The sequence below is a fragment of the Falco rusticolus genome, chromosome 1, assembly GCF_015220075.1.
Source record: "Falco rusticolus isolate bFalRus1 chromosome 1, bFalRus1.pri, whole genome shotgun sequence".
Lineage (NCBI taxonomy): Eukaryota > Metazoa > Chordata > Aves > Falconiformes > Falconidae > Falco > Falco rusticolus.
Genome location: NC_051187.1, coordinates 122,792,607 through 122,936,156, shown reverse-complemented (window position 1 = coordinate 122,936,156; position 143,550 = coordinate 122,792,607). Strand labels below are relative to the sequence as shown.

At 44.0% G+C, this 143,550-nt stretch overlaps 1 protein-coding gene across 3 annotated transcripts; it reads left to right on the top strand.

Moving 5' to 3' along the window:
• Positions 1-56,812: 56,812 nt before the first annotated feature.
• Positions 56,813-133,905, top strand: STOX2 (storkhead box 2). Of its 3 annotated transcripts, none has more exons than XR_005106039.1 (4): positions 56,813-57,676; positions 113,809-113,961; positions 121,201-126,995; positions 128,085-133,905. XR_005106039.1 is itself a non-coding variant. In XM_037398972.1 (4 exons), the coding sequence occupies exons 1-4, from the start codon at positions 57,511-57,513 to the stop codon at positions 128,152-128,154; spliced, it is 2,655 nt and encodes an 884-aa protein (XP_037254869.1). In that variant the 5' UTR covers positions 56,813-57,510; the 3' UTR covers positions 128,155-133,905. The 3 variants fall into 3 exon arrangements, 2 of the variants coding, with proteins under 2 accessions (XP_037254869.1, XP_037254882.1); XM_037398972.1 differs by having other exon boundaries at positions 121,201-123,466; XM_037398985.1 differs by lacking the exon at positions 56,813-57,676 and adding an exon at positions 106,746-106,874 and having other exon boundaries at positions 121,201-123,466.
• The last annotated feature ends 9,645 nt before the right edge of the window (positions 133,906-143,550 follow it).

Genomic DNA, 143,550 nt, shown 5'->3' with positions numbered 1-143,550 from the left:
GCTTGTTCTTTAAAAAAAAAAAAAAAAACAACAAAAAAACAAACGACAAACCCAAAAGCACAAAACCTGCCCCAAAATGTTGGTCTGCCTTGGCTGTATTTGTCTGTTTTGACAGATCCTTAAGGTGATTGACAGAGTCATGGTTGCCAGCAGCTCTTTATAGGAGGATCTCTTCTCACCGCACTGCTTGTTCTTGGGTAGGACTTGTTTTTTTGCCACCCGCTTAATCCATGGTTTAATTTTTTTTGCTAGAAACCCAGCAATAGCTGCTTTACGTAGTTGTGGTAGACCTTTGGAAATGGCCAGTAAGCCTGCCCTTTCTTTAGTTTTAAATGCTGAGAAAGCATGTAGTAATGACCTGGTTAACTCATTTTCTGTAACTTCGACGGGCCAAGTGCTCTTTCTTTCTCTCGTAACCTCAGGTTTTTTGAGACTTTTCTGTCTGCAGTGGACCTACTCCTTGTGCAACCACAGTCTTTTTACTCAGCTCATTCAATCATGTTTTCAGTCTGGCTTTAGACTCAACAAACTACTCTGGTTAGTGAGCGTTTCCTTCTTATCTCTTGCCTTTCATTCTTATCTCAGCCTTTTGGCAGAAAGCACTTAATGAAGGCTGCCAGCCTGGAGCTGGTCTCAGTGCATAGAGGGGAGGAGGAGACACTGACCATTCACACTTTAATTTCAGTGTTTCTGCAGCCTGATGGATACCCTCTGGGCTATGAAATGACGTGCAAAATAAATTCTGCTTTATTCGGAATTCATCTTCTGGTGGGTTGCTGGAGGAGGCAAACGTGGCAACTACAGAGCTTCCCATCCCATCTTATATAAAAGATCCAACTTTTATTTCCATCAGTGGGAATTTTCCAGTGACAGTAGGAGTTAGACTGTATGTCTAGTGACATGAGGAATAGACATGCCTTAAGCGAAGGGGAACACAGGAGAGAAAGAACATATGAAAACACAGACCTTGTGATTTGTCATATTCTTAACTCTCATACTCATTTCCTCTCTTCTTGCCCAAGAAAATATGTTTTGCTGTTGAATCATTAACAGATCTGCTTCTGAGGGTCCAGCCAGGAAATACTTTCTCAGTCTCCAGAAATGAAAGTGCTCTTTCAGAAACAATTTACAGCTTTCATCATGGCTGTGAAGATAACGTGAATAATGACAGTTGAGTAAAACTGTTCTGTAAGTCCTGGAGTCAGATTCACCCTGGACTCAGTAAAGAGGGCAGCTCACACTTTTTACTGTTATTCCAGGCAAACTATGAAGGCCGCTGGTGAAGTTGAGTATTGATACTCTTTAGTCGCTAGCAAGAGTAAATACATTTTTCTATTAACTTCTGGACAAACTGTGGCTTTCTTCGTAGTGCTGTGAGTGGCTGGTTTCACGTGACTTGTAGAAGGTACGGTGGGAGAAAATCAAGCAATTCCCCGCTCATGTGTTTCCAGTCATTCTGCTTCACCTTCAAACAGTTCAGAAGTATGTGTGTGTGTGTAAGCAAAGTGTGCTGCTAGTTGAGTGAGATCGTATAGCTTTCCTGATGGTATAACTCATAGAAAATATGCTGCCCAGAGCATCGCTAGAAATACAATATAGTGGCATTTGCAAGCCCAGGCAATTATATACAAGATTTTCTAAATGTAGAAGCCAGAGCTGCCTGTCTGACTAATACACTGGTAAGGGCGTGCCTGCCTTTATTAGATAGGAGTCTCTTCTCTGACTTCATTAGATAGCTTTAGTGACTTGACCAAAGAATAGACTCCTATCTAATTATTTTTTTCCTATCTGACCAGCTCGCAGTGTCTGGGCAAGCTATCTCACACTGTTAGCTCCGGACTCCTTGAAAGGAAAAGCATCGTCCTGTTTCTGCGGAGGTTTCTGAAACTTGTTACTGTGTGTGGTAAATAGGGAGGGGCAAAATACAGATGTTGTATTGAAAGGATTATTGGTGCAGCTTTTATTTCCTCCTCTCCATCCATTTGCCACTCATGTAAATAAAATCGCTCTCCCTTCCCCATCCCATGTTTGCGTAGGGTGTCAGCGTGTGTGTTACTGTTTGTAGTGGTGGCACTGGGCATCCCACTCTCCAGGCACTCATGACCAGGAGTTCATGCTGATGACTGGACAAGGCTGAGAATGCAGAGGCACAACAAACACAATTAAAAAGTCTTTGTTCCTTTTAAGAACATGTTGGTTAAGTTTGTTTAAAGGCAAGGGTGTGAATTACCTTCCTAACTACAGTTGGCTTTTTGTTTGTTTTTCTTTTTTGAAGGTCACAGCTTTTGCATTGCAGGAGTTCTTGTGTAATTATTCTCGCTGAGAAGACAACTGGACCAAAGGTGTTTTTTTTTTTTGCTCAGCCTTCTTCAGGCAGCAGCCCAAGTACTGGGGCATTTTCTGTCTAAAGGATAGGAAAACATTTGAGAAACATACTAAAGTTGATAATAGAAAGGTAAATAGAAAATTGCAGAAACAAAGGCAGGAACTTAGGCTTCCTCTTTGTTTATTTTGAAACTTACAGTGTTTTACCAGTTTGTTTTGAATGTAATATATGATTTATTTTTTTTCTTCTGCAAACTTATGGTTTAAGGAATAGAAAATAAAACTGAAGATGGTAGGATACCAATGTGTAACTGCTGTGGTGCATAGGTATGTTGAATACTGTGTGAAGTTTGTTTCCCCAAGTTGGACACCACCACCCTCCCACCCCAAAAAAGCATGGAAAAAGCGAGAGAACTAGAAAAGATGCAAGGAAAGGTAAAAAGAGTGCTGCAAAGCGTGGGGCAGCTATATTGTGGAAGCTGACTGAATTATGAGTCCTGTGGAGAAAATGAATAGAGCAATGATGGTTTTTTGCCTTTTCTGATCTAAGGATATGGGAACATGAAATTAAATTATTAGGAGATAAGCTTGAAACAAACAAAAGAGATACTTTTTTTCCAGAAAACATAATAAAGCAATGAGAAAGTAATATTTTAAACCTTTAGCATCCTCCATATTGTATATAAAATAGTTTTCTGGAAAAAAAATAATCAACCAAAAAGCAAAACAAAATCCCAACCAAACAAAAATACCAAAACGAAACAACCTTCCCCCTGAAAACCTGAAAGTTTTTCTGTTCGAGAGTAAATAGATAGGTCGACAGAAGGAAAAATCTGGCATATGCAGGAACTTTTGTGTACAACCAGACCTTGCCTGGCTCCCCCTGTGGCTGAGGCAGAGCCAGTTTCTGTAGCCACGGGTGGCTCCCAGAAGAGCTGGCAGGAGCCACGCGTGGCGATGCTCCCTTCTCTGGTCTTGTAGTGCTGGTGGTTGCCAGCCCCGAGGGCCAGGGGGAAGCCCCTTGCCTGTGGTCTCAGAGCGACGAGAGCTTGCCCTCCACCGTTTGACTGGGCTGAGGAGGTGGGCAGCGGGCACCGGAGGCAGGGAGCCCTTCTCGACGAAAGCCAAAGCACAGGGTGGTCTTGAGCCCCAGCCTGGAAATGCTGCGTTTGAATTCCCCGTCGGGAGCTGAAGGGGGTCAGCGCACTGGTATGCCGCCGGTTCTGTGCTCTTCCTTCTGCTTTTACAGACGCATCATTTTCTTCAGCTGATAATTTGCTTCAAGGACCAGAAAAGTGAGTCTGTGGAATGTGCCCCCGTTGCTGAAAGAAAAACCTGGGGACCTCCCAAGAGCTTACTATGGATTTGTAAAGATCCCCATGGAGCCGGGGCTTTTGGTGTCAGGGCCTCGTTGCCAAAGGTGCTATTTACTACAGTATTTGTTTAAAAATGGACTGTTTTGCTGAAAATTGCTGAGCTTGGAACTGAGGGCAGCATGTTAGTGGTTTCTGGGTCCTGATCTCTGCAAATGCCCAAGGAAGTGATTAAATGTTTCTTCGGTGGGGTAGTTATAATGACTTTGGTGTGATTCCATAGCATGAGTGTAAAGTCCAACATTTGGGATAACATGTAATCCAAGGAGATGGAGAGAATGGTTTTGTCGCCTCTTTTGAATAGCACAAGCAGAATAAAGATAACATAGTTCGTTAATACCTCCAACAAAAGAAAAAAAACCAACAAAACTATCTCTGCAATGTGAAACTATTTGACAGTAGTTTCAAAAGCAAATTCAAAAGTAAAAATACACCTGCTGAGCTCTTGTGGAACACAGGGTCTCATTTAGGGTTTTTGCTCATTTCTGGTTGTTGCTTAGGGGTTTTTTGGGTTCAGTTTTTGGAGAGTTTTTTGTTGGGTGAGTGGGTGGGTGGGTTTTTTCCTAATGTTCCTGGTGGGATAATTCAGCATGAAACAGCCATAGTGGTCTTGCTTTCTGTTGGTATCACTCCTCAAGGCTGGGTCCGCCAACGAGGATGATTTCCCGGTTTTGACATTGTGCAGGGCTGTACATGACAGCAGGCGGCAGGAGGGACAGCAGTAGCTTCGCCCTCTGTAAGTGCCATAGGGACCACCAAGAAGCAAGATGCTCGCTTGAAAGAGGCCTTTCTTACACCGTCTTACGTAGTGGCTTTAAAAGTAGTTACTCGTAAGTCTTTCTCTGCACAGACCTGCTGAAAGGTCGCAACGAGAATGAAGAGCTCGTCAGCCTGCTGCTGCGACTTACCTCGTGTTGACACGAGCTAGAACGGGGTGTCCTCAAGAACTGCTTTGCTCTGCCAACCCCAAAGAAAGCAAACAGCTGAGCCGTGCACATCCTTAATGTGGCAAAAATGCCAGTTAGAGGGGAAGCTGAGCACGTTAGGGACTGCGCCCTTGGCCACTGAGCTCCTGGGTGAGACAGGCTGATGTCCGTGTTTGCAACAAGGCTCGCTGGATGTTGGTGTGGCAGGCTGAGGAGAAAGAAGAAATTGTTGAACAATCACAGCCCTTCACAATAGCTTTTCCTGGCTTCGGTGGCTTCAGTGTGGCTGAATACTATTCTCAAAATCACATCCTTGTTCCTTTTCTTGCGTCTGCTAGTGTGGCTCAGCCAGACCGCATCCTCCTACAGCAGCAACACGCCTTGTGAAATGCCACATCCTAGAAGAAGACTTTAAATCCCAGGGGATGCTTTGGGATAACGACTCCCCTATGCTTCACTCTGCTGGGCAGTGCACAAAAGCAGATTTTTGGCAGAGAGCATTTATTGCACTGATAACCTGCAAAAGCAAAGTAGGATTGTATATTAAGGAGAATTTATGCCATAACTGTATGCAAAGGAATCAGACCTTCAAGCTTAAGAAAATGAAAATTTTCAGAAGCAAATCCTAATGTCAGAGTTTCATCCTTTGCGTGGTATCCAGCTGGCCCAGCCACCCAGATCGGCATCTCTGTACGGGATGTACCTAGTGGTAACCCAGATTTATGGAGAACAGAGGGAAGAGAAAATGGTAGGAAAGGAATTGGACAGAAATAGTAAAAATGGAGAGCAGGTGTGATACACATTCGTTTGGAGAGGGTAGCCAATGTAAGTCATCCTCTGGGTCTTGTACATGTATGTGGGTATGTTGTGCTGTGGCGGTGGCCACGTGCCCCGGTGTGGCTGGGGTTTCAGTGCTTGGGCCTTCATGTAAGCAGAACATCAAAAAGGCGTTCTGTCTGGAAGACTTAGAAATAATTTGTAAGTTTAATGTAAAATTGAATATAGAATATTTAATGATCAAAATTTCAACGGAGTAGGCAAGGAGTGGCTTCTTCAGGAGCTAGGTTTTAATCACTGGATCTTGGGTTCCCGGTCTCCTTTCCCTGCAAACATTTCTTCCCTGTTAAAAAGCTCAGGTGTATTAGCCTGGAATCCAGTGGCTTTCCTTGCCGTCACGGCGGGTTGCTCTGCTGAGTATTTGGGAGGATTTATCCCTGGGTGGTTCTATTGGCATTACGGGTGCTTACCCTCCACCTCTAAAACAGTGGCCGAGCTTTACAAAATAGGGACTTTATCTTTGCTTTGGGCGAGCTTTTTGATTACAGGGCAGCAGTCTAGCAAAGTGCATCTTTACTTGCGTTGATCTATAAAAACATACTGGTTTTGCCCTCTCTCTCACTTCTGTCTTTGTCCAGTTTATTAGTCACCTTGTGGAAGCGAAGGCATGTGCGTCTTGCTGGCTGACTGGTAAAGCCTAACACATTTTGCTCTGTCATTTCTCGAGTTTATGTTACAAAAGGTAAAAAACCCCTTTGATGCAGCGCAGAACAGAGGTTCAGCTATTACGGGTGTAATTATCTCAGTGAAGAATGCAGGATGGTTGAGTGCTGCTGTCAAGCTGGGCTGTGTTTTAGGCCTATCTGACAGGAAAAGAAGGTTAAGAAACAGCCGTATTTTGCTCCCGTGGCCTCGTTTAAAGGTGGTACAGGACCTTCCTCCTCTTGTCTTTTCTCTCCTGCAAAATACACAACTTTTGGTTGGGAGCTGAGCTGGCCGCCACCTTCCCCCCACAGTCGTGTGAGCAGTTTCAGCTCAACAAGGAACGCTTGATGCAATCTTCTGAAATGAGGCACGTAGGAGCGTTGTCATTATTAGCCTGCGAGTGGCCATTTAGCTATTTTATCTCAGTTACAATTAAAAGAGTATTACCTGGAAGGGAGTGAGAGGAGGTGGGTCAGGAAGCTGGAGCTGGAGCTGGATCCAAGGTGGGATGTGTTTGGGCCTGTGGATGGGAAGTATCTGGAAGATGGTGCCTTAAGTGTCTTCTAGCTATCAGACGGCGTTTATACTGAAAAAGGAGATTTCTTGTCCCAAAACATCCAATTTACACTGTTACTTGAAGAGTTTTTTTCACTGCTTGGTGCAAACTTCTGCATAGCTCTCCTCAGATCACCCCTGTCAATGTATGGGGTGTTTCTGTCTAAGTGAGATAAAGCATTTTCCTCCTATAAAACTCTTGATTTTCCCCTACAGAGAGGTGAGAAGGTGCGTGGAGTTTAAACGTGACCTGCAAAACGTGTCTTCTTGGTTTGATACAGTTCGTTCTGGGATCTCACTGCCGTGGTTTAACCCCAGCCGGCAGCTCAGCCCCGCGCAGCCGCTCACTCACTGTCCCCCGGTGGGACGGAGAGGGGGTCGGGAGAGTAAAAGTGAGGAAACTGGTGGGTTGGGGTAATGACAGGTTAATGGGTAAAGCAAAAGCCGTATGCACAAGCGAGGAATTCACTCCCCACGTCCCCCGGGCAGGGGCTCAGCCATCCCCAGGGCAGCCGGGCCCCGTCACACCTAACGGTGACTTGGGAGGACAAACGCCGTCACTGCGAACGTCCCCCCCTTCCTTCTCCTGCCCCCAGGTGTATCTGCTGAGCATCGGCTGCCCCTTGGGCCAGCTGTGTCCAGCTGTGCCCCCCCAGCTCCTTGTGCCCCCCCCCTGCTCGCTGGTGGGGGGTGAGGGGCAGAAACGGCCTCGGCTCGGGGTAAGCGCTGATCAGCGATAAGGGGAACATCCCTGTGTTACCAACACTGTTTCCAGCACAAATCCAAAAAATAGTCCCATACTAGCTACTGTGAATAATATTAACCCTGTCCCAGCCAAACCCCAGCGCACTCACACAATCCACAGCTTTCCTTGTGAGCTGTGACCAACTCTTCAGGCCTCAGGGACACAAACTGTGTCTCTGTTTCAACCACCTTCATCTACAAAATGAAAGTAAAATGGAAGTCTTTGTTGCCTGCACTTCTATTGTTACGGCTTTCTCTTGGAGTGAATTTGCCGGGGACGTTGGTGGAGAGCTCTTGAAAATAGCTGATGCTCTCTGGCTCCCTGTTTATACATCCCTGGAAGATCTATGGATAGAGGATGCTAAGCAAATGCAAAATCACGTTAAGAGGTTGGGAAATCCCTTCTGTCTGAATTTGTGCGTTTGAAATGATGGAAATTCATATGTCGGGGTAAAATGACCATCCTTTTACAAGTAACCGATAGTGCCGTCAAGGGGGTGGTAAATGTTGTGGCATCCTTAAGTGACGAGGACGCTGAACCAAAGCCTTCCCTGCCGAGGGTGTGCAGGAGAATGGTGCCCTTTGATTTACAGCAAAACACCCAGCCTTGTGGCTACCTCTGATGGGCCAAATGTGGCCTTCTGCCAGCCATCAGTCCCAATTTGGAGAAGAACCGGTTTACCTCCAAATGGGGCAATAATGGCATAGACGAGATTTTGGAAAATGTTTTTATAAATTATTCCAACAAGCGCCAGGTGAATTCTTTTCTTCAAATGAAATTGTGGACTGAGTTGTCTTTGGGTTTGTTTTTTTTTTTTTTTTCTGGTAGAAAATGAGACCCCGTTACTTTAGCAAGGGGGAAGCAGGCTGGGACAGCAGCGGCAAACCCAGGAGGACTCTGGACATTGGCAGGTCTCCGGTGGGGAAGGAAACTGGCTGTAGCTGTTGTCGAGGAAGGGGTGCTGCTTCTCATAACCCAGAGGAAAGGGTGTGAAACCTGGTAATAATTGTAGGAAACAATTGTCATCGTTGTTCTGGCCGGACTGCGCCCTACAGAGCTGAGGGAAATAAACACGGCTCTCTGAATCCCATCACTGTGCGGGTCCAGCCTCGTGGTGCAGTGAGAAAGGAAACGATGAAGTGGGAGGGATCGTGGCAGGCTTTGGGTTTCCTCTGCAGAGAGGTGGGACGGCGAGCAAAGTTTAAATGTACCCTGAAAAATGCGTATGTTTGGCTTGAAGTATTTGAGGGTCAGTCAGAAGGCAAAACACCTATATAAACTCTTGACTACTTAAGCCTGTGGGCTACCTCTCTATTTGGGGTTCTGGTATTAACATGGTATAAAAGTTCTGGGGGTTTTCCCTGTCTTCCCTATCTTCTTTCTCCTGGGCATGAGGAAACTTTTCTCCTTGAGCTTTGATTTACCCTCAGATCTTTTCTGTCTCTAGACCCTTTCTTGGTTAGGTCAGCACCTTTCACTCTCTGTTTGGCTGCTTTGTGTTCAGCTCTCCTCTTTTCTTATCCCCTGACGTCCTTTGAGCTCTCGGGCTGTCCCGCAGCCCCTCCTTGGTTCGGTCCTCACTGCCCCTTCTCCGGGCTGTCCCCATGCCCCTGCTGGCGCTCTGGTCAGGCATGCCCCATGCCCCTTGCCTGGGCACGCCAGCCTGGCCCGGGGGCTCACCTGCTGTTTCCATATTGCTCACCTGCTCTCCCTCGTTGGTCTCTTTCCATTTAGCCTTTCACTGCCTTTTTTGTGAGGTTACTCTCTGTGTAACTTACTGGTGGTATAAGCCGTCTTCTTACTCTCCATCCCAAACACGCTTTTCTTAATCCCTCCACGATTTTTGCCTGTCCCACCCCTTTCGGGCACGCAGTGAGTAGTTCTTCAGTCTCTGCCTCTTGCTCATCCCCTGCGTCTGGACTATGTGCCCAATCTTTGGCTACAAACTTTCGAGGAAATCTAACTCAGTCTTTACGAGCTCAGACCTTTGCAGGCTGTAATTACTTTTTGCTGTCATCGCCGAGACCTCCTTCCTGCTGGCTTACCTGACACAGGCACGCACGCACACACTTGTACATATACAGCATCCCATTTTCCTCCAGGTCTTTAGCCCGTGAAACCATCGGATCATCTGCGCTGGATCTTTGCTGTCGCTGCCTCTTGGCACACCTCCTTCAGCTGCGGGCTCTGCCTAGTTTTCCTTTCATCTGCTGAGCCAGGTATCATCCCCCGTGTCATCCTTCCCCATCACGCTGGTGTGGAAGGACCCGCTCATGCAGGTCTGCAGCATCTTTCTGGGTTGGCTGGGCTTTACTTTTGCCATATTGAAATACCCTCGACAGTTGCCTCCTTTGAATACCTTCATAACCTTGGCATGGACGTGTCTTTTCTTTAGCATCTCCCACCCCTGTCCAAGCCCAGCGTCGCAATAACTGCTCTGGTTTTGTTGTTGCCTTAGTTCTCCCGCGGTCTAAGGCAGGCAGCCACCCTCCGAGATAAGGGTGCTTCCACATTTCAGGCTGTCCTGGGAAGTGCACGGCAGCATTCTATTCGGCACTGAAATATTTATTAACAACTCTGGTGAACTCATCCCTACTGTAACAGTGCCTGTCAGCGAGGTTAAATTTTTATACTGACCTTTGTAAGAAAAAAAAAGCCAAACCAACGAATGCACTTTGGAAATTAATTGCAGGGTTGCCTGTGAATTTACGGAGGGCATAAAAAGAAAGTAGGCTTTCTTAGAGAAACAGCATTTTTTCAATGTACCTGCTCCCCCCCGCCACAGATGCAGTTAACATTGTCACTGCTGGTTTTTGGGTTAAATGCCTGAACTGTTAAAATACAGAGTAGGAAAACCCCCTGGATGTGAGGCGTGAAGTAGCATTGCAGCATTCACACTGGCTTGGGACATCCTTGGTATCACCCTTTGTTTTCCCCCTGCTTATCTCAGAGGCCCTCTGGCAGGTCTCCGAGGGCAGAGTTTTCAATGCAGGATGGCTTGATCCTAGATTTGAGAGCAGAAACCCAAGCAGGTGTCATTTTAAACATACAAAATATCTTTGCATATTCAGCCCGTCAGCTCAGAGGACCCAGGTGAAGGCTTCCCTCTCCTGTCCTTCATCCCCTGGTGCGTTTTCCCCATTTCTGGGTGTACTAGGTCATATACTTCAGGCAGCGGGGCAGCAGAACAAAGCAGTTTTCGAAGGAAGTAAAGACAGTTTATATCTGGTTTTAATTTCCTTTTCCTTCTATTTGGTAAACTGTACAATATTTAATAACAAAAGGCTTGCTAGTTCTTGTATCACAGACAATGAATTATTAAATCTCAGAATCTCTGATTGTGCTTAATTAGTGTGTGCAGTACCTTCCTGACACATGCTGGAGATGTAATCAGGAAGCAAGGTGCTCTCAGCAAGAGCTTGGTTAAAGCTTACTTGAAAATACCATCTTACCAGGAGTGGAAGGAGCCTGTAGTCGTATAAGAAAATCTCCTCTCAGAAGCTGAGAGGTTTGGGAAGATGGGATCGCGTATATGTAACGTTAAGAGACCGTGCTCATCTGCTGGGTTTATCCTTCCTTAAATTTGCAGGGTAGATCCTCATCACGTAGTGCCAGCAGAAACACAGGCAAAGCTTAAAGGATTTCTCTGATTAATACGAGGATGCGAGTTTTGGGTTTTGTTTGTTGCATTAGAGCTGAAGGAGTCGTTCGGGTGCCTAGCTTGGACTCCTGCCCGTGTCTAACCGTATGGAACAGCAGTTGATGGAATGCAGATAATAACTTCATTTTCTTTGCTGTTTAGGTTCAAACTTGTGCTAACAGGTCCCTCCCCAAGCTTTGTTTCAACCCACTACGTGAGCCGAGTGGGGAAACTCAGCTCTCCGTGCCTCAGTTTGCCCGCATTGCAAACAGCAATAATAATACGCTGCTTCTCCTTTAATATTAAGTGTTTGGAGCATGCAGATGAGAAGCACCAAAGGCGAGCTTGCTGTTTAATTATTGTGCCTATCGCTTGCACTCCATGTGTCCCACCATGCCAGGGGCAGCACCCAGCCTGCCCACGCTGCCCCTGGACCCATTTGTCACGGTACGGCCAATTCGCCAGCGGGTGAACGCAGCCGGCTGGCCACTTCAAAGGGCCAGAAGGGAGTGAAACCTCACAGCAAACACGCTTCGAAGCAGAACAAAGCCAAATCTTCCTCTTCTGACCAGGGAGCCTGAATCCGTGAGCAGTGCTGCTTCCTAGGTAGTTTGAAGCTGTATGAATATTTTATAAGAGAAGTGAGTCAAACCAGCTAATCCGTGTGAACTTGTTGTCGTCAGGAGGTGGTAAAAGCCGCATCGGTCAGCCCTGAGAAGCTGCTGCGTGGGGTTGGGTCAAGGCACACTGGAGCCCCCATTTCCCTGGGTGGTATGGGAGCAGGGTCACAGGGAACGGGAATGCTAATTTCTCTTTCCCTAACAAATTGCTGATGAATGACTCTTCAGATCTGGGGTCCTAAGACACACTCTGTGAACACAGATAGCACGTTTTTACTGCTTTTGACAGGATTAAAATTCTGCTTTGTAAAAGACTTGAAATTTTGAAGGCAGGCTACACCAGCCCCTGCAGGGCTGACAGTAATGCACGTGCTATGCAGATGTGCCGTGATCTTCTGAAGATAGGTATAGATACCTACCATATGTATATTAGATATTATATTTTAAATCTTCCCATGTAAATGTTTAAAACCCTGTAAATAAACCCCAGTGGCTTTAGAAAAAAGTGTAAGATGGAGTGATCGTACAAGGAATTATATTGTGCTGTAGCATTACACCTGCTGTACCATATAGGCAAAGGCTTATGCCTTGCATTTAAGGCGTTTATGGTGTGTCCTGGTCTCACTGTAGAAACTGCATGCGGGAGGAGACAGTTTCAAGATGTAAGACCTGTTGTTTTCAGTGATTCCTCAGTCTCCTGACTCTAAGGCTGCTCAGCTTGAAACCTGGCAGGCAATCGATGCCGTCATTTTAAAAGGTTTGGAGATGACCTTCGGTGTTGTGCAGATTTTATCATGTCTTCAAGGAGAAATCTGATAGTGGAGTCAGACATTACTCCATGAAGATTTTTGGGAACCTCATAGTGCTCCAAAAGGTTTGCGTAGATGGAGGTATGAGAGTGTAGTTAGGTAAAATGAATATTAAGTAGAAATAGTTCAGACTGCCCCTAACTTTTAAAAGCCCTAAGGTGCTTTTCCATCCAGCAGCTGATGCAATCTGCACTCTTGTCTTTAACATTTTTGTCCTGTGTTGCTTTGCATCTTGGATTTGATTTCGTTGTGCTTATCCAGTTTGTGCCAATAGTGGTATCTTCCAGTAACAGTTCTGTCCAGACGGATAAAATGGAGAGCCCTGGTTTCTCTTTTAGGTAGATGAAACACTGATTGATGTTGTCTGAAAAAAGCCTCAGTGTCAGAGTATTCCTGGTGTCTGCAGGCTAGCTTCAGTCTCACTGCTTTCCTGAGTAGTGTGACTTGACATATTATTTGCTTTCCCTGGCTTTTCTCCTTTTCCAGTTTCATTGCTGTTTTGCTTCCTGTTGTGTGGAGATGATGCTGATGATACTTTTTTTTCTGCCCGTGTAAGTCGCCTTCTTACCTCCTCTCCGTCTGTATCACTGCTGTTGTCTCTTCCAGCTGACTGACCTCCACAGCTTCTATGTGAAATGGAAGTTATTAAATGTACGTGGTATCTCAACAGCGCTTAATAATTTAAGTACATAAAATGGAATTGTTTTAGCTGTGTAAGAACAAGGGGAAAGTGACCCTGTACTTGGTTTTGACACAGTGAGCAATTGCTTGTTTATCTGAATGGCCTGAATAACTTTCCTCTAGATTCTGCTAATGTGTGTGGTCTGCAGATACCTAGGTTTGGAGAATTATTTGTGCACCAAGTAATTCATGATGATCACCAAGTTTTTGCAGGAATGGTGTTAGAATATCTCACAATAACTTTTTCTAACACCGAGCCTACACACCGTGATTTTTATATATATTATTTTTTTCCCCAGTTATACTTAAAATCCAAACTCAGGACTTGTTTTTAAATATTAGTTAAATATTTTCTTGGTGTGCAAGCTGTCTTACTAATTCAGACTGTAGTCACTGTAGCATTAAACCACAGTGCAGAAAGCCAGAAATATGCAGGATTCAGGCCATTAGTTGTAATGGTGAGAGAGGAAAACCTTGCAGCATCCCACGCTTAAAATCTCCCGTTCCGCAAGCCCTCGATTTAATACCTGATGTCCCCGTTTGTGTTGTGTGGGACACAGGTTATGCGCCAAGAAGCAGAGAAACTTGCTCCTGTTTATTATTTTGACGTCGAAAAGAAAACACCGCATGTGGTTCCTCTTACATGTTTCTCCCAATGAAGCAAGGTGGTGTGGTCTGGTGGAGCGAGTGAGAGGTGGAACTGGAAGCATCGGTCGCTGCACTCACCAGCTGGTAGGCAGCTCCATGCCTTGCTGCGGTCTAGACTAGATTTTTCTTGGCAGATGCTTCGTGCTGGTGTTGGCAGTGATGACAGTGAGTGTGTAAGCAAGGCTTACTGATTCCTGCTCTCATTAGTCATGTCACTTAGGTCATTACTGCTGGCCTCAGGAGCCCTCCTTTCTTGGCCTTGCCAGCCACCCCCACCTCACAGGAGAGGTATGTTGGGAAGTGCTCAGCTGTAAAATGGTAGGGTAGAGGCAGTCTAGGCATGTACTGTTTTTTTTTAAATTTTTATTTTTTTTCCCCTGCTTAATAGCTTTTCCAATATTTTCTGAAGGTCAGGAGCTGCAGAGTGCTTGCTGTCAAGCTTGCACTTGCTCTGCTGCTTTTGAAATCGGAGCTAATTTTGCCTTCTTCCAGACTTCCTGAATGACTGCAGGTCTTGGAGGTTTGGTGCTTCAGCTCACTGAATAACTTACTGCTACTTGTGATGTATTAACCTGACTTTTGGGCATGATTCTGCAGGCTTGTTTCAATGGCTGCTCTGTTTCCAAGGGGTGCTCGTTCAGGAGGCAGCTTTGATCTTTCTCCAGTAGGAAACATCTCATGTGGCTCTTGGTGATGCTGTCAGGGGCTCAGTGTGGCCAGCTCGGTATTCCTCTGCTGGGAGAGCGAGCGAGGAGGTGAGCATTTGCCTTTTCTGTAGTGGTTTGGAGTTGACTGAACATGTGCCACGCTTGCTGCCTTTTCAGGCCCTGAGATCCCGGGAATGCCGCCGTGGTTGCACGGTGGGAGTCTTACAGCATCGTGGCAAACACTGTAGTGTCCGTGAAATGCGTGCAATAATGTTTGTAGGTTCTGCGTGGTTGGATGGACATGAATGTCTTTGCGACTTGGGCCAAGCCCTGCAATAGCTACTGGCTGCAAGAAGGTCTCTTAACGGGCGGAAAGAAAATCAAATGCCACTGTGAAAAGTTTTTGCAGACCTTCCTGGTCCTAGCCTGGTTGTGCGTGGCCCTCTCTGAAAGTACAGCTCAGGAAAAGCCTTGGGCTGTCGGGGGTGTTAGAGGGTTTCACATCAACCCAGGAGCTTCTGTGGTTGGGTCTGCCTGGGGCAGCCTCTCAGGTGGACCGTCACGTGGAGAGGCCACCCCTGAGCAGGCTCAGCACCCTCGTGTTACCACAGTGCCATTTTACTGATCCCCATGCGAGCCCTCCCTCGTGCTGGCCGCAGGAAGGCTGTCCCTTGCAGACTGCTTGTGCCAAGGATGGATGTCGTTGGTGTGCAGAAACCCAAACCCGGAGTGTGATGGGTAAAAGCATCCCCTGTGGGAATGGATCTGGCATACAGATCGTGCACCGATTTGTGCGGGCAGTGCTATCACCAGTGACCCTGAAACACTGCTGTTTCCCTGCTGCTGGTGTCATTACCTAGCAGGAAACAGGTGGGAAATGTGTCCAGGAAAAATGGACCAGGTCTTTGCAGTAGGCAGTTTGGGGTTTGGCAGCTGGGGTGAGCAGGCGTGCTTCCATTTGGCATCTGTTTCTCCGTGCAAAAGTGCAGGAAATCTGGTCTTTCAATCCCTTTGACACTTGTTTGTACATTAACTCAGATGCCTCAAATATTTCACAGCTGAGATAATATCAATAGCAAAATAATGTCTCATTTCAACGTTGCAAAAATCTGAAGCAACAGCTTTTGAATATTGCTCCGATCCAAGGTGACCGTTGCCAAACCAGCACTATGGGTAGCCCTGCGTCATGTGAAGTGGTAGCCAGGGAAAGCATTAACCCCTCTCCTCTACCCATTTGTCTTCGCCTCCTGCTCCCCTGTTTGGGTTTGGACACCCCTCACATTTCCCCATAACAAATCTTTCCGGTTCCCTCACTCACAGGAGTGATGCAAGGGAGCTGAAGGGTACTTGGTGGCAGCCCTGCCCAACCCCCCCACGGTTCCGCCTGCTTACTCGTGCTTTGCATAACTGGGAGGTGGGTAGGTCTGTGTGCTCTTGTGGAGTCAGGAGTAAGAGGAGCATCAGGAAACCCCTGTGTTATGAAGACTGGTGGAACTCCTCAGGCTCTGCTCTCTACTTCTAGACCAGAATGATTGCAGAGCACTAACATTTTTGCTTAAGGCTGCTTGGTCAAGATGAAGGCTAGGACTGTGTGACTATGAGCCCCGTGTCATTTTAGGTATGGAAGAACAAAGTGGGGCCCTGGAGGGCTGGAAGGAGAAGGCTGGTCACGGGCTGCCTTATTTCCATCACTAGAAATGTCTTATTGTGTATTTTTTTTCCTCTGACACCCTGGCAGGGTCCCTAGCCACAAGCCTGTGCATGTGCGAGCTGGGCAGGGTGGAGGGTGTAACACCACCTAGCTCAGTCCCATCCCAAAAGCAGCACCAGCTCCCCTCTACTTGGGTGACCTCCTGCAGGAACGTCCTGGCCCAGCTAACCCCTCTGCAAGCCACTTGGTTTGCTTTTCCTTCACAAATCACTACGGAGCCCCGCCGCAATACACTGCCAACAGTGTATTTTTTCACACTGTTTTTTCTTCCGCAGGACCAACCTGGACAGAATTTCACTTTCGTGCTGAAAACCTGTAAATGTAACTTTTCTTTTCCTTTTTTTTTTCCCCTTTTTTCTTTTTTTAAAGAAGCAATTCTAATTGTGTAGAGTCTATGAAGCATTCAAGTTTTCAAAATGCACAGTGTACAACACAGGTGTACTTCCAATTTCAAACATTTTTTTTTTATAGTGAGGAGCTCAGAGCTCTCCTGCAGTTATCAGCAGGACTGTAACTTTCAATTAATTTGAAAGTGAGCAAACAGTTCTCTATAGGGCCTTGCTAAATATTACACTAAAGCAGTTTGCATACATTCAACTGTTATTGTGAACTGAGAAGATCCCCCCCACCCCCCTTTTTTTTTAAACTGTTTGAACTGCCCTAGAGCAGGGATAGAAACCAGTAAAAATGACAACATGACAGAAATACTCCACAAGTGAGCAATCTAGGATTTTTTTTTTAATTTTCTTTTTCTTTTCTCTCTTTGACTGTAAAATAATCCGTATAAAGAGCTGGAATGAAAAGCATCCAGCTTCATGCTTGGAGAAAAGAAGTCTTTGGGTATTTCACCGAGTAATTGCAGCAGCTGAGATGTGGAGCTGCCGTAGGGCCCCTTGCTGTTCCCATGTACCTACCAGTCCCCTCTAGACTGATCTCAGTATTTATGGCATGGGCTGAAAGAAGAGACTGATGGCAGAGCCCCGGTGCAGAGGCTGCAGGTGCTTGCTGTGCCTTCCTCCTCCTCCTCCTCCTCCTCTGTTGGGCCACCGAGGCACCCGACGGAGCAGTGATCTGCGCGGCTTGCAAACAAGAGGCCGCTCCTCTCCAAAGAATGAGCTCAGGAACACTAGCCCTGTTAATTTATTTTATTTGACATTATTAGGAAAAAAAAAAAAAACCCACCAAACTCTCTGTTGTCAGGGTTTTCTTTAAATAGCCAGTTCTGGAAACAGGAAATTCTTTTACCTCTGGAAAGAGGAAACAGATCTGACTATTACATATTTGTTTTAAATCTTTCAATTATCCACTGCTGCCCCTCACCTCTTTCTTTCCACTGCTCAGCGAAATTCTCTGTTTCTGATAAGCCAGTATCTAGTATCTGTGGGTATTGTGCAAGACTCGAGGGGGTGGTGCCATGGAGTAATTCAATATATTTAGTTTTAAAGCTGGCAGGGCTGATGTTTTCTGTATCCGTGTTAGTTATATGTATGAATACAAGAAGTTCTGTTCACTGAGGTTTGATACAGGGATATGGTTTGATGACTTAAAACACTAATTAAAAAAGATGGGAGAAAAATGAGAATTGGCATCACAGAACTAAATGAAGACAAGATTTTTATTTTTTTATTATTATTTTTTTTAAGGCTAATAATCAAAGCCTACTGACAAGAGAGCGTATACCAGTGGAACAGAGGTACTTTTAGAAATTCAGGCATCTCCTTGCCCCCAAGAGGGATAGATGTTTATCTTCAAAACCTCTGATGAGGGTGATTTCACAAGCCGTTAACAAATCCTGTGCCAGGCCTTCACTCAGAAAGATTTTTCATAATACCCTCAAAACTGCTTAGGTGTAGAGCAGGGGTTTGTTTTCCCTTGCGCAGTAGAACGACTGATGACCGTCCTTTTTGTACCATCATCCGGTCTCAGGAGTGTGTATTCTCAGGCTGTATTTGCCACCTCTGTAAGCTTCCTTTAATCTTCTGAGCTAAATACCTACAGATCACGTTTCCAGATGTGTTTTGGCTCTTCTTGCTTGCTTCTTGGGCTTTATCCCAAACGCGCTGCCTTTTTCCGAAAGGGTTATTTCGCAGGCTGGACAAAGTCCCCATCTGAAGCCTCACGGCTGTTGAGCAGAGAGACATGAGCCTCTCGAGCCGTGCCTATGACGGCCTGTAAAGCCGTGCTTTGGTGGGCTTTGCAAAAGCTGCGTGTCATTGACCCCTGACCAGCCTCTGTCACCGTAGCCCTGGTGTTTGGGTGGTACTGCTGCCTCTCCGTTCACTCCACTTCTGTTTCTGTGGAGTCCTTCTTTCTAAGCAGAGCACAGGGCTATTAACTGCCCTGGGAACGTGTTGGCTCCTAAATAATCACAGGCGGGGCCACCGTGCCAGGTTTGGGTTTGGAGTAACTGTTTTTTCTGCTTCCAGACCTTGATGTAGCTCCAGCAAAACAAAGGTGTTTACGGATGCGTTATGAATTAGCACCCCGGTTGCCAGCCCTTTGTAGCCGGGTCCCAGCTCTGGCGGGATGCTGCGACACCTCCCCGGCTGTGAGCGGAAGGTCCCAGCTCGAGCTGGCGGGAGTCTCTCCATCAATCTGTGGCGTTTGTGTCCGGACCCTCTCCCTACCACGCTGGGTTGTTCTCAAAGCCTTTTGGTAGCCTCTTGCACACAGGGTGGGACTCATCTTCGCTTGCCCCAGCCCTGCTGCTGCCCTTGACACTGAATTTGTTACCTCTTGCTCATTTCCTCCAAGGCTGGCAGGGCGTCAGTGCCTCGTGCCCTCCTTCCCAAAGCACCCCAAGATGCATAGAGCTGCAGGGGTAGCAAAGGATCAGCGAGGCGTATTTACCATCCCACCGGTGTGACGCTGAGCTGGAGAGACCCCCTGAGCTGGAGCCAGGGGGAGGAGGGCTCCCCGCTGCTCCCCAGCACTGCAGCTCACCGCCACGGTCCCACAGCACAGCGTCAGCATCCATCTTGCACACTACCTGTTTGCAAGCTTGCTTTTTGCTTAGCTGACTTCCCCCGTAAGGTTCTTGGGAACAGAGACAGATAGGTACTGGTTAACACTGGTTTAGCCGTGACCTGCTGCCAATAGGTGCAGCTATTGATCTCCATACAACCCACTGGGCAGCCAAGCAGAAAGCAGCTAACGAGCAGCCTTTACAGTCTGGGGGAGACTATCTTGTTCAGTAAGCAACCCCTCGAAATCTATCAAAGGTTTTAAATTGCTCCTGGTTAGTATGGAATCTATAGTATCTTGGCCACACTTTAAACAGCACGTTGGTGCTGGGCGCAGTGTGTTGCACTGCTCAGCCCTGCAGCTTCCACCTGATCCCTGGCATTGATCTGGTCCAGCACGCAACTGCTTTTGATGTTAACTTCATTCGCGCTCAGCAAAGGGTAGCTGCTCTTGGCAGAGGATCCTAAAACAGTCGCCACATTAGCAAGGAAATAAAGCAAAGCAGAAATAACTCTGTTTTAATTCCAGCATAACGTGTCAGAGCAGTTCGAGTATGCTTTGGCGTGCTGAGTGGTAATGGAGATTTCTTCTGTGTGGGTTAGGTTGAAAAAATAGCAATTGATGGTTGCTGAAAGAAGAAAGATGTGTGTCACCCAGATCAGTGGCTTTGTAGCTCACAAAGAGTTTGCATGGCCTGCTGACTGTTCTGCTACCTCCTTATTCTGAATGAGTGCGATGCTTTTGACCAATGGACAAAAATAAATAATTAGCCATTAGTTAAAGATAAGCTTCCAAATGATGTCCTCAGAAATGTAAGGAAAAAGAACAAGAAATAGCTAATTTTTTTTTTCCCCATCCAAAATAGTAGTGGTGTTAATTTTTGTCTTTGTCAAGTTCCTTTGGAGAGCCTGTTGTGGTGTGCGGTTGAGTTTACCTGAGGTCAGTGGGAGCCTCGCGGGTGATTTCATCATGTCTTGGTGCAGCTCTGTCATGGTGACAACTCATCCTTCCAGCTTGCTTGGGGAGCAAGCTGGAAATCCTGATTGCAATGCAGAGGGGCAGAATAGCCAGCTAACCTGTCTGGCTGGGCGGTTTTGGTGCCGTCTTCCCGGATTGCAGAAAGGCAGCCGAATGAGTGAGTTTTATTCAGTGTCCCTGAGCCAGGGTGCTGCGTTTGTGCCTGGGTTTGGGTGGCAGCCCTTGCCGGTGTGAACTCACGGGGTGTGCTGAGGTCACTTCGCACAGAGGCTGAATTTCCTTGGGCTTGAGTGCAGTACTGGCTCGGGGGCTGGCACTTCTTAGCAGCTTTGCCCAAAGATGCGGCTTGTGGCTGTAGCAGAGGAGGAGGTCTGCTGCCAGAGTAACCCCCCAGGCTGGCCAGGTATACCTCCCGTCCTTCTTCCACCTGGGAGTTTTAATCAGGCTTCGTAATGTTTAATTATTGCTATTTCCATCAACGTATACAAACATGTTAATCACTCTTCTGCTTTTCCCCAAGTGCTGGGCACTGAGCGTAGTCTCTTGAACTACAGCGTGTATTTTTCTAATATGACGTTTGTCTTGCTACAAATAATTTACCTGCCTCAAATCATCGTTATACTCCTGTTCACTATGTGAATCAGAGGTCTCCTTTGGTACAAAGCACGCTAGCGTTTCATGCTGAAGGCATTGTTTTCAAGGAGCTAAGTATATTCATGTGTCTTTCAGGGTGAGGCATGTGAAAAATGGTGAGTAGGTTCCCTCTGCTGCCTCGAAGGAGGCTTGCCCTTTTTTTAAACCACAGATGATCTCTGCTGTCTGCCTTTCCCTTAAGCAAATGCATGGCGGGCGGGTCCGTTGCTGTTTTGTTGGGAAACTGTTGAATCTTTGCCCTGTGGCTTCACACATGTATTTTAGCATTTGTTTTAGTTTGTCTAAAATATGAGTAGCGCGTCACCTAAGACAGTCACATTGCTGGGTTTTCTGGTGGCTGGGGGCCTGGAGCACACGCTGTAGAAGAGGCTGAGGGACAGGGGTTCGCTCGGCCTGGGGAGGGGATGGCTTTGGGGGGGACCTTACAGCAGCCTGCCCCTGCCTGTGGGCAACTTAATGAAAAGGCAGAGCAAAGCAAAGGGGCAATGGCTGCAAACTGGAATGAGATTTTCTGACAAAACGTTAACAAAAGAAAATCTCCACGAGGATAAATAAGCATTGACAAATTGCCTGGAGGGGCTCTAGGAGCCTCAGAGGTTTTCAGTTGGACCAAACCCTGCGCAACGTCACTTGAGGTCAGGGTTGGCCCTGCTTCGAGCAGGAGGCTGGAGACTTCCTAAGGTCCCTTCCCACCTGGAAGCCTTATTTAGTGAAAGTTCTCGTAGACGTGGGCATCAGAGGTGAGCGAAAAGCAGTGTGGCCTCAGCTTGCACTCCCTTGGGTATTCCACTTTGAGATGGGAGTGGAAAAGGGACCTCCACGGTGATTGTGCTGAACTTGGTGTTGGTGGGAAGTTCTGTCACAGCACGTGTTTCCGTGGGGCATTGACCGCTGCCTGCCTAACTGCATCCCCGCGGGATGCACTGGGAGGGCGGGGGGTGTGCGGGGTAGCCATGGTGCAGCGAATACAGCCCTGAAGTCATCCCAGCCTTCAGCCTTGCCGTTATCCCCCTTTTCCAGACTGGTGGGCGAACACTGACGGGCTGTATGACTTGACCGAGATCACGTTGCCACTCCAGGTTTCGTCACGGGCAACTGGAAGAAAAATAAGATCAAATAAAGCCTTCGGTGCTGTCTGGAACCGGCCCCCCCCCACCCCAAGCATGCTGCCCCTCCAGTTGCTGGGGTGCCTCTCCCAGTGTGAGGGGCTGGGCAGCCCGTGGCGAGTGGGCTGCGGAGGAGCGGTGGTGTCCCGTGCTCCCGGGGTGCCGGTGGCGGGTTGGGCTGCACCCCAGCCTGCACCCAGGGGTTCTGCTGTGCCGGTCCCACCCGCTGTGGCTGCGGCATGCGGGGCGCCGTTCCCTGGGGGCCTGCCCGTGGACCCCACGCGCAGGTCCGGCTCCCGCATCCCGGGCCTGCACGCGCTGGCGCTGGGATGGCGGTGGCGGGGAGCGATGCCGGTGCCGCTCCATGAGCGAAGCTGGGATGGAGCGGATGCTGGGGGTGCTGGGGTGGGGGTGCCGGTGGGGAGCCCTCGCTAGAGGCCTCTCCAGGTGGGGGGATGCTGGGCCGTGAGGGAGGGGGGGTCCCGCAGCCAGACCCGGGCTGGCTTGGTGAGGTTTTTAAGCTTCACATCGTCTTGGCAGGAGGGCAGCGGGAGGCGGCGGTGCTCCTGGTCCTTGGATTTGTGGGGGGTCTTGGGCACCGGCTCCCCACAGAGGTCCCACAGCCGAGCCCCCCACCGGTCGCCCTGAGCTGGAAGCACAGCGGGGGGTGCGTGTGTCCCCCGGGGGGTGCGTGTGTCCCCAGGGGGTGTGTGTGTGTCCTGGGGGGTGCGTGTGTCCCCGGGGGGCGCGGCGACCCCCACCCACATCTGCGCTACAGCTCAGCCTGGTAGATGCCGTCCTCTGCACCGCGCTCTGTCTGCTGACACGCAACGGCACATCACAGAAATGCTGAGTGGAAAGTGTGACCTCTGCCTTTTTAGCTCTAGATTATTTTATTCTGCCCCTCCTTGTCACATTCTCTGGGAAATCTGTGCCGCTTTAGGTCAGCAGTACTTAACGTTATTCCCTATTTTCTTCTTTTTTGCCATCTCTCTTACCTTTCTTCTCCGTCGTGAGGGTTTTAAGGCAGAAATTACTGGCGGCCTGAAAACTTCAGCTGCATACATTGATATCATATAGATTGTGTTTGGCCGGTGCAAAGTGTATTTGACAGTGTTAACTGGCTAAATGCCTCGGTGATTTATAGTCCACTTAGGGCACGGAGTTGTTCATTTACCTCATCAAAACAAAGACGTTCACTGTTAATGAGGATAGTTCATCACAGTTCATCATGGCTGAGCTGCTGTGACACAGCTGGAGATGCTGGGTGGCAGCCGAGCTCCAGGGAGGGCGCAGGGAGCACAGCCTGCACGCTGGGCATCTTCTGGGCATCCTCGGGGAAGGTGTCACTGGGTGCTCACCCTCTCCTTGCAGCCCGCCCCGTCGGGGCTTGCAGTCGTTTCAACTGAAAGGGAAGGGAAATACATCTTTTTTCTATTGCGAATATCCCTGGATATATTTTTACAATTGTTGTGTGCTACCCTGTAAAATATAGCGTGTATAGTATATATAATAGCAAACATTATGTATTTAAACACTGTCCAAAGCTGGTTTTCAAATGTAGGATAACCCAACAGTATTGAGGTACTCCTTCACATTCAGAAGCTTTATTGAATTTTGGGCAAACACTTTTGTGAAAACAATATATATGTAAGCACTTAAACATACGCATTAATGTTCTTTTAGTTCCTTTTAGAGGCACACCAAATCAGGTTTTTCAATATAGATGCATTGTTTTTATGATCTTAAGTACAGCAGCACTAGGAATGTAGTTTTGAGCTGAAACTTGAGCTCCCGACTCGCTGCCTCACAGTGAAACTTTGTATTTGCATTTTTAAACTTGTAAAAGGCAGGGAGGGAGAAGTTCTGGCAAACCGTGCTTCAGCATGTTGCAGGAACATTCGGACCGCAGTGCCTGTCTGCACAGCTCACCACCATCTGCCCGTCTCTTCCCCTCCGCCTTTCTTCCCCCCTCTTCATGTTGTTTAGGTTTGAATGACTGCGTCTCAACGACAGACTGGCTTCCTATACACACTGGCTTCTGCTATTTTAAAGTACAAGTTCACAGAGTGGAAAAACAGCAGGAAAATGTTTCAGAGATGAGAAGAATGGCGAAAGGGAGGCAAAGCCTTCTTGATCCGTGACTTTTAAGGGATAAAGGAAAGGTATGTTTCTACTAGCAGTGGTTCCTGAGGGTTTTGACAAACCCTTTTCCATCTTCTCACGATGGGAGATCTACGAGAGAAATTGAGCTCCCACCCATTAGCAGTAGCCTGGTTGTTTCTTCCCCCATACGAACTGCTTGGTCTTCAGCAGCTGGATTGCTCTTCCACAGCCCTTCTTGTTCTTTTCCCTTTTTCAGGGGCTCAGCTTCCGTTTCTACCATAACCCTTCCCTCAGAGCTGCTCCTCCAGCTTTGCACAGAGCTGTCTGTCCTCATTCTCCGTCTTGTCCTGCTCTTCAGCTCTCTCGGGCATGCAGGGCCCCGTGGCTGGTTCCTACTTGTGTCCCCCAGTTGTGCACCTCTTTCCTGGTTAGGGGAGTGGTCCCTGGGATCCAGCGAGCAACCTGGAGGGGTCAAGCAGGCAGGCAGCCTTTTACCAACCCGCCGGGGAGTGTGCGGTGTCAAGCCAAGACAGCAGGAGCGAAGGGCAGGAGGTGCGATGGAGCGCAGCCAGGTCGGGGTTAAGGGCTGACACTGGCCAGGTTCAGCAGAAAAAAAGACTTATTTTGAAAAGTTGTTTCTCATTGATTATCAGGCAGCAAGTCAGAGCAGACTTGGGCTGGGGGTCAGCTCTACCTCCTGGTGACGTTTATTTTCTAAAGCACTCGGACAGTAAACCCAGCAAAAGGTGCGAGAGGGAACAAGACAGAGGAAATCTCCCCCCCTTTCCATGTCTGTGTTTAGCTGTGCATCCCTTTGGTCCTGGGACTGTCCTTCGACTGAAGAGGGTACAAATGATGAGATTCACTTCTGAGCAGCCCATGGAATAGCCCAGGGCAAGTCATTCCTAGAAGATGCTTTCCCCTTCTTAGATGGGTCATTAACTTTTGGAGCTAGATACCACAGCAGGGAGATGAGAGGAACAAATGGGGAAATAGTTTCCTAAAAGGAGGAAGAAAGAGCTGTTATTCGTATTCACTCATCTGTTCAGGATATTCTTAGATCTGCGTGGGAACAGCCTAACAAAAGCAGGAAGCTTGAGAGAGGCAAGCCAGGTGACAGCGATGTGCATGGGGACAGTCCTGAGGGAGCTGGAGCCGTGCCACCCTTCCGCAGAGACGTGGTAATTCTTCCCAAAGGAGGTTTCTTTCTTCCCCATTTCCCGTCTCTGCCCCCTGCTCCCAGTAAGGGGGACTGGAGAGCGAGAGGTCTTTAAAAAGAAACTGAGTAGCTGTGATCGCTGCTGTGCAAGTGTCGGGCACGATGCTGCTGTTCCTGTGGTGCAAGGAGCTGAAGGGGCCTCGTGACGCACAGCTGGTCTCAGGTTGCTCTCCTGGACATCCCAGGGTGTTCGCCTGCTCCGATACGCTCTGCCAGGATGGTGGGGTTGAGCCAGTGGAGTCAGGGCAGCTTTTGTCAAAGTGATGGGGGAAAACGTGGCTCGTAGGGAGCTGGACAAATGCTCTGAAGGAGTCGTCGGTGTTGCCTGTGGGGAGGAGAACACGAGCTCCTGCAGGGTCTGGTTGGAGGCTTGTGGCAGGTTTGGAGAATAACGCTGGCCGTCTCTCTCTGTTGCCTGCTGGCAGTTCACTTTTGACCCCAGTCAGACTTAATTACTTCAGATAGGTAATTAACAAACACGCTTATTCAGTAATTAGGGGTGTGTGTGACACTATTCCCGGGGAGGTGGGGGAAAGTTGTGGCTGCAAAGTCCATCTGGCAGCGTTGCTTTCACCTGCGTGCAGCGCCCAGCAGTACAAGGTCCTAAGAGCCCCGAAGATCTTCACTCCCCATGGCAGCAGCAGCCATGGGAGGTATTGCTATAGACTTCTTGGATGCAGATTTGGGTTTTCTTGGGTTTTTTCCTGGTCACCTGAAATGAAAGAGTGATAAAACAGATCTTAAAGGATGGTACTCAAGAAGGGCGGTTTCTTTGTGGACGTTGGGGAAATGATGGCATTGCTCCACCTGGCTGGCGAGGCTAGGGGATGTGGGGAGGGTTGTGCTGAACTTCTGTGGCGAGACGACACGGGCAGTTTGATGGTTATCTCTCCAAGCTTTCATAAAACACAAGAGCTTGGATTATAGCAGCTGCATCAGGATGTAAATGCCATGTCTATTATGCTGTAGCTAAAAGGAGACACAGTATATTAATGGGTAGCAAGGTTTTGCACCGCTTAATCGAGTTATCCTTCCTTGCCATATTTCATTCCTGTAGATGCTTCTAATAGGTGCTGACGGATATACCATGGCAGAAGAAAATAACATTTGTGTTGCCTGTTACATTAATTTCTCTGATAAAATGAGGCTACCGGGGATGACCCATCTGACTCGCGTGATATTTTTATAAAGAGCAAAATTAAGTAGTGTTGTTATGATTAGCGTATTAAAAGTATTAGGTTTGTTGTCTTAGCTGCGCTGTGTTTTCTCATGCTCTCTCTCATGCTGATTGCTAATGACAGGCTTGGCAGGAGCTAGCCTAGGCAGTCTTTCCTGTGATGGGAACCAGATGGATGGTTTTGCTCTGGCTGCCCCTCCCATTGAACACCAGGAACGGGAGGAGGGGGAGCCCTTTTGGGGGGGAGGGCATTGGAAAAAAAGTAATCGAATGGCAGAGGACCAGTTCCCATCTATCCCCTGCTTCTCTTCCCCTGAGGCTCGCTGTTCTGCAACTTTCAGCCTCACCCTTGGCTTCAACTTTCTGGCTTTCAAGGGATTGTGCTGTATGCTACATTTTCATTACTGGTACAATTGTTGGAAAATCACATTTTATTATGTGAAAAATGCAGTGTTCTTGACTGTCAAAGCTCCATTCAGCTGGAAAAAATCTATGTGAGGCACTCTTTTATATTTCATGTATTTTGTGCATTGGTGGGAATGAAAAAATAATGAAAGGCTGTATTTTGTCAACTTTTGCATCTGTCTGCCTGGCAGCACTGACTGATCTGTTTTTTAAATGTATTTATTTCTTGCACTAAGCGCTATTATTCTCCACCCTTTCACGATAAATGCAAATAATGTGTGGAATGTTGGGAAAAGATAGATGCAAATTATTCGGTCCCTCCAGGTAGGTCTGTGAAGGAACTGGAAATGTGACTGCAGCGTGGAAAAGTACTGCTTTTAAACGAGCTGCAGCAATGCTAACAGGGCTACTGTCTGTCTGTATTTCAGGTTTCTGTGGACGTATCTATTTTATTTTACTTTTTTCATTTATGTTTTTCTTCTTCTCTTTTTCCCTTTCCTCTCCTGCTATGAAACTTTAAATGGGATATGGGGACTTTGAACATCTGAGGTACATCATTCTGTCCGTAAATCCCTCTGCCCCTCAGGTGTGATGTGCCCAAACTGCTGAAGGCTATTGAGCTGGGCACTGGGAGGGAGCTAAATAACTCTGGTGTCAGCAAGAACAGGCAGATATGTCTCCCAGGATCTAGACCAGTATGTCCTTTAGCATGAATCAAGCTTTCCCTTAGGGGAGAAATGTGGCTTCCCACCCTGCACAGCCGTGCGCCAGCTGCGTTGGTATGTAGGCATGAGTCAGATGGAAGGAAGCCAGACCGACTTGGCATTGTGAGAAGCTGCAGCTCTTGGGATGTCTTTGCAGCAGGACTAGCTTTTGTTCCTGCTGTGCTCCTGCCCAGGAGAAGATGCCACGCCACTCTGTGCTGCTGAGCAGTGGGATGTGGCCCCGGGCATCTCGGCTGTGCTCTTGAGTACGCCATGAGCCAGTAGCTTGGGGGAGACTGTGTGGTGCAGCTGACAGACCCATCCTGCCACCATGGTCCAGGCATGCCTGTGATTCAGGATCTCTCTGCAAACTGAAAATGGTGTTTTCTTGTATTGCAGTGATTTTTTTTCCCCCAGATGTCGGAACTGTCTTTGTACCAAGATCAATACGATTGCAATTTCAAGTGAAGAGCCCGTGAAAAGAGGTGTCGGGGGCTCCTTCTCAGCATTGTTTCATTACTACCACTTGTAAAATTCATTCCTGATTCCAGTTAAGATTTTAATGTGACAGAAATTTTTGGTTGTTCTAAATACTAAAAAAAGTGATGTCTTTGTTCTTGCTAGATCCATACAGATTTTCTTGCAATGTAAAAAAAGTATACTGAGCAGTAAAAGCTTACAGAGAAAGTAGTAAAAGTAAAAGCTTACAGAGAAATCTAGAAAACCCTTCCTTATAGCTGAGACATTGTTTATCTCTGGATTTCTTGACTACCAGCCCTGTCTGTATGTGTTAGGAGCTCTTCGGGGGGGGGGCTATTAGGAGAACCTTGGTCTGGGGACCTTCCTGGCCAGAGGAGGGTACCTTGCTGTGCCTTTGTAGTGAATTGGCCCCAAAATGCTCGTGAGGGTGCTGGGCTTGGGAGGACTTGCTGGCCCAGATAGTAAACGGTCAGCAGCGTGTTGGTTTGAGTGAGAAGGTCAAACAGAAGGGGATACCAGGAGAAGTCGGGTAGGAAGGGACCTCAGGAGGTCTCTGGCCAGATCAGACCAGGTTGCTCAAGGCTTGATCCAGTCACGTCTTTGAAAGCCTCCAGGGACGTGGGTAGTCCAGCCCTGCTGGGAAACCTGTTCCAGGACACTCGGGGTAATTTGCTGTTTGTTACCACCCGGCACCTAGAGCAGTCAGAGGTGAATACGTGCTGCCATTCTCTTGCTCCACAGAAGATGTTCCTGGGACCCTTTTTGTTTAGGAAGCAGTATAAGCAATGACCCCACAAGCCTGGGACACTTTTCCTACATGGTGCTCCCTGCCGTGAAGAGGTGGGTGCAGGGGATGAGGAGCTGCTTTGTCTTCTTTTGGGGGAAGGTGTGGGGCAAACATAGCCACCCTGCCGAGCAAGGGGGTGAGAACCAGTCCAACCCCTTCTGTCCCTGGTTTTCCCTGATCATATCTAAGTGATGGAGTAGGGACTGTGGTGCTCCTGGGATGTCCACCTTTCTCCCTGGTAGCTATACATCTGTCCTGGCTGAAATAGTCTGCCCTGGGTTGTTGGCAGAAGTCGTTCTTGCTGTTTGCTTTCAGACACAAGGTCAGGGCACAGGGACCTTGTAGCCCCTCACTCGGTGCCTGACACCCCCACCGTGAGCCACCAGAGAGGTGGGCACCTCCTGAAGCCTCAGCTGGGGATGGAAAGCCAAGCCTTGCCAGGCAGGACGCAGCCCAGGAGGTACCTGTTGGCCTCCCTGCACATTCGCATTTTTTAATCTGCTGCCTAGCACATTATCTTGCTTGCTCAGACAAGTCGTTCGCCGCATCAGGAGCGTGTGGGAAAATAACCCAGTCAGTACAACCAGAGGAAAATAAATGGTTGAGTGGTTGGCCATTTGGAGCTGAACTAGCTTGGATTTTTTTTTTTTTTTTCTTTTAGCAACACCCTGAAAAAAATGCAGTGTGAATGGGTGTGAAATATAAAGAGAGTTTGTTTCCTTCTCGCATAGGCGTACATCCAAAAAAAGGGAAAAGTAAATATACGGACAGCTACTCTAAATGCTTTGGTAGGGCTTTAGAGGATCCAAAGGCTCCGTGTGTTTGACTGGTAGGACATCGGATCTTCTCCAGTCAAATTAGCTTTAAATACAAGGGAAGCCTTTGACACGGAAGAGAGGAGAAGCCGCGGTGATCACCTGGGGTGTTTCAGTGTGCTGCTCAGTCACCCAGAGTCTACTTCTCTTGCTTCTCCATTTGTACTTGAAGAGAGGACCCCAGGCACTAATGTAAGTATGGAGGGGCAAACCATGTCCTGTGTTAAGGGCAGTAATATGAGGCTGCAGTGGATCAGATCCAAAAAGGAGTTGATGTTTGTTACCGGGGCAGGGAAAGAAGAAAAAATGTGTCCAGGCTAAGGCAGTTCTGAAAAACACGGTTATTGTGCTTCTGCGAGATGTAAAATGGATTTCACAGCTACTGTTTGCTGTTGCATTTAGGAGGTGGCAGCAAAACAGAACAGGGTAATGTCTCCTGCTGCAATAGAAATGCTGGTGTAAATCATTTAGTTGCTGATTGGTAGACATTGCTCGAAAGACAGAGATCTTTAACAACAAGTTATTTGTATCATACCAAACCCTGTATTCTAGAGGTGCCTTTTTCCCTCTGTTGGGCGTTAATGCAGTTCTGTGGATTAATCACACGATAATGCAGCCGAACAGCTCTTGTCCCTGCTTGACTCAGGGGGCAGAGGCTTTTTGGCTTGATTCATGCATGAGAAAAATCACATCCAAGTTTTCCAAAGTGTATTTTGGAAATAAAGGCTGAAGTTTAATTAAAAAAACAAACAAAACACTTCCCCCCCCCAGTAAATGAGGTCATGCAGCCTGATTGCCTGGCCCATCTGCTGCCGTTCGTAAGTATGTTATTTTTTTAAAGGGCAATACTAAATGGTATTATGTAGTTACCTACTTTCATATGCCTCTTGGCTTGTCAAGCACTGTCATTATATCGACCGCTGTTCTTAAAACGGGCTTTTGGTTAACATAGTATATACCTGCCATCTGGTTGAAAAATGTAAGCTTCCTACACAACTAAGTGGAGTTGTACTGTGGTATTAGGAATAGCTCATGTTCTCTTGAAAATAGCAGCTGATGGCAGATTGCAGAAATCAGCCAGTTATCAGTTGTCATTAAGCTATTTGATATCTGACACACATGGAAAGCATGCTATTTATAAGTACGCAATTATGTTATAGAACTATTCCCCTTTTTTTTCCCTTTTTTTTTTTCTTTTCATTCCACACGCACCCCCCCACACACACACCACACACACACCCCTTTCCCTTTACTCATTTAAATGTGTTGGTTTGCCTGGGCTGGAAAGTAAAACCCCCCTTAATACCCACAGAATAAATGTGCTGCAGACTGAAGGTGTGCCAGACTGCATGTAACATTTCTGCCATCAAAAGTGGTCGGAGAGGGATGTAGAAATAAAGTTGGTGTTCCTGTGCTATAGAACTGTAGGTGTCTAAAGAGAAACATCAGCTACAAAGAGCTCAGGAGACAAATACGCGGAAACAGCTGGTAGAAGACTGCACAGCTAGAAGTTGTAATGGAAAAGATGCATTTTACTTTAATACATATTTGCATTTCTGCTGCTGGAAAAAGAACCGGAGTCTTAGGATCAACTAAAGTAGAAACACTAACGGCGTAATTATTTGCTAAACATGGGCAAGGCACCGAAGACTCTCAAAGCTATAGGCTAGTCACTGTATAAGTGAACTTTCACTGTACAAGTGAAAGCTTGATGCTACCCACCGAGCAAAGACTCATGTGCAGCGTGGGCCAGAGGACGCTGCTGGAGAAGTCAGTGAGGCACGGTGGTGCTGTGTCCTGTTCCCTTACGATACGTTCGGAGGTAACTGATGATTACAGAAAACAAGGCAGGAACAGTCTGCTGAAAGAGAGGATTAAGTATTACTTCTGTGAGCGGAAACGTGAACAAGAAGAGCAGCCAAAATAGGATGGGGTGCGGGAGCTGGGAGGCTATTAATTTTACTCAGAGATGGTATGAGGATGTGTTAATTTCACGTGGGCTGGGGGTTAGGCCGTGATTAATCTACTTCAGTGACGTTGAAATCTTGTGAGCAAGATTTTGTTCAAAGATGCTATAAATAATAGCCGACTATTCTCACAAGATTGCAGTTACATTAAACCAGGAATGTTTTGGGGACTGTGAGGAGTTTGTTGTCCCCAGTGGAATCCCCATGATCTCTTCCTCCTATATGAGGGTTGACTGGAAAATTAAGGTCTTTGCTGTTTTGGCTTCAGCACAATCTTGATCAGGTTTGAATCTGAATCCTCTTGGCTTTTCAGGTGACGTCTGAGATTCTGGTTGTGAAAGGTCTCTAGTCATTTTGCTTTTAAAAATTACTTCACCTACAACCATCCATCCACAACGAAAACACATTCAGCTTCATAATTATAAGTTTTAGGGTGTTACAGCCATCAGAGGTATGTTCTAACAGAAAACTGGGTAGCAAAAGTGTAGGTCAGAGGTTGCAGTTTTTTTGTTCATTGACTTTTCCTCGCCAGAGGGGTGTTCAGAAGCATTATTATGGAGACTAATCGCATCTCCCTTGCTTCAGGCTTTTAGAGACCTCCTTAGGCCATCGAAGCAGCTTGGGCAATCTTAGCATTTTGGCAACATTGCAACTACCTTGACCATACAAAGACTTGAAGCTGGTGCGGGGAGCACTGCCAGCAGAGGAAGGTTTGCCGGCGTGAGCGGTGCTCAGCTCTCCTCCCCAGGTGCGTGCACACGTGCAGCTCCCTGCGCTGTCCCACGGACCCAGCTGGCATTCCCGGTGACAGGCCACCGTCTGCAGGTGCTGAGCAGGGAAGGCTGGCAGGGGACAGGGAGCAGGGAGCCCAGCAGAGCGAAAAATGCAGCTGTTCGACACTTCAGGGCAGTCTGGCAGAAAGGATCTGTTCCTCTTTGCTTCCCAAGCAGCGTACAGTTATTTGCAATTCCTAGCTGCTTCTTGTGTAGTAGCTAAGCACTCACCCGCCCTGGCAGGCAGCTCCTCCCTCCCAGCGCCAGCTCTCCCGGCTCGCTCACTTGCTCACCAGCCGATGGGAGCAAATTTGCTGTCTGGTTCGGTCCCCTTTGGCTCGACCTTTGCAGACCATTGCAGCTTCCCCACCCTGGCAAAAGGTTAGTGAAAGCCCATTTATCTGCCTCTCTTTTCTTTGGTTTGTAACTTTTTCGTGTGTTTGTCTGCACTAATACAGGTCCAGCAGGCGGCTAATAAAAAGAAATACAAAATCGAGTCATCGAAGTTTGTCTTGGGGGGTGGGGGGAGGTTTGCAGAGAAAACTGGGAGGGAGAACAAGCACACATAGTTCAAAAGTAGCTGTGTAGGCAATTTTATTGAAGGACAGAACACAGTATGGTGTTTTACTTCTCACATTTGAGGGGAAAAAAAAGTGTTAAACCCACAGCTTATAGTTGAAGAAAGCATTTTTAAGTGTATCAAAATTTGTAAAGAAGATCAAAAGTGGCGCATGGTAATCAGTGTGAGAAGCAGGCAGCATTCTGGGAGACAAGGATGTTTCTCGAAGGGTCCCAATGGTTTTGCCACGGCAGAACAAAGTTTTCCTTTCTCTGTACCGGGCGCAGATGTCAGTAGTACTGGATAGGGTGGCACGTTACTCCTAGCATCTCTATAAAGGAGGTTAGGAAATGATGTAAGGATGTGGTAGCAAAAAGCAGCTGTTTTTTTCTGATGGGTTCTGAGAGTATTGCGTGTCCAAAGGAATTCATTGTGTCAGGTGTAAATGTGAGAACTTACTCTCAGCAGTCCTGAACTGCTAATCTTTTCCCAGTAGAAGATTGTCTTGGAAATGAGCTTTCTGGGACATCGTCCTGGTGCCATTCTCAGGTTAATTGTTCCAGGTCAATTTTTCTTACGGAAGCTTAAGTCATTTTCTCACCTTCTCAAGTTCTGACCTCTTTGCGTCAGTGGGGAATCTGGTAACACCCATATTTAGGCCACCAAATGCACTGTGTTATGAACGTTGGTGGGTTGGGGTTTTTTTTTCCTTTTTTTAGGGGAAGCAGGAGGTGCGGGAGAGGAACTCTAAAACTGGTTTTGTTTGCAGCAGCATACAACTTGCCTTTGGCTTAGAGGAGCATCTTTGACTCGGGAAGTTCTGCTCTTACCAAAAGAGCGCTAGAAAGCAAAAAATTTCCTTACCATGGCCTACATCCCTTGAGAAAACTTCAGGTGTGCCAGAAAATACGTACTCTGGCTGACTACACAGCCTTCAAAGCAGCAGCAGCCAGAATGGCTCTGGGATTGCCTAGGAAATTGCGAGATGAAGGAGAGCTTCCCAGCACCCAGCGGATACCCCCCGGTTCCTTGCTGAAGGGCACCAGGTGATAAAGGAGTCTGTCATCTTCCAGCTGGGAGTTGCCCAGGAGCACCCTCCAGGCCCTGCAGAAGTGCTGGGGATGCAGCTCTCTCTTGTTCCTGCTTCCTCCCGGAGTAATCATAGCCTTTCCCTATCATCTCACATCGCTCGGGAGGAGAACGTGTGCTGAAGTTCAGGATCAAGTTCGACAGGCATTGTCCAATGTAACCTGTCTAATCTGAAGATTTTTTTGGTATAATTTGAGTTTTTGATGAGTCTCATGTAGTAGCTGCTGGTGCCAACAAGTATTTTGCATATATATTGCTGAATATATTGCACATAAAATTAGTGTTTTGGCTTAAGATGAAAAAAAGAGGAAAAAATAACTTTTAAAATCTGTTTTAAAACCTGGCACAAAGTACTCTTGGTGGCAGCAGCGGCAGAGGCAACATGGGTTTAGCCTTCCGCAGTGAGGCCCATCAGGGCAGTATATTCCACGATGTAAGAGAGCAGATATTTAGGGTTGTACATGTACGATGTAGGGTATGTGTATGCGTGTAATTGGCAGCCTTTCTGTTTTCCTTAAGATACCATAGGAATTTATGTGTTGAAACCTAAAGTTAAAAGTTCTGAAGGCAACCACTCTCAGCTTAAAAAGTGGCCGATTTATAATTCCTGGTACATCCTTAAGTTTTGATGCTCTCCTGCCTCTGGGTCATGATGGACAAAGACTCTTTTGGGCTATGTGTATGGACCTTGGTCTGTACCAGAACACGTATGATGGTTTTCTGTCTCTGTGGTCACAGAAGCCCATTAGGGAAGGATGTGTTACTGTTGTCATTTTACAGCTGAGAGCAGGAGAGAATATATGACCACATAGCATGTTTTCCCCCAGGACTTCATACTAGCCACCCAGTAGGTGTGTGAGGGAAGACACAGTGAGGGCCACATGAATCTGGGCCGTTGCACTAGGAAGGCTGTCCTGTGGCAACGCAAACGCACTTGTGGCATTATGGCATCACCTCTGGTGTTGATCCATCTTCTCACCAGGTGGGTATCTTCATGAGAAGATGCAGGGAGAGCTGGAAACTAATATGCTTTACCTGAAATTGTGCAAGAGTCCTTGTTAAACGCTTTCTTTTTGCTGTAGGGGAGACTTGCTTTGTGACTGTGGTTATTATGTGCAAAAATAATGGTTGTGAAGTACTTGTTCTGCCCTGCTGAGGAGGTTCTGGTGCATGGGTTCCTGTGGGCTTGGGAGGCAACAGGCCCACATCTGCGTGAGAGGTATTTCTGTTCTAGATAATACGAAGAATTACCATAGAACTTTAAAAGAGCAATGCCCTTTGGACTTTTTCATCATGAAAATTAAATGAATTAAAATATTTCATTGGCTATGGGAAAGACGCAGGCATTCACATGTGCAAGTGGTACCTTTCTGGGCAGCAAGCAGAAGTCCACGCGGTGCTGTACTTGAGGACTGGTTTGGGCTGCCCTTGGATCAGGGTCTTACCAAGATTAAAGGCTCCAACTTGAGTTACATGAGGTGCTGCAACTGCATGCAAACTCTTTGCTCATGACAAATGCAAGATTATTTGACTGACTTTACATCTCAGGTAAAAGCCCTGGGGCTAACAGTGCAGATACAATGTGCAGATACCTGCTAGCTTCATTATGGATTGACTGTTGGGGGAAAAAAAGCAGGACTGTTGGTATGTGTGTTGCTAGGTTGGTTTCATAGCGCTGACCGCTCCCAGCTGAAGCCCTACTTAGCGATGAAATGCAGGTTGGCTTGTTTTAAACAGGAACAGGCTGAATTCGACCCGCCAACTCAGATCTAAACCAGGCCTGCCAAATGCTTGAGGGTCGCCTGATTGTGTGATGATGCTTCTCGGTCCCGCTTTAAATGGGTACTTGGCATCACCATCACATTATCCCCATAGCCCAGCCGAGCTGCCGTGCATTCAGCAGGGCTGCAGGACGAGCTGCCTGGCGTGGCTCGTGACCATGGAGCAGAGCCCCAAGTATCTTGTCTCACTTTGGCTCTTCAGGGGGAACTCATAGGAGGAGGGAGAGATGGCAGAGGTGTTTCCCCTCCTTTTCTTACTTCAGATAGACCCAACTGGAGCCCATGGATTTCTAGGAAAAAACATATGGAAAACTTAAGACTGGGCTATCTGGTACATTGCCAGCTGAGCCTACGGGCAGAAATGAAAAAAATGAGAAGGACGGCTCCCTTGCTTTCCTCCAGGGGACAGAAGCCAGCCACAGCAAGCCAGCTGGCCGTACTTCCCTTTCCTTGTCACTTTATTTAAAGGGAAAATGGAGGAGAAGCCTGAAACTTGGCCAGTTACACAGATTCATAGGGCAGAACCAAGCACAGCGGCGATATTAGCTGTCTGCCTTGCACTCGGTCTGCGTAAGACAGAAAAAAGGATATATGTATAAGTTCTTCCTTCTTCTCTGGAATATCTCCTTTCATTCCAGGCTAGAGCAGAGATTATCAGTCTGAGAAAACGTTTTTTAGAAAGAACTTTTCTACCAGAACATCTTCATGCCAGTTTTTTGTTCAGGAATAGTGTGGAGACCTTTAATGTTTCATGTCTCATGTGAAATAAGATAGCTTACACTTTCATGTCTGTGCATGCATGTGATATGCCTGTTTCATGCAACATGTATGAATGCAAATAACATTATTTTTTTTATGACCTAACTTCCTTGTACAGGTTTTAATCTTGATCAGCTTTTCTGAGTTTGATTTTGAGTAGAATGCTAATAAACTAGTTAAAATGCACAAGCTTTGCTTCTGGAAAATATTCCTAGTTTATGAAATGGATCAGAATTCACAGTCTGCCGCAAGAGAATGTCTTCTTAATCTTCTTAAAGGCAGCAGATAAGATTTCAGAATCAGATTAAATATTTGTACTCCACATTAGGAGACCTCCTCGGTTCCGTCTGACAATCAATAAATCCTCTTCAGGCTCGCGGTTCCTCCAGCCTCTGTTTACCTCTTTCATGTTGTGCGTGAAGGACCTTTTATAGACTGTTAATGCACATTTATTTGGAAGTTGAAAATTACATCAGAGGTTTGGCCTTCCCTTATGTTTGTTTGCCTTTGTTTTGTTTCTTTTAGCTGAGGGTAGGGAGAGACAGGCCCTTCCAGCTCACTTGAGTTTAGGAGGAGCAGTGAGGGCAGTGTGTAGACATGTCCCGCTGAGCTGTTTAGTCGTCATGAGCATCTCGTGATTAAATCTCATGCTGAGGGTGCTGTGCGTGCCCCCCACCCAGCCGCCCAGCATCTCGGCTCACACTCAGCATGAATTTCCCACTATGTAGATGTGGGAGGCGAGTTGACAGCTTGCTCGCAGACAGAATGCAGGATACTAGATGGGAAGAGAGAGTGTAAAAAACAGCTGCTCTAAGCTGGTACTGAAGATGTTTGCATAATTTATTAGTATTTTTAGAAAACAAGCGTAATTAAGGAAATAAATATTTGTCATACATACAACGTACCGTGGTGTTTAATATCAAGTGATGTCATTGTTCTGTGGTGCTTTGCCTATTACCTCTGTATGCAGCAGAGGGCACTGCGTGGTCCTTAGCTTTATAGTACAGCAAAATTCTGCATTTTTTTTTTCTTCATTACCCAGAGAGCAGCCTTAAGAATACTTCTTGTGTGTCTCAGTTACCGTCTAGTACATTGTTGTGTGCCTTTGTCAGTTTCTTTCCATTGTGTCTTCATAAAACCTAGAGAGATGGCCCTTCCAAGGGAGTCTGCCAGCAGTTTTACATGTTTTGGGGAAAAAAAAAAAAAATCAAATATTATACTAATTTTCTTAGTTCATCTGCAGTCATCCCTGTCACTATGACTCCTCATAAGTTTCCAGGCACAATCGTGATGACACTGGGGAAGACCTGGACAGATCCCTTGTCCTGCAATGATGGTGCAGTTGAACTCCTAGAAAAACAGGGTTAGAGTTTAAAGAATTTACCAACCTGGAGCAACCACTGCAAGATTGGAGACTGAAGTATCGTGGTGATTTCTATAGGCAGGAAATTTTGCACAATGCCATAGCCACTTTTCAACATAAAAATAATTCTGGAAGCTGTCTGATATAAAAAGTGTGTGTGGGATGGTTCATCACAAGTTTCATAACCCTACACTAAAAAGTAGTTTATATCAGTACCATCTCTTGAGTACATTCAACTTGCCTGGTTCAAAAATAAATTAAAGTAAGCCAAGAGTTCATTGTATTTTAAACACAACACATCAGGGATGAAAACATTCTTCACGGTGAGAGATGAAAAGGTTAACTGTTTCTTCTCTGAAGAAAGAGCATATTGTGGTCAGCCTTTGCCAGGTATGTTTGTGCCTGCAACCTTGGTTATAAATTACAGTATTCAACAATGCCACTGCTGAATTCTTTCTGTATTGACAGCAATGCTACTCTCAAAAAATAAAACTGAAGTTCCCAGTAGCCACTACCCCATCAAATCAGGCAAGGTCAATAGTGTCTGAATCTGTGCTAGTACATAAAGGCAACATAATCATAGGATGCAGTGACGTGATGCTTCAGCTTGTAGCCGTAATGCATCATGTGATACACTTTAAAGTTGTTGCTTGCCCGGGTACTGCTTGTCACGGACAAAAGAATGTTTTTTGGGAAATAAAAGTTAAGGGCGCTGGGTTCAAAAGGAAGAGGAAGTAATTCTTTGCGCCAGAGGGAGTCACCTGCAGGACTTCTGGCTGGACAATGTTGTAGATGCAAGAATTTTATGTGGGCTGACAGGGAGACTGAGCAAACCTTGGGCAGAGGCGTCTCACGAGCACTGCCTGACAGAGGAATCACAGCAGGCACAGCAAATCCCTTGAGCTGAAAATGGGGGGAGACACAGAGATTATTAGGAAGAGGTATGAATGCCACCTTGTTCTTCCCTGGCTGTGGACTGCTGGCCTCTTTAGGAAGCTAAATATTGGGCTAGGTATGTATTGGGGATTGCTGGGGCCTTTCTTCTGTTTTAATAGCCTTGCAATTCAAATTTAAAAAAAAATGAAGCTGTTGAAAGCAGTTCTTGTGCAAATGAATCATAAATGTAAAGCAGTTTCAGGTGCCTAACAAACTGCATTCATTGCTTGGCTATCATAATATAAATCATAGTTATAAACCCACACCGGTGGAAGATTTCTGCTGTATCTATTCAGATGGCTTTCCAGCCTCAGGTAAGATAGTGTTTCTCTAAATGTTTTCAAATGCTACCTTCTTGTATTTTTTTGTTGAATAGCTTACTAAAATGATACAAACTGGATAACTGCAATATTAATATTTCCTCCCCCTGACCTCCCATACATATTCTGTCGGTTCCACTAATAGAACTCCAGTTTGCAGGATGTTAGAATAGTAACTTGAATGGTTGCTTTCCTTAATGACTTATCCTGAGAGTCAAGGTATTTGAGCAGGTTACAAATGCTATCTGCCATTCAAATGACCAAAACATAGAATTCTGGACTAAATTAATGTGCGTTCATTGCAGGAGTCCCGTGGCCACAGTAGTAAGTCCAGCAGAAAGGCAGCCGGTCCCGGCAGGGAATTACAGCTGCACTTCCCGCACTTGCTGCATCTCCATCCAGCAGAGTATCGCCGGCATCAAAGGCATGGCTTGACGTCTTTGAAGGGAGTCTTTGTAGTCGCAGCGTAATCGTCCTAACCCTGCACCGACGGGTTTTACTGAGCAGCGGGAGCCCATCTCCTCGCAGCTGCGGCTCGTGCAGGGCTTTGTGCAAGAAGATGAGGTGCACCAGCCTGCTGGTGGGATGTTCCCCTGCTTGAGCAGGGCTTGTCTTCCCTGCATCTGCCAGGGAGAGCCGGGCGCAGAGCAGGGTGTGTACACACCAAGGGGTACCAAGATGCTGTGGCTGCCCGGAGCAAGCAGGCACTGGTTTCTGGTGGGTGGTGCATGACGTATTTTTGCCAGCCTTTGGAGGAACAGCTTTTCCCTTGGCTGGGTTTTGCTGTGGCCGGCTGGCCTGCCCAGGCTTGGGAGTGTGCTCAGAAGTACACGCTCCAAGGTTTGATCTGCATTGCTTTAATCATCCCAAACAAGCCAGTCCTGTCCGCACGCAAATACTCAGTAAGTGTCGAACTGTGTCATCCTTTTGCGCTTCATTTAACAGCTTCATATTTTTCTTAGGTTGGCAACCGCTGCATCTTACGAGACTCAGGAACAACCCCCTTGCTTGGAGTTGGCCCTTTTGCTTACTTGTTTATACAGTTTCAGATAAGCATCGGTATTTTTCGAATCCTTCTGCTTTCCCCTTCTTTCTAGCTCTGAGCAGAAAGTGCCAGCGATGGGGCGGGTGGGATGATCTGGAGGCAGGCAGGCATGCCTGCTGGGAACTGGGCTGAGCTGGGGCAGAACCAGTTTTCAGATGTAAGTCGATCCGCAGCGTGAGCCTGGGGCTGGTGGGGCTTCCTCTCACAGGTGAAAGGTTTTGGTGTGATAATGAGCCCTGTGAGCAGTCTTCATTCTTCTTCCTGCCTTAAATCACTGCCGCTGTTAAGCGTGTTCCTTTTTTCCCCCGTGCAGTTCATTCCCACGTCAAACAGAACTGTTTTAGCATAAAGCTGAGCAAAAAAGTAAAATCCTTTAAATTGTTTTTTTTTTTTTTTCAGGGCACATTGTACAGATAGTTTAGCATTAAAGATGAATGAAAGATTGGGATCGTTTCTATCTGTGTGTCTCAGAAGCTACCCTGTCCTTCTATCGATGCTTGTCAGTTTAGGGGAGGCTGACATATAGCCCACAGATAATACGTGCACGAAGAGCACCTTTTTCATCTCTTGCTAAGATGCAGGGTTGGCACTAGGAGATGCGAGTGCTGTTTCTAACTCTGCTCCCTGTGTGGTGCTGGGCGAGGTCCCTGGGATGCTCTGGAGAGCGAGCAGTGAGCGCGCTGGGGTGTCCGCTGTTGGGACTCTCAGTTGGAGCCTGCTGGGAACTGATTTTCTCCTTCTTTTTTCCTGGTTTGCTGAAGCTCAGTGAGAACCAAGCGACTGCATTTGCAGTTGTGGGACTATGGACTTCTGCAAAAAATGAATTTAAAAACATCATCCTTTTCACGATGAAAGATGAGGCAAGCAAAATCACTGGACAGCTTTTAAAAACAGAGAGTTCTGTACGTTCTGTACTGCGTGCGTCTGTCTAACTAGCTGTCGTATCTCCCAGAGTGCTGGGAGGCTATTGCAGTTACTTGTATTCCAAGCTACAGAAATGCTGTAAGTAATGTATTCTATAATTAATAGACCACACTACACTGTTGTGTGTGATTAATAAATCCACTGACATGACAACCCGAGCACTTGCAAAACTATTTATATTTTTTTTTAATTTTAAAATGTGGGTGTGAATAAGAAAAAAGATGGCTAGTGATTTCACATATTTAGAAAGATGGTCTGGACAGAAGTTTTCATTGTATTTGCATTAGGGTATGAAATTCAGTGTTCTTTTTTCATGGTAGAATGAATAAAGATGCCACAGGAAAAAAAAAAGTTGTTTCCTCTGTAGACTTTATGTTCCTGTACAGATATCGGTATTGTGCATACTTATGCCTGTTAATTTTTATTGAAATAGGAGTTTCTTCTAGTTAAACTTCATGCTACCACAGGATTTCTTTTTTTTTCTCTTTTTTAAAGCAGCAGTGCAAGCAGAGCCAGTTAGAAAACTCAGAGCAATGTTGTGGGAGACAAAAAGTTCGTTTTGACTTTGTTCTTCACGACTTGCAGCAATGGAAAATGTAGGATTGTATTAGTGCACTTAGACCGTCTCAAACTATGATGTGCCAGAGGAAGGGAGTCAAATGCTACAGTTGAGCAGATGGTGTTCATGAGTCTGTCTGTGTAACACTTCCTACACCACGGAGTGGGTGGAGGGATGGGGGTAGACTTCTCTACACTGGCACAAAGGCTCAGCTGCTGCACCAGATACAGCGCCAGGCTGTCTTGCACCAGATGTTGATGGGTCAGATGTGAGCGCTCCTGCTCAGAGCCTGGCTTTTCCGCACCGTACCCACTTCTTTTGGGCTTCAGTCTCTGGACTGCTGCGGTGAGGTCTGCCATACCATGGTCCTGCTGAAGGCCCCAGGGCTGCAGGGGTACTTACTGCAAGAGGAACTTGTTTGGAGCTCAGTAGTTTGTTCAGAGAGGCTCCCCTGCCCATCCCCATAGGTAAGATACCTATGGATGTGAAAATGCGAAGAGGAACCGATCTGTAACTGGCTGATCCATGCAGCCGTCCTGTGTGGATCTTTTCAGCACATGCCAGGCCGTGAGGGTGCCGATAAGCACACCCTGCATCACATTTATGTCCAGGTAATCCAAAGAATCTACTGAAAAATGCTTGCTCTACTTTCAGGACTCTTGCCAGTGTGTAAAATTATACTGACTGCTTTTAATCCTTTACTTATTTAGTTGCAGTACAAGAACACAGTGGAAGTTTTGCTGGTGAGAAAATAACGTAAAAGCTCTTTGCCCAGAAAACGTGGGCCAGGAGGTGGTTACCAACAGCCTTTACAATGGAAAGGCTGGTTGTTAACCACAGCTGAGGCCAGCAGCATTACTGTAACTGCAGACAGAAAATACTTTCTTGTGATTTTCAGGGGGTTAAATGGTCATACACTGACCTTTCTTTCCTGATTTTCAACAACTGATTTGTCATCTAAAATATTTTAATTCTTTTCCCAACGCTGCATTTATTCATAATTGGATTTCATGTGCTTGGAAAGGCTGCATTATTTTTCTATGCCCAGAAGATAACGAGAACAATCCCAAAGAGGGGGTGAGATGATCTAAGAAGAAATCTGTATTTTCAAGGATGGTTCATATGACGGGGCTCGCTGACACACAAATAGTGCCTGTTGCTTCAGGACCATGTGACAGTGGTTTCATCATGCGCCATGCAGGGTTAGCACAGGGGGCTGCATCAGCAGGGGGTAGTGAACGCGCAGAGGTAGCAGTTCCTGGACGTGTAAAGGATCTAGCCAGTAATGAAAGGCTCACTTCCCTGCCCTGGAGAACCTGAGTTACTTCTGTTCTGTCTCCAAGCCAGTAAGCAGGGCAGCTGTGACTCTGTGATCCCCTTTTAACCCTTTCTTGAGCTGCGATGTTGGACATACCAGACACTTAACTCGCTGGCCCTGGGAAGGATCAGCTGTGACTTCTGTCGTTGTGGGAGAACACATGGTAATTTGAGGGTATATACTTGATCCCCTGATGTTCTGTGTAGGTAGTGACATATACTGTGTATATAAGATATAAAAAATAAAATACAGCAGCCACTAACATAAGCAAAGTTTCTTTTTTGCAAATATGTAAGTAAATAAACAAGTTTAGCCCACATAAGTCATCAGACCAAGAGTGATAACTCATTGGCCATCTGCTTCTCTCTGCGACATTGTTTTCCTCGCCTGCTTTTCAGATAAAAAAATGTATCACAGAGAGCTTCAGCTTGCCATTTTCAGATAATTCAGTTGTCACATTCATCCCTGGGAATGATGGGTGATTATGTTTTGTTGCTGACCATGAAAATCATGATACCCAAGAAAAATTTGGCTTCCAAAAAAGTCAAGCAAACGTGAACTCATGCATGAATTATGAACATGATTTATCCAGTTTGTCAGAATAACTGTTTTGTTACTGGTGTTACTTATTTTTAATCTAAACCCAGTAATTACCCTTTTCAGTGAATGTGAACCCTAGCTCGTGCAGGTATAGGTTCAAACATGGGCAAGTGTAAGTTTCTTTCGGAGCATTCAGTACCCGATAACTTGCCTCCATCACTTGGGAGATGTTCCTGCTTGTAGTACCTGTAGTAGTTTGTATTCACATTGCTGCATACATCTCTGTAACAGAATTCAAAGCTATGCACCCTGTTTTGGAAAGGACTCGTGCAGTTCTTTTCATTAGGGATGCGTATTGTCACCTTTTTTTTCTTTGAGAGGCCAAAGATAGTCTGAACATTTTCTGAATTTGTTCTTGGTTTTGACCACTGAATTTTCCTACAGCTGGTAAGCTCAGGTCTCTTTTCTTAAACATTATTTTATGAGTTAGAAGGTTTGAGTTTCTTACCTCATTGTTGCAGGGGTGGTGGAATATTGTTATTAGAAGATGGATATGGCGAAATTTGTGTTTCTAGCCATGTCTGTTTGTTCTGAAATCACCAAGCTTAGCACTGATTTTCAAGGCGTAGCAATCAGGGAGAATGCAGTTTTCTGAAGTGGTGCAGTTAAATAGGAACCTGTTCTCTGAATCACAATCTTACCACTTTTGAAGTGGCCTACTCAACATCTCAATTGGCTAAAAGGGTAATCTGTGTTACTGTAGTCATGTGCCCAGAGATCGGTGTTCTTGTTTGGTTTGGGGTTTTTTTCTTTAAATAAGGAAAAAGTAAAATGTCTTGGAAACTTCTCTGACTGGTTACATTGAAAGAAGAAGTAGAATAAAATATTTAAATGAGTTGTTGACAGCATACAGTTATGAAAAAAATATCACACTTTTATAATGTTAGCGGTATATGTCTCATTAAAGTTTACAAGAAGTCTTACCCATCAGAAATATGTGATTTTGTTAAAAAATTAATATTTAGTCATTAACATTCTTTTGCAATTAATGGGTGGTTGGTTACTTTAGCTGAGGACAGAGACTACTACTAGTTTTGTCCATACTGAGGTTGGTTTTTTTTCTCTTGGACAAACCAAGCTGACTGTGGTTGCTGTTGCAAGCAGCGTGAGTCAAGGCAAGCCTGAACTGTGTCCGTGAATCATTGCTTCTGACTCCTAGGAAATTCTGTGGATCTGATCTCCTCTAACAATAACCTACCTACCTACCAGGGTTCCTCTAGGGACACTTTCTTAGCTGCACACTTTGCTGAAGCCTAGGTGCAGGTTACAACTACCCGGAGTTTGTTCTTGCTTGTTTTAGAGGGGTAAGGAGTCCAACAGACTGGCAGAGATCACTGCGTATCCTTCCGTTGATTCCCTGCCATGAAGAGCGAGGACTGAATATGAGGAGCATTTTTGTCTGCCGGGGCTGTGTCTGGCAGTGCCTGTTCTCCAGCGTACTTCAAAGGCTCTGTACCACATCACTGGCCTAAAGCCAGGGTGTTGGGGCAGGGCCTTTATTTCAGAAGACCCCCGTCTTCTTTCAAACCATGGAGAGCCAATACTGCCTGTGCGACCGAATTTTCGAGGCATGTTCTTCTGTGTGCTAGTTTGGCATGTTATAAAAGATGTCTGTGATCTGTAATCATAGTTTCTGTGCTTGTTTAATCAAGGAACAATAACTCTTCTGCTTACCCTCCTTTGCCTTTCATCCTCCTCCATCTCACCTTGCCAAAAGCATGTGATGTTCCTGAGCTTGCTATAACCTTTCAGTCCTTTTCTGTAGCTGGAATATTTCTGTGAACAAGCTTTCCCTCCTGTGAAGGTACCCCAATAATATGCTTATATCTAGAAAAAGAGGACAACAGCTTGTCAAACATGCACGTAGTCACAGCAGTGGCAGTTTCTGTGGGCTGGGCTGCACTAATTTGCAAATATTATATTAAACAGCTTGAATACCTTCAAACTGCAGTAGCCCAGTTCGCCAGGATCACCAGTGATTTAAACCACACATTTGCTGCTGGCTGGAGCGCTTGCTTCCATTAACCACTTCATCTAATTAAAGGGGTTTTTAACTCTTGGTACCTTTCATGAGACTGAAGTCCAAAGGTTTTTCAGACTGGGGACATCACTGTGGCAACCGGTTACGTTCCTCCTCAACTACACAATCTGTGAATCTGGACAGGGATGTTTCTATGGATGTCTGGGGTAGCATCTAGCCAGAAGCTGGTATAGACTGGGCTCACAAGACCTTACAAGGTGAGCAAACCAAACACAAGGTCTTCAAAATGAGTGTAATACTCATTTTTTGTTGAGTATAAGATATGCAAATGAGGAAGGAGAGGCATTGAGTGTTTAGGGTGGGGCAGGGGCCAAAAATAAAACTCCTACCACCCTGCTTGCCTCCAGGGGAATGCAAATGGACAGGAAAACTTGACCACCTACCAACAGTTTTGAACCACAAAGCTCATCACTTCCAATTGGCGCCTATGTCAGTGGCAGGGCACCGTTGTGTTTGCCTGCTCCCCTACCCTGCAAGCAACTTGCTCATAGTTTAAGCTGACAGTACTTCTTGGCAAAGCTGGTATGCTAATCTGATTTTTCCCCCCCTCCTTGTTTTTTTTTTTTTAAACCTACCTTGAAAATCCCATCCTCCTGTGTAATTACCTGTATTGGTTGAAAAAAATTGCAGTGGAGAAAAGGCTTGTTCATTTATGGGATAAGAGGGGATAAAACAGGTCTCAATCCTTGTTCCTTTTATGTGCACTGGGGGGCTCTTGGGAGAAAGATAGCTGGATTTCCAGTGCAGCAGGGAACCACACTGGCTTCTACTGAAACAATTGGGCAGATGCTACAGGAGATTATGCAATAAAACCTATATGTTACTTTTAAGTGGCTGGGTTTTTGATAATTGCTGTAGGACCATTTATTAAGTAAATAATTAGTCTCTCCAGATAAGAAGTAGAATACAATATACATCAGAGAGATTTATGAGAGCTAAAAGGTAACAAATATTGGCAGCTGTTCACAGCACTAATTTGTGTGTTTCATTTTATTCCCGAATTTTATTTCAAAAGCTTCAGACAAAGCAGAATTGAGAATATGGTGGCTGAAAGCAAAGCAACAGAGAAATGTATTTGAAAAGCCTGCATATGATATCCATTCCTTTTATAAGGAATATTATTTCCTTTATGACCTCCTCCTGCTTTGTATTTAACATTTCAAAGAACTTTGGGGGGACTGTCTGTAGGCTGTGTCTTCATGAAGCTTGTAGCCAAGGATTTAAAGTATTGTCATTGCTGGCCTGAAGCTGAAAACTGCAGGCGGTTTTAATCTCAGGGTGGGGGGTGGGGGGGGTGTTTAAACCCAGCCTTTTGTGTTCAGATTAGGAGTGCAGGAGGACAGACTTAAGGGGTGTTAGTGAGAGTTTTTTCATTGGCAGCTCAGTAATAGCATCAGGCTTTGGAAATACTTTTTTCCAATTCTTTGTTATTTCAGTAATTACTATGTGGTGGGTAGAAACCCGTAGGGTTTGTGTTTTCTTATGTACCACAGCAATGACACGGGGATGTGGGCAATAAAAAGAAGTACCTGTTTTTATAACTTTTTACTCCTTGGACAACTGAGGGCACTTAAATGCCTTCTCAGATAGTCTATCATTGTTTCAGACCTGGATGTCTGTGTTTATTTTGTCGTGGTTCCATCAGCAGGGATAATAGTAAGATCCATCTTTGGAGAGGAAGGAAGACAAAAACAATTTGGCACTAGCATCATGCTCTGACAAATCTGAAATCTGCCAGTTTTGAAGGCAGATTGTCTCATCTACCTTACACTGTCTGAGAGATGGAAAGGTTACCAAACATCTCCCCCATCAAGAAAAAGAACAAAGGCAAGTCACTGAGCACTTGTATACGGATTTTCTTTTACTTTCTGTTAGAACCAAGAAATGTCTGTCCTGAGTATTTGTTGATTCCTGGAATAGCTGGGGGTAAAGAGCACTTGGAATTTTTATGTATGGGAACATGGTGACTCCTTGCAAGAGTTTCTGAGATGAGCACCATAGCTAATAAGATTTACTACAGTTGGCTTGTGTAGGTATTGAGTTCAGCTCAATAGTGATCAGTTTTAATGAAGACTAAAGACTTTCTAGCTCTTCATTTTGTACATGATTCTTTCAAATAGAATTCTAATGCTGGGAATTTTCACTTTCATGTAAATCGTCTCACTTAAGATGTTTGCTTCTCTTGAAAAAGATCTTTTTAGATTTCCAGAAATATTAAGTATAAATGGTTTTCTGTGCCTTAAAAAATGCATTATAATATAAAAAGCATTTTGAAAGAAACCTTATCCTGTGCCAGTGCCATCTGCTTTAAAGGATGTAAGTACACTTCCATGGTGAAAGTCAGGAGTATGCTTTTCAGGACTAGAGAGATATTATTTTTCTTTATTTTTCTAATTTTATTTTTGTTTACTTAATTTCACTACTTCAATTGGGCTATTGCAATGATATTCCTTTACAATAAGGGATGGTTTTCTTCATAACATCTACATGTTTCACTTGTTCTCAGCCTTGACTCTGGTAGGAAAGTTACAGGTTGAAAAATTCACACCAGAGACTGCTCTTATATCCAGTGTGACACTCGTTATGTTAGAAACATTTTGCTAATGTGAATCTTTGGGTGCTGCTCCCTTCTGCTTAGCTCCACAGAGGATTTAAAGATCTTGCACTGACCTTCAGAAAATCTGGGAGGTAACAGCGCTCTGCTGGATTTAAGTCCCTCTTTGTATTTAAAAACAAATTAATAACAAAGCAACGAACACCCAGTCAGTAATATAGAAGGTTATATAGAAAAAAGTGGTAGAGCTCCCTGTGGTTAATACATTTGCTTTACTAGGTTGCACTGTTATGCAGGGTGTCACTTAGTAAGACAACAATTATTTTGTTGGACTAGTCCCCTGCTGAAGAATTTAACTTGTTTACAAGGTGATGGGAGAAGTTCAAGACCCAGTGCTATAAAATGTTTTTTTCTTATTCCTCTACTAGAATACAAAAATCTCTGCACTCAGGAGAAGTGCTCAGAACAGCTTCTACAGAGAGGCAAGTGCAAGTGGTGCCTGCATAAACCTGCATCTGAACAGGGCAATGGGAAATTGTCTCTGGGTGAACACAGGTGGGTAATGTCAAAGCTTCAAAAGCCAAGCAGAGGGTGGCAACAAACTGTGGTAACCAGAAATAGGCAGGGTGGCTGTCCCAGTCCGACAGGCACTAATGCAGCATCAGAAGAGACCAGAGAAGCTCCAGGGTCCCACCGAAAACCGGTGCCTAAAGAGTACCACTTTCATGGGAACAAACTGACTGCAATGCTGCAGTCTGGTCCAGAGAACATGCAGGCTGGTAGTTTTGCATTGGTTTTCCAGAAGCCTTTGGGTCAGGCATGTGTTGAGTCACCTAGTTTCTATCTGTGTTTATGACTCCTCTCTAGAGTTTTTCCTGCCCAAATACTAGCATATGCCAGTGAGACAGCTTCTGAATCCAAGACTTTAATAAAATATCCAAGAAGTAATTGAATTACTTTTCTGTCAGGTGATGAATCAGTGCTTTTTCACTCTTGGGTTTGTCTCTTGCTTGCATTCTTTTCAAACTGATGGGTGGGAACCATATATTTCCAGTGCTAAACCACTATTTTGAAAGCTTATTTAATATAGGCAGAGCTCCATTGCACATATGGAAGTAAATTCATGACAAGAGGTTGTTTACAAAGGGTGGAGTAGCCTATTTTCAGGCCTCCCAACTTTTCTAAGGTTTTTAAGATCTCTGCCTGTTATACATGCTATATATATTCATCTATAAAATATATTCACTATATTGCCCAGCTGTATAAGCAAGAATTTTGAGAGGCAACTTAGTACTGGGCTGTTCAGCAAATGCTCTGTGGAGTTACAGCAGCTGCAGGGATTTAGTTCCCTTGGTATGCTGCTTCGGTTTTTAGGACTGCCCATCAAATATGTCCGTTGTCCCTTTTGCAAGCATGCCTGCGGTGCTTTGTTTAGTTTTGTGTATGGCAAGTAATTCCTCTAGACAAGAATTTAGAGTTTAAAACTAATATCCTGATAAATAATAGCCATGCAACATGCAAAACAGTGCCTACTTGCTGTAGCCAAGGGCTTTCTCTTCTTTCTCAATGGATTTTTCCTTGAACGGTACCTACCTGACATGCAGAATCTGCTTGTTGTTTGTGTTACTGTGGCAGCCAGGAGCTTCACCAGAGCCCAAGGCTGGCTGGTGCTTGGTGCCATCTTCACAATCTTGTGAGGTGTTACACGAGCATAAAGCAGAAACACAGGCTCTGTCGAGGAACGGGAAGAGACACAGAGACATGTGAATTAGTCTTTAAAAACATAATCTGTAATGGCTTTTACTGCTGGTGGGATCTGCGTTGCCTACTTGCTTCTTGCTCTCTATTTTTTTCAACTCCCAAAGCAGAAGGATAGGCTGTCTTTCTAACTCACAGTCCAGCTGGCCCCCATATATCAGTACGTTACTTAAATACCAGGGTACTAACGATATGTGACACCAGTGGAAAACAAGAAAGCTGAGGCCAACATTTTTGGCACATCTTTCACTCCTATATCCTTTGGAAGAGCAGCCAGTGAAAGAACTGAGTTGCTGTAACTCCACTTCTCCAAGGTTTTGAATTCTATTATATGGAGAGGTTTAATAAATACTTGACTGTGGGAAAATCGGTGCAGGATTCACGGCTTGCCTGCCTCTCCAGTTAGTTTTGTACACCGAGGAGTTACAAGCTGAGCTTCCATCCGTTTTAACTAATCAGCTTTGAGCCAGTGATAATAGGAGAGGAAAAGCGTGCATCACAGCAAAGGCTGTGTCCTACAGCCTGTGCTCCTTTTGGTACACTGGTATATTTTCAGGTAGTCTTGGGTACCCAGATTTAAACCCTTCTGCATCAATTGTCTTTCGTGCAGAGGAAACACAAATGCAATCAAGTCTGGCATGAAAACAAAACAGGGCAGCTTTTCTTCTCATAACAGAGACAGGTTTTTCTTAAAAGTCATGCAAGTTAAAATAAATACCACAGCGCATAAACCAGCACACAGAAAAATGAATCAGTGAGCTACAGCATGTGTGCAGCAGCAGTACTGCATTCCTGTCATCACGCATTCCCAGAGCACAACAGTGAGAGAAATATGATCCGAAACTGGTTTAAGAGGTGCTGTAATTAAGTCAGGGTTACTACCATAGTATAACACAACTTGATAGCGTTCTGGAGTTAGAGTTAGACTGAAGGCTTGCTTGTGATAAGCTCTGAAACACTTTCCTTTTTTTTTATATTTGGAGTTTTTTTCACTTACACCTTTGCCCTTGGGATTTTTTCTTTCTCATTTTGGTGGAGTTTCCCAAATGGTCTCTCCAAGGAGAGAGGGTTGTCGGAGAAAGCCCAACTTTCCCCTTGCCGTCTCTTCCTTCCTTTGGAAGGCCACCCATGCCTGCCTTTGCCGGATCCATCAAGACAGGCTGCTTTATTTTGTGACCTGGACCACAATCATAGATTACAAGTACTTGGCTTCTCTTGCATATTTGAGTAACAACAAGTACTAGTGAGAGACAACAAATCAATAGTGTGTGTCCGAAGTCTAAGGTGAAAGAGGATGTGCTGCATCATGAGTTTTCTGGTTTGTTCTCACCAGTATATTGATTACAAATACCTGGGAGGGAAAACTGCTGCTTCCTCCAGCCAAGGACAGTTGCAGCCTTTTGCCAGACCTCCTTAACCTGTAAGGGATTGCACAAAACCATCTCTATTAGAGTCTGAGTTCTGCAGACTTGTTAATACAGACACACAAGAATCCACACATGAAAGTGGTGAGTTTATGCAGTGGGCAATTTTCTCCCCTCGTGGATTTATTAGTATTAGAAATGCAGGTAAAGTGTTTTCAAAGGAAGGCTATTATGCAGGGCTGTAGATCTAACAAAACCATCTATTGCCAAGGCCTGTGATGTTATACCAGAGTTTGGTGGTTTTCCCCAAATTCTTAGTTATATTTTTTCCACCCCTTCCTACACTCAACTTTCTTACCCCTCCTTTGCTTTACTGCTTTTCAACTACTTGTACTACAGGCTTTCTCCCCTATATTTTCTATTTATTCCTTTTTGTTCTTCCTCTCCCACTTTCATAGGCCCTCCATTTCCTTCCCGGCATCTTGCAGCATCCTATCTCCACCTTTTAAAAAGTTACAGAATTTGATGGTTTTGTTTTCATAGGCCACAAAATGCCCTTGTTGACAAATGACAAAATGCTCCTTATTTTACCTGGCTGCCGGAAACTGTGACCTTTGTAAGGACAAAGTCTCCCCTGTGTCCCACTAATACCAACACTATTTGTAGTCTTCGTTTCTTAAGCTGGGGACTGGGAAAGGACCCTTACCATAGACCTGCAGAGAGTAAAGCCACAAGGCTTTGTGCTGTTCTTCTGGTGGTGCTGGGTGCTTGTCAGACACCAGCTCAGCTGACAGTAATAAAGTGAAGCCCTTTTAATTTCCTCCCTGCAAGGCAGCCAGTTGGCAATGTGCAACAGGCAAGGTAGTGCCAGTGCAGGAGAGAACCCAGGCTTTGAATGCATAGTTTGAGAGACAATGATTTTAGACGTGTAGCTTGTCTAAGCGAAGAGGGGGATTGCTTTCCTCCTTGTGTGTCCTATTATTTTCCCCTTTTTATTTTAGTATTTGACTTACATGCTTATTTTGTTTGTAAACCTCATGCAGGCCAGTCAAGCGGAGGCGGTAACACCAGACCACTCGGCTACTGTAGCCTGCTGCTCTCCCCTATGGAAACTTGTTTGTCGGGGGGAGGAAAAAAGAAGTAGCCCCAACTGAAACCTGAAATACCACATTACATGAGAGCAATTACCATATATGCACACGTGCATAAGCACACACACATGCAGAGAAAAAAAAAAATATATACACATACAATTCACCATATTGTACTCTGCTATGTAATTATTATTTCCCAATTGAGGAAAAATAAGTCTATGAAATGGAAGCTGGGACCCTTGACTTTTAACATTGTATTTGTTTTGATTTCCTATACTCTTCTGGGCCAGTTATGTACTTTTTGCCATTTTCCATCTATAAAATGGGAACAGACCTGCTTAGCAACTAATAAGTGAGTGTGTATGAAGATCAAATGCAATAGATACCCTTAGTAATATTTGTTCTCTCACTTTTTGATAGATAACACAGAAGGTTTTCAGAAGCTAAGATTTTTAATTGCTTCTCCAAAAGCCTTCAGGCTCCCTATGAATTTGGACTGAAGCAGGGTTGTGACTGAAAGCTTGAACACATAAGAATCCTTTGTAATGTCTTAGAGGTACCTAAGCTGCTTTTTTGAAATGCATATTGTTAAATCAGCGCCTTTGAAATGGCTACTATTATGTTGCCAATTCCTTATAAGAAATTTTTAGGTTAAGATGGAGGCAGGATGCCTATTTTTGGTTTAGTTCAGGCTTTTTTCTCAAACATCTCTATGGTATATCCATCCAAGCCTCATGTCTCCCTCTAGTAGTTCCAGAAAGAGATGGTACCTGTTGAACTTTAAATACCAAATGATAAAAATAAATGCCTTATCCGATTCTCAGCAAAAAAGCTTCTGAAATCAATGCTTTCCTTTAGTAAAACAAACAAACAAAAGCTGGGGGTGAATAAATAAAAGGTAAAAGGTATTGAAACCATCTCCCTTTCCTCTTCATCATCAATAGCAAGTGATTAGAGTCCCATCAATTCCATTCCTGCTTGGAAGAAGTATTTTTCCTTATTCCTGGCAAGCTCTGTCTGACTGTTTGCATATTTCTTTTTGCAGTTAGGCAAAACTTTACCAGTGTGTAACAGGTAAGCGAAAATATTTGTAAATTAAAACAGAACTTCCTAGTGGTTTCAGCCAAAGAAAATTGGTCCTCCCCACTCCTGTTGGAATTGTCAGATTAAACAGCATATTTTTATTTATTTCAGACTGTGCTTATAGGGGTATTGTACTGTTATTCACTAAGCAGGACAGCCATTTGTAGCTGGAAACTCTTCTTTCCCCACCCTGCTCTAACATAGCCGTATGAATCCAGACATTTGTTTTCTTTTATTAAAAATAATAATAATAAAAAAAAATTTAAAATGTCTAGGAATAAAATGTTGTGAATTTGTTGGTTTTTTTTAAACCCTCAAATTGTAGCTTTCAGTTCACATGAAGAAAATTATTTTATTTCAGTTTGGCCACCGAAGCAAAAACATCAATTACACTCACTGTTCTAGCTCTTTTTCCAAAGAAAACAACTAAAACTTAAACTTGGTTTTTAATTATATATTTGATTCACCCCAGTAACAACACTCGACTTCAAACAATGCAAGAGCAGGAGTAAACTTGCTCTGAATTCCTCACTTCAAAGAGAAGAACTCTTTCAGATACTATGTCAGAAAACTTTAAGCTGAAACCGAACAAGAGAACTGTGGGGAGACTGAATACAAGGAATTCTAGCTGACCTCAGTACTGAGAGGAGGCCTCCAAAGTTGCTTTTAAATGAATCTCCCCACATTTAAATACCAAATGATAAAAATTGGTATTTTTCCAATTTTTTGGAAAAATATATATACACACTATATATTAATATATTATATATAATATATAATAGTAAATATATTCCCCACATTTGGGAAGGGAAAGTTGACCTTAGTAGATGAATTGCTTATTCCTCTCATTCCCTCCTCCCCCCATTTTAATATGAAAATAACTTTTCATAGTTGTAGGAGCAAATTATTATTTGCTTAAAATTATCACACAATGAAAATGCTTCCTATTATTTGTGCCCAAAACTACGACCCAGTCTGATTCCTACAGGCGAATAAGTAGAAGATACCATGTGTTAGTTGTATGTACTGTATTACTTTAATGACAATTCCTGCAAGTGTAGAAATCAAATCAATTAAAACTACTTGAAAGACTTCTGTGCACCCTCACTGATTCATTAGTGCACAGCAAATTGCTCAGAAAGAATTGGGATATGTGTGCTTTATCTGACAGCTGCAGAGCTGTCCCCTAGTTTCTGATTTGATACTTGGTAGAATAGCTCTGAAAGTAGACTCAGATATTTTTAGTTGGAAACAATTATGCAGAAAGCCAGCGTAAGGATCACTGTGGTCTTGTTTGTTGTCCCCCCCGTCCCCCTCTCGCTTTGTTCTGTCTTTCTACTGCTTGACCTCATTTTTCCTCCTCATTGCTTATTCCTATTTGTCTCTTGTCTCATGTCTTTTTTAATGGAACAGATTGATATCTAGGGCTGTGTCTAGACTAGGAGAAAGGTTGAGCTTAGTTCAGCCGTAGGTTGAAGTTATCTGGCCAGCTGTATTCAACCACTTCTTGAAAGCTGGAAATGCACAGCGATTGTTCATTCAGCTTTCAGAGAGTAGAATGAGAGCTTACGCTCCTGGGTAGAATTTTATTTGCTTTTACATCTGATAAAAAGGGTAGGATTTTCACATTTGACTTAGCTAGGTAGCGCTAACCAATCTATCTCAACCTCAGCCTTTGATGAGAAAAGCTGAACGATTCTAGAAGTTCTCCTTACGGTTTTTCTGGTCTGAGGGTGAAAACATGCTCTATTATAAGCCTGGCGTAGGTTGAGGAGTAAATTTCTAGATGAGTAAGTTGCATGATGGAAAATATATTTTTATCAGAGGAGCTCTAGGCTATTTTTTTTGCTCATGTTACTTTTTCATGTTGCTACCAGTATACAAAGTATCAATGGAAACATGTCATTCCTGATGGCTTTTCATACAGTTGGAAGGAGATGAGACTGAATGAGAAAGGACCCCATAGCGCTTAATTTTCAGTGTTCTTACTGGGTTTCATTCACGTAATTTCTACTCATGTGGAAGGGATGGCTGGACATGAAACCCTGGACGATTCTTTGGTCAGTGTTCTGCCCACAGTAGTACAGCCAGGCGAGCTGAGGTGGGCACTGAAAGGATTAAGTGAGGGCTGTGCAGCAAGGCAGCAAAGGGGTAATGTCTCGAGGTCTGCAGGCTTTGATGCTCAGTTCGTTCATGGATAGTCATTCTTCTACTGCTTCACCACTACTGAAAATCTGCAATTACTGACAAAATTAAAGTCCTCCAATTTTCCATGCTCTTAGAAATGTGACACTGGTTAACACTGGCACCGTCAATGTCAAGCATGCTCAGAGCTGTCTCACGGAGGAAGAACCGTGTCCCTTTGCTCCGTTTTGGTTAACGGGAGCTGGTAAAACCCTGCTCGCCCGGTGGCCTGGCCTAGTTCAAGATGGCGCCTTGGGCGCAGGCACACACGCTGCCAGGCCGAGAGCGTGGGCGACCCCCTTCCCACCAGCAAGGCGGGCAGACTGGCCACCCTGGATAGCCTTGAGGGGCACAGCGGTTTTGTAACGTGGTGGTGCGGCTGACCAGGCCCTCCGGGGGAGGGCTGGGAAGCGGTGGAGGGGGGACAAGGCAGGCAACATCGCTGAGGGGGGAATGTGTGGGTGAGCCCTGCCGGCTCCACGCGGGGCTGCCCCGGGGACACAGATCTTTCCCGGCGCCTTCCCCTCCGCTGTATCCGTTCTCCCCGAGGTTGCCCGGGCCGGGAGCGATGCCAGAGGAGGGCAAGGCGCAGAGGCCAGGGGAGAGGGCCCTGCCCGCCATGCCCTTCCGCTGCTTCCCGCCGCTCGGGGCGCGCGCGCCGCCGCCCCCTCCCCATTGGCTGCCGCGGGCGGCGCCCGGAGCCCGGCGGTGCGGGGTGCCCGGCGCTGCGCTCCGCCCGCCTCCCCCGGCCCCGCAGGAGCCACCGCCGGGACGGACGGACGGGAAGGAGGCGGAGCGGGAGCGGGTGCGGGAGGAGGCCGGGCCCCCCGCGGTGCACGGGGCTTTGTGCGCGGGTGCCTGCCAGCCGGCCCGAGCCCCGGCCGGCGCCGCACGGGGGAGCGCGGGGCTCGGCGGGACCCGCAGGCCGCGCCGGGACTAGCATGAGCCCGGGCGGCGGCGCGGCGGCCGGTGCTCCAGCAGCGGCGGGGCGGAGGGCGGGCGGTGCGTTTAGTGGCCTCCCCGGTGGCCTCGCCCCCCGCGCCGGCCGCCCCTAGCGCGGAGCCGGCGGCGGTCCAGCCCCGGGGACAGGCGGGCGGGGGTCGGGGTCGGCCATGGCGGGGCGTGACGCTGCCGGGGGCCGCGGGGCGCTGCCGGCCGCCCGGGCGCCGCGGGCCTGAGGGGGGCGGCGGCGGTGGCGGGGGGCGGGGGGGGGGCGTCGCGGTTGCTTCCGCCGGTCCCGCGGCCGGGAGAGGCGCCTGCGGGCCCTCCCTCCTGCTCCTCTCCGCCTCCTCGCCCTCCTCCTCCTCCTCCTCCTCCCGCCGCTCCTCCCGCCGCGCCGGGAGCTGCCGCCGCCTCCCCAGCGCCGGGCGCGCCGCGGTCGGGGTCGCAGCCGGCGGCCGCGGGGTTTTCCTCGTTTGTTTGGGCCTTTTGTGTGGCGGCTCACAGTTGGCTAAGCACGGCCGGGCTGAATCGGGCCGTTGTTCGGGACCCCCGAGCTCCCACGCTGCACATCTCTCATCCCCATCCCCCCCTCCACCCCCCTTCCCCCCCCCTCCTTGTGTGTTTTTTTGGTTTTTTTTTTTGCCCGAGAAGCCACATAACGTGCCTTTCCTCCACGCAAGTCTGGGAGCTGTAAGCCGGACCGATTGCAAATGAAGTGTAATGCATTGTGGGACGTGTGTAAAATTGGATCATTCGAGGGGAAAAAAAAAAAAAAAGGAAGGGACCTGCGGCTGGCGCCCTAGAAGAGGGAGCGGCGGGATGCGCGCAGGTTGCGCCCCGGCGGTACCCGCGCTAGGCTGATGCCCGGCAGCGCACACCCGGCGAGCCGCAAGGCCTGACCCATGCTGCGCTGGGAGGACTAGGCTCGGGCATCCTCAGGATGAAGAAGACGCGGAGTACGACCTTGCGGCGGGCCTGGCCTAGCTCCGACTTCTCCGACCGGGCCTCAGACCGCATGAGGTCCCGCAGCGAGAAGGACTACCGGCTGCACAAACACTTCCCACCAGCTTTTATTTCCCAGGCATCACGGGGATACATGACATCAGGTTTGTAACATAATTTGTCTATGCGAGAGAGCTTTATTGGGAGGCTGGTGCGGGATGTGCGTCTGCCCGGGAAGGCTGTGGCGGTGGGTACGGAGGGGAGCCTGCGACTGGGAGCCTAAGTTGTTATGCATAATGCAAAAAAAAAAAAAAAAAAAAAAAAAAGCATACATCCACCATTTTGTACCTCTGCAAGATTCACAGCGGGGCCTTCGCAATATGGTGTTTAAAATCTATTAGTTGAGTGAAATAAATGTATGAGAGAAACGGTTGCATCTGTCGTGGAAGGGCAGATAAAGATGACTGGGTGCACAGAGCATGGAGCCCTTTGCTCCTTTTGTGTGTAAAAGCATGTGTTGGATATTTACAGCTGCCCCACACGTTCCCCTTTAAATGTAGTTAACTAGTTAACTCATCGGGTTTTTGTGCTTTTCCATTTTGGAAAGGAAAGGGGTCACCTGTGATTGCAGATACTCTTGCCTTGTTACAGGCTCTCCAGGTTTCAGCTGCATGTTTCTGTAAAGGCAAAGAACACTTTGGTGAAAATGACTGTAAACACATTTGCATTTGAGGTGTAGGAGACCAGACCTGCGTATGTGGGGGAAACACACATGTGCATGTGTACTCGTTTGTTGATTGCTTTCAAGGGAGGCTGTAGGGAAATAACGGACACTGCACCAACATGTTTGTGCACGGGAAAGAGGGAGCGCAAACAAAACAAAAAACGGCACAGGGAAAGGCAGGCATCGGGAAGAGGCTTGGCCTTCAACAGAGTGCTGGTGTGATTTCGGAAAGCCTCAATGCTGTTTAATGGAAGCTGCTCCATCCTGGAATCATCTTAATGGCCTTGGAATTTAGACATTTCATAAACGCCCGAAAGAAGACTTGGAAAGATGCTGATGGGGAGGGGGCTGAGGGCAGAAAATCCTGGAAACCTCCTTTGTTGTTCTGCTGCCTGCTTATTGTGATGATTGGACATAACGTTTTGTTACTATGATGGCAAATTCCAGTTTATCATGAAGGCACGTTTTCCCTCTGAGGCTCATTTTAGGTTGAGTAGGCAGATACCTTTGTTTTCTCCCTTTTTTTCCTCCTTTAAAGGAGTTTATTATGCATTACTGAAAACATTTTCAGCCTGTGCCCTGTCCCCCCCGTTTCTGCTGCAAAGGTTGAGCCAAAGATTGTTGTTGTCAGTTATATGCACACTTTCCTATCTCTGACTCTAATAAACACATCTCTTTAGTCAGGATTGGTTTCTCATGTTTTAAAAATGTCTTGTGACTGTTCTTTCTTTAATGCCCGAGCACAAGGGAAATAATACGCATTTTATTGAAAAATCCACCTGTGTAAGAATATTGTGCTATTTTGGCAATAGCTGCTCTGATTTTTCCCTTTCCTGGGAAGCCGCATACCGAGAGGAAATGACAAGGATAATTTATACTTGAACAGCTGAAGAAGAGGAGAATGGTGGTGGTGGTGGAGGGGCTGTTTTGTTTTGTTGCTGCTGCAGGACCTGAAAGCAGCTGGAAAGCCAAATCTGGCCATACCGTGAAGATCGTTGTTCTGCGTGAACATCCTGATATTCCCACTGTTAAGATATGCTGGGTCAGTTCTGTTGAAGTCTGTACTTCGAGGCCTTTCTTTCTTTCAGTGTGGAAGCGTGTATTTAAAAGAGAAGGAGCTCACATGAGCATTTTGTGCCAGGCGGTGTGGATTTTTGCTTGGTTTTAATTCTTCAGGGAAGCAGTCTGGCTCTGTAAAAGCTTTATCTTGGCAAGACTGGTACAATCCAACCAGACGGTCAGACACCAGCGATCTGCAGAATCAGATGTGTCACCCTCCATTTGTTGGCAGATACCTGTGTCCTTGGCTGGGGGTGGGGGGAGTGGGGGCGGGCATAAATTTGTAATCTGCTATAAATGTTCTAAAGTAATCTCCAGACCCCCTGAATCCCATGTTTATAAATATACAGTGCATGGATTTCAATTGCAACAACTGGAGAAGGAGGACAGATGTCATGTTTAGTTTGAGTAATTTGCTAAAGTTGTTGGGGGAAGAATACATTGAAAATTAAAATCGGCAATTGTTTGTTGTTGTTTTGTTTAAAAACAAAACAAACCCACCAACAACAACTTAGTAGGCTTTTAGCTGGCAATGCAGTTGTTCTTTCTTGATGGATAGTTTCCACATTCATTTATTTTTAAAGGATCGTTGTCCGCTGCCTTTCCAAGTAGTAGTTTTGGGAGGAATGGCTACTGTATCGAAACACTTCTCACTATTTGAAGGAAAGTCTCTTCCTCGCAGAAAATCTATAGGAAGTCCTCTGGCATAAAAGTTGTGGGGATCAGGAATACAAATACGTTCTTTGTCACCCAGAATGTTGCAGGGGAGAAAGGGTCCCGAACACATGGGCTTTTCAGAGGGCTGCATTCTGTTTATCCAACCATTTAACCTCATCACCATTACCATTGTTGTGGTTCTCTTTTAATTAAACGCTGCATTGTTTGGGATGGGGGTAGAGGGTGGGAAAGAAACCCTGGGTTTCTTTGCCTCAGTTACTCTGCTTAGGAAAATATGAAAACGCAGACAGTCGGATGGCCTTCAGTAAGATGTTAAAAAGCCTGAAATGTTTACGTTTGCCTGGATGGGGCATGGAGAATTGTATATGTATTTTTTTCAGCACAGAGAAATACTGAGCAATGGTGTTGCAGTCAATGCCATGGTGTTTTTTTTGGGGGGGGAAATACAGTCTCTAAGCAGAACCATGTGTATAATGCAAGTGCAAACCTCATGCTAGAGTGGTGAAGCACTCCTGATTTTAAGCAGCCCTTTCAGTAAAACTGAGTAAGGACCAGTTTGGTACTTGCTTGATTAGAAGCAGCATTGGTGGCTGGCAGTGATGTTTTCAGTACTTGGGGAACAAACTGCCCATAATTACAGAAAATCGATGCAGATGCAGTTCATCTGAAATTTAAAGATTGTTTGACAGATGAAGGGAGATGGAAGTAAGAAGGAAAAAAAGCAGGGAATTTAGAAAATCACACATTTTTACTGCTGAATAATCTCTTGATACTTGCTATTAAATTGGCTGTACTCCAGGGTTTCTTTAGGCCTCCTAGCAACCACTAGGTTCAAAGGCCATGCGAGGAGTTCATTGTTCATGCGGAATATTAATTTCCCAGTGGAGGACTGACTTGGAGAAAAAACACTGAAAAAGAAAACTACAACAATGTAGAGTTTTGACCTTGTGTGAAAAGAGATGTTGAGAAGTTTGAATCCAATAAAAGCCATACACATTATTGAAAAACGGGGAATACACTCAAAGTTTTTGATCGATTGCTGTTTATTTCAAGGGAAAATAAAGGAATCGTATGAAACTGCCAAGCAGGATAAAACTTAGTGAAACTTAGGAGGGCTTCAAGCAGTCGCACGAAATAATACGTATAGCTTTTGAAATGCTGGAAGCTTTTTGCTTTTTTTCTCTCCTAAATAACAAAGGCAAATCCTGGATTTTGTTTTAGTGGGGAGAGGAACTGCACCCTGTGGTTGACCCAGCCATTAAAAGTTACCAGAACTGACTAGAGTTCTGGAAAGAAATAATTTTTTTTCTGCAGCCTTTCTTGAGCTACTTCAATTGAAGATCTTGGTGTTGGAGGTGGTGTTTCAGGTTGAGATGGGGGTGGTGTAGGGTAACAGGCTAGCACAGGCAGCATGAAGCAGTGTCTGAAGAGCTTTCTACAATGGTAAAAACCAATTCAGAGCATGCTTATTTGAAGATTACCTTATGAAAACTTTGCAATTACGTTGTTGTTCTTGGCTATAAAATTTCCTTGCAGAGGTTTCAGTGCTCTGAAGTTGAAGGGTAGAAATCAGTCTCAGTGTTGCGCTGTTACTGGAGGTTGATTACCAAGTTGAAGCAGAAGGGAAAGGAGAGAAGTATTTAACACCACTATCCACTGATGGCATCTGTGTGCAAATTAAAATTTCTAGGAGGAAGACATATCTTCATTCTCTGTTTCAAGGATGTTTGATGGAAGGTCTAGGACTGCTTCTTTAGCCTCCTTGTAAGGGAGCCAGTAAGAAGGATCTTGGGAGTCATTTGAGCAAATCTGAGTCCTGAGTATTTTTTTTTTTTTTAAGCTTGAACCTCTAACTCTTAGTATTTGCAGATAGCCGTGTATGAACTGAAGAACTCAGTTTAACGTAGTTGAAAAATTTCAGATACACACAAAGCCTTGAAGCTTGTTCAGTTCTCCTGACCCTTCATTCTGTTGTCTAAAGGAATATATTCTAGCTTGAAAGTAGCTGTATTGTAATTAATATTTAATGGAATAATCAGTATTGTATCACCTGCTTTTTCTTTCAGTGTGGTATTAAACACCTTCCAATTCATCTGCTTAACAGTAATGCGATCTCTTCGCTTCCCTGAATTCTGAGTAGTTTAGGCTGTCTGAGACCAGACCCATTAGTGGGACAGTAAAAACGAAGCGTACAGGTGTCAGTGGCTAGCAGGGCTAGCTTTGCCACTTGGCTCCTGCTCCATCTCCTTTGCTTCAGCCTGTTCTGACCTGGTGAACCCCAGCTGGGTCATTCTGTTCAGTTACTTCAGGGGCTGTGCTTGCTTTGTTGCTTGGGAAGCTGCTTCTGGGCTGGCTGTGTCTTCCTGCTCCTTTTGGCCTCTGCAGCATCCACTTCACCTTGACAGAGAAATAGGAACTTGAACTGTGACCTGATCTGGGGTGTGGGTCTAAATGTACTCTTGTCTTCAGACCGCAAACTTGGTCCAAGTTCACAGACCAGTCATTTTGCACAGTTTCTAGCTCATTTCGGTTTCCTTCCTTGGTTTCTTGCCTAAAAGAACACAACAGACAATCTTCTTTCTCCTCGTTCTGTGGAATGCTGGCTTTCACTCATGTGATTGCGTGTCTGGTGTTAATTCACATACAGTGTGTGCCCATGCCTGCGTGTTAGGCCAGTGTCTCCATGCCTGGCCCTTTCTCACCAGGTATGGAGATATTTTCTGCATATCCATGACTTCATTTTTAGACCAAGCTGCGGACAGTGTCACGTGTACTACTTGTGCATTCAGCTGACCAGGCTGCGTTTGAGTACCTGTTCTTCCTGGCCGCTTTTTTTGTTCATGACATTAGAAGAAAAATCAAAGAGGAATGAATCTAAGAAAGGAACAGAAGTCTGTGTGTGTGCCTATCTTACCTAGACCTGTTCATGTTTCTATCTCAGTTCAAAGCACCCGTCCCTGCAGGGCTAAGTTTCAGGTAATTTTTCCTTCCCAGCCTCTGTTGTTACTTGCATTCAAAGTCCCCATGTTCTCTCTGCTGGTTTGCTTGGACCTTCAGCCAGACTGGGGTGCACGGAGGTGCTCCAGGATCGGGGCACCAAAGGGTATAATCTCACTGGTGTTTACACAGAGGTGTCAGTCTGAATCTGAATACGTTTCTAGGTGTGTTTCTCAGTAATCAAAAAGTGATTGAAGTAAATTTTTATACACGCACTAGGCATCGTGATAGCTTACTGAAGATACAGGAAGCTCCTCTTTCATGAGTAGGCGAGCAGGGGTTCGGAACAAGCACAGTACTGATTCCTCACAAATAGCTCCCAGTCTTTCACAGGTATGGAAGTTATACTCTGTTGGCAACATTTGATAAACTCGAAGGGTGTTGAATATCTTGCCATTTTGGAATTGAATAGCAGCCACATCTTTACAGAATGCATTACTTGTTGGAGGAGGCTGAAATGTGAGGATTTTGCAGATCACCTTGGTTTAGCCTGGTGACCTGCTCAGTTGTGAGCAACAATAGGCCTTCATTTGTATGCAGGATTGTTCATCCCAGAGTAAACTACCATCTTTGTAACATTCTTTGCACAGTTTAAAAGAGGCATGAGTAAAATTAGGTATGAGGACTAAAAAGGTGCTGTTTTGCTACGCACATTGTGAAGTCCTCCAAAAATTGGGGTGTGCTTTTCAGTGTTCTGGGGAGCTTCTTTAGTATGACTCTGCTTCATAACCCATAGCAGGTTGTAGAATATCTCTGTGAACAGCATTAAAACCGAATCAGCATTCTATCACCTAAACGCTGGGCCATGATTCAAGTACAGCAGTGCTGAAAAAAACATTCAGATACAATGACTCTTGGTTCCTCTTCAGTGTGCTTTTTGTCTGGTTGGAAGAGGCCAGACAGTATTAAAGCCGTGACCAAAAATTGTCAGCTAATTTAGAACTTGTGTAGGAATTGCTAAATAATGCAATATTAATTGTGGGTTTTTTTCCTTGAAAAGCATGATACATTACATTATTTCAAATGATAAAGCTACCATTAAATTAAAACCAGGTATTTGATGATTTTGGTGGAGTAGATGTAAATCTGAGCCTAGAAATATGGGTTGCCCTTTGTAAGAAGTACCTAATGAATACTTCATGCAATTCTGCTGAACTGTTGGTTTTCTTTTTCACCAGAAAAAGGAAGAGTAATAGTAACCATTGAAACTGAGATCTGGATGCCTGAACTTGGTGCTTTCAGTTATAGGTCTTTTTTTTTTTTAGGTAGATTAAATATGAGGATAGGAAGCAGAAACACGGTTTAAAAGCTACTCTAGGAGTCCAGGAAACTCTGTGCTTCTGTACTTGTCCTTGAAATAATTTCTGGTGTCAAGGCCCATGGAAACCGGAAAGTGCTTGAATACTGAAGCTGCAAAACTCCCAAACCAGCATTTGTTGCTCCCAAGGGACTGCCTGTAGCTATGGGGCAGGGGGTTGGGGGTATGAAGGTTGTTTATAGCTACTGGCTTGCTTTTTTTTTCAGCACATGTATTGAGTTGGCTGCTCTACTGATGCTGTTTGGTATCTCACTCTTGGACGACATACAGGTGCTGGAATTATCTTGCTCAAATAGACAGTAGAGGAGAAGGGAAAGAAAAAAGAAAAAAGGAAGACCTGGCTTTACAGGAAGCATATTTGTGCATGCAGCATGATGGAGTGGGTTGAACAGTCTAGTTTAGACAGAGCCCTGGGCTCTATTGGCAGCTTTTAAGTGGTTTGCAAGAGGTAACCGAAACAAGAAAACTTGATTTTCAGCAGGGTTGAATTCATTATAAAAAGCATAGCAAGTCTGCCTTTTCACTGGGTTTGAAAGTCAGGAGTGGAGAGGTGTTGTGTCAGTGGTCATCTTTGTGTTCTTGGGAACTTTTAACTGTTTCTGCAGTTACAAAAAAGGTCCTTTCTTAACCCTGGGCTTAAAATGGTAACAGTGGGTCACAATGAACATTCAAAAATAGGTGTATTCAGTGTGAACAGAGCAACCCTCATTCTGCAAGTCAAATCCTGCATCCAGATCAACCTTTGGATGCCATGGTGTTCATCAGAATTTTTCATCTTGCATTCCTGCAAGCTGAAAAGGAAAGGCTGTTGATAATACCAGCAGTAAATGATGTGGAATGATTGTTGTTCAATGTTACCACTTCTGCCTTGTCAACCAACTCATCGCAACCCAGAGATAGTTTTGGTTTTCTTCAAATTGTAGATGGTGTGATTCCTATGATTTGTAAAGTGTAGGTAGGAGTAGTTCTTGTTACTTCAGTGGGAAATGCTATCTGCAGGACATAGCTACAAATGCACGATTTATTCAAAATTTCAAGTTTTGTTGAAAAAAACAGATCTCAGTGGGTTTTACTGGATCCGATAAGGTATGAAAGCAGAAGATAAGAGGAAGGATGAACAATTTCTTTGAGAAAGTCTTTTAATTTGTGGACTTTTGCGTGGACCTATGATTCTTGAGGGTGTGAGTGGCCTATGTCTTGCACATGCATTTTGGGTATTATGAAAAAGAATGAATGAGAAGTTGATTGTATTTATACGAGGTCTTTTTATTTAATGAAAGTATCAAGAAGAGAGACAGCAGAGGCATCTTGCAAGTCTTTAATTTTGTATCTGTCTTGTAAAGTTACTCCTGACTTTTGTTTCTCTGTGGTCCGTTAGAGGTATCAGTGGCTAGGTAGTACATTGCATGCTTTAGTTTTCAGCTGGAACGATAAAGCAGTAACCGCTTCTGTTTAGGGGATTTTCTTTACAAAATTGTTCAGATTGCCTAGATGAACTGTACCCCTCTCTCTTCCTTATGTTTTATTGACTAGGGGTTTTATTTTGAAAAGTATGCCTAACATTAGGCTAGAAGAGACTTGTGGCCACTGTCATCTGGTGGGGATGCAGGAACTGAAGCAATGTGAGAATCTCTTCCTGAAGCTGGGTACTGTTCTCAGTGTGGTATGCATGTCCATGAAGCATCTCGCACACTTGTTTTTGAGGTGCTGATAGCAAGTAGAAATCTGCATTTAGTGATCTCAAAATACCTTTTCCAGCTACTATTTTCTTTCACAGCTGTATTGTTCAAAGAAAAAAAAAAAAAAAAGAATGGCCCTTTGTAGTGAATTTGAGCTCAATGTTTTGAGGCCCAAAGAGTATAATAGACAATTCAGAAATAATTAATGTAGAAAAGGCAAAGTTTGGTATGAAAGCTGAGTTCATCATAACGCAGGAAGCTGTGCTGGGAGAACCTAGATTATATAAACTAGTTCTCTTGCCCATTTGTGTTCTTTTCATTTCCTCCATAATTTCCTATGAATTTCCTGTTGATGACCTGTGACCTAGTTTCAGAAGATGAACTTCTGACCATGTGTGATAACATTTGAAATGCCATAAATGGGACCATTTATCTTATAAGGCAGTAAAGATGAGGTACTAAATTTCGTTGTGGTTCTGAACTTCGTCTCTTAAATTTTCACAGTGTTTTAGAGCAAAGTACCATTCTTCATTTTCATAGGATGTTTAAATTCTGCTCCCCTGAGAATTTACATTCTTGGATCATACAGTGACCTTGTTTTACTACATGTAAGCCTTAAACTAAATATTTTTTTAAACAGGATGAAAAGGAAGTATTTTTTACAAGGTTTTCTTAAGGTTTGTTGTACTTCTAGGTGCAAATGCTGCATGGTTGGCTGGGTGAGTACAGGGAACAAAAACTTCAGAGGAAAAGGTTTATTGGCTTTAACGCTGAAGTTTGAAGCAGCTGCAACCCCCCTGTGTAAACTGGGCATGTCTGCAGGACATCTCTTCTGAGAGATGGAGGGCAGATACCACCGGCCATGGAAAGTTCACCCAAGGCCCAAGTGGTCCCTCAGCCTCTGGCGTCAACTTCAGGACAGGTTTACTGATGCAGGGACAGGATCAGGGGTGGGAGCAGCACAGCTTGCTGTTGTTTTGTTTGTCCATGTGCTGACTCCCTCCCTTTACACTAGTCCAGTCCAAAATTATGAACAAAAGAAATGCATTTTGGGGGAATATTTATAGGTTTGTGATATGTTAATAGGTCTTCAGTCTCTGCTTTCGTTGTGGATGCATGTAGTTACTTTCTTGCTCATTAGTTACAGATGTTTTACAGTCGTACATGTTATATTGGTTTGTGATGGAAATTATGAAAAATCTTAGTGAAATTATGAAGAGTGGTATATACATATACACTTAATCAATAGGATTGTTGTATGAAAATACTGTGAGGCAAGGGCTCAGCGAAAATCATTCGGGCTTCTGTATGGGACAAGTGTCCTTCCATAGGTATTGAATTTCAGGAGTGAAATCTTGAAATTATATTTGCATGAGATATGATATACCATAATATATCTGCATAAGAATGAATCTCTTTAGAATATTTTCACGGAACACGGAAGCAAAAACTGATTTTCTTCATGTTTTTCCAGTCAGTTCTAATGAAGTCTCAGTTTCTGAACAATTTTTTAGAATTTCTCTGGAAAGAGATATAGCCATCTCTAGAAGAAACATTTTGCAGATTTTTTATTTTTTTTCTAAAATCACAAAGCATTTTCCTTTGAGTCAATCTTGGGTTCAGTCTGTATAATTATTTTAATTGCAGACATATTCCTCAGTAACCGTGAATATAAAATTAAGGCATCTTTTAGAAACTTCATTTAAAACCCCATGTTCTTAACTACCTCTTTTCACAAGAGGGTGAATAGCTCAGTAAGGTACTGTTTATTTTAGAGCCACGTGCGATAACTTTTCATCAGACGCATGGTCAGCTGTATTGCCCTGTGCAGCACAGTAAAGCATAGTTTATATAAGTGTATTAGATTTTGTATGTTGCAAACCTGTGCTCTCTGCATGCTTGTTAATGACTATATGTGAGAAGGCATGCCATGTCCCCAAGGGTCCGATTCTGTCCTTCAGTGGGAAAAACGCACAAATATTTTGTTGGCTGTTGAGGTGGGAAAACTTAACTCCCAGCAGTGCTGCTTCCCTGAATGATGCATTTACCCATCTTCCTTGCACATATTCTTTGCCTGTGTCGGGGAACTGGAAAAGCTGAGGAGGGCATAGCTGTGTAATGTACTGCTGAGTAATGCTCCCTTGTAATTGAAGTCTGCCTTTGAATAAGGGCCATAGATTGGAGAGCTAGAGAAACTGGGGCAGGCTTACCAGAAACAAGGGGTGGGTGTGATGGCAGTGAACAAAAAGAGGAATCGTGGGCAGAGTTGCTGTTCTGCCAGAGCAGGCTTGTGTTCTTGCATCCTGGCTGTGAGAAGTACATTTCCCCAGCTTGCCTTTAGATTTCACTTTGAGTCATTTAACTCACTGGATTTAAATCAGGACCATTGCTCCTTCAGTTGCATGTCTCTGAGCTCATTTCAAAGGCTAATAATTGATACAGTTTTTTCTGCTTACCAGATGATAATCTCATTCAGTTTTCATCCCAGTGCTGATTGTTCTAAATAGAGCAAGAAGCACGCAGCAGTACAGTACACTCAGCTTTTCATAAGTTATCCCTTTCCCTTTTTCACATCTACAAGAAATACACTGGAGTAAAATGAAGTGTTTCACTGTAGCTTGCACTTAGACTTAAATCATGAAAAGGTAAGGCAAAAAAATGAGGAAAAAAGCTTTATCTGCCTATGTCATCATAATTCATTCACTAGTTAATGGGGCAGTTGAATAGGATTGTGTATTTCACACAGTGAGAAGGCATACAAAATGATGTTGGATGTTGGATTTTACTTGTGGGTTGGTCTCAAACCAAGCTCTGTCAATACTAGGTATGGCAAAATTGTCTGGCAGTGCAGCTGCCCTTGGAAAGTGTCATTTTTATCTCCGGTAGCAAATGAAGCTTCAAACCCAACTTTTTAGATCAGAGCGTTTGACCTGTGTTTTGCACTCCTGAAGGGATGTGTGTATGTGATAGCGATGCATAATGTTTGGAAGGTGATTTTGTTATGGGGACCAGCAAGGAGGAAAAAATAAAATCTAAAAATGGCTCTGGTATATATTGCCATGCAATGACAGTTTTGAATGACAGTTTTCCAGCAAGAGCTAGAAGTAGCGTGAAAAATTTTCCTTTTTTTACCACAAGTGAGAACCTAAGAGTGGCCGTGCCAGTTAAGACCCAGTTCTGTCTGGCCCACTCTTCTGTGTCCAACTATGACCACAGACAGGTGCCCAGGGAAGTAGAAGAAGAGAGCAAGTGCACGTGGTGCTTCCCCTGGCGTGCTTGCCCACGTCCAGCTGGTTCAGGCAATGCAGTTTGTTGAGCAATCCTCAACAGTTTCTCTTGCAGGCATACTGTGTGGTACCTACGGGAATATTAGGGGAGTGACAACTGCTCACCTTGTAGACAAGGAGCTGCCTGGTGGCAGCCTCGAGTTGTGTGCGTTATCAGTACTCGGTGTGCGTTAGGTCTCATCCTGTCCTGTTTTGCAGTATTTCTCACGAATGAGGGCTATATGCATGTGTGAAGAAGGTTTTGAGGCTCTTGGTATTTTGGTGGTGGAGGAGCAGCAGATCAGCTGTTAGGTCAAGAGTCAGTATCAATCCCCTCTCTCTAAATACAACACACACAAATTCCAGATTCATGTAACTGGTGTATTAATAGCATTCACATCATCACACATTCGCTTCTGTCACAAAAGAAGTATTTCTTAATGATTTTTGTAATTCCACTTACTCCTCCTTTTTCACTTAATTTTATTCCCTTAGTTCCCCCCTTTCCTTCCCCTCTGAATTCTGGGCATCGTGTGCCATCTCATCTTGAAGGAGACACATGCCTAGATGAAAGGCTTGCATTAAGCAGGAGTTTCTTGTTATATCAACTCTTGACATTCCAGAAATGTCAACTCCTGATTCATTTTGCAAGCGGGTTCTGGTGCCAAGATGTTAGTTGTTTCCAAGTCTTCCATTTATTATAAGGCAGAACTGCTGTTTCAAGACAGAGTTGTTCTGAGAAAATACTGCAGAAGTGGATCCTAATGTTTCGTGTCTCCAAGGTATCCCCTTTCCTTATTTTGGAGGTGTTGGCTGGCTCACAAGATTAATCTTGGTTGATTCAGCTAAATAGCTGAAGGCCATAACCTTCCAGCGTGTCTTCCTGAGCTTGTGACACAGAAGGTGTCTGTGAAAGCATGGGTTTTTGCGGGAGCCAAGCGTTCAGCATCTCTGAAGAATGGTAAATAGGGCTGTGGTGGTTCAAAATCCACGTGTCTGGACTTGCATCTGGGCCTGAACTGACCCCATCCATATGCTTTGCAAATAAGTTGCCTTTGAAAATGGTGGTGGAGCATAAGAGTTCAATACCTGTCCAGTTGCCGTCATCTGTCTGCAGAGCTGCCAAGGCATCCATCAAACTTAGGTCCCCAAGCCCCATTAATACCTAGACCAGCATCACAGAAATACATTTTCTGAAATAGATTTCAGGTGTTTTGTGTACATGTGGATGGAGACGACTGCATGTGGTGTTCCTTCCAGTGATGCTCTGTGTGCGCGCCACACATGGCCCAGCCCAAGGGATACTATGTGCACATTCAGTGGTGCTCGTGGGAATCATCTTTTTGCTGTGTATGTGCAAAATAACTTCACTCTGTGTGTTGATGGTGAGTGGCGTAGTATGTATGTTATATATAATTTTACCTTATGTTCTTTTTAAGACTGCTGTCTTTAATTTCCACCCTTCTGCTGAAGTTTTTATATTCTGTTTGTTAATAGAGCATCAGAGCACATCCATTTCTTATTTTCTGTTTGAGAAAACTATATCTTATACCGGTGTGAGTGTATTTTGTTTATGCTTTGTGTACATCCACAGGTGTTTAATTTAGATGTGCATGCTGTTAGCATGTTAGTAATTGTAATTGATGTTGCAGATATGTTTCTTAGCAAGAGCAAAATATAAACACTGGAAAAACAATGCAAATGGTAGAAAACATAGGGTGCAAATCAGTAAAAATGGTAGAAAAGTGATGAAATTTTAGTAATAGACAAGTTTAAGAAAATTTACAAATTCATTCTCGGCAATCTTTGAATTTGTCACTTCTTGTTTCTTCTGCAGAAGTGGCGTCAACTACCATTGTAGAGCTGAGATTCTCACAGGACATTGATTTTTGTTCACTCTAGTCCATGATCTAATCTAACTGTATAGGGTGCTTAATCAGAGTAACTCCAAAGTAGATTATTTTAGAGTCTGAAGTTACTATTACATGTTTAAAAACTTAGTGTTTTAAATCATAGCACACAGTAAGAACGTATTAAATGTCCCTTGCAGGATCTAAAGCCTTTATTTTATGAACTCTTGAAAAAACTGTGTGCTTTTAATCCGTATTAGCTAATTTAGAAGCAACAGCAAAGGTCAAATGTTAAATGTTTGATTTGGCTTCTCTAATTGTAAGATCATTGAAAATGATACGACCTGGTAGACCATGGGGTCAGATTCTTCTTTATATACCAGTGCAGTTCTATTGATTTCTAATTGAGTTGTTGCTAGTTTATTGTAGTGTGAGAGAGATTCGTGCTCACATTGAGTAATACTGTACCTTTGCAGTAGCGTCATTGAAATGAGCAGTGTTACTACTTTGGTGGTGGTGGTCTCAGTCTGGTCTTGCACTTGCATGTATAGGCTAGTAATCCCCTGCTTGCACAAGGGGCCAAAGGGGACCTAGAGCTCTTGGTGCTCAGATGGAGGTGAAGACCACCCTGTGCACTTATGTCAGAGGCATGTAGGTGAGGGCAGGGGGAGAACTGGAGCCTAAAGCAGTTATTGCCAAGTATTACTTGCTGTCAATCCTAAAATCAGGGCAAGGTGCCAGATTTTGTGTAAAATGCCATGCCTTGCTGAAACGTGCTGTGGTGTGACACCATAGAGTTTACCTTTCCCTCCTGTCATCCTGAGCTGCTCCTCGCTGTCACTGCAATATGATGGCCCCTTCCTTGATTGTACCAATAGTTCCGAGGACAGGGAGTTGGACCAGAGGCTGATATTTAGGTGAAGCAAGGGTGAAGCAGGCAGAAAACCCCAGTGTTCAAAGGGAGATTTCTCCAAGTGGAGGCTGCAGGGCTTTCCCTAGAAATTATGCACAACTAGCTATTAAAGCAAAGAAAGCCAGAAAGTTTTTGTGGGCTGCCTTGTCCCTTGCTTTCATTCATAGAGCTCCTCTCCCTTGGGTGTACTCGGATGTCTCTTTGTGTGGCTGAGGTTTGGCTTCAGCCTCTCATCAGTACACTTTGTGATGGCTCACCAAAACTTGCGGGGACATAAGACCTTTGAGGCTACTCCCCCGCTGTCGTCTGTGCTTGATGCTGCCCAAGAGTTACAATGTGGAAGAACTGACAGTGCAGGGCTAAGAGAGACAGCAGCGTCACACCATGTGTTCCATCATCAAACCTGACCCACCAAAAAGTCTACAAACATGTCTCCTAAGAATACATGGGGACCCTAACTTCAGAGTATTTAATTTACTTAATAGATTATAGAAAAAAATATCGTTAAATTTTTTATTAAGAGCAAAAGTTTTGTCTTGTTAATCCCAATTTCAGAGCTCTTCACTAACAAATTCTTTTAAGATCTTCCCCCTGCCTCTTCAACAGCGTAGAGGAGTAAGCTGGATAGCTGCTAGAAACCTGTAAGCTGTGCTCTTCTGTCGCAAATCAGAAGTGTCCCTTTCTTCTTGGATCCTAGGATAATTTATTTACTTTGGCATCAAGGGGAACCTTGGATGTGTAAATATTAAAGGAACAGGCCACAAATAAAGTTGGAACATTCAGCAGCATTTCACAACTCTGAAACAAAATCTATGAAGTGCAGTGTTAGTGAATGTTTATATAAAACATGCTACGGTATTGCATTGAACAATTATATCTCTCTTATCTCAGACGCTGATCTCTAGCTAAAGCCAAGTGTCTTGCAGGTTTAAATTGCTCAGTATTTTTGAAGTCAGCGCGGTAATGAAATACACTAAGCAGCTGAGGTTTGTGTGTAAGCATCTTGGGATATTTTTTTTGGCCTTACTACTTTTATCTTTGAAGACGGAAAAATAATATAGTCAGAAGGAAAAGGCCAGAGTCTAATGAGTTTAATTCCAAAGAGCTGATGTTTGTAGTTGCATTTAAACCTTCTCTTTAGCATTTGCGTCTCAACCTCATCCTTTTTGGAAGTCTTTTGTTTAGAAATATTTATCTTTTATGAGTGTAAATCCTACACACACACCCCTCTTGTCACCTCTTTCACAGCCACAAAGGGCTCTGATGGCAGTGGGGTTGCTGTTTCCATGGTCAGGGGCAGGGTGGTGGGACTCTGAGGCCCCTTGCATAAGGAGCTGATGGCCTACCACCAAGCCTGTCTGACCAAGCATTTGTGAGTGTGTGGGAATAGTGTAAGCTAATTTGTTGGATGTCTCATGGCTCCTGCTGTGTTGTAAAAGCTGTCTGAAACCAGCTCATGCAGCAGTGAGAATATACATAGGCAGGGCTTGATTCGAGAGATCTAGAAATCATAGTTATGATCAGATCTTTCCCGGTGCACGTGAGTTCGTTGTATTGGCTTTGTTTTGTGAAGAGCAAAAGGCTTAACCTGCTTTTGTAGCCTGCATTCAGGTAAGAAGTTCATGGTTGCTGTACAGTTTAAAATGGCAGAGGTTTTTTTATTTTAGTGTGTGAACCATGGAAGTTGGCATCTGATACTGCCTCTCCTCACTTTTGTGATTATAAAAGACAGTCTCATCACTTGCAGCAATGTCTCCATTGTGGTTGCAGCTATGGTTTATATGGAGGAATAACAATAGAGAACAAATTAGTATTGGATTTATGGCTTTTCTTAGGATAGTTCATCGAATAAGACCAGCCAGCTCTTCATGTGACATTAGCAAATGCTCTGTGGCTCACCAGTAGAGCAGACCTCGGAAATATTGCTGTCTGGCTTTGGAGGACAAAGGTGGGATGTGCTTTCTGGTGGTTCTCAAAGCATCAGCAGTACAGAACAAGTGGTGGTGGGTTTTAATGGTCATAACGGTAACTGCACATGCTTTTAAGTGGTTTCTTTTTTATTTCAAATCTGGAACTCCTGAAGTTCCTATGCTTCTCATTTTGACTTACCAAAAGTTAACTTTTTCTTCTTCCCTTACTTCTCACTCTCTTTACTCTTCCCTTTCACTCCCCATATTGCAGTTGGGAATAAGTAGAAAGGTCAGTGTCAGAATTCCTAAATTTTACTCTGTATTGGGACCAGCGAAGCCAAAGAAGCAGTTACTTCTTTCTAGGTAAAGAGACGGGAAACCCAGCAACTTGGTGGTATTCAAGTGCTGGCGTGTAGCTCCTCAATGCTGCCTGCCGTGTTGAGAAGTACCTTGCCAGCTTCCATGTTGTGATCTTTTTATTACCCTTCTAGCCTTTCCGCTCCAGCCATTGGTCAGGCTGGCCTCGGCTCCAGTATGATATTTTGGAAATTTTGATCATGCCCCTGGCTCTTGAGATAAACAGCTTAAGCATCAATTTTACAAAGGGGAGTTGCATCTGCCTGGAAGGAGCTGAGTTGTGGTACTTAGAGGAGCAGCCAGACAAGTGAGAGTGGAGAAATAGCTCAGGAACCCTGAAGCTGAAAGCACTGACATGTCAAGGGATTAATAAGCTGTGTTTTTGCAGGATTTATAGCCATTTTTTTCTCAAAATGTCACTGACAAACCTTCCTCATGCTGAGGAAACAAGTTGTATTTCAAAATTGTGTCACCAAGAGAAAGGGATTGTGTTTTTATTTACTTCCTTTATTGGTATCTTAATGTGTCCTCTAAAACACCTTCAAATGTCTCATTGGTGGTTTGACAGTGAATTGCTCTATTCTGAGTTGTTTCCAAAATAAAGCTTCTTCCTGTGCACTTTGCCAGCAACCTCCAGATAGTTTCCTGTGACCTTTGTAGGAAGTTTGACCTGTAAAGTGTCACCAAGTATGAGGAGAGGTTCGGAAAACCAGATGAAGCCACTGACTGAGCTACCAGCACATCTGCCTTACCTCTGGTTCTCTCAAATGACAGTCCATCTGTGCAGCAGCAAGACATTTTTGCTCCTGGCCTTTAGCCTGAGACCATGCTGCCTTTACTTCACCCTCACCTCTTCTGGGCACTCTGCCCCCAACTGATGACCCTGCTTTCAGGAAAGGGCCCTTCCTACAACTTCGCTTTCTGCTATGATGCCATGTAGGCAGAGCTTGAAGTGTGAGGCTTTGAAGGCTTCAGGAAGCGAGACCGAAGTTCGTTTTTACAGGGGAAACAGAACAGAGCTCTGACTAATCAACATAAGCAAGGTATCGAGACCTATTGGATTTTGTGGTACAAGCAATTGCTTTTCAAGTTACTGTTTATATTAAAATGTTGTAATTGGAGAGAGAATATTTATGATTTTTTATTACTAGGTGGTGTGTATATGTGTGTTGTCTTTATATGGATACATTCAGATGTGCCTAAAAAGAGTGGTACTTCCCTCGCACCTAGTCAGGGCGCTTTACTGGGATCTCTGCAGTGCATTCAGGCCAAGCTTGATGCAGATCAGAGTGTCTTTTCAGTAAAGATGCAACAAGAAGTTGTAGCAAATTGGCTAAGATAAACTGAATTTATCTTGCTACCTTTTAATTAAAAACCAGTTGAACTTAAAGATCAAAACCAAATGTTGTGCACTTATCATTGGCATGGCTTGTTTTGTTGTTTGTGGGTAAGTTGTTTTGTTGTTTTTTTGCTGATCTGAAGCCTTAGGGTCTGTGGGAGAGATAAGGTAATAGTGTTTGGGGGTTTTTTTGGCATGAACAATGTGATGGTTTTGGCTTCCAAGATGATAGTGGGTATGCTGAAGTAACAGTTTACAACTGAAGGCAAATGCATATTTTGTGTAGAAGTCGCTAGCTGGCAATTGTAGTAAAATGATCTGGAATTTGTTGACCTGACTTTATATAGCAGGTAGCAAAGAAACGTCATCCCAGAATATAAATTCAGGTCTGGGATGCCACCTTTACCCCATTCTTAAGCCATTCATTTAAAAGAAGGAAAGGAAAAAAAGAACTTAAGAGTTATGGTTAAAATACTCTGACCTTCAATCTAGTCATTATTCTGTGGGGAAAAAAAAATACTTTTTCAATTATGTGGCTCACTTATGTTGTACTTATGTTCCAGTGGCAAGAGTACTTGTTCTAATTCAGTGCATTCAGGATTTTAAAGTAGTTTAGTCAGACTTTCATATTTGAACTAAAATAAATATGCATATGGCGAGTGGAAGAACATATAATCACTTTGCTGCCTCAAAATTCTTTTGAGGTCAAGAATTTGAAAACAGGAAGCTATAGTGCGGCTTGTGAACACAATAGGAACAGCTGGTGCTCAGCACTTTTGAAAATGAGGTCACTTTATTCTTGGTTGAAATGTGCAAAATGGGTCATCTAGGCATAGGCTTAAGACAAAGGCTAAGCACATGGCCATTTATAACCACGTTGCCCACATTTCCAGATCTAGTTGGTTAAAAGGATTCAGTTAAACAAGGAAACACTGGGATAGGTTTGCATTTTCCCCAACTTTTGGAAGCATAGCTACCACTAGGAAAATAAATCGCTGCCATATATTTTCAGAGATCTGCTCATCCTAAGGATGACATCATCCCTGTTTTCCACAGTCACCCCTCCCTCTTGTGCCTTTCCTCCTGTCCTTCACATAACCTACTTTAGGAAACATCGCTGAATTGTACAGTCCTTGGGAACTCTGCCTCTCCACCAGTCTCAGCCCTGGGACTTCCCTGGTCCTGCCAGCAAAACAAAGGAGAAAATCCCAAATATGCACAAAATCCATACCATCATTGTCTAATGACTCTTCTTGTTATCTTGGCAAAATCCAAACTCTACCTAGATTTGACTGTTGAGTTTTCATTATAAATATTCTGTTCAAAATATACACAAGTTGATAGCATTAAGGCCCAGATTCTGTACTACTGCTTAATTGAACTGCTGTTGCTAATATATCCAAGGTGATGGTACGAGTCACAGTCTGCAGATTTGAGACCCCATATTGATTGCTGTTGACTGTTGCATGACGTGCATCGGAAGTTTAGCATGAGAACTGGTACGTATTTCCAATAGGAGTGTTCAGGTCTTGGATTCCAGACCCTGCCTCCAGTCATCGCAGTAGCCTGTACAAATTGAATCTAGCTGAACACCTGGAGGGTCAAGATCATAATAAAAATCAGATTGGAAGGCATCTTGGGTGATTTTATTCCAACCTCTTCCTCATGAATCCAGGTAGTTCCTCACAAGTAGAGTTGAATATTTGTGCCCAAACAATGTTTTTAAAATTACGGTAAATTCTGTTAATTTACTTGGGGACTAGTACGTGCAAATCACAGTGGCCTTAAGCAAAAGCTTGAAGCCCACACTAAAATAAACTGTGCCCCTAATTCAAGGACTACCCATTTTTGTCATCAGTGGTCTTACCGAAAAGCGTATTTTGTTAATATAGGCCTGTTCTATGCTATTTGCTTTAATTGCAAAAGTACTGATTTTTTTTTATTGTTGATTGATATTATCATTGATATAGTGATATACTTCTATATCATTATTCTCATTTTTTGTGCAGTTTTGTGTCCAGTTGATGGAATAACCCAAGAAAGCGTGTTGTGACATTATCAAGACTGTAAACAAAGCAGAAGGAAAGAAAAAAAACCCCTGTTCTCAGTCCTATGCATTTTGCCTGCTGAGGTGGACCTGTGCTAGAGTTAGCTAGGGCTGTATCTCGTAGCTAGCCCCAGATTTCAGATGTGCCCATGAGAATGGTTCTCAGTATTTTATTATTACTGTAAATGTAATTTACTGAGGCAGGCTTGGTGATTGCCTTCATACAAGTGAGTTAATTTGCCTGTCTAAACCAAGCTTACATTTTGGCTAGTTTTTAACAAGAGCTGTCAAGAAGAGCATGGAGGAAGATGACAAAGTGGTGATGGCAGCAGTGCAATGAATTCCAGGCTGGAAAAGCAGAATATAAGGAGGCAGCTCTGTGGCTGGCAAAGCACAGCCAGGGCTGAGCTGGGATATCAGCACACAGTCACAGAACAGTGCGTTGCTTGTATGGTTTTGGTTTTGAAAAGTGTTTCTCTTCCATTGAAGAAACTTTCATTGAATGAGATATATGATGTGATAAGTATTCAGTGGCACCTAGGTAGTTAATTTGGAGATGCATAATGGATTCGGGGTGTTTTGGTTTTTTCTCTCTACCACAAGGTCTTGGATATCTTTCAGCAGTCAGAAGTACTATCTTGTGATACCACGTGGCTTTACTACTTTCAGTTTCACCGATAGAGGAACAGACTTAAAAAGTGAAGCGTAAGATTCCCACAGTGTCTTTTCTGTTTCCAGGGTTTGCCTTGGAGGAATTGCTGCCCTGAAAAGTCATTAATCACTAGTGGGGAGATGGAACAAGGGTGGCTGGCATAGCAGACAGAGGCAAAATTGTCTGGGGATGCCCAGATGAATGGGCTGTGTCTGGAGGAGCAGTGGTGGTCTGCCTTGTTTTCATGTTGTGAATTGTGTCTCCCTTTTGACTTCATCCCAAGTTCTCATAGATGGTTTTCAGGTCACGAGGGAGACTACCCCAGCTTTTGTAATCACCGTAATTGATTCTTGCTTTGCAAGGTATTTAAAGAATAACGGTAGTATTTACTAGTCATTCCACAGTACATTTTGTATTTCATTTCATTCTCAGTTGAAGCTGTTGCTGTAGTAATAAACATAACTGTACATCTCTAGGTTTTGTAGTAATTTCTGTCCTTGCAGGAGTTGCATGCTAAAGAAGCTGTGTGAAGAAGCAGGTTCCATTTATAAAAGAACCATTTCTGGCATCCCTGCAGTATCTTTTACATGACCATGTTTTTCTTTCTTAGAGCTGAATGGTTTGTGCATGTGTTGTATGGGTAAAACTCTTTGTGTGCCCTATAATAATGCCACAGTGGTTTTTGGAACTTTGTGTTGCATTATACATTTCCCTTGAAGTGGGTAGTTTCTTTTTCAACTTTCTGCACAGCCAAGACTTGAAAGCAACCCTCCATCAAAGCATAAATATCAATACAGGTAACTAGCTGTGCTTTAAATACAGTCATTGAGAACATTTAGACTGCACATGTCCTCTTAATGTGGAGCAGGAGGAACAGAGGGGCAACTCTTTAAGCTAATCTTCCTGGAGGAAAACTATCCTCAGTGCAGAGAGCGAAAAGCAGTGTTAGGGATGCCTTTAGAAGACAGTGCATAAGCCCTAAGTAGGGTGACGGCCGGGGAAAAAAAGAAGTTATGTTCCTGGGTAAGACTTCTGCATGCTGTGGAGCTTCAGGGAGACAGCTGTAATCAAACCCTACGGAGACCAGGGAGCAGGCCAAGAGGGGGAAGCCCAAAGCGGATTCAGAGTTACCTTCTCCAGGCTTGGCGTTCTCCGGTAGGCAGCAACGCGAGGAGACCGCAGCATAGCCTAGTGTGCTAGATGGCTATGCTGCAACAAGAAAAGTGCCTTGGGTTGTAAATGTATGCATTCAAAACAGAAATCAAACAACTCCCTGCCCGCCAGCTCCACCTAAGTCAAACTTGTAGCGCTTTTCTTCCCTATGTACCTAAGGTAGCGGCTGCGTAACAGCTCTGATGTCTTCCCCTGTGAAATGCAGTATTGTAGCTTGCCATACTTTGTGTTGGGTGGTGTGTCAAACCCCTGGATTTAAACAATGTTCAGGGTGAAATTAGCTTTGTCTACAATATTCTAGTGTTAGATGTCATAAGAAATGATAGTGAACATCCTCCCTGTGCTAAGGTTTTTCTCACCTACTCCAGACGTCCCTCCCAACGCTTAAGTTGTCTGTAGAAGAGTTTATTCAACAAGTAATGCATCTTTGCATGTACGTATGTATACATATCGCAAATACGCAGACATGTTTGAGTCTGCACTTTTTTTTAACTTTTCTGTACTTTTTTTGTTCTATACCATTTCGTTTATTTTAATGCAGGGTGCCGTGGTACTGAACACTGTCTGCAGCTGCTTTGTTAGATTGTTGTAGTGGTTTTACATTTTTAAGTGAAAACTTGGGGGGGGGGGGCTATATAGATGCTTTGTCATGCATATGAGCACATTATGCAGGCTTACTTTATCTGCTTGAGTCTTGCTTTAAGTGTTTTCTGTCTTTTGCTTTTTGTGCTGTGGGTGAAATCACATGTATGATGCTTTTGTTTTGGTTCTGTTGACAGATGACTCCCAGACTCTGAGACCCTTCATGATTTCCCTGTGAACATTGTCATTATGAAAACTCATATGTGTACATACTTTTACAAGCATTTACTATGCTTTATGTCTCTGAGCAAAATTCAGTTGAAATATTCTTGAAGATAGAGTACAATGTTTTGTTGCTATTGCTACAATGGATTTTCATTCTTATTTCATTGAATTGATACATTTTTGCCCAATGATAATATTGAGGCCTTCAAATATTTGCTGTCAGATACTTTTGTCGCAGTCTTTTTCAAGAGTATTTTGGCCAACAAAATTGAGCCTTTGCTGTTTTAAATAACTTCTCACAGTAACTTGTAGCTGTCTGTCACATTGTAAAAACACTTGTTGGTTGATTTGGAGGGGAGACAGTGGGAAGGACCTAAGGAGACAATTTCTTAGGACCCATAATGATGATGAAATTGTGGTTTAGCCTGACCTCTGCTGGGTAAGTCTTGGACTTGACCCTTCCTCTCCAACCCAACCCATCTCTCCCTTTCTATTGACAATGACCTGCCCGTGACCAGAAATTCAAGGCTTGGCTCTGCAAGCACAGAGGCTTCACCAAAGTTCACGTGACTGGTGTGCAGGTGAAGAGAAAATGCCAATTTATTCTTACCGTAATTATTTATTTGTATTACAGTTGGGTATCCATTGTGATGGGCAAAGAAAATAAAGGACACTAAATGCTGTGAAGCCTTAGGCTCTAAACAGTGTACTCCAAGAGAAGTAAAATGCAAAAAGAGATGGAGATGCAAAATATGTACAGAGAAAATATTCTCCTCCATTTTATACTGCCACAAAATTCTGTCAGTAAAATAATAATACAGCAAAGAATCCAGATTATTAACTATTGTTTGCAAGAGAGACCTCACTTTGGAATTTGGAGAGTATGGAATAAATCATCCTTTGGGAGCTTTTATTCCCTTTTTTGCAGCAGAGTCATTACCTCCCATATCCTTGTAGTTATGTGTAGGACAGCTGAGTTAAAAACAACCTCCATAAGTGATGCATAAACCAAAATTGATTTTTGTTTAAAAAATACAAACAACAACAACAAGATAAAAATGATTTTTAACCTTCTCTCATTCAACCATTGCCTAATGATGAGAAGCTCTTGTGTGTGTGTTAGAGTGTGTGTATAAATGGAGAAAACTGTTGGCAGGATAGACAGAGCCCATCCATTCTAAGATGAATAGTCCTGTCGGCAGCAAGGATGTAGTATGTTTTTTTAGCATTTAGGTCACCTCTCTCCAGTGATATAATCTCTGTTCTCCCAAGACGTAGGGTAGGCAGAAGGCAAAATTGGGAATTGCCTGCCTGCCGCCAAATCCTGTGGCTAACAGAATAGCTGGAACTGTCTTACGCAGCGGCTAGTAAAATCCTCCACAGTGTCTGCAAGGGTAGACTCAGTAATGTTTGCCTGGGGGATGTTCAAGACAAAGCTGGGTTACAGACCTGCTACCTGTCATCACTGGGGCTGGGAAAAGGGAAAAAATGGGAGATTTGAGCTACCATATTCCCACATGTCAGCTTGACTTGACGGAGCAGTGCTGTAAGGAAATGGTGTGCATATGCTGCTGTGGCACTCGTTCAATATGGATCACTGTGCTAGGTGATGGGGACGTTAAGTGATACTTGGTTTATGGGGGTTTAAGGAACTTTGGGAACCTATTAAAAGCCGTGACTATAACTTGCTGATCTTTTCTTTCTTTTGTGAGCGGTAACACCCATAGACTGTGAAACTAACCCAATTTGTTAACAAGCAAAAGAACCAGAAGAAAAAAAAAATAACAAAACTTTTGAGGTCATTCTAGCTGCTTGTACTAGGTTGTATTGTGCTTTAAATGCCTAAAATAAAGGATGTTTATTTTCCCATTTCCCACACTAGGGTGCATGGGAAAACAGGGTGTATCATTTCTAATTGAGCTTATACTCCTCATGGGGGGGAGTACAGGGCCTGCTATGAGGAGGATAGGGTTCATGGAGGTAAAGGTAATAGCTGGTTAGGTATTCACAGGAGACGTTATTTGCTGCCTGTGTAATGAAATGTATAACGAGAAATGGAGGTAGGTAACCCGTGGAGGCAACCACTGGAAAATTAATCTACCTGGGGTCTCATAAACTGTTGTGAGCTCTGTCTTAATGAAGAGTTCTCAGGTGATACATGCCTAGACTGGGAGAGATTGTGGGTGGATATTAACAGGATGTTGAGCTAATCGCTGACACAGAGCTGGTTGCCCTTCTTTCTTCACTTTGAACCTTAATTACGTCCTGAGAATGGAGAGTTAACCAAGAAAGAAAAAAAAAATTAAAAGAACCGACCCCCAACCCAAAATAGAGTTCTTGGGAATTGATTTTGGATAGCAGGTTGTGGGGATGAAGTGAGGGTGTTGCTGCTTGGAAGGTGTTCTGCAGTAACCTGGGCAGAAATCCTTTCTTGCCACACCAGATTGTCCTGCGATTGGAAGTGCTGAGCAGCATTTGGAGGCTGTGGATTCCACCCTGCTTCCAGTCCTGCCATCCCCCAGGTCAGCAGCCCAGGGGATCCAAATAGATGTATCCAAATAGATGCTTGGGAAAAGTGTCCAGGATGCTCAGCCTGTTTAGCGGTACGGGCAGGCCAGGGCTGCTTCTGCCACGTGCCATCCCTTAATTTCCCGTGGTCAAGTAAAGAGCTTGTTTGTTTTGTCTCTTCGGTCTGGGTAGCCAACAGGACCATTGTGCTGATGATGTTTGCTTGCTTATAGGTCTCCCCTGATCATAGACTTGCGCAGTTTTTCTTTGAAGGAAAAGCATTTTCCAGACACCTTCCCTTTTAAATGTCATGGCTTCATAACGGATGATGTCAGCATCTACTGGGACAACCCTTGGGATAGGCATCTCTCTCTCGCTTCTGTGTTTAAATCTTTTTTTCTATTATTCTAGCTTAAATGTTAAAAAATTACACCCGTTTCCATAATGCTATAGATGTTTTTTCTCTCAGGAATTTAAAAACTGCCAGTTTGTTCCTTTTTTTCCTTCATAACTCTTTAGATCCTCCCCCCCCTTTCATTTTCCATATGGTTCTGGAAGAGCATTTCCCCTTTCTCATTATATCATGTGTGCTTTTTTGCTCCCTCCCATCCCCATCTCCCTCCCCCCCCATCCTTTCAGGCAGGATAGAGTACACTTCTCATCAGTGGTACTTTTTATCTTCTTTCTGAATCTTAAGCAAAGCCTTTCTGATCTCTGTGTGTGTTCTGGAGCAGAACATGCCAGGACCGGGACAGGATGAGGCTGAAACCAAAATCACTGAAGCAACAATTGAGAGTCGTCTTGAAAGCAAAAAGTTAACTTTGCGATTCATTATCTTCTTGTGAGAGCTAGAAAGTTCTTTCTGTGTTTGTAGGTTTAAAGTGCTTGCGCTTTGAATGAGCTCAGGAGGTTTATTTGAAGAGGTAAGGTACTGGGATAAGAGTTTTAAGTGCAGTGTTCAAGCACATTTACGTGTTTGGGAGTCTAGCATTTGTCACATCAAAACATTTAAATTGTTATCTGTCTTTTTGGTTTGGGTTTTTTTGTTGTTGTTTTGGGGGGCTGGGGTTCTTCTTGAGGGGGTGCAGCGGGAGTAGTCAGAGAATCAGGATAATGGCTTTAACAAACGGAAATAGTTTGTGTGAATAACTCCACACGCTCCTCATCCAAACATAATTAGAAACACGTTTTAAATCACTTTCACCCATACAGTTTTGTGTGCATTGTTTTGGGTTTGTAATAGAATGCAACACAAAATTAACTCCCAAGATGAGGGATTCTCTTCTGAAGAGGCTGCATGGCTCCTTCCATGGTATTGCTGAAAGATCATAAATATTTTTTTTCTCTTTTCTTCTTTTCACATGCTCAGAATCTACCTGGATTTTTGTGGCAGCTCTCTACAAGGTATGAGATCCAGTTAGATAAAGTAGTTCGCAAAAAAGTTCCTAGCTAAAATCCTTTTCTGCCTTTTAAAGTTCAGCTGTGTATTAATTTACTGCACTTCCAAAAAGCTGGTGTAACTTTTTAATGGACGTTTTATTTTTTCAACTAATAGCTGATTAGTGAATAGCCCTGACTTAGAAGAATGATGCATCCAACACAACAGTGGCATGGGGACGTTCCCAGTGGTTGTTTTGTGAGATGCTATCCATCATTAAATTTCCATTGAAAACAGCTGGTGTTAGGCAATCATCTTTGTGAAAGGCAAATAAGGATGTCACAGGACTTTCTTGTTTAAATTTTATTAATAGATAATTAATATTAAGTGAAGCTATTAAGAATCCGGGCTCTAGTAAGAGACAGTAGAAAGACTTGCACGTAACCTAGATTCTTGATCACAGAGCTCAGGCATAAGATCACAGAGGTGACAAATGCCGGAATGTTATGTCCAGGTTTCAAGAATCTGTCCACCAGTAAGAGCCTCTTTTCACAATGCTTATTATTGGTGTTTGATATGTTCACTAGCAGTGACAAAATGCCAGCTTTTCATGGGCTTTGAGTATTGATGAGGCTTAAGCAAAATCACAGCAGATCTTTAAAAGTCTTGGAGTTTTTGCCATGCAGCAACCAAAACTTGTTTTTCCAGAGTATCTTTGTATGCATTAGAAATTGGTGACACAGTGTTTTCTTAGTATGATTTGTTCACTTAAGAGAACGGTTACCCGTTCTGATCCCTTGAACATCAAAGTAGGAACAGAGTGCTGGCAGTCCCTTCCTACAGAAATGCTTGGTTAGGCACTTCAGATCTTATTCCCAGGAGCAAATGGTTTGCTCCTGAGACTCCCGCCTCACTTCCTCAAGTTGCTTAATCTGCAGCCTTGCACCAGGTCCCAGCCTGACCTGGAAAACCCTGCTAGCTCCACATTCTTCTAGCAGCAAGCCTGGGCTGCTAAGCTTGACAGTGTCCTTCTGAGCTGATAAGCAACTTGCAAGGTGGGGAGGATGAAATCATGCTGTAGACAACATCGCCATTCTGGTTCCTTAGCTTGGGGCTTGTCTTTATCACTTCAGAATGAAGACTTGAAATAAAAAATAAACATTTCCAAAGCAGTCCTGCTGCCCTGCAGGGGTTTGTCTTAATTCTTGCTCCTTTGTAGTCCGTCTTCCAGCTATTCAGATGCTTCTCCAGCTAACACTGTTCCCACAGCTGCCTTCTGGTAGGGGCCTGAATTTGAAGACATGCATTTGGGGTCTTTTGAGTCCTGTCTGTTGCTGCTGCTGCAGGTGGCTGATAAACTTTTTCACAAATGGCTCTAGATCCATTTTAAAACCAGATTTTGTCCCTACTGTTCCACTTAGAAAGCTGTGCCATCACCCCACTGCTGTCATGGCTGGCAATCTTTGTCTCTGTTCCTCTCTGTATTTTCTGTTTGCTGAAACAATGCTGTTTTCTGGGTGATGCATGGTGAGCAAGCCCCAGTACTGGCTGTCTTGGGTTCTTGCTGTCTGTTCTCCCTAAATGCATAGCTTAGCATAGAGCAGTAAACTTGTCGTGCAAAATGAAGTGGTTTTTAAGGTTTGCATTTTAGATTAGAAAAATTATTGTGACGGTCATTTACATTAGATGCTGACTAAGTCTTTGGAAATAATCTGTGTTGTAGTTTATCAGCTGTTTCCTTTTGGTTTCTTTTCAGTTTGTTTTCTCTGTGAATGTGGCGGACAAGATATCTGTCTCAGAATTAAAATATTCCTGCTTTCTTTTTGAAACATTTCTTCAAGCTCTTTTTTTTTTTTTTTATGCATGAAGTACTTAATGCCCTCAATCTGCATGAAAATGTTTTGTGTATAACTCTAAAAGCTCCCTTAGGACTGTAGACTTTTTTAAATGGAACAATTTTATCATTTTCCACACCAATGGGCACTTGGGGCAAATGTCATTATAAAAATTGTAAGAATATTTGTTGGATATTTTCACTGAGTTTGTGGGTTTTTTTCTTTTTAAGACCTGCCTCTCCAGTCACAGTGGAAATTACAAGTCAAATAACATGATTTCTGTTACTGGCAGAGAAGTAGAGTGTTTGTAAGTCTGGGAAGTTAGACATTAATAATAAAGAGAAACAATAGACTGTCGTCTTTGCTTTAGTCAACATCGTGCAGGTGTTGAGGCTGATGTAATGGTGCTGCTGCTTTCCTACTCTGAGTTGTACATGCATATTTATAAACACATGCAAATCAATCAAGTATTGCATTTGCAAGATAAATTAACAAAACAGGGATTGAGATACAGGACAAGGCAAAACCACTTCAAATTCAAATCCTGCTCAGACTGAATGGAAGTTTTCATTTGAAACCAATGTGTTAAGATTCTCAAGCTTCGCATGAGGAAGTAACGTGGTACTGGATATTCTTGTAAGGACATTATGTTGAAACTTGTGTTGTAAAACTTGAGGCTTACATATGGTTGACTAGTACAGAAGCTCCATTTTGTGAAGGTTTTTGGATTCTAAGGAAATTGTTTTCTGATTTGAAACAGAGCTCCAAAGTAGTCAAATTTCATGTGGAAGAAAATCCTAAACTCAGATCAGATGAAATACTTAATTCCAGCAGGATCAGACTGTTTTGTTTCAAATTGGACTGTTTAAATGTTTTTATCAGTCTACCTAATGCAGCCTTTCCGAACTAACTAATTCGAAGGGAGAGAAAGAAACACTTCACATAGGAATGTTGTAACAGGAAGTTCTGGTGTTTGTCAAAATATTTCTCCCTCTCTCCAAAATCAATGTTTCACAATATCCCTACGATTTTCTGATACATTTTAGTATCAGTGGAATTGTATTGTACGCAGTAGGATGTCATTCGTGTGAAGCCATTCATTCTTACTGTGTGCCATCTATGTTTTGGGGAGATAGTCCAGCACTGGGTGGAGAAATGCAAGATTCTGCCTGTCTTCCCCTGCATGTTATTTTTGACCAAATGGTCGGTGTCCGATGTCTAATAGACCATATTCCTACGGAAACTCAGTTATTGCTGGGGATGGTTTTTAACAGATCCTTTGGTACTACTGATGGGAACGGGTACATGCTGTCTCTGTCAGAACAGCACTATTTTAAAACACATTCTTGGAATGTGCACTTGCTACTTATATCCTTGTTAATTCCAACTATGTGTCCTTACTTTGTTCAAGTCTCAATGGTCTATCGGATATGACAAACTGTGCTTGCTTTTTCAAAACTTGCCCTTTGTAGATAAAACCAGTGCTGATAGATCTGAACACAGATGCCATTAAAACAGATGGAATTCAGCAAGCCTTTTTAAAGCCCTTTGAAAATTCCAGTTGTCACGTGCACTTACTGTCAGGGCGGTGACTCTTGTCAGTCATTTTTGTAGTGAGTGGCCATATTACAATGCAGTTTCATGATAACTGAACAGTTCTTATAAACAACTGGTAGCCCCCAGGCTTTTCCATACCTGCATTGCCTGTGGGCTACTGCCCATTACTTTGCTCTGAGGCAGGGCCTACTGTGCCCTAACAGGGCACCCAGTCAGGGTTTAACATAAAAAAACCCAGTTTTTTCTAGCAGAACTAGCCTTCTGCTGGGTTAGCTTCCTACACTAACTCATGGTAGAGGATCAGCTGTAAGTGCTGGCCCTCCTGGGATGGGTGAGGAGAACAGCTGCTGTCCTGGGATGGGTGAGGAGAGCAATGGTTAGTCTTTAGATTGGTTAGCTCTATTGTGCAGTTAAGCATCTATGACTGCTTTGGCAAACAATGACTTGTCTGTGTAAGGGCCTCCAGTACGCTGTGAACAAAGGAGAAACACCACAAAATACCGCCAGCATGGTGATGGATTCCTCTTACCGTATGAAGCAGCAGTGATGACATCCAGCCAACAGTTTTCAGTATTGGTCCAGAGGATCTAGCTGAAAACAGTTGTTAGCAATGGCTTTGTTTTCTGCTCCAGGGCAGGCTGGGATGGTTTGGTCTTTTTGAGACTTACCCAAACACACCTGTTGGCAGTGCAGCTGAGCAAGAGTTGAGTGCTGTGAGCTCATTTTGAGCACAGAGCTCAGCTTTGGTTTCTACAGAGCTGTTGAAGGGAGTTTGGTTCTGATTCTACTGCCAACTTAGATGGTTTTGCCTATTAAAAGCACCTGATTTCCTAGTAAGGTTTTAAGCACAGACAAGAGTATATAATTTCTAATGTATGCATCTGACATGAATGTTTCAAGGGCAATATGTGTATGTATGGATTTTTTAATTGCCTGTTTAACCCTACCTCTCCATTATAAACGGAAAAATTCTGTCATGGCAGAGACCATTTTGCATAAACTAGTCAGTAAAGTCTTCCAAATGCTTAGAGTTCAAAATTTTAAAAAAAAAAAAAAAAAAAGTGTACAAGGGCCAAACATCTGTCTAGGATGTGCTGAGTACTAGGGGCTGTAAGCATGACTTCATTTTGTATAGGCAGGCCAGAGCTAACTCTAACCTAGTCAGCTCTATTAACATAAGCAGTATAGCTGCTGCACCACAGTGTTCAAGACAGACTGCAAAAACTCTTGGAGCGGTCAGGGCGTTACCCCACATGGGTAGCCTGAAGCTGACCCAGGCACATTTCCATCAGTTACAGTCACAGCACTGCATGCACCACAAATGGGTCGGGCAGCTTTCTGTCATCTTCACCACCCCTTGCTTTTGAATCAGAGCTGTTTTCCTGGTGCTGTTTAGGGAATCCTGATGATTAGCCTGCAGGAATTGGGTGTGGAGCTTTTCCTGGTGGCTGGAAAAATCCAGGTGTGCTGTTGGAGGATCTCCTCCTGGGGTTCTTACTAGTCAGTGCACAGCCTCAAATCTGGTTCTTGGTGTAACTAATTTGCTTGATGGTCATCTGTTAGTTCAGGTTGACATTTTTGAACCTGCATCTGAGAGATGGGAGGTTGGAACAAATTGAGTGCCTAGCCTAGTTTACTCTTTGCCATAATCTCTCCTTTTTAGCAGTGAAGGATAAAAGAGCAAAAACACCTGTAAGCTTCCACCAGAATTCCAGAATTTTAGTATCTGGGCAAATCCTGTATGTGGAGGTAGTGGTTAGATCATTCCAGGCTTCCAGATAACAGAAACTGTGTGGAGAAAGCTAAGGAATCCTTTGCCTTCAGATACTGCAGAAATACGTGAGCACCCGATTTTTCCTTATTTTATTTAAATACAAATGAGATGCCAATAGAAATGATGGCTTTTGATTGTAGGCTTACCATCCTTAAGCTAGTAGTCGTGGCACATCTTCTATAGATTGTGCAATGTGGTTGAACAGTTGCTAGTTTAGCTGTAAGCTATTGTCAGTCATCTTGTCCTCCCTGGTTGTTTGCCAGGTTCCTCCTCCTGTACTTGAGGAAAAAGGGAATCATGAATGTTTAATAACTTGGAGGTACACGGTTGGTCCCAAAGCCAAATACCAAAACTGATAAAATCGTTATGAACCTTTCTTTTTTGCCCTCCACCATGTTTCCCCCCTCCTCGTTTTTCCCTCTCCTTCCTTCCCCTCCTTTCTTCTTTTTTTTTTTAATTTTTTTTAATTTTTCAAAGGAACCTTTTCAACAGAAGTAATTGATAAGTACATAAAGCTGAAGATCACAAGGAGGAAATGATCTCATGCTTCCATGGCCTCATAGATTATATCTGAAACATGTTAGCTCTGTCTGAACTAGGCTGTGAACTCCTTGGGGCAGGGCTGGTCATCTTCCAGATCTTGTAAAATGCCAGACGCTGCTGATGTCACCCACTAAAGAACCATTTCCTTGTACCTGACTTGTAGAGGGAAGTGATGGATTTCAGTGGCGTTAGTGAAGGAAATACAATTGCCAGCATTTAAAGGTTTCAAAGATTAATCATGCAGAGAAGCCAAAGAAGTACTATGGGAAATAGATGTATGGGCAAGAAAATGCTTTGGACACAATATGGTGGTATAGCTTTTTAAAAACCTTTGCACTGTCTTGGCTTGTAGCTTCTGTGCTGAGCCTTGGCCTGGGTTTTCCTGTATGCCAGAGGTAGCAGGATCATAGGAGTTGCCTGCTATAGTTTTTTTGTACTGTCTAGCATGGGGAAATCTGATTTAAAGCAAGTTTTTTGTTTTGGTTTGGTTTTTTCTTTTTCACTGTTTTAACTATTTGTTTAGTACGAAAGGGCTGTGCCAGCGGTCTTGCAGATTGCATGTGCATTTGCAGCGTGTTGTTGCAGGGCAAGGGAGATCCTACCTCTTGTGCTGCTGTGCAGCAGTTCTCAGTCTTGCTTAAGAGTGGTGGCAGTTGCCTTTGCTGCATATTTGTATTGCTCTGCTGCATTACCACCTTGATCTTTTTTTCCGTTGCTTAAGCATAGTGTTTCCATTTCTTTCAGGTTAGCCAGCTCCAGTAATGGGTTGCATGTCAAAGTCTGGAATAAAAGCATTTGTGCAGCTTCTTTTAAGTAATTCAAACGATGAGTGATCTCATAAAGGGAAGAACTTTGAAATTCAGGCTGAATCAGTGGTTAATTGGCTGCTAGTCCAATCTCAGCTTCCCTCGTGCTTGAGCACTGGAGGAGGATGAGGTCATGGTGCTGATTCGTGACCACAGCATGCTGCAGACCTCCTCTGTCTTACCAGAGCTTGCATCAGCTGCATCCCAAACACCAGTGTAGCACAAATACTGCTTTAGCTTTCTCCTAAACGTCGGTCAGTTTGGTGTGGTTAGGCTGTGCATAGTGCCCATGGACCATGAGACACACCAGCCCTAAAACCCAAGATGCCCATTTATACTTCTGAAGAAAGACTTCAGCCTAGGTTCAGAGCAAAGTTCAAATTCATCCTTGGGATATACAGCAAGCACCTCTTGTTACCCTGTGATTTGCCTTTATAATTCTCCTGCGTGCTTTGCTTTTGATGTTGTTTTGGATTTGTGGGTTTTTTAAGGCTGTGTAATCAGACATCATTCTATAAGCAGAACCAAGAGAGATGGAGAATGTGTGGTTTTTAGCTTTGCTCTGCAGCTTTGGTTTTCAGCATGTGTGCTGGTCACCATTTTTACAAAGCATTTTTGAGTCATAGAACCTCCTGCATCTATTCAAGAAAGAGGTGGCGGGTCTTTCTACCGTTCTGGTGCAAAAGCGTTTCCTTCATGGTTGTCCCTTTAGATGATAGTTTCTTTTTTAAAAGGTGGAAAATTGGCCCAAGTTTCTGTACGAGTTCAGATTCTACTTCAGCAGCCAGAGGGGAGTATTTTGCTGTGGTCCTTTGTTTTACCTACTTTAAAACCAAAACAACAAAAACCCTGGATCAATTATGAAGCCACATCGAGTTAAAAAGTTGCATAAGATACTTGAAGGGTTTAGCCTTTCGAAGAAGGGGGTGGATTTGGTTGCAGTGACTGTTCAGGTTTACGTCTGATGTCAGCTGTGCGCGTCCTGTCATGCCACCGCCCTCGGGGAGGCAAAGGGATTTTTGTACCTTTACCACTTTTTTTGAGTACCAAGCCCCTGCTGTGCCCTCGCTTCAGATGGGAGGGTTTCTTGTGAGAAAGACAGCGCGCGGAAACAGGAATTGGATGGAAATCTGCTTTACCACCATGTAAAATGCCCAATGTCAAATGAAAACACAAAGGAACCCCACAGCCCCAAGCCCAAAGAAACCTATCAACAAAAAAATGTTTGATTTTTGTTTCTGAGCTCCACCAGGCTGGGGCCTGGGTGGTTCGTGAGGTCGCAGCGCGCAGAGGTGCGTGTCCTGCGGGAGCTGCGCCCGCATCCAAAATGGCTGGGGCGCGGGCGGCCTTCACCGGCGGAGAGCACTGCCCCCGGGTTCGGTTGGAAGTGCGTAGCGCAAAGGCGGGGGTAACATCGCATCGTCGGGCTGGGTGAATAGTGCTTTCCTTGCCCGTGCTGGGGGCCCTGAAGCCTTGCGAGCTTCCCTTTAGGCTTTGGGAAGGGAGGCGCTGCGCCCGGGCCCCGCACGTTGCCGCCACGCGTTGCCATGGCGACGGGCTGCCGTGCCCCCGCGCGGGGCATGCCGGGGCGGGGCGGCCGCGCCTCAGCGCCGCCGGGAGGTGCCACTGGTGAGGTACCGCGCCGCCGGGAGGCCGCCGGGCCGGGGCCGGGGCCGCGGTTCTTTCCCGCCCGAGTCGGTTGCCCGCTTTGCTGCACAGTAACGGCTGCGGTAGCGCGGCCCACCGAGCGCCGGGGCGTCGGTTGGTGCGGGCGGGCCGGTTGTACCGGCGGGGGCGCGCTGGCGGCTGGGCCTGCGTGGTGCCGCGGCGGGCCGCCGGGAGGTGGCCGGGTTGGGGCAGCGCCGCGTGTGCCTCCGCTGTGCCCGCTTCCAGAGGCCGCCCGGCTCTGCCGTGAGCAGCGTTCGTTTGAAAGCTGGACCCGGCCGGTACTGACGGGCCTGGAAAGCTGTAGAGGTTAGCGGAAAAGCCAGTAGATCTGGTGTATCCAAGCGCTTTGGAGATTCTTTATTGCCAGGGCTGGAGGGCAAAGAAACAAATAACGTTTTTAAATAGGTTATGAAATTTCAAAGCGTATTTAAACCACTGTGAAACATCTGTCTGTGTTATTTCTTCTCGGTGTTTTTAACAGTTGTGCAACTGCAAAATAGATATTCAATTTTCCAGACCGGTGGGTGAGGCTAGGTAAAGTGTTGATCAGCTACTGCAGTGCTCTCCAGTGTTTTCTTCCCATCCTAGAATAGAAATTGGTATTAGTGCCTACACTCGTAACGCTGGAAGCCTCTCCTTCCAGCTCTAGTAAGCTGCAGGTAGGCCCTTACTCAAAATTTGCCTGAAGCTGCGAGATGCTCTGATGCTGTACAACTGCTTTATGGTTGCATCACAGTTCAGTTTGAAAACTACAAACCAGGCTGGTTTAGGATTTTTAGATCTTCATCTTAAAATCTGGGACAGTCCCTGACATAAATTACTCATGCATAGTACACCTGATGCGTTGGACCTGCTGCACGTGTAAGATGAGTCTGTGTGCATGCAGTAGCTAGTTTCCAGACATCAGGCAGCCTGAGTTGCCAGGCATCTGGAAAAGTAGGCAATTACTTCAAAAATACGGGAAAAGTGTTTTCATGTGCAAGCATGCATGGACCATAGGATCTCTGTGAATAATCTAGTAAGTCAGTCTGTTCTTGCCTGGTATCATCCTTCCTTTCATTCTCCCTTCCCCCGATGGACTGTTAACTCCCTTTAAAAGCTGAAACTAAATTAACTTTTACTTTGTGCTCTGGATAGTTGCATGGAAGCCTCAGTAGTTCCTTGGGGGGCCAGGAAGCATTTGTCAGGTGATTGTATTTGTACTATTCTTGATTTCCTCCATGGTGGGGGAGTAGGGAGATAAAGGCTTTGGAATAGTTTCAGACAGGTTACCAGATATTGTTGAAAAAAATGAACCACTAAGCGTGTAACGAAATTATTCATGCAAGTGTGTTATTCTAACAGTAATGTTTGCAGTAAAGATTCCTGTGACTGCAGGTATATTTTGCAGGGAAGGGTCTTCTAAATCATCACCGTTTCTTGCATTTTTAACAAGTATAAAGTACCACAACTTACAGTGCATTTTTTCCCCCCTGCTCTGGCTTAGGAACATAGACCCCAGGTTTGAAATCATCTTCACAAACCCTTGCCTAAACAGTAAGGTGGGCTAAGGCAAAATGTTTCCAGATTTCCTTTTCTACTTTTTGGGGGGTCACTTTCTGGAACTTACTGCTAGCTTTGACCACCTGTGAATAAACTAACCAGCAGACAGTTTGAGGAGAACGATCTGACCTGCTGTGTGCACTTTCAAAAGCAAATGACTGAGGAGTCAAAAGGTAGGGAAGTTGTTTCAGGATTCATCTCCCATGTAATAGCTCAGGAGGCAGCCTGCAGTTCGCTCAGTTACCTGGGAGCTGTCAAAGCACACAGTATCTTATTTTACAATATTATTGGAAAAGCTGCATGCCAGACAAAGACAATTTACAACCCATTTATTTTCAGCGTTCTCCTAATTCCCATTATTTGAAGTAAAATCCATCTTCCTGACAGACCAGCTTCTTAGTTCCTTTAATCCTGCAGCAAAGTGATAATCCTTTATTTGTGACCTCATAGGCTGTTGCTACGGAGAATGCTGTGATATCACAAAGCCAGCACTGTGACTTCACTGTTGATGGAAGCCGTAGTTGAAGGAGATGGCCCGCGCTCTGGAGGCCTGGGGGAAAGTTTATATACTCTGGTGTTCTGCAAGCACTTCCTAAGGAGCAGTATCTGGCAAACAGGCTTGCATGATGTCTGCCTGCATAGGTGATGAATGATACAGTCAGAGGCTGCATATGAGGGGAAAACTTGTTTGGCAAGGTTACTTCTGCCCTTGCAAGAAGTTATCAGGAGGAAAATGTCACTGTGAAGTTACACAAGGCTTTTGCATCCCAAATCTCCAGAGATATCATGAAGAAATGACTCTGAATGCTGGAATTATATTCTCTGAAACCACAAACAACTTACTCTGTATCCCTCTTCATCTGAAGAATATAATTTTGCAAACCCAAAACTTTTCTTGGGAACACTAATTACATCAAAACTTCCATTGAAAAAAGTTTGTCAGGAGCAAGGCAAGAGACATGTAAATCACATTCAAGTCTTTATGCCCTAAAGTAGGCTTTCAGGCTCTTACTTAGAGATGGAAGTGTGAAGGAGATGCATAACTTTAGGCTTTGTGTCTGAGGCTTTCAGATATTCCCAAATAGCCAATAGGTGGATTCTTTTCACGTTCAAGTCTGAGCTTTTATGCCAGGTTCCAGAAATGAGTGGCTAAAATTAGGCTCCTAAGTAACTCCTGATATTTTCAAAAGTACTGAGAGTACAGCAGCACTCAATGGAGATAAAGGGAAGTGCAGATGTACATCAGTTTTGAAACTCAAGCTGTGACTATTAGAAACAACATATGGCAATAGGAACCAAATTTGGCTCCTTTAATATCTCTGCTTTTGACCATAACAGGAAGTTTTTAGAGAAGTAGTACTTGAAACTCTAAATGTCAGTGGTTATCTGCTTTTCAAAAGTGAAGCTGTCAGAACCCAGGGAAAAAATACTAGTAAAAGAAAAGGGTAATTCCTTTGTTTTGACATTTACTTTTTGAATACATTAGAAAGCATTTGTTTGAACAACAGGAAGACACATTCTTGCCTCTAATAAAATCTGTGTTTTATTTTTACTACTGATTATTCTGGTTTTAATTTTCACTTTTATGTGTGATATGAAAGGTCACACAGAGGAATTTAGCAGGATTATGCATGTACAACTGCCCCCAGTTGAGACAACTTTTGGAAGTTTTATAAGCTAAATCAGGTTAAAACCCCCTGCTCTTATTCCAGAATAAATGGGCATTTACGTAGGTATAATTACACCAAGATAATTCTGGCAGTAAATTAGTCTTTTAGACCAAAGCCCTGAGGTCAATTTCTATCTTATCCCTGTTACACAGATGTTCCCCAAACTGTTCAGAGAGTGTACTGAACTGGATGCTGCATAACAAATCTATGTTGCCATACCTCAGTAAAATGTACCAGAATTAAAATAAAATACCGTAACTTAAAAAAAGCCCAGCCCTCACGCAGAGGCTTTGCAGACAGCACATAGCATGGTGGATGCGCTTTGGGCGGCCTCACATTTTCAAGTTCTTGTGGATTACACCTTCTTTCTATGAAACTACATGTGGATGTGTGTTTTGAAGAGCTTCTCATAAAGCAGCAGAACACTTCTAAAGACGGTATTGGTGATGACATGCTTAACTGCTTTCACATGTTTTCATTCAAACTGCCCAAACCACTAGCCTACTCCCTCAGTGGAGTGATGTTCCATGTGTGCCTTATTAGCATGCACACTACTAATTTACTCTCAGCTTTCTTTACTGTCCTGTAAGCCCCCATCCTTCCTTAGCTTTGATCTTCCAACACAAAAGCTTAGGAACAACCCTTTGAAGAACAAGCTAAATGTTTATTTTTAGCTATTTTGCCTGTTCCAAACACTGGGAGGGCTTGTTTAAAGCTGCTGTAGTGTAGGATGCAGGTTCACAGGTTCCCTTGGCCAGAGCCAGGTGCCTGAACTGCCAGGCATGCTCCTGCTGCTGGGGTTTTGGTACTGGGGCCCAGGCTTTGGGCTGCAGTGCAAGATACATTTGTTCTTTCAGGCTTTTAATTGAGACTTTGAACAGAGGCTTTCATTGAATCCTCTGTGTGGCACGGGGTGAAGGTCAGCCTAGAAAACAAAACAAAGGCAAGCACCGAGTGGATGCAGAGCACATGCAGATTGGCCTTCACAAAACAACTGTCCATTTGTTTGCTTTATTCACTGATATATGCAGCCATTCCCACTTCCCTTATTCCAGCAATCCTGTAGACCCTTATACTTTCCCAGCCTTTCTACAGCTGGAGGTACTAATTTTATTTCTTACCATTTGGTTATTATTCCTACTTCCGCTTAGCTCTGCTAAGCATTTGGATTCTTTTAACAAGTCTTCTTTCATCATTAATATCACATATGCTGCATCGCCTGCTTTAGGAATCAAAAATCATCTCTTTCCTCACATTTCCTCTTAACCTTTCCTGTGGTTTTTTTTCTTATTTACTTTGTTTCTTGTTTTTCTCTCCAATCTGCTGCTGCTGCTAATTCAATATTTATAGCCTAGTTTTTTTCTTTAAGTGGCCCTAACATCAGCTCTTCAACACTAAAACTTGTAGCTACCAAACAAGCAGGAGGAGGTTTCAGAAAATGCTTTTAGGGCTACTTACATCCACTGTAGGCATTTCCAAGGGCTGGTCAGCAGTACCAGCCTCCCAAAGCAAGTGGCTAGGTGAGCAGCGGTGCATGCACCATCTGAGAGCTGGCAGATGTTTCTGCCAAGCCACTCTCCTTCATCTTTGAAAGGTCATGGAGAGCAGGAGAGGTGCCTGAGGACTGTGGAGGAAAACCAGTGTCACTCCAGTCTTCAAAAAAGGCAAGAAGGAGGACCCAGGAAACTATAGGCTGGTCAGCCTCACCTCTATCCCTGGAAAGGTGATAGAACAGGTCATCCTGGAGGTCATCTCGAAGCACGTGGAGGAAAAGAGGGTCATCAGGGACAGTCAAAGTGGATTCACCGAGGGTAGTTCATGCCTGACCAACCTGATAGCCTTCTGTGATGGAATGACTGGCTGGGTAGACAAGGGGAGAGCGGTGGATGTTGTCTGCCTTGACCTCAGCAAGGCTTTTGCCACTGTCTCCCATAACACCCTCACAGGTAGGCTCAGTGGGTTAGACGAGGGGACAGTGGGGTCATTGAGAACTGACTGAACGGCAGAGCTCAGAGGGCCGTGATCAGGGGCGCAGAGCCCAGCTGGGGGCCTGTAGCCAGCGGTGCTCCCCAGGGTCAGTGCTGGGTCCAGTCCTGGTCAGCCTATTCATCAGGGACCTGGATGAAGGGACGGAGTGTCCCCTCAGCCAGTTTGCTGATGATACCAAACTGGGAGGAGCGGCCAGTTCAGCAGAAGGCTGCGCTGCCCTTCAGCGAGCCCTGGACAGGCTGGAGAGCTGGGCCGGGAGGAACCTCGTGAAGTTCAACCAAGGCAAGTGTAAGGCCCTGCACCGAGGGAGGAACAACCCCAGGCACCAGCACAGGCTGGGGCTGACCTGCTGGGGGGCAGCTCTGCGGAGAAGGACCTGGGAGTCCTGGGGGACAGCAGGTTGCCCATGAGCCAGCAGTGTGCCCTGGTGGCCGAGAAGGCCAATGGTACCATCCTGGGGGTGCATTTGGAGAGGCATGGCCAGCAGGTCGAGGGAGGGGATCCTGCCCCTCTACTCTGCCCTGGGGAGGTCACACCTGGAGTGCTGTGTCCAGTTCTGGGCTCCCCAGTTCAAGAGAGACAGGGAACTGCTGGAGAGGGGCCAGCGGATGGCTACGAAGATGATGAGGGGCCTGGAGCATCTCCCTTATGAGGAGGGGCTGAGAGAGCTGGGGCTGTTTAGCCTGGAGAGGACTGAGAGGGGATCTTACCAGTGTCTACAAATACCTTAAAGGCGAGTGTCAGGAGGACGGGGCCAGGCTCTTTTCAGTGGTGCCCAGTGACAGGACAAGGGGCAACGGGCACAAACTGCAGCACAGGCAGTTCCTTCTGAATATGAGGAAGAACTTCTTTACCTTGAGGGTGGCAGAGCACTGGGACAGGCTGCCCAGACAGGCTGTGGAATCTGCTTCTGTGGAGATGTTCAAAACTTGCCTGGACATGAGTGTGCAATCTGCTCTAGGTAAACCTTCTTTAGCAGGAGGGTTGGACTAGATCTCTAGAGGTCCCTTCCCTGACCATTCTGTGATTCTGTGATCCCCTTCACCATGTGCAGCACAGTGTTTACTGATGGTCAGAAATGATTTTGAAGCAGAGCTCCTTGTCAAGCTCCAGCTCTGACAGAGACACTTTGTAGCCCTTTAAATAGGAGTCGTGCCCTTGAGCCCATAAGGTCTGGGTGAGTTAAAGTGCTGCCTGTAGGGGTAGCTCATTGAAAGATTATGGCAGTAACTGTAAGGCCTTTTTTCTTGTGGTCCAGAATAAGGAATGACAAGAAAAGGGATGATTCCTTTCTTGTTGTTAACGTGTGTGAAGAAAATATATCTTGCTGTGGCATAAAATGTAGTAGTTCAGAGCTTGGATTTATACACCCCCTATGCTTTGATCTCAAAATTTTGTTATATGTGATTTTCTCTCGCTGTCCAATGGGTACTTGCCAAATTATCCCAGTATTATCCCAAAACCTCTCCTTTTGGTAGCTTTTTGGTTTAGTTCAATGTAAATTAAGGTCATCATCAGCTCCTGAAATCATCCCAGGAATCTAGTCTTGCTATCCTACTTCAGGTCTCTCTCTCTACTGAATAAGAGGGCAAAGACACAACTATTTTTACGTGCTCTCATCTTTCAGAAAACTGGGTCATAGCAACACTTGGGGAGCACAAGGACTCTTCCATGCTCTAGTGCTTTACAAATGCTTGGTGGAAGTCCAAGAGAAAAGTCTTGTCAAGCTCAGTTTAGAATACTGGGGAGAAGAAAGAACAGTGACCAGTTCTGGTCCCTGGAAATGGTTAACAAATGTTCTGTGCAGCAGGGATCAATACTAAATGTTTGGGGTTTACTAGCTATGTTAGAAATCTGAAGGATGGAATGGATAATGAATTGGTAAGCCTATCTGTCAGATCAGTTGTTCACGTTTGTTAAGAGTGCTGAGGAGGACTTTAGAAAGCACTGGCAACAGCTGAGTAAAACAGTTGAGCAATTCTGCAAAATAGTGACCTTAGCAACATAGTGTAAGGCAACGTGGTGAATGCTGACAAAGTATTGCTCAGGTATGTTAGTTTTTGTACTTTTTTAGGAGTATGGTCTGCATGTTGCTGGAGTCAGTGGTGAACGTGTTAGATGAGTCAGGGGCTGGTAATTAAAAGTCCAAACCTAAGACTGGAAATTAGGAGATGTGTAAGAAGTCATGCAAGAGGGATCTGTCTGAAATTGATAATTTCATCCTTGTTTTGGATACCATGTTTGGTTTTATGGCTCATGTACTGAGAGGCTTTCAGATGGCTGAAATTTAACTTAAAAATAAAAGAGCAGGAGGTAGGGAGCTGTTACTGTTGTAATAGTAGTAAAACACCTGTTGTAGGTTTTGGTTTACTGCTTCCTATAATAAAATGAGTGCTCAGTAAAATTAAGAAGCAAAAAACATGTGAATTGGACAGGAGGAAACATTTAACGTAGTGAGTTGTTTTAATTGTGGGAACCCCTGATTCCAAAGTACTGGCATTCTCTTGAGGAGGTATGCATTTGCTGATAGTCATACTAATTGGGAGAAAAAATGAAAATCTGCCAATCCTTAAGGATCTCAAAAGAACTGTTTGTGTCTGGAACAAGGGGATTTCCCTTCAAGATGCAGTACTAGTGTCAATGTGTGCAGTTGGTTTTCTAATGCTTCTTCTAAGATGTGATGCTTGACCCTCCTGAAAGGCAGCAGATTTGGTGAGTTGCTGAGCTGGTGTGCCATGGCATTTCCCGTGTTCCGATCTCCACAGCTGATCCCCACACAAATGAGACCAAAGGACAGAATATGAAAGTATTTTGAGCCACTGTGGGAAACAGGGGACACTGCATCTACCCCATGCAGGTAGAGCACAGAGGCAGGATATCCTAATATAGCCGCTTCATGTATTAGGGTGTAAGACATTTTGATTTTATAACCGTGAAAGTACATCTTCTTAAATGTACTCCAGCCATAGTGAAAACTCTGCTTTCCACCACAGGGAAAAAAAACCGACCCAGTAAACTCAACTGCTAAGTCTTTGGAGTGTCTAACCTTTTATTTTTAAAACCACTTTGGCACTATTATAATTGATTCCATGCCTGGCCTTTTCATCGGTTCTTTCCCAGCCAGGAAAAACTGGGCTGTTAAAGGCTGCTGCAGTACCATGGGACTTGTGTTCAGTGTTGCAGGTTCTTATTTTAACCTGAAGTTACTGCCAGTCATGACTATTTGTTTGAGAAGCTGTAATCACTGCAGTATCATCTTTGGGATGAAAATCCTTCCGTGGTTACAGCTGTCAATATAAATGAGAGTGCACTGTGGGTTTGGATTGTATTGCTAATTGTCCCTTCACCTTTCAATATTTTTAGCTGCTGACTGGACTGTTGCTGAATATTTGCTGCAGCTTCCCCAGCCACAATGAAAAATGTATTTTGGCTAAACTGAAGAGGATAGTGAAGAACATGTGTGTAAGGCAGGCTGATTGTTATGTTTCAACAGCCATGTTCTGTGCTTTCAGGAGTTTGTAAAGGAATATTTTTCTCTGCCTTTATAATTCCCACCCTAAAAGAAAACAGCCAGGGTTATCATTGTTTGTTTTTTTCTTTTGTTTCTTATGTGCTCGCTTTCTTGCCAAATCTCGTCTAGTGTCATTTTTTTTTTAATGCTTCTATCTTCCCTTCATTTACTGTTTGCTGCCAGAAAACAGGCAGGCTTTGTTTTTTGAGGGGGTGGAGTGGTGATGATGTTACTGAAAATCGTAACCAGGAGAACTCTCCGAACCAAATGATAGTTTAGAAAGCCAACGCTGGTTTATTGCAGCACAGGGTGCATGCGGGATCTTTCCTCCTAACACACACACCAAGCTACTCGAGGGTACCCGTTACACACAGCAGAGTGCTTGCATATTCATAGCATATTACATATTCATTTTTGTTCACGAACAGGATTGGATCCAAGTGTCTCGCTTCTGATGCAAATCAGTGCGCATCCTCAGATAGCACTGCTGAAGGTTTTTTACCAGCTGGGCATGCTCCCGAAGTGGGGGTTTGCCCTCTTTTGGGCAGAGGGGCTATTTGAGCTGGAGGTCATGCTCTCCCGTTACTACCATTACCTTTGTCCTGCTCGCAACTGATTTTCTGTGGGTTGCAACACCTTATCGGTTTGTGTCCTCTTGGCCAGAACTTTCTCACTTGGAGGCTTCTTTCTGGGTAATTGAGGTAACGGTGTTCTTTGTTTCCCAAGGTTGCCTGGAAGTCCTTTCGTTCATCAGTTTTAACTGCTTGAGAGGGTGGGTCAGTTTGACCTAAACTTTGTGCACATACTTGTTTAACATATTGTTAAACACTAAATCAGAGGTCGGTAATTTGGGAATTTAGGCAACAGTGTAGTCAATGATAATACAGCTTTAACAGTAATCGAATTAATTTAATAGTAACAGTTCTCTGTGCAAAAAACAACCAACCCCAAACCCTCCTCCCCTCCCATACCGTGGTCCTAGCTGCAAAACCTGTTAGAAATTTTTCTGCATCATTTAAAAATATCGTATAATTCACAATGGGCCATAATTGAAAGAAACTTTTAGTAACCGAATTCTAAAAAGACAATTGTTTTACATACAGGGCTTTTGGGGGACTGAGTTTTGTGGGTGGCTTTGTTTCTTCTGTTAAGACTTGATGGGTTCATTCAAATGCAGTTTACTGGGTTGTATTAGCAAGTGTGGCACGGGGTTCTGTCCTGCATTAGGTAACATTTCAAGTATTGTTTGTTTCTCATTTTAGTTTTTGTGACATTTTAGCATGTGATAAAGTGGAGATGGTTAAAAAATGGATAACAAATAAGAAGAATTGGCTGGTCAAAGATCCTTAGTCATGTCCACAGAGTGAGCTGTTAAAGTGTAATGAGCAAGATCATAGTCTTGGGAGTCAAACCAGGAGTATTTGCTTCAAACTCTTAGTTGCAGGTAGCATAAAAAAGATATCTGGAACCGGCTGTTCAGTTGTGGGGTGATAGTGAACCATAGTTCAGCTGTGAAAAAAAGCAAGTTTAATTCTTACTATGTATAGGGCAGGGTATTTCCACTAAAAGTATGGAAATTTCGATTACCTTGTGCCTGACACAGGTGAGAGGTTAGCTGGAGCACTAGAATATGGTCCAGAATTCTGGTGGTTGCTTTTTAAAGAAAAGTTATGTAAGTTCGAGTAAATGTAGAAGAGTCCTCTAGAAAGATTAAAGGGACAGGAGGGGCAGACATAGGAAAGAGCACTAAGCATATGGGTTTTTTAAAGCCAGTGATGTAAGATCTGAAGGAAGGGAGGTATGTTCTCTGCAAATTGCATTGGGGTATAAGCTGCAGGAGGGGAAAAAAAGGAGTATTTAAGCTCTTAGACAACATTAGCACAAAACCAGATAGGCATTACTTGTTGGGATGTTGCTGAATTTAATACCCTGATCATGTTCCCTCTTGTGTTTTCTTAAGTGATTTCTTAAAGAACCAGGAGATTTGTTCAGGTAAGCCAAGTGGAACTTATTAGCGTACTGCAAATATGTTGTTATTAGTGGAGCACTAATAAGTAAAATTTTTTACAATTAAGAGATTTCATAAAGAAACGTAAGTGTATGTTTGTGTCTTTCTGGTGTTCCTTAATCTGGTTTCTTCTGGGGCCACAGTTCATTGGTTGTGTTCCCAGTCTGGTGTTCAGGTGCTTCCTGCTTTGTGAAGTTGGTTCTTGTAGAAGTAACCTTAGTAGTACATGACCATAGTCTCTGCGGCTACAGAGTCTGAATGCAGAGTGCTGATGGCTGCTATTAGCTTCCAAAATTCTGGATCCACTGAAACTGTTACAAGCTAGTCTGAATTTTCTCATGCTCTTGATAACCTTCTTTGTCTTTTGGTAGTGTTCTTTTTTCTAACCTTTTTTGTTACCTCCATTCGAGCATGTTTCTTTTCTTGAATTTTCCTCTGGTGATGGTGAAAAGGCTGTGGCGAGGGAAGGGAGTCCCAGGCTCTGGCTTGGGAGAGCTTGAGGATGTATGCAAGCTAATGTGGAGTTTCACAAAGGAGCCTGGGTTCAACTCCAACACAATGCGTGTGTAAAGGAAGAAAATGGGATCTTTACTTCATGTACTTTCTTGGTGTATGAAGGAGATCGATCTCAGGCTACACTGTATTCTGTACTGGTCTATTCACATGCATGTGCATGCATGGAGTCACACAAGGAGAAGTATATGGTGTATTTGTGCTGTACGCTGTCAATAAGGCAGCTTTTGTTTCAGTACCAACTTACGTCGTGCTGGGGGGGGTGTAGAATGGAAGAACAGCTGCCTTGATTGGGAAATACATGTGGTATTTTGACTAAGCCTTCTTCCTGTGAGGTCACGCTGCAGTAACATCACTGATGATGGCAGCACTGGTTTATCCATCGACTTCAGCTCTTCTAAACATTCTTATTTACATATTTGCTGCTGGTGGTCTCTCACTTTTGCTCTCTGCCATGCTTGAGGTATTGGGCACTTCTTGCGGTGCTTAATACTGATTAAAGGGCCGTGTGGTGGTGCTGTGAGCTGATGGATTTGAGTAAAGGCATGCCTAGGTGCATGTGCACACAAGACACGTGCACCCTAGGTACTTGTGCATGTTCGGTGCATTCTAAGTGTCTCTAGGGAGGGCATCACATGTGCAAGAGGAATTGTCTCATTCAAAGAGCTCTCTGCCTGTTCAGAGTAGTCAGGCTGGTCCTGTGTACGTAATTCGGGTGCAAGTGCTAGAGAAATTTATTAGAAAGGGTATTTTGGGCTGTGATATTACCTGTATCTTTCTTCTGCCAGTATTTTAACTTTGGCGATAGTAGCATGACTACTGCTGCAAGAAATGTGCATGCGTGTGGAAACGGTACTGCATACACAAGCCCAGCTGTTTCGCTTTGCATGACTGTTGTGTAGTGCAAAGGAAAAGCAGATTGGAGCTCTCATTATTTCTTTCAGTAGGTGCCTCTTGTAATTCACTTCTAAGCCCACAGAAATTTTTCTTCTTGGAATTAATTTCGTTGCTGTAAAGTGGGTGTGGGCTTAGCAGACAAACAACCAAGTTTCTGTCCGATGATCCTGGGGGACCCAAACATTGAGAATGCCAAGTTGGATTCATTAGAGGCTTTGTTGCTGATCCTGCAGCCCCAGGGAAGACAAAACTCCTGTAAAGTTGAAGGAAGATTTCCTGGAATGTGGCCTTCAGGGAACACAGAAATTGATGACGGTGTGTATTGCAAAACCACAGTTTTTGGAGTTGAGATTTTTGGCTACTGTGTAACTACAGGTGTAGCAAAGCACCCAGCTTACCTTACACTTGTAAATTAGCCTGTTTATAATACGGCTTTGCTGCATAACTGTTGTCATAGACCTGTAAACTAAAGTGACTTGTTAGTTGTGTAACCCAGCTATTTAATTGCTCTCTTGGAACACTTACATAGACCTATTTTAGGCAGGGTTTGACTGTTTCACTGCCAGGGTAGCTGTCAGACTCAGGCTTGCAGCGTAGGGAGGTGGTGATCTTCGTATTTCAGTCAGTCCTGAACACCTGGTGTGTTCATTTAGGGCAGAACCCAAGCGACCTGCCTGTTCAGCACAGCACAGGTAAGTCCTAAAGTGCTGTGTTTCAGGATTTTATGGATTACGTGCCTACTCTGCTTCAAACTATTTCAGAGTGCTTAGGATATAGGAACCTTTAAATAAGTGCCTCATGGCAGCACTTCTTTTTTTCTTTGCCCCTCCATTTCTGCATATACTGATATGCACATTTTGATGACTCGATCACGACTAGAAATAGTTCTTTTACAGTAAAGGCAATTTTAAATGTTTCCTTCACTTAAAAGAAAATCCTCAAACAACTACAAATGTTTCTCCAAAACAGCAGCATCTGTCTCTCATCACACACTATTTCCTACCTCTTCTTCCGTGTTTTCCTGATGCTTTAGCTTAGCATATCCTTGCCAAGCAAAGGAAAACGTAGCACTGGGAGTGAGATCCTGACACAGTGACCCCGTTCTGAGCATTACCTTCTTTGTCAGTAGCAGCAGAAGCTGAAGCAGTTCTGCTGGCTCTCGGCACTTGGAGCAGTTTGACATTTTCTGTCTGGCATGGTTTCAGGGCTCACTTTGTTATGAGCCCAAATAGTGAATGGGATGATGAAAATTGAGCTTGCAAGAACTTGTCCACTGCTTCTAATTTTTTGATAAACAGTTTGCAGCAGCACAACTTTGATCCAGTGTGCACCAGAGCTGTTTGTTATGTGCAGGTCTGCAGCGTTCTTCAGGACGGACGAAGGAGAGTAAATCTTTCTTTTTAATTGATAGAGTAAAAACTGGTGTCATGGTAAATAGTGAGTAATTTAAGAAAATACTGCTCTGTGCCAGTGTGTGTGCCCGCACGTATGTCTCTGCATTTGTGGCTTTTTGTATTGCAGGGTTGTGTATTCCAGGAAGGTATGTTGGGGTAATTTTTTTGTCTTGACTAGAGGGTTAAAGCTTTATTTGTCTTTGCTAATGCATGTAAATAGCTTTCTTGTCCACTAAATGAGGAGGCTGGCTTGTTATCCTGTACAATGCAGCTGGGCACCGTTCCAGAAGCACAGGCACATAGGCACTTCGTTTCAAAGACAAAGAAGCCAGCGCAGACGTAGGGAGAAACCTGGAATGTTGCGCTGTGGATTTTTTCAGAGCGATGACTCATTTCGGTTCACAAAGGATTCTGGGCAGGGTAGTGAGAAGTCAGGTTGGCTGATCCATTCCTATGACTTCACTTTGCAGAGAGCCAGGGAGAAGAGGAGTGACACTGCAGAATCCTGAGGCACTGCAGTGGAGAGGTGCTTTGCGAAGACTGTGAGTGCCTTCGGAACAGGGGGTGGTGTCAGAACGTGATTCCAGCCATTCCATGAAAATAGGGCAAAAAGAGAGAGATGTTTGCAAAACACTGTGTGGGAATTGACGTTTGTAGTCCCTTTTAGATTCTCCACCTCCCCTGTCATTTCTTAACCGTTTATTTCTTGTGCTTATCAGAGAATTGTGTGAAATAGCATTCCTTTCAGTGGACCTGCATAGATACTGCATTATTTTTTATTTTCTGGAAGCTGCTGTTTCCTGCTTTAAGAGGTGGGTGTTCAGCATATTACTGCCTAAAAGCATGCTTTGTTTTTCTTCTTTCAGGTCCTGTGGCACTGACCTATGCTGCATTCAGCCAGCTTCCACAGTGATATAAAGCCCCAATATGCACATTGTTGTTACATCACAGCTACTCTACATACTTTACTGGAGCATGGAACCAGACTATAAGGGTTCAGGTAAGTCCCCCTTTTTTAACATATTGTGTGCCAGGAATATAGACATGGACATTTAATAAAAGATGCATTTGAAAAACATTGATTGAGGAAATACATTCTAAAGCACACAATATATTAAAAAACCACAGTCCCACCCTCCTCCTTCCCAGGATAAGCAACGCCACCAGTATCTCCTCGACTGAATCCTCTGGGAAAGTTCCGTGCTCCAGCAGAAACTTTTTATGATCATAGTTGTAACACGTGCTGGGATATCACTTTGGATCAGGAGGCAGCTGGCCACAGGACATGGACAAAGAAAAGGAAATTTAAGTCACAGGAAATACACAGGATGAATGCATGTAAGACAATTCTGCTGACTGTGGGCAATTTAGCAGCTGTTTCTGAAAGTCAGTGCCACTTGGTGAACCTGGGGATCGTGATTTTAGCTGGGTCTGAACGGTTAAATAGATCAATTTACGTGGTTAAAGTTAATAACTGGCAAGGGATTAGAACCTTGTTCAGAGGCAAGTGTTTGTCATATGGTTGGTCATTATTAAGGTTGCTGTGTTTTCTTCAGGCTGGTTAGAATCGGAGTGGTCACATTGCCAGGTCACATTCTTGAAGTGTTTGTGATTTGTGTCTGCAAGGGAAAGGTACATTTTGAGGTGTGTGCATTTCAGGGTGCAGATGGAGCTTGCTGCTTAGTGAACGTGTGTTAATGCATTTGTCAAGCCTTTGTTTAAGCTGCTCTTAAAGAGGAATAAATGGACAAATCTTGAATGTATTTTTTTTCTTATTGTTATCAGTCCTCTGATGTGTCTAATTGTCTAGTAAACACAACCTGCAGCTTTGTTCGTAAGATACTCCAGGAAATATAGTTTAAAAGGAGGATTTAGCTATGTCTGAGAGCAGTGCAAGCAACACACCTTCTAATTCTCTTTATTTCAGATTTTGCCTGTAAAGTGTGTTCTTTTCTGTGCTAGTGTGCTAGTGCAGATCCAATGTATTTCAGAGTAATCTGGATAATACATAAAAATATGCATATTCTTCCTGTTCCCTCCTGTTGTCTAATCAGATGGAAATGTTGTCTGGCTTAAAATGGCAATTATATATCATTGTTGTGAGTTCACATAAGAAAGGTTTTGTTTGCTAGATCTGTGTAAGTATTCTGTCATTAGAGTGATTCAGTCCCATTGGGGTTTTGGGGGAGAAAGGGGTCATGTACAACCCAGGCCAGCCATGTAACTTCTTCAGCATCTCTCCTTTCTTGAAGTAAATCTGAGAATGTGCATTTTCTAAAGCAGGCTTTTCACTTACAGTATTCTTGAAAAAAAGTGGTAATATTTTAGACTGAAGAGCCCTCTTTTTGCTCGTAGCGAGTAGTTTTGGTTTTGTTATCTACCTTTTGTTTGAAAAGGACCTTTCTGTAGTTCTTCCCAGAGTGAAATGTGAGTGTTGACCAGAACAGGCTGTTGGCAAGCAATTTTTTGTAGGGGTTTTCTGTTACATCCATCGCTAATCATGAGGTGCCATGAAGTTACTGTACTCTAGTTTGATGTTTTCTGATTAATAATGTCGTTCTCTAAGCAGCAATAGTGAAGTCAGATTTCCCTTGACAAGTGTTTTTTGACTGGATTCTCTACTTGTCTAGTGGGAGGTGGCTATGCCTGAAGCTCTGTGCAGATGGAGCATGCATAGCAAACACTCTGTTGTCTACTGAGGCTCAACTCCCTGGCACATGCATGCGCACAGACTGTGACTGTGCAAGCCTCATTTCCTGTGGAAACCAAGCTAAAAATAATGTTTAAAGTTTGTCTTGATCTGTAGGAAGCAAAAGGTTAAAAAGGTGTTGAGAGTCTGGATGGAGAAGGGAAACTGGGCTTTGGCTTCTGTGTTTTGCAGGACGCAAAATCTAATCACAGGGTCTCTTCCCATTTCAGGGAAATAGTGTGTATAAATTCTAATATATTGTGGCTTTGCACTGTAATTCCCTTGATTTTCTTTCACAATGACTGTACTGAATTGGTTCCATTTATAAGTCAAGAGGTGAGTTTTCAAACAATCTTCATGCAAACTTAATGAGACGGGAAGTTTGACTTCCAGGTCACTTATTTCCAGCAGCAGAATCACAAATAAAAATTCTGGCATCAGTATGTAGTTGATAGTTTAATTGCTGATACATGGTGCAGAATATTGTCTATCTCATTTTCTCTCAAGATGGTGGTACCCAGACTTTCAGAGAACAGAGGCTCTACATAAACTGGCACAGGAAAGGTTCTGGCAGGTGTGGGTTCTGGATGTGTCAACTTTCATTCCCAGCTCTGTTACAGACCATCACTTTCTCATCTGCATGTTAAGGATAGTTATGGTTACGTTTTTTGGAACGTTTTGAAATCCACTGAAGAAATGTGCTACGTAAGAGCTAAGTGTTTATTTTACGTGCTACATAATCTTTTGTTCTAAGTAACAATAATTGGGGTTTTTTCCACAGGGTAGGGCTACAGATCCCCAAGGCATAGATGATGACAAATCCCATTCATAGTTTGTTACATGCTTAGACATTTTTTGAAAATTGAGTGCCACTTAAAACAAGAAGTCTGGAAAACTTTTTTGTTTATAAATTCTTTAGAGAAAAGGTTGGAAAGACACTGCAGAAACAGAGCTAAAACTATATATGTGTGTGTGTGTGTGTGTGTCATATTTAAACAAAACATGCAGTCAGCTGGTGAAAACTGCTTTTTTGAGCTCCAGTTGTCATTTAATTGGGAACATAAACATGTGAAAGTCAAGGATAGTAATTTGATTTCAAAAGAAAGATGCTTGAGACAAGCATCAGTCAGAGCTAACAGGAGCCATATGCTAGATGTTTTATGTAAGTGATGTGGTCTTCAAAAAAAATTAGAAAAAGCATATTTGATTTTTTTTAAGCAGATCTTTTCTAAAGAAGTTGTAAACCTTCTGTTCAACAGGCTAGACAGTATTTATGTGCATAACTGATGTTGAAATATTAAATCATAGGCGCAAAATATTTTCTGCTGTTGTGCATCAAAGAAGTTTGTTCACTTAACTGTAGCCACAGAGTGCTTGTAATTTCCCAGAGCCATAGGGATAGCTAAGATAAAACTTGGCAAATTAGAGCCTCTCTGAGCGAGAGGGTTTTGGCTTTCTATCAGTAGGTCTGCTGAAAGTTTTACAGATGTGCGCTAGCCTTTTTAAATCAAGAGCCAGTAATTTTCTCCAGCAGACAGCCATGGACAGCAAGCTATGGAGGTAATTCTGGCACAACAGAGGTGAAATAAGAGTTCCCTTGTCAAAATGAAGAAGGTTGAAAAGCATTTAGTGGAAAAGAATAAGGCTTAACTGGCAGTAGTACCTTACGAAACAGAAATAAAAGTTCTCATAAAAACCAGTATTTGTTGGCCATTTCTATTGCATTTAAGGCCATTTAAATTATGATTTAATGGAGTATTATAGTAGGTTTTGTAGTTAATTAAATGGTTGTTAAGCTCCCAAATATTTGCAAGCAGGATGTATGTTACCTTAGCATATTAACTGTAGCGTGCTTTGTTAGAGATAGTGTTAACGTTAAGGAACTGATACTGAATGTTTTATATCGATGAGTTATGTGAAGTGTAATTGGTATTTTGGTGGAAACTCTTAGCTTGTTCCTGTTGACGAGCACAGCTGGAAGGGGTCAGACGTGCAGACTGAGTGTTTTGTGCACGCTAACCTAGAAAAGCAATTCCATGCTGGAGGCCTACTTTGAAAGGAAAGCTAGTGCAAATGCAAGGTTACTAAAATCCAGGTAAACTTCCTTAACTTTTACTTAGCCAGTTTTAATTCCCAGTTGGGGGTGACTGAGTTCTTGTCCAAGGATCCCTCTGGGGGCAGCTGGGAGGCTGCAGAGCAAACCTACGTCAGTTAGCAGCACTTGCTAGGCTTCATGTGTAACTCTCCTCCAGTCCCTTTCCCCCATCAGGAAGCTGATTATGATTTTAAGGCCCATTCCTTACATCTTAAATACCATTCTGGTTAGCTGTGAGTGGATCATTCCAGCTGCAAGGGAAAGAAAGAGGTCTCCTCCTGCACTCCCATCCTGCGTAGATGTCAGTGTGAGTACATGGCTGGGAGTAGACATGAAGGATACTCTTGCCAGACAGTGCTTTGTTTTAAGAAATTGCCAGGTCTTTGATGATCTAGATAAAACAAATGAGGAAGTTACTGCCTTTCACCTGGATGCCCTTAAAGCTACTCAGGGAGCCCATGTCGGTGCCTGGTGAAACTGATAAGGTTGAATCTCAAGGAGTGCAATGTATGACATTGCACTGAAGTGAACTTAGTAGTGCTCACAAGGATACATACCCATGACACAGATAATCTCTGTGTGAAAGACAGTAATTTCTTAAATTGCTTAGTTAAATCTGTACACTTCTTATAATTTTGATGCTTTTTAGACATTACACTACTCATTAAAGAAACTGTTCTACGTAAAGTGCATGGTGACTGTTGATCAAAGTTGCTAAACTTCTGTGGCTGATTACAAAGATTCATCTATAAACAAGTTTAAAGTTGACAGCAGGTATAATTATTAGTAAATAGTAATATAATAACTATGGTGTTCTTTTCCATTCTCAAATGATGACGGGACAAATGGTGTTTGCTCCCAAGTCATGTGAAAGCTTCTCTCTTATGTTTTCCCTGTAAACTGCCTACAATCTTCTTGATTGCCATTGTCTGTAAAGCACGTGGCAGGAACTTTTCAGGTGTATATGAATAAAAAAGATCCAGAAAAGCTTGTATTTTAAGGGCATTGTTCTGTGGTCAGATAACAAAAAGGAGGATCTTGCGGTGTACTGTGGTGAAGCTGGAGGAATGCTGCTGTGTTGGGATTGCAGCATTGATCTGGTCAGGCCTGATTAAGCAGAAGCAATCAGAAGACAGTATAGCACAAATGTGTATTTTAAATCATTATTGTGTCTTGGGTAATGTGTATCACTGTTGTACAACAGCTTGTACAGCTGGTGTATTGAAAAATATTGCTCATAGGTCTCACTGAAGTGGTTATGCAATTTGCTACTCCCACCAATATTTTTTTTTTCCAAAGTGCTGGGTATAATGCAAGGTTAAATGCATTTTGATAATCAATTTTAGAAATTGCTCTTCCTGTTTAATAGACATAATAGGAATTTAGAATTAATAGGGCAAATAACAGATCCTCTAAATTGTGTAGGAAAGTTTGAATTTGAATTAATTTCCAGTAATTTGATCCCTGATTTAATCACAAGGTATTGCTCTGTGACAGCATAAATAGGGTGATTTTCAAAGCCATTTAGGTGAACCTTAATCCCTGGCTATTGACTGACCTGTAGCCAGAAATGGATTCGTGGTCAAGCACAACTTGTTCTGTCTTTACTCTTTCCCACTGGTAAAGGAAATCTTTTAGCCTGCTGCTTCCTTCTATTTGGGATCGTTGGAGAACTGTTCCTGTTACCGAAAATCGTAACCAGGAAAACTCTCCGAACCAAATGATAGTTTAGAAAGCCAGCGCTGGTTTATTGCAGCACAGGGTGCATGCGGGATCTTTCCTCCTAACACACACACCAAGCTACTCGAGGGTACCCGTTACACACAGCAGAGTGCTTGCATATTCATAGCATATTACATATTCATTTTTGTTCACGAACAGGATTGGATCCAAGTGTCTCGCTTCTGATGCAAATCAGTGCGCATCCTCAGATAGCACTGCTGAAGGTTTTTTACCAGCTGGGCATGCTCCCGAAGTGGGGGTTTGCCCTCTTTTGGGCAGAGGGGCTATTTGAGCTGGAGGTCATGCTCTCCCGTTACTACCATTACTCGCAACTGATTTTCTGTGGGTTGCAACACCTTATCGGTTTGTGTCCTCTTGGCCAGAACTTTCTCACTTGGAGGCTTCTTTCTGGGTAATTGAGGTAACGGTGTTCTTTGTTTCCCAAGGTTGCCTGGAAGTCCTTTCGTTCATCAGTTTTAACTGCTTGAGAGGGTGGGTCAGTTTGACCTAAACTTTGTGCACATACTTGTTTAACATATTGTTAAACACTAAATCAGAGGTCGGTAATTTGAGAGTTAAGGCAGCAACATTACCAGTTCAAGAGGAGGTACAGAGCAGAATCTAAAAGCATTTCTGTACTTACATAAAGTATGTTCAAATGCACGTGTATTTGTGTAGTCAAACTAGTATTACCAAACTGTAATTTTTCCTATAATTTTTAATTTTGAAGATATTCAGTGATTTATTTTAAGTATGTATTAATAAAATCTGTTTAAAGGCTATGTGAGAAAAGTTGCAACAAAGTTAATTTTCAGGCCATCCTGGAATCATTAAAACTTCTTTTTTAAAAAATACATGGTCTGTACAAAGACATTTGACTGTATATCCGGGAGAGTTTTATTCAGGCTATGAATCTTTAGGTGTTCAATGCTTTTGTGCCTCTAAAGAGTGTCTGTGCTTTAACTTAGCAAAATTTTTCCTGATCTTTGTTTCTATTAATAAAGAATATTCTGTCAAGTGGAAATGGTGGGTGATCCATACCGGTGACCTGTGAAAGGGAAGTGAAATCTCCTCTTTTATGTCCAGAGAAATACATTCAACTATTCTGTGCAGTTACCTAGTAGTATATTCAAGCATGAGGTTTTGCAACCATAAGTGCTAATTTTTTCTCATTTTTCTGAATCTGTCTATTGCACCCTTTGAGAAACTTATGTCTGCATAGTGCATAACTCCCATTTTTCAAAGTTCACCATGTCTAAGTTTTGAAATAAGCTCTTGGATGGTTCTCCATTGTAAGAGTTTTTTCCCTAGCTCAGTATGAAGACTACAGAGCTGTATGCATCTTCTCTGATTGTATCTCTACATCCTTCTTCTGTGAGCAGACTTTTAAACAAAATGCTTCATTGCACATCTGTTGTCTTTTTACAGGTGATGTATCACCCATCAGCATGTCTCCCATCAGTCAGTCACAGTTTATTCCACTTGGGGAAATCCTTTGCCTGGCCATCTCAGCAATGAACTCTGCCCGAAAACAAGTCACACAAGAAGCACTAATGGAGCACCTAACAACCTGCTTCCCAGGTAACTGGACATTAATAAATCATTGGTCAGATGGGTGCATGTCTGTTAAAGAATCTCTACTCCCTACCCAAAAGGTTGCTAATCTTTTTGGCTTTCTTAAAAGAGGGAGTTTCAATGTTGGGTAGTCTGTTTTTCTTCACTCTTCCAGATGGGAATATTTATTAATCCCGAGGTGCTACCCAAAAGTGAAAGGAAGCTGTAGGGTTCTAATCTTACAACGTTTTCTTTGTTTTTAAACATACAGAGAATTGAGTTCTCTTTTACAGGGCTATTCATTTGAGATGCATTTTGCAGGGTTAATTCCTGATTTTTTGTAAATACTAAAAAAATTACTTGAGGTACTAAGCAGCGAACTATATTGACCTGTTTCATTTTTTCAGGCTGGTATCAGAATAAGCTTGTTTGTGATTTTTCTCATAAAATAACCTTCTTTATCATCATAGTCAAAAGAGTTTTAAGACTTCTTTAGTTGTTACAGAGAACAAAAGCGTATGTCACAGCCAGAGTAGACGTATTCCACCTTGTGGCTTTCAAGCCAGTTGTAAACTAACTTGTGAAAGCTCTGTTGACATCGGTCAACCAGTTCAAGTGTCATCATCCAGTCTCAGTCTCCACAGAGATAACCTCATGGAGGTCTCTGTGTAGAGCACTCTCTTAAAGAGCAGGTTTCCCACATACTGCACGTCTTCCTCCTAGAACAGGCTCTCAAAACTAGTGTGGCCTGATGCAAGTAGTAGAGTCCAATGATGATGATATGCCTGTTTCATGGAGAGGTTATATTTAAACTGAAAGGATGTTGTCAGCCTGGTTTCCAGGGGTTTTCAGAGCCTTCTTGGATGCAGCTGTGGCTTTTGGTTTCTGTACTGCCCTTTCTTGAAAAAAATTTTAAATCGATTTATTTATTTTAACTTGACAACTCACTCCACAACCAAAAGGTTTGGAGAACCAGATACACTTGCTGTGTTCATAAATGCTGGTGTACTGTTCAGAAGATACTCTTTCCAGCATTTGATAATATTTATTAAATGGTAAAATAAAAATATCTTGGCTTAGAGATACTGTAACATTAAAAAAAAAAAAAAAAAAAGGAAACCTATATTAAGAATGTACTCTTTAATATGCTGCTTCCATAGTGGCACTCTGTATCTGGAGTTGGTGAACCATGCAAAATGCATCTTGTAGAAGCATCTAAAAGTGTGGTGTGAAAGCGTTGGGCAGAGCTTTACTGCTTAAGAGAGCACAACTTTTTCACTTCTGCTTTGCATGCTCCTGGGCAAGATATTTAACGCTTCTGTGCCTGAGTTTGCAATTTTCTAAAATAGTTGAGAAACTTCTCTATTGTACCTCTTTTACAGCTGTGAAAAGCAGCTAATTAAAAATGTTTCAGTAGGAAAACTACTGATTCATCTGTCTCATCTAGGCAGCCTAACCATAGCCATGTTTTGATATCTTACAGTATTTTTGCTTACATTTCAGAGCACGAGTTACTTAAAGCCTCGAAGGTTATAGGGATTTTGCTGTAACTGGTACTAAATTCTGAGATTTTAAAGTAAAATTCTGGATTGAGAGCTGTGTTTGGAATAAACAGTTCTGTCTGACATTTAATAATTACACTTTGGGAAAAAATACTGCAAGTATATTTTGTAAATGCTGGCTTTCTGTCCCAATTTGTGGTTTTGTTTATTAGAGTTGGGTTTTTTTTCCAGTATACTTGGCTAATTTTGGAGATAGTAATAGAAGTTGTAAGAGTAGAATGCAAAAAAGGCAAAGTTCACAATTATAATTCCAGTTTAATGTGTTTTGATTATTTTTGGCCAAGTTGTGTTTTCTATATAACTATATACTAGAAGAATTCCACAGATTGCAAGTATTTTTCCAATTATTCTATCTGTTTTTATATAAATATTATTGTGTGATGGAAATGATAATTTATTGATGGCATCCCTTGGGTTTCCTGTAAGCATGATTATCAGTTGACTTGGTGTGTTGTTCTATTCTTGCTAGACAGAACCATACATCAAAAATAATTCAACAGGCTGGATTATTTTGTAGACTTTGCTCGGAAGAAGCCTGAGGCAAGTTAGCACACAGTCTCTTGCTGCCTTTTTTTTACCACTAGCCATGAACGTGTGTGTGTTACTGAAGTCTGAGTTTAAAAAAAGGAGAGCCTTTTTTTCCTACCTCACTTCCCAAAACGTAAAGAAAATTACTGGGGGGGCAGCGGGGAATAATCCATCTTTTGTTCAGATTTTTTCCCTCTCTAGGAAAATGCCTTTCTCTCACATAGCAAAAATACATGTTCTCTCAGTGTGTGAGGATTATCCAAAATTTTGTCCTTTCCAATAAACAGAACCTCTTCTTGTGCTGAATGATTATTTTTCCTTTGTCTGCTCAAACTTTCTCATAAATCAGCTGTGGCTTTTTGAGCCCTTGTATTCACTTTAGCTATTTTAAAATACCTGATGTCCTCCCATGTTCTGATACTTTATTTTTCCTAATTAGGTGCTGATGCGCTGAGAGGGAAGAGAGCATTACCATTGTAGATGTATCTCGTTGTCACGTAACCTCTCTTTATCTCACCCTGTAGCAGCACTTGTCTGCCTATGTTGTTTTGTGTTTTGATGAACAGATGCTTCACTGCATTTCATGGCATGTATAGATTTCCTAAAACCCCAGATGCTATTCTCAAACAGCCTAAGAATAATAAACCTTTTTCCTCAGTACAGGGTCTTACACTTGCAGGCTAGCCCTCCAGTTTGCTGAGCCATTGTGCAGGCATAAATCTGGGCCATGGCTCTATCTGAAATAAGGTATGCTAATTATTTATAACATCACATAGCAACCACTCCACATCCTTAACTAGTATTTCATGAGCCAATCAGAGTATTTCTTTTATCCCTTGTTAAGCCTTGGCATCAGCTCAGGAGAAAATAATTTTAGCAGATTTAACACCATTTAAATACTACTTCAGATGTATTTTTCATGAGTTTATTGAAGAAGTTTGTAATGATAATGCACTTCTTATTTGTGGCTTTTGTTATTTGTCAGGTTTTTAAAAGAGCAAGAGGGCTCCTGCTGCACGTGCTCCCATTATTCTAACTTAGAATTAAACAATGAGATGTTCGTATGGTCCCACTTTGTAATTTATTGATCGTGGTTTAAATCCTGTACATTAAATGTAAATCTTCAAAATCCAGTATAAGGAGCTAAGAATATAACCTCTGTTCCTGTGTTTGGCAGCCAGACCCTCTTATCTGTATGAACCTGGCTGAAGAAAACATCAAGCCTTAGTCTATGCTGCTTTTAGTAAGGATTTTTTTTCTTTTTTTTTCCCCTCCCCCTTGATTTTGTCCATGTACTTACTAAAATAATTTTAAGGTGTTCAAAATTTCAGTGTAGAAAATACATGTGTGTTGGACTAGGTTGCTTTTGAAACAAAGTTTACTGAAAGCTGGCAAATTCCTCTGACATTCACTTTCATAACTGTTCACTCTTTAAATATGTGAAATGTCTGTGTAGCACTTAAGTGTCTTAGATTAACTGAGTTCACTCTAGGTCAGTGTTCTTTGTGAGCAGCAAACAAGACATAATCTTCTGTCTGGAAGCTCAGTGGATGGCATAGTAGACTCTCTTGAGATGCAGAAAATGTACATGTCTGATGATGCAGTGTCCAGACAGTTTCTGCTTTTGAATTATTAAACCACTACATAATCTTAAATTTAACACCACTGCTGTCATGCAGTATTTTATATGCTAGAGCCTCTAAACTACTGGTTTTTTTCCTCTTGTTCCTGTTTAATGGAGGAGGGGAGACCATAAGGAGATTTCTGAATGCAGTGGGGTAAGTTACATATAGATATGATGTGGGCAGGTTGCTCTAAAGAGAAAAGGCTTGAGAAAGCTGGGAAATGTGTGTTTAAATAGCAACAATAGGAGCCAGAGTAGTGTCATTGCTCCCGTCCATCAGGCGGGAAAGCCTAATGTAGCTTTGGATCTGTTTGTACTTTTGTGAGTATCTGAAAGAGATCTGAACAAAACCCATAGCTGGCATTAGCTGGCAATGCTGAGCTCCAAAGATCTGCATCCGCCATCATCACTGCTGGCTTAGTGAACCAGAGGGATCTACCGTACGCTGGGAGTGATAAAAGTGATAGTCTCCAGCTCCAGAGAAGGCGGCTGACAATTAACTTTACAGCATCATTGACTGCCCAGGCACGCTATTATTTTATTTTTTTCTTGGTGTTTATCTGCACATTCCCTATTCACAGGACTTAATCAATGAATGTGACTACTGTGCATCCGGTGTTTAGAGACTCATTTACCCAACACATTTCAGTCATTATGGTTTACTGGGTGAAAAATACATACTATTGTTTTTCCCATGTATTTGGAGCGCATTTTTGCCTAAGTCAGTGTAAAACGTCAGAAGATCTATTTCAGTTTCTTTTCCTAACTTTCCTGTAAACTCCCAGGAGAATGCTTTCCTCTCTTTTCTGTTCCAATGTTTTTGAAACAGTATGTTACGAAAAGTCTTTAAGTAAAATAAGGATGAAGAACCAACCGAGTTCTTGCAGACGAAGATAGGTGTGTGTTGAGGTATTTACGTGTAAGCTCGTGGAAAATGCAATGGATTGGTCAGGTTGTTTATGTAGAGGCAGGAAGAGAGGCTGGCTGCAGCACAGCAAATGCATCTCAGTTGGACCAGGATTGGATCATGCAGTGCATTTTCAACACAGGATGGAGAAGCACATGAGCTTGAGTTTGGCGTCATCCACTACTTGTAGTGGTGCAAGGCATAATGTAAAAGGGGTGGTGTACAAGCAGACATAGCAACTCCACCGCAGGAAGGAAGAGGTTAGATGATGACCACTGGTTGTTGCAGGAATTAAAATCACTCTTTGTGTTCCTGTGCTTTAGTGAAAGATCATGTGGAGGGCAGCCTGCTCTCCAGTTGCCTCTGCCTCACAATCCCGGGGAAGCTCAGCATATTGTTTCCTTCAGTCCAGAGATACTTAGGACTCTGGGCTAGGGAGGGGTAGTCCTTTTTTTCCACAGCACTCCAGATTTCTGCCTTTCCCATCTGTTGCTATTTCTGACATGCTTGCTCATGCAGCAATTCAGGAGGTCTTCGTTACTCTCTAGGACACCCACGTGAAAAGGGGATAAAATGCATATTCATGATTCTTCATTTATTCATGATTCTTTCATTTGCATATTCTTTCCAATTTTCAAGTCTCATTTATTCTCTCAAATTTTATCTTTTCTTTACCTCCTTTACTTACTGTGTCTGGACGGGCCCCAGTCTTTCAGCTCTGTGGACAATGCATGAAATACATTTACTGCCCCCGTGTACTTCATCCCTGACACCTTCTCTGTTGTAACTGCTTTCACTCATGTGTCCGTGTTATTCCTAACACTCTGCTGTTTCCATAGCAAGATTTTTAGTTACAGATGCTACTGGATGTGAGCGGTACGGTCATGTCTCTAAATTCAAACAGCATTCAAAACTAGACATAAGAATACTTACTATGTTGCCTGCAACCCAGTAGCAAGGAAGAGTGTGAGTCAAGGAGTTGGTACAACTTCTCTATTCCTTGTCGCTAGTCTTCTGACGGGGTGTTGGGCATAGTGCCAGAACCCTTGCTGTCATCTTCATGTTTGCTAACACAAGGAGATCAGTGAGCTTGCAGGCTTCAGCATTTGACATGTGGGAGAAGAGTTGGTGACCAGACACTATATGCTACTGAAGATACTGTGTTTGTGGCAGGTACACCTGGTTGAGATTTTTACTCGAAGTATTTTTGTAAAAAGCATATACTTTGCTGAAATGTTTTTGCATGCGTGATTCCATGGGATTTCTGCTCTTGAAAATAGTCAGAGATTGACTTGACAAGGCCCTGACCAACCTGATCTAAGCTGGCCTGGCTATGAGTAGGGGTGTTGACCAGATGACTTAAGGATGTCCCTTCCAACCTAAGGTACTCTCTGATAATTATTTTTTTTTCCTAAATCAGTTTTGTTGAAAAGCAAACTAAGGCCCTGAGTAAACAAAATTAACTTTTTTAGTTCAAAATAGACCATCCAAACTTTTGAAAAAAAATCTCTAGTTTTAAAAATGTAAACCAGGTCAGTACCAAGCATTAAGTTAAAAGTAAAATACATTTTAGTTCAAAAAAATGTATTGATTGAAGATAGCTATTTCCACTGAAAATTTTGAAGGATTTTTATTTCTTATTCAGCATAAGCAGATTTTTTTACACTAGCTTGTGAACTAAATTTCTTGTTTCCTTATTTCTGGGTGGAACTTATTCCTATGCACAGCATGCTAACTTGGGATTTTGTCTAATAAAGTATTGAAGACTTGGTCCTGCACCACTGAACCCAGCAGGAGTACTGGCAGTGAGAAGGACCGTGCTCACAATGCCAAGTCCAACATGTGGCTACTGTGGCATTGATGCAGTGTCGTCATACTTGTCCCTCTTTCAGTATGTGATACGTGCATTTAGGTAGCGTCCCTCACATCTCACATGGAAGGCAGGCAACTCTGAGAAGCACATTTTTAGGAGCTAAACCTGTAACTTGCAGCATCGTGGAAGAGTCTGTTTGGGCAAGATGAACTATGTCATTGAAGGGGTGTCTTTTTTAGAGCAGCTGATGTAGTTGAAACATGTTTTAACGAGAGAACAAGTCAGTTCAGTCAGGTTTGTGATAAAGGGGTAGTTTGGGGGAATGCTTTTTTTCTGTGTAGTGTTCTTCTGTGGAAAAACAACTTAGGCATGCAAAGTGACAAATAACCACTGTTTTATACATGACGGGGCATTATAAGAAATAGTTCTGGTGAACTGGGATGTAAATATTTGGTTGGAAGAAGAATAAAAGTGAAATGTTTCCCCTGACACCCTTTGATTTCCAGTGATTTCATCTTGTAGCTTAAGGTCACCTGTGCAACAGAAGTGACGAGAAGTTCCTTTTTCTTCTTTTTTTTTCCTTCCTTTTTTTTTTAACACTCCATTAATGGCCTCCTTTCTATTTAATTAATAATTGATATATTTGAAGTGTAGGAGATAAGTGGAAAAACAAACAGACAAGAGAATGCCTAACAAAGTGCTTTACTGGAGTTGTTTGTTCAGCATATTCCGGCTTGCACATTGGAAAAAAGCTTTTTATTGGGGAGGGGGGAACCAGAGGGTCCTGCACGGTTTTATGCACTCCCTGATATGTGTTTCCTGTCATTTCTAGGAGTTCCAACACCCAGTCCAGAAATCCTTCGACATACCTTGAATATGCTTGTACGGGAGAGGAAAATATATCCAACTCCGGATGGTTATTTCATTGTAACCCCGCAAACGTACTTTATAACACCATCTCTCATAAGAACTAACAGTAAATGGTACCATTTGGATGAGAGGATACCTGATAGGTCTCAGTGTACCTCTCCGCAACAAGGAACTATAACTCCCTCCACCTCGGGATGCGTCAGGGACCGAACACTACCCAAAAACCACTGCGACTCCTGCCATTGTTGCAGAGAAGACATGCACAGCATGCATGCATCTACCCTACAGAGGAAATCAGCAAAAGACTGTAAAGACTCATACTGTCCTCCTTCGTTATGTCAGGTCCCACCTACTGAGAAAAGTAAAAGTACTGTCAATTTTTCCTACAAAGCAGAGACGCTCACAAAGCCTAAGGATGTAGAAAAGCAGTCTAAGAAATTTGGACTCAAATTATTCCGATTAAGTTTTAAGAAGGACAAGACAAAACAGTTGGCAAATTTCTCTGCCCAGTTTCCTCCAGAGGAGTGGCCGCTAAGGGACGAGGACACCCCTACCACTATACCTAGAGAGGTAGAAATGGAGATTATCAGGCGCATTAACCCAGACTTGACTGTGGAAAATGTCATGAGGCACACTGCACTAATGAAGAAACTTGAAGAAGAAAAAGCTCAACGAAGCAAAGCAGGATCTTCAGCTCACCACAGTGGACGAAGTAAAAAGAGCAGGAATCACAGAAAGTCTCATGGGAAGTCGAGGTCACACAGCAAGACTCGGGTGTCCAAAGGAGACCCATCAGATGGCTCTCATTTGGATATACCTGCTGAAAGGGAGTATGAGTTCTATGATCCCTTGACTCGATCCCCACGGGAAGGCTGTTTTATAATAGAACACAAGGGAGATAATTTTATCATGCACAGCAATCCTAACATGATTGAATCTCACTTTCCAATGACACCTGAGTGGGATGTGTCTGGTGAGCTGGCCAAAAGAAGAACTGAAATGCCTTTCCCTGAACCTTCCAGGGGAAGCTCCCACTCCAAGGTCCATCGGAGCCACAGCCATACACAGGACAGAAGATCGAGGAATGAGCGGTCCAGTAAGGCTAAAGAAAGGTCTAGATCCATGGATAACTCCAAGGGACCTCTGGGCTCGGCTGCTCTAGGCACACCTGAAGATATTGGTGAAGGCTGTAGCCCAGATGACCAAACAACTAGCCAAACTTACATTGACGATAGTACCTTAAGGCCATCTCAGTCGCTCAGTCATCAAAGGGCTCTGATTTCATCTGCAAGCTACAAAGAGACTTGCATCCCTGAAATAGCTAGTGGCACTGTAGAAACCCCCAGTTCTTGTAGCCTGTTGGAGCAAAGCAAGCCTACAGAGAATTTGCCATCGTATAGCGAGCTCAACTCCTGCACAGCAAAATCTGCAGTCGATGACTATTTTCAGTGCAACACATCCAGTGAGACTGTGCTTACTGCTCCATCGCCACTGGGAAAGAATAAAGAGGATCATGATACGCTGACGGGGACAGATGGGCTCAAAAAAATGACTCCCACAGAAAGACAGTCTCAACATATCGCTAGGGAGCCTGGGGTGCACAAAGAGGAGTCCCCAAAGGGCCCAAGCAGCAGTTCAGCGGTCGCTGGCCAAACTCCAGAGGTGATTGCAAATGGGCGGCTGGTTCAACACCATAGCACTGAATCAAGCAGCCTTGATAAAAGGAAAGAAATATTTAGCAAGGATACGCTCTTTAAACCTCTGCACAACACTCTTTCGGTGAATAGTTACCATAAGTCTAGCACACCCCTGCTAAAGCCCCATCAGAAGCCCCCCTCTGACACCTTGCCAGTCAGATGTGAGAAACTTGAGCAAGCGATGGTAACCTCAGTCGCACAAGTCATGCCTGTTTCGCAGAGACAGCAAGAGACAACTGGGAACCAGGAGGCCTCCTTTGACTACTACAACGTGTCTGATGATGATGACTCAGAGGAAGGAACCAACAAAAACGCTGAGGAAGAAAAGAACAGGGATGATGTTGGCACGATGCAGTGGCTCCTAGAGAGAGAAAAGGAGAGGGATCTACAGCGAAAGTTTGAGAAGAACCTTACTCTTCTCACCCCAAAGGAGACAGAAAGTAGTAACAACCAGAGAGCCACCCACTCGGCCCGCCTGGACAGCATGGACAGCAGCAGCATTACTGTGGACAGCGGGTTCAACTCTCCACGGTAGGACTGTCACATTCATTGCAGCTTTACAGACTAGAAAGTTCCGTTTATAGCTCTGTGTGTGTGTGATATTGGTGACAGAACGTAGGGCTGTATTAAACAATTTCACACGTTTTCAGACTGTTTTCTACAGCTCTGGAATCTGCTATTCAGATGTGGGGGCTTCCTACCATACCATGAGCAACCAATGACCATTTGCGGCATTGACTCTGTATTAGTTCTTTTTCTGTTTGCTGAAAACATCCCTGTATCCTTTTTTTTTTTTCTTTTTTTTTCTGTGTTAAACGTACGTTTGCCTTTAGAGTAGAAGGGATGAGCACCTGCATACTCCCCCCCTCCCCTTCCCTTTCCCTCTAAGATATCATCAAGACTAATTGGAAGACTAGACATGACTAGGTGGCATAATCTTTGGCTCAGACAAAAAAAAAGTCAAAATATGATGATTGTTTTGGGGTTGGGCTTTTTTGTCTGTTTTCTTCAAAAATTCTGGAAGTGTATCTATCACCATTCCAAACTGGTGAGACTGGGACAGCCTCTCCCCCTGCAAGGCTGAAAGTGCTCAGGATGTTTGAACTTCAGAAGTGACCCAGCGCTGCATCAGCAGAGAGAGGAGTGCCTGGCCTCAGATACTTGGGAAAAGAGTCCAGATATCTGCGTGTGGTGGTGCTGGTTAGTCATTTCTGTTCCAGGGGTCTCAGACACCGTGGAAGTCTCGGTGTGCTAGGAGTCTTGCAGGCGTAGGGAGGACAGAGTTGCTGGTGTGTTCCCTGTCCTGGGGAGTTCACAACCTTAATTCCGGGTTAAGAACCCTTCACTCGAGCCACCTTCTTTCTCCCTCTGACCTTTGGCAGTCCTAGATCCCTGCTGGAATGGAGCTTGACTGGTTTTGTTTGCCCTGGATAGCAACCCATCAGAGTTCAGAACAATGACTCTTAAGAACACAGAAATAATTTACAATAGTAGTTCTCTTATAGTGTCTTACTTAAGTTTAAATTATTTATTGCCTGTGTTTAAAAATAAAACCTCCAAGACTGGATTTGTATTAGGTGAAAGAAAATGGGATTTGGTTTTTTTTTTATTGGTGGTGTGTCATCATTTCCCTGTGCCCCCCTCAAGCCCTCGCCCCATAAAAGGTGTTCTTATTCCTCACAATTACTTATTTTTCTTTTCAAATATGTAGCAAAGGCTCTCAGGAAGGCATGTGAAGGATTTCCTGCTCTTACACAGGACTAAATTTCATTTTCAGTTAAAGTCATGTCACTCTGGAATAAATTCCTTTGGATTTGATGGCTACTCCCACTTGATGTCAATGACAAAGCAGCAGTTACTGGGCCTGCTGCAGCGTGCAGTGATTATCAACTAGAGCAAGCTTTTAACATATGTGTAATTTTTCTGGATAAAATATTTGAAAAATAATTTGAGTGAATTATACCATTTACACCGAGTCCAGCATAAAAAAGAAACCTAAAAAGGTTTTGAATTTGTTCCTGTTATTGATTGTTCTGCAGATGCTTGGCATTTTTCTTGCACACAGATGTTGTAAGAGGCTACTTGCGCTGTCCTTTTTAAAATGTATTTTCTTTTAGTTGAAGTGCTATACTTGCAGTCAGTTTTTGTGGGGGAGCATACGGTAGTGCTTGCTTCTTGCTCAGCCTGTCTTACTCCACAGCGTGCATTTCACCTCCAGGATAGGATGTCAACAGGATAAAAATCAGTTCTTGGACTGCTTGTATGCCAGCTGCATATCAAGCTTGCGTTTCTGGTTAATGCAAAGGCAGACATTTCCTCTCCTAATTATTTACAGAAAAGCTAAAATTTCTGTTGATGTTAATCTTAAACTTGGCTAGCAAGAGGACACAACATGGCAAGCATACTGGATTTAGTGCTGCTATACCACTTTATTTAGATCAAAAAGGAAACAGATAAGCAGCTTTTAATAATGATTGTGTTCCATACATCCCTTTTTTATTATTTTACTGTTTACTTATTAAGAAACGTCTGGGGTTTGGGAAGGCCACATAAAGTAAGCTTTTTTAAAAAAAATAATCAACATTCTGTAGGGTTTTCTTGTGTATTTGTTTTATAAGACCAGTATATAGTCTGTATATTTCAAAGGCGCTTTCACAAGCTTTGCATCAAGATGATTAAATTGGATGCTTTTGCTGAGTTTTGGTCACTCCTTGGTATAAGTCTATAAAAATAAATTGAGCTGAGGGTGAATTCAGCCCTTTGTCTGTAATTACCATGCTGTTATTACTTTCCTACCTTATAATGAAAAATGTACTCCCCAGCCCTTTTCCAGGAAATACAAAAAGGCCATCCAGCATCCATCTGGTAAGATTCACCTAGATCTGACAGTGTCCGTTAGCAGATGCCTGGGGAAGAATGTAAGAGCAGGATGTGCATGTAGTGATAGTTCTCAGGTATATTCTTCTAGCCTCCGCTGATGGTGTAACTCTCGACTTCCTGAGGTGTGGTAGTATCTTTTTATTTAAACTGAAGTGTGCAGTGTTGCTTGGGGAATCAAAATTACCTGTTCCACACTGTGAAAGAAGTATATTTCTAAAGTGTGACAAGGGGCATTTAGAAAATAAAAAAACAGGACGTAGTTAAAAAGATTTGCAATGGTCATTTACCAAAAGCTTATTGTGTGCAAAATTCGTGAACACATCACCATTGAGAAAACAGCCTCACAGTATTTTGTTCTTTGCTTTTATGCAAGTTGTATATAGCAGATGTTAGCTGTCAACAGTAATTTTATTCCTTTATTTTTAAAGCTTATATAATACTGCTGCTCTTTTGTCACCTAAAGAAAAGGCTAATTTTGGCATTATGCTGCATGGAAAATTCTCACTGCAGTCTTTGTGTATACGTGTTGCAATGGTCAGTTTGTAATATCAGAATTGAAAATGTTTGAAGATCTGGAATTGGTGGTCCCGTAAAGAATGATACAATACTGAACGATCTCTAAAAAACAAAGGTTGCATCTATTTTTGTTAAAGAGCAGAGGGAGAGGAATCAAAAAAAAAAGAGCAACAGAAGTGCCCTGTGCAGCATTGCAGCTTACAGAGATCTCTTACTATGTGTGTCACCCGCCGTAGCTGTTCGGAACTATTGACAATAAAGCGATAGTTGGCAGAAGATGGTCAGTGCCATTTTGATCAATTTAAAAGATCTGTGGGAGTTCTAAAAGCATCATTGGTTTTCCAGATTCAGTCAGGTTAAGATGATTTAAATCAGCCCTACGACTAAACAAGGTGTTTCTTCCTTCCCCTGTGCCATGCAGTGACACATTTCTCCCCTGCCACGTCCAAAGCTGTGCATTCCTACTCTTCCCCTGATGCTAGCACTAATCTTTTTTGTTTGTTTGTTGTTTTTTTGTTTTTTGGTTTTTTTTTCATAGGGCTAGTATTTAACTGAGAGCGATCCCTGATCTGCTGGCTGCAAGGCTCAGCTTAGGGAAGCAGCAGGAACATGTGGCAGGGTCAGGTCACACAAGGCAGGCAAGAGCTGCCCCTTTCAGTAGCAGGTAAATTTAGGTTGACTTTAAACTGACTGTGAAACTCTCTCATTAGTATCTTTGTTTCTAGTGCTTATTTAACAAACCCATTCAGTCCTCTAAACGTACTCTGTAAACATCTCCATAGCAAGTGGTGATGTCATTTTGCAAAGCAGCAGAGATACAGGTGAAGGATACATAACCAGCGGCCACATGGCTATTTGAAAACCAGATCTCTCTCTGCACGGGAACACCTTATTTGGAGATCAAAAGTTTTTAAAATTGAAAAGCAAACAAAAACAGTAGTAGTGGTAAATCTAGCCTTAGCATATCTTGGCTGAGGTTTAAAGAACTGTAGACTAAAATACAGGCTTTTCTGCGTTTATAATGAGATGTACCATTAAAAGGCTTTAGTCCTTAAAAGTGCTAAGTGTCCTGTCACTCCCGTGGATAAACCCTGTTAGAACTAAAGGAGTATTGTCCGTTTTGTGAATGAAATAGCAGCACTAGTTGTTTAGGGCGTGATCACAGACCAGGCAGTTGAGATTTCTCAGCGTCTTGTAGGTTGCGGTTGTCTCGGCTGCAAAGCAAAATTGAAGTGTTGTGCTTAGAAACACTGTGGGTTTAATGTAAAGGAGCATTTTTTGTTGATATTTTGTGTACGAAGACATAGGTAGAACAGGAGACAACAGGGGAAGCTGTGTTACATGATTGCTGTCCTAGCTCTGCCTAGTTACAGAGCTGATTTGATGAACTTACTTCATGCAAAAAGGCACCAGTCAGGAAAGAAAATCACCATGCTCCATGTGCAAGATGGAAGCTATTTCCTCGGTTGAAAAATCCAGATGCTTAATACTGGTTCAGCTTACAGTTTGTGTGACAGCTTCAGCTCTGCTTAGTGCTATACCTGTGTTACAGTATGGTGACTGCTGAGTACCTCTGGCACCCGTTTTTGGAGGAGCTGTATGCGTACCATCAAATGAGATGGTTCATTGAGGTGACATTCCCTACAAACACAGGAAGCCTGTTATAAAACACTCTATTCTCCTTTCCTGTCTGGTCATAGATATATGGGCATGTCATATATGAGTGTGTATATATATTTCTTTTCCGTTCTAGACTCGTGAGAGCCGGCATCCAACACTTCAAGTATTGTTTGAAAGCAACAGGCGTCAGAACCCTGCTCTGAGCCCTGCACATGGTGGCGCAGGCCCAACATTCAACTTCCGAGCCACTGCAGACCCACCAACAAGTGAAGCTGAGAAACTGCAGAAACCTGCTAACTGCCTGCAAGCTTCTGTCACTAGTGTCTGACAGCCGTCCTGCCTCAGATCTTTCTGTCTCATCCTATACAGCAAAGTTTACGACACTGGGACTGACGTTTACATCTTTGGGGAAAAACAGAAAAAGCATCTCAACCACAGTTTTAGTGTATACTTAAACTGTGCTGCTATATAGACTAGGGGCAACAAAGAAATCTTTATTTCAAGGTATTGCTTTTCACATTTGCGGCTCTGTAGCAACAGAATAGCAGTAGGGATAATATGTACACTTTTTGCTTCACTTAATTGTAACTGAGCACATATATGAAAGTCTAGACACTGTAAGTGTAATCTGCATTTTCAATGTCCATGCAGTTGCCAACTTCATTTTAAAAAAATGCCACAGATGTGTGATGCCCCTGGTCAGAGGCTAAACTCTGCTGCAGAGTTGATCGTTTTTTACTTCAAAAACTGAGCCACTGCTGAAAGTAACCAGCCAGGATCACCATGAGGAAAAACAATGCCAAACATGACAAGTGATGACCTCAGCTCTATCTGTGAATTATTAGTACGAATCAGTCATTTTCACTGTGCGTTTTTGTGACACAATTTTGCAAATACCCGTTTAAGTGAGTAAAAAGAGGTTTGGGTTTTGGTTTGGTTTGGTTTTTTCTAAGAGTGGAGGGTGGGGAAGGGAGGTGGCTTTCTCCTCTTGTGTTTCAAAAGTATGAGAGATGTTTACTTACTGAGACTTGCTAATTGACCTTCCGTAGTCACAAATAAGGAGGTGGGCCTTTGCGTAGAGGGGGGAGTGGGGAGGGAAGGGAAAGTTATAACTGTCATGGAGCCACAACTTGGAGTGACACAAAATATAACAAATGTCTTCAGTATAAATCAAGTATTTACAAAAGATTATCTAATTCTTGTGTCACTTCTGGTATTGCAACTTGCCGTTAATATAGGAATCAGGATAACTAATTTCTTGGAACAAAAATATTCTTTATGATATAGGTGACAAGTATGGCCTGAAGAATTGATTTCTTTCTAGTGGAAGGACATAAATCTATTTTATGTAGCTTATTAAATAGAGTGCCTAAATTAGGCTATTAAAAATAGCATACATTGTAGTGATTATCAGAGAACAAAATTTAGAGAATTATAAACTTCTGGCCTTTTTATTCAGTGGATGTTACTGGCAATTTAGCACGTTATGGACATGTCTAGTTTCTAGAAATTAAATGTGTCCACATGGTTGGCAGTAGAAATCTGAATTCTGTAGGTATGGTATATCCTAATTGCTCTCCCCTAAACTGTTACTCCAAAGTAATTAGTGCCGTGCTAATTACTGCAGAGTAACTTCTAAGGATAGTTAAACTCCAAGAGTAATGTTTAGGTATAGGGTCACATTCTGCTCTGTTACTCATGCAGCCTGGTAGTGCAACAAACTGACTACAAATCTAACACTTTTTTTTTTACTCTTTTTTTTTCTTTACATCAGAACAGACAAATTGGTGGAAGAATAATAAAGATGCTAAAATGTTCAACAGCCCAAATTGTTGCATAGAAAAGGGACGTTTACATTGTCTAGCTCTTGTAGTACACAGGTATGAAACCCAACTGTACATATTAAAAACCAGTAGTTTCATCAGGTTCTGGTGACATGTGTTACTCTGTACACAAAGTCATTTGAGCTTCACTCGTGTTCTTTATTGTCATCAGAAGTCTTTACTGAAGATTAAGCCTTATGTTACACAGTTGGTTATAGTTCATTTACTTACAAAACAGCTTTCTAACTCTAGACACAATCAGTTTGCAGTTCTGTCAAGAACCCAGTCAATGCACGGGTCTGTTTTCCTTGGTTTCAGTGTATAATTTCCATTTCATAGGAGCAATAAGACCTTTCAGTGCACATAAAGGAAATTATTGTGCTTTTGGTTGGTTATCAAAGTCACTTGGCCTTTAGCCTTCTGCCTTATCATACCCTCCAAGATGTGCTCTAATTACCATATAATGCTTTGCATGATGCATCTTCTTATTCAGTATGTAACTCCAGCCATACTTATTCCATGCGAACTGTAGAGTCAGAGTTTTTGTGGGGAATTGTCATATACTATGCAGTGGCTGACTGTGATTTTGTTTCTGAGATGAGCTCTGACATCAGTAGTATGTATCAATTCAGTAAATAAAAATGTCGAAATGATGAAAAAAATTACAGTGATGATCTGAAGTACTAACAGCAGTATTAAAATGTGAACAGCAAAAACAAATTTCACCTTTGGGGGAAGTATTTGTTTGTCATAAACTAATCAGAATTTATGCAGGCAGCTGGTTGTACAGAAGACATAATTCCAACGAAATACGATAGTATATATCTACAAACTGTATAGTATGTTATTTCCTAAAGTTCCCAGAGACCAGCAGACAACATAAATGTCATATTAATGTTGACATGGCATTGTACCAATATTAATGTGACTCTTGGAATATGGAATGTAAACAGAAGTTTCAAATAGAAACGTTCTAATGTTGAATTCTTTTTTATTTTTTTTTTCTTTCCTTTTTTTCCTTTTAAAATCAACAATGGAATATAAGGAAATTCCATCTTGAGGTTCTGGTAACAAAACCACGAGAGTGGAGCTTGAGTGCTTTATGTCACCCTAATCCTTTGATGAAATCATAGCCTTGTATTACATGGTTGCTTATCTATCATTCTTCTTCTAATGTATCAATTTAAAGGTTTACAGAGTTAGATTAGGTTGAATCTGTGTTGTGTTCAACTGTAAAGGGTCAACACAAATCTGTCGGCATTTTGCACACTTGATATGTATTATTATAATACAACATGTTACTTTTATGGTAATTTTTTTTACACATATAACTACCTCCATGAATTTGATGAAATGCAGCAACATGAAAAGTGTATTGTACAAAGCAAGGTTAAAAACTTTGAAGCATTAGGTCATGGCGTTCTCTTGTGTGTCAATGCTTGCGTATAAAGTCATCATGTTTCCATTGCCACAATTTCCTTCTACAATATTAACAATCTGGCTTTCAGATGAGTCACTTAAAGACTTTGACAGGGCTGCATGATTGGGATAAAAGTGAAAGGGAGGCTGAAACCTTGCATCCTCTCCCCAGTTACTGCTAAAATTTCTGCCTGGTAGAACTTGAAAAATGTATTTGTAATTTAGCAAATTAGGAACATCTACAGTCTGTGAAATATGATTGACAGTTTGGGGTTTAACAGAAGACACTCTGGGTATTTTCTTGGCAGCCTTCAAATACTTCGGGCCCTATTCTGCCTCCATCTTTGTCAACATATCAGGTCATGGTTTCTCTGAACTGGCAAGGGTGTTAAATCAGCTCTTCCTTTAATGATACGCACTCTGTTCTCTGTGTGCATCTGAAACACTTGCTCCTATAGAAATTACCAACAGCCTTTTAACTGACTTTGCCGGGAGCAGTATTAGGGTCCCTGCTCAAGGTATGTGCCTATTGTTCAAGGAACGTGGGCAAATTTCCAAGAAAAATTAAGCTGGCTTTTGAAAAGTAGCCAGCTGCAACAAGCCACCTTTCAAGAGGGAAGAAGGAAAGAATTTTCCAAAAACCAAAGGAAGAAAGTGGCAGTTGAACCTAAGCAGATCACATTTATATACAAATCCCAATTTATGAACACCTCTTTCAGCAAACCTAGTACCATTATCCTGATGCAAATTAATATACAATCATCAGTTGAGCTAATTTTGCCGTTTTAAAAATTTCAGTTTAAAATTAGTAAGACATCATTAGCCATTTGACTCTTTGCACCACCGTAAAACGTCCGTTGTACGCGAAACGATGTTCACTCGACTTTAAGAAGCAAAATGTATTGGAAAACAAATATTTTAATGAAAACCATGGCCTAAGCGCTTGCCAGCCATAGCTGTTTTTAGAAAAGAGAACAAGCAAACGGGTACTCGGAGGCCGTCATGAACACAGATAATACTTTGCGTTTAAGTCATGCCTTTTTGCCCAAGGGCCTCGGAGCGCTCGAGGTGGTACCAGCTGAGCCTCGGGAGCCTGTGAGGTGGGCAGAGTTCCCTGACCCTAGCTGGTGTCCAGGCACATTGGAAAAAACAAAGGCTAAGAGTCTGCAGACTTAATTTATTAACCAGTTGCTTTCGTTACTGGAGTCAGTTTAATAGTTAACCAAAGTGCTTATGGTTTATACTCTGAAGTTATTAGTTTGATGCGTTGGGTTTGAGTAGGAAGGGAAACTACTCTGTGGTCCTGCAGAGACTCTTGGATTAGCAGTGCCAAAACCAACCCAAGTTTTCAGTCATATCAGTACTGCCAGCGATGGTTTTGGAAACCGTTACTTTAATTAAAGATTTGTTTTTCGAATACATTTTGCAGAGCTTTTCCCAATGCAGTCGTTCAAATTCTCGTGCTGAGAAAGCAAATAGCTCTCCCAATCTGGTATCACACCTACAGTTTACAATTCTCTTTGCTCTTCTGAAGAAAACTGTACAGTATTAGAGAGAAAAGTTCTATTTTTTACTAATTCTTTAAAAATAAAAAAAGAAGGTATATATCTAAAATGTTCCCCCCAGCATAAGTAAAGTGCATCCTTACTGCATGAGAGGCATGCAGTGGACCCACCGAAAGCCAAGCTGGTGCTAGAAGAAAACGGGACTCTCACGCTTCTTTTATAGCGGCGCTCTAAAAGTCAATTTCAGTTACGCGGGTGTAAATCTGGCGTAACGCCCCTGGTCTCCCGCGGATCTGACGGAGATGGGAACGGGTCGTTCAAACTCCATTGAAGCTCAGTTCTGAGCTGAGGGTTTCCGTGGTCCTCCCCCGCCCCCCACCCCCCGACCCCGAGACACTAAACGCAGAGAAGGAGCAGGAGGCCACAGGCAGGCACCTGGCTCTGGAAGGGCAGCCTGGGTTGATCCCCGGCCAAACGCGCAGCCGCCCGGCCGGGATGCTGGATGCTGACGGCCAGCACCCCTTCCCACCGCGGAAGGGCTGTTTGCCGGGTGGTGGGCTGCCCCCGTGTCGTCTAGCGCTTCGAGCCACCCAAAGGATACCCACCCAGAAGTATGAAAGGGCCCTTGGAGTAATTGGCGCAGATGTTACTTTTATATGTGGAGGAGATTTACGTTTGAAGGGATCATAATTCTGCAGGTAATTTTCCGTGAGTGACTGAATGTGGCTGTTGCATTAGGTTTAAATGAGTTAATAAATGCAAGTGGGACTTACTGTATGTTAGAAGGGAGTTTTGCAGCCAAGACTGCCTTGTATAAATGTGTTTGCACTGAAAAAAAAAATAAAAAAATTACTTGGTCTCTGGTTGCTGTAAAGGTCATCCAAGATGGATGTTCTGTTTATATTGTATAGTATTTCATATGAAATAATTGCAGTTCATGAAATGTCTTCCCTAACGTTACTGATTTATAACAGCACATTTGTAACATGGTTTTTATTGTGTCAGTGTACCATATTGTAAATGATGATTACTTGTCATGCTTAGTATAATAATTTAAAGGAAAAAAAAGGACAGGGATTTTTGTAAGTCTATATTTGAAAGTCCCTCCATATGGTAATATTGTGTTCATGTTGTTTATGTAGTGTTGTGTGAAATATCCATTTTGGATCGTGTTACTTTTTAAGATATTAAATAACATTTGGTTATATGTTTTAAGTGGATTCTTTGCACCCATCGATGGTCTTTAGAGAAAATACATACATTTCCATTTAACACACTCCCTCTCTCCTTCACTTAGGAAACCTTGCACAGAAAACCAGGAATCTCAGAAAAACAAGGGTCATAACAGCTTGCTGTGTTCGAGTAGGCTTTGTAAAAGGTCTCTGAGCTGTTCTAGCTAAGAGCGCAAAGGAGAAAATTCACCGATTGTGAAACATCCCGGTTTGGACTGGACGTGAAGGTGCTGGCTGCAGGGCGAACGTGAATCCCCGCTGAATGCCTGAGCGCCCAGCTGAGATCCACCTGAGCTCCAGGGAATGAGAAATCCATTAAGAGCATCCTGACGCCAAGAGCAACAGGTGTCAGGTCCCTCTTTTCCTCTCCTCTCCATCCTCAGCAGCCAAAGGAGGACCTGGTGCACACATCCAAGAGAAGGGGCTCTAGCAAGGAGTTTTTTCACATTCTTCAAAGAATTACTTTCTTTTTCCATGCCGTGACAGCAGCTGATTGGAAAGGCTGAAGTGGACGATGTAACTTGCAGGTGCCGTTTTCCTGCCCTCTGGCACCACCTGGAAGAAAGTTTTGAGGAGGTTTAGGCTCCAAGAGCTTTGCCAGAGTTTTGACTTGAGAACTACTGTTTGCCAAGGTCGGCTGTGAGTATTTATGACAGAAAAACCACAGCAGCGTCCGTTGGAAGTAGGTGCCGTCATAAGCACCTTGGCTTGTCACCTCTTAGCAGCACATACTAATACTGTGCTGTTCACAGTCCTTGCTGGTTCCCCTTCATCCATCTGCTCCCTTTGGGTGATTCATCTCCTTGAAATTGTGCATTTTGAATTACAGGGAGAAAAAAGGCAAAGCCAGGCAAGCTGTGGTTAGGGCTGTGTGCCAGCACCAATCTAGTGCCTTGCACTGGCAAAGCCACTTTCGGATGGTGGCCAGAATGAGACTTCCAAGGCCTTTTCAGTATTGCTGGAGAAGTCTGCAAGCCCTTCCCTCCTCATGGAGAGCTTTGTTCCTGGTGGTGGGCTTGTATTTTAGGTTATAGATTAGGCTGATAGTTAACCTAGAAAAAAACTACTCTTGTCCAAACCCATCACCCCTTGCACTTTAAAACTTGCTTAGAAACCGGGCTTGAATTCTTTTTATACTTAATTCTGCTGTCAGGTGAACTGAAGATCTGAAGCAAGTGACATCTTTTTGCTGAAACGTGGCCTGTAACATACATGAAACGTCCAGGGCTGCTGCTTGGCTGAACAACTATTCTCTGGCTGTTGGACTGTGCCTTTCTGCTGAGAGCGCTGAGTCAAAACAGCAGACTTTCATCCTTTTGTACCTACAGTTACCTTACATCTATAAGGTGACATTTTTGAAAGTTCTCCCTTCTTGCCAGGCTTTCTCTCCATCAGCCTCTCAGCTGTTTCTTTAGATTCTGTTGTTTTCCTCCCAACATTTTCTATAACATCCTCCTTCCATTTTATCTTTTTTTCCATCTCAGCATCCCCTCCTTTTTGACATTCATTCTCTTTCAGGTTGGGGTTTTTTCCACGCATTAGTTGCCGTGAAATGGCCTCTGCCCCTTTTCTCACTCTCCCGTCTCAAAATGTCATCCTAATCCTGTAGTGTCTTTTCCCCCTTTTCCATGACTTTCTCTTTTTCGCTCTCCCTGCTCATCAGAAAGACCCCAAGAGGAGAAAGGGTGCTCAGCTGCTTCAGGAGGGGTGCTCCTGTCAGCATTTCCCTTCAAGCCATGCTGTTGCAGGTTTGTGATTTTAAAAAAGTTGAGGAGTGTAAATATGCCCCCACTTTTAGTCCTTCTGTTCTTTTCCTCCTTTTGACAGCTGCTCCTGTTTTTTACTTCTCTCTCTGCTTGGAGGGCTAAAAGAGGAGACCTGAACCCCTGTTCTGGCCCTTTTGTTTGGATTTTTTTTGCATCCCTCTCCTCTCATCCCTTTGCTTGTTGCTGGTGAAATCGAACTGGCTGTCTAGGAAGTGCCAAGGAGGGCAAGTGAAGAAGTAGCAGCCTCCAATGCATTCAGACTTTGCAGCGGTTGGTGAGAAAACAAGCTGGAGCCAGTGGCGTCTCCCGTGGGCGCAGGCTTCCCTCGTGCAGCACTGAAAGGGCACTGGTGCCGCACTGGTGCTTTAGCTCCGAGTGGGGCTGTGCTCCGGCCAGGCCTCGCCGAGCTGCAGCCCCCACTGGAGAGCAGTTGGCGCGGGGGGGCTGCACTGCCGGCTGATGAAACTCCTGCGCTGGGGATGCGCTGCAGGAGCACAGCCACAGAATTGCGGCCCTTTTGGGTCCTGTCACCTGGGGGTTCGGAAAATTAAGGACCTAGGCAATTGATTTTGCAGAGCAGCTTATGCATCAAAAGAATTTGAACGCAAACCACATCCCATGACCCATGTACCTGGGGCCTGCCATCACTACGTAGCTGTGGTCTCCACCGTGCCCGCACCGCTATGCACGTGCCACCGGGTAGTGACAGCCAGGAGCAGCCATCAAGGTTGCAAACTAGAGAACTCACAAGTGCAAACCTCAGAGCTGGGAGTGCCTTAGGGTCGTGGGCAGTGACTGGGACGGGGACAGCAGAGAAGGGCATGTGCCACGGCATGATGGCATGCTGCCCCTGTCCCTGCGGCGGGGCCCCCTCCTCCCCCGGCAGTGCTGCTCTACAGCTGGTTGCGAGCCCACCCCAGTCGCCTTGAACCAACCCCCCAGTCTCAGTCCCTCCCTGGCAAGCCGTGGGGCACCAGCCCCTTGCCCCCAGCACGGGGAGGCCGTGGGGGGAGAGGCTCTTCTCTGTCCAGTTCAGCGCTCGTCTCTGGCTCGGGACCAAAGCGGACCTGCCAGAGAAGTCCTATTTAGCATCCAGCTGCCGCAGTTTGATGTGCTTCTGCTGGACGTCAGCTGGTGATGGTTTTCAGATGCTTGTAACCCGGCCAGCCCTAACTCTCACCTAAGGCATGGCCCTGGCAGAGCTGCTCCGTTAAACAGTCACCACTTCTTTCTTTTTTCCTTTCTTTTTTTTTTTTTTTTTTCACCTAGACAATGCAGTATATTTTTTTTCTTTCCTTCTAAAGGAGTGCTGAGGCACCTTGCCTGAAATTTCCCAGGGAACTCTGGGTTGAGGCAAAGGTCTCGCCGTCAGCCAAAGCGTGTGGCAGAAGCGTGGGTCAGGGGAGCACCGCGAGGAGGAGAGGGGCAGGGGCCGCGTTTGCCGTCCCGGTGCAAGGACACAAAGCCACCCCAGTGCCCAGCCCAAAGGCAAGAGGTGCAGAGCCCACCGAGGGACGCCCATCAAAGCCCAGGCTGCCTGCCTTGTCCCGTGGAGGGGCAGGACACGGCCAGCCCACACAGTAGGAGAGGAAACCCATCAGCTCCTCCGCTCTGCTGTCCCCAAGTAGTCGCCAGCAGACCCTAGAGATTTATGATTCATTCATGACCAAGAAACTCGAGAGTCCTGAGACCTAAGGCAGCCAATCTATTTACTGTTCCTCTTTAAAGGCAGACCCTTCACCTGTTACAGTTTTATTATTACCTATAACCCAGTATGGAGAGACAGGATTTCTCATGCTTCGCTGTTAAAAAGCAGATAACGGTTTCACCAAATCAGAGCTTGTACAGAAAAAAACCAAAATGAGAAACACGCTTATTTTTGAAGAGAGAAGTAAAAAAAAAGAAAAATCCCAGAAAACCAAAATCTTGCATGACAAACAGTTTTGAAAAGCACTTTCGCTGCATTTAGAACATTCGCCTGGAGACGAGTGGACTTTCCTTGAACCAGAAACTAATAAAAGGTTATTGCCTTAAAATATTTAGACCATTGCCGATTTCAGAACTGTTTGTCTTTTTAAAAATGAGCCGCTTGGGATGCTGCTGAGGAGGAAACTGCCTTTTTGACACCAGCTTAGTAGCAGGGCTAACGGATCATCAGGTCCAGCCAGGCGGGACCACCAGCCTCAGCCTCAAGGGCAGAGCGACCGAGTTAGTTCCACGGGTCAGGCTTTGTAGCCTGAGTGTTGCCATTTATTTTTTGGTAAAAAGAAAATAATCTCTGGACTACACTGACATGTAGCGTGTGAATTCTGTGTCTCATGAGTGCTGCCTTGTGCTGTGGCTAATGCAGAACGGTGGTGCAACCCTGGCACGGGTCTCCATGAACAGATGGGGCAGCAGGTGACCAGCTTCTGCCCAGGTTACTTCCAAACTGGAGTCTGCAATTTGAGGGGAAGGGAAGGAAGGTGGATGCTTTTCCCCAGAAGGAGAACAAGGGAACTGGAGTATCGGGGCTTAAAAACTTGAGAGATTTCATTAAAACAAAGAGGAAAACTCAAAAGAGGGCAGGGAAACGTAAGGATGTGTGCACTTTAGTAGCAGGGGAGTCACTGTTGGGACCAGCAGTTTGAGAGGAAAGATGCCAACTCAAGACAGAATTAAAAAGTCTTCACATTACATGGAGGTTGCAGGACTGGGGGCTCCCAAAAACCAGCTGAGGTGGGGAACTACATGTGCCTGCCTTCACAGTTTATACAGATGTAAAATAAAGACCAACCAATACTGGAATATTCTGACATGTGCCTGTGGTAGCGCTGTAGGGACGGGGTGTCCCCGCATGATGCCCAGCCAGGCGCCGGGGTGCTGTGCACCCAGGGGTGCCCCATGCACAGGTGGGGTGGGATCCTGGAAGAAGCCCTGGGGAAAGGAATGGAGAGGGATCCAGGCACAATGGCTCTCCTTACTCCTGCTTAACTCCTGGCCTGAGGAACAACTTGTTATCCTTCATGCTTTATGCTGGAACCAGGCACAGCCTGCAAAACTGGCGAGGTGCTTGGTGCTCCTGGTGGTATTCCCCTCCGCTCAGGCGGTTCCTGAAAACACAAGTCATAATTCCTTGTCTCAACTCATCAGCCTTCCCCCTCCCTGTGTGCACAAGAGGTTTCTGCTCGTGAAGGTTTTCTTCACCCTCAAGGCTCCCACGTTCATCTTGGAATTAAAACCTTCTCCCTTCTTTCCCTCTCTTCCTGTTGTACGTGCAATAACTTGCTGTTTGTTCCCTTGCAAAGGCTGCAGAGCACCTCCAAGTTTAGTTTGCGTCCAAAAAACCATCTCCTCTCTCCAGCAGGAGAAGGTCCGTGATGCATCCCAGATGTTTGTAGTCACCAGGCACAACAGGTTACGGGAGGGAGATGGATAAGCCGCAAGCAATTGCTCCTCCTTCTGCCCCTTCTCAGAGGCAGGGAAGTTTTGGTGCTGACTCTATTGACCCCACTGGTATAGGGAACCTTTTAAACATCACTTGGAGGCATCTGTTTCTAGCTGTGGTTGTCATGGGGAACTGAAAAGAGGATGCAGAACAGTTTCACATCATCGTGTAACATTCATCTTATGTCTTCTCTTTAGTTACCTACTGCCAACTCCAAATTAGCCCATTCCTGTCCCTTGGAGCAGAAGAAGAGCGCTGTCTGGGACCGTCTCTGCCCTGCAGCTGCTGTCTGTGTGCTCAGTACAGCCTCGAGCTGCCTTCGTGGCTCGCTCTGGTTGTCTCCTTTTTCCCACCCTTGCAGGATTTTTGGCAAGGACCGCTTTCTGAGCCTGGGTTTGTTACCGGCCGCCTGGGGCCCTCCTGCCTGGCTGAGGCCCTGGATGCTGAGCCTGTTGTAAGAGAAATTATTCAGTTTTAGGATGGGGGGTGGGGGTGGGGGGTGGGGTGGTGGTGTATGAAAGCTGTTAGACAACCTGTGCTGCGCTGACTACCTATGCCCAGGCACAGAGGTGCGGTGAATGGCTATTTCCCATGGGGAAGCTGCCCACCTGCTGTATTAGTTGGCATTGCTAGCTAGGACGGCACTGTTGGGGCTGTCACTACCCACGCTGGTGACAAACAGCAAGGCTAGTGGGGGGTGAGGGAGAAAGAGAGCTCTTTTTACGTAGAAAATTTCCCATGCTTCATCAACACCATGCTGGAAATAAGGCCAACGAAAATAAGGTGGGGTTTTTTTTTTCCAGAAAGAAGTGGCTGAAATACTCAGCCTTACAGAGACAGGCAAAGAGCTGAGCAGTTCTTCGCTAGAGATTTTTTTTCTTTTTACTTAGAGGTTGAAAGTGGTAAAGACCTCGTCCACCCTGCCGTGCTATCAGCAGCCCCGAATGAGACGCTGTTGTGCTCAGCTCCCCAGAAAGATTATTGTATGCCAGAGCTTAATGTTAGCAAAAGCCATCCTTTCCTATGGACAAGGCGAAAAAAACCCCAAACGAGCCATCTATAGCCATGTGCGTCAAGAGATTTTTCTCTTAAATAGTCCATAGAATTCACAGCGGGAAAGAGATTTGTATCAACAAATGACTTCGGAAGAACAGACTTCGATGAGGCAAATGGAACCAGTTGCCCAGCCTGCACTTTGGCAGAAGGTGATTCCTACGGAATGCTGTGCTGGGATGCCTCCACCTGCGGGGTGCGGGGGGAGGGGCAGGGGAGGGGTAAATGTGGGAGGAACAGCGCGGTGAAATGGTGATGACGGTCATGGTGGCATCCTTTTCCAAACGGGATACGGAGCTCTGGCTTGTACTGGCTTGTTCATAGTTTGTTGTCACGGCACTATTTATAAATCTGCTAACACTTCCTAAGTGGTAAGCCTAATGGCAAATTACAAATCCTTCGTAACTTGACATGTATCTGAATTATTTTATGTATATCCAATGGGAAAAATAACTGTTTTCTTGGCTGATTCAGGACAGTGAATTGATCAGGAACAATGAAGCACTACGTGAAACCTGGCTCGATATTGGGGTGCGCAGGGCAGCAGCTCCTGTGCTTTGAGGGGTCCTTTGCAGGGGCCTCATTTGGAGCCCATCTGTGGCAGGCAGCTCTCCAGGGCAGCGGGGACATGTGGCTGTCACAGCTCTGCCCATCCGACATGACGAGGCACTTCACCCGCCACGGAGCAACTCCCTTCAGAGAGCAGGTCTTGCTTCATTCGCCTCAGCTCCTACTTCATTCCTCCATCCTCCTCCTTTGTATTCATTTCTTAAGCTGCTCTAGCTGTCACATCTGCACACTTACCAGCTGCTTTCCCCATTTTTAATTGCCCTCAGAGGGCTTCTTCAAGTGCCACACCTGCTTTTGTTTGGGCCTTAATTTGTCACTGTCCAAACTGGAGCAGCAAGCATTTGAAATTCAGCCTCTACGACTGTGTTGTATTTCTTCAAATGCGTGATTAATTGCTGGGCCTTTACAGACTGCATTCAGCTATTTCCGCATAAAGCAGTGTCTGACTTTTGCTGGAAAGCTCCCTGCATCATGGATATTAAATATCTTCTTGTCAGTGGGACTCGGGTTTGCTCATCCCGTTTGTTCTTGCAGAAGGAGGCTGTATGAAATGCAAAGAAAGCTCGGGGCTTTCTCAAGTTTATTCTGTTTAGAGGGGAAACAAAAGTTATTTTTCCTTGTAAAAACTGGTTTTATAAGGGAACACTTGAGATGAGCGCAGGAGGGAATGTTCCAGATCATCCCCTCCAGCCCCTGCAGCACTGTAAACAAGCAAGTTGTGTAATGCAGCTCATACGCTGCTTGAAATCCACCTTAAAAAATATTAAGCTTTTTTTTGTCCTCCTTAACAGCTGCTATGGGAAGGCTTTACACCCTTATTTTTAAGCCCGAAGTGATTTTCCCATTATACCCATGCTCAGAGAAGCCCTCCACGGCGGGCCAAGGGGTGCTTTCCCTCTTGACAGCATCTTCTCAGCTGAGATGCGTGCAAGGTGTGGGATGTGACCAGCCAGGGTTGCCCGTCTCCCACCCCCAGGATCCTCGGGGACACTCGGTGAGCTGCAATCTGAAAACTACTCTGGCAAACACAGCAAGCAAGTCTTGCCCTCAAAAGCCCCACCAACATGGGGAAGACATGGAAGGAGTAGCAAGGGAGAGATTTCCAGATGGATGGATACGTAGGCAGGCAAATAAGCGCTTTTAAAAAATTCATTTTGAATTTTCCAGAGCCTGCTGCTGCCCAGGGGTCATGCAGAGGGTGGGGGGTCCCTCTCAGAAATGAGAAGCAGGGCCTTCCTGAGACACTGTGCACGGCCACAGCCTGCAGGGGCAAAACTAACCTGAGCAGGGGAGCACGAAACAGCGATGGCCGGCGCGCTGCTTGGTTCAGTACCATAGGATGAGCAGCAGGTCGGACGGCTGGAGAAAGGCTGAAACCGCCCCTTATAGGCATGTTGCTTGGTTATATACATTCACGTGGCTGGGAGCCCTTGCCCAGCAGCAGCCTGGAGGAAGCAGCAGGTTGACCAGGTGCTTGGCAGAGGTGGCTACTGGTCCCCCGCAAGCCCTGCCTGCGCTCCGCAGCCTCTGCCACAGCCGGTGCCACCTCAGCATCCCTTTTTCTATCCAGCAAGGAAGCAACGCCAGTGTCTCCGGCCAGTTTTGAGGCTTCATTTGCACCAAGCGATATATGTAAGTGCTGAGTAATGCTTGAATGTATTAGTAGTTTCTGGAGAACATCAGAAGGTTGCTCGAGAGCTGTCAGTGCCCACTTCTGCAGTCAGGGAAAACTGGCTATGGGGGAGATGCCCACGTGGTCCCAGCGGAGGATGCTGATGCCCGGGGGCTGCCTGCAGCCCCTCAGCGCAACTCCCGCACATGTGCTGGTGCCCCTCGCTTCTGAAACCCGCTACAGTCCTGATGGGAGGAAGGAAACGAGCTCCCCGGAGCTCAGCTGAGCCCCGATCGGTGCTGGTGCAAGAAGCAGGCGCCACATCTCCCCCACCTCACTGTTCCCTTGCTGTCTTTTATTGCTTTAATCAGACCCCCCCTGAGCTGAGAAGGCTCAGAGCCCTCCTGGGCAGCACGGCTGGGCCAGCCTGGAGCCAAGGGAGAGCGACTCGAGGGGCAAGGGGCTGCATCGCCCACCTCTGCCGCCCTCTGCTCCCCCCTGCACGTACCGGTTTTGCTTCCCACTATCGGGATCAGGCTTTAATATCAACCAAAGCGGCTCTAGGTGCAGCCCCACGGCCTCTCCCTTTGGAATGATGATACCCAGCTGATTCCTGCCAGGATCACCAAGGGCCACCCCACCAGCCAGCTCTCCTGGTGAACGGAGGTGGGGGGGGCTCGCTGGGGAACTGCACGGAGGCACCAGGTTTGTGGGGCTTCGCTGCTGCGGGAGGAGGAACCAGCCACAGTAAAGGGTCACAGAAAGGGAATTAGCGGGAGAAAGAGGGGAAAACGGCAAATGAGAAACACAGAAGGAAAGAAAAGTCCCAAATCTTACTTTGCTCGCTACAACCCTAAAGCCTAAAACATACCGAGCACTTCCACCCCAGCCCTGCCTGCTTAAATCGCGTCCCCCCCCCCTTGGTGTTGGAGGTTTTTTTCGTTTGTTTTGGGGTTTTTTTTTGGTTTTTTGTTTTGTTTTTTTTTGTGGTGGTGGTGGTTTTGTATTTGCGGGAGGGCTGCGTCTTTCTGCCCTCAGTGCCCCGAGGTGGCCGGCGGTGGCGGGCCAGCCCGCAGGCCCCAGCTGCCTGCGCCGCGCCGGGCGGCCCGCAGGGGGCGCTGCCGGGCCGGGCCCGCAGGGTGCCCGCGGCAGCCCCCAGCTCCGCCCGCCCGCGGGGTCCGCTCCGCAGCCC

What these genes read in the sequence shown, in the direction of transcription:
- STOX2 (XM_037398972.1), top strand. Translation starts at nt 57,511, where the DNA reads ATGAAGAAGACGCGGAGTACGACCTTGCGGCGGGCCTGGCCTAGCTCC. An exon ending in CCTAACAACCTGCTTCCCAG is followed by an intron (nt 113,962 to 121,200) that starts GTAACTGGACAT and finishes TGTCATTTCTAG; the next exon opens with GAGTTCCAACACCCAGTCCA. An exon ending in AGCGGGTTCAACTCTCCACG is followed by an intron (nt 123,467 to 128,084) that starts GTAGGACTGTCA and finishes TTTCCGTTCTAG; the next exon opens with ACTCGTGAGAGCCGGCATCC.